Raw genomic sequence first — 122,570 nt, 5'->3', positions numbered from 1 at the left:
TACAGGAGTTTCCCCTCAAACAGCCTCCCCACACTCCCCCATCATTAAGGAACCGTAATTCAAGCTTAAATACCTCGGAAAGAAATTCATTTTCCTGCAGCAAAGGAAGACTGATGCACAAACATTAGAGGAATCTAATTTTAGATCATTCAGACAATATGCTGGATCCTTAGCACATTTATTTAAGGCTATTTATAGTCCTCCAGACGCTGCTGGAATTATAGTCATCCATTGTGGAGCTACTCCGCTGTACTCCAGGTTGGGAGGGAGGGAGGCGGGCAGGGAGGAAGGAGGGAGGAGGTAATCAAGAGTCTGATTGTTCTGGGGAACACAGGTACAGAGGTGTTAGATGAAATGTTCATTTGCAGACTGAACGCAGATCAAAAGGTTCAGCCGCTTAGCGACTCCACTGCTGCCAAAAACCATAGGGGCACTGTAGAACTTGGAGGTCCCAAACCGCACCAAATTACAGGCCCAGATACAAACGCTGCTCATAGCTGCAGGCATGGAAAAGAGACTGTGTGCCAGAGTTGGGGGGGGGGGGGAAAGCCCTGAGAAGTTTTTAAACCTCTGGGGACACAGTATAAATGGCTACACTGTACCTCAGAGCCCCAGTGTTGAAGTCAGCGGCAACCTCACAGGCATGTGACTTCCAAACAAAGTTCTTCTTTTTGTTGTAGGCACTTGCAAGCTCATCTAAAGGCTGGCTCTCCACAGTCTGTAGGGCTGGGTTATCAGAAGGCCTCTCAAACCCTTCTTCATTTCTGCTTTTTAAGTTTCCTTTTTTGGTTTTAAATATCAACATATTTTCTGGCTTCAGGTGAATTTTAACAACGCATCTAAAGCAACATTTCCAGTGCACACATCCAGTGGTTGAACTGTAATTCAACCCCGGGGTACCATAGAAGCTTCTGAGCCATCAGCTCCAGTTCCGCTCAGTTCCAGCTCATCAGCTTCTGCTGTAAGGTGAGGACATAATGCTTCTCCAGTTCTCCTTGTCTGATACATGGATCACATTTTTCTCACATTTAAATGTGAGTCCTGGTGCTGTTAGCTATCCTAGAGTGGACATGCTATTTTAACTCTCAGTGTCAGTCAAATATCCGGGTCAAAGGACTCTTGAGTTGAAAGTATGGAAAATCCAAAGTACTACAGCACAGCATCTTGTTTTCAGCACAGTGTGTCTTGAGTAGGAAAATCTGCTTTTGAAGTTACTGGTGATTTTTGACAACCTTTCCCATGAAGTTGAGCCTCCTGGCCACACAGAACCCAAGGCGTTACCGTTTTTCTTCAAAGCAGCAACTGCCAGGCACAGCAGATAAAACACATTTCTAGGTCACGGATTTTTAAGTCAGTGTCCTAGTATCAATGTGAGCTAAATATGATCCACTATTTAGAGAGGAACATGTAGAAAGCTTAAAATGATCAGTCTAAGGTTCACAAAAAGACTAATATAGATTCAGAAACAGAATTTAACTGGTAGTTTTCAAGCTAATGTCTTAACCATACTATGCAGCAACTGAATTTGCTATCAGATATAAGTCTGCCTTTGGAAGTATTAGAAGGCTGATGTCGGCTGATGAAGCCATATTGCTCTGAACTGCAAAAGATGGTTCCTCACTGAAAGAGATCAACTTTACATGTTATGAAATTACCATGAGCAAGGATAAGTAACTAATAAAATGGGAAAGGTCAAAAGAAACTGGCATAACTACTCATGGAGTAGCTCTTCCTTGGAGATGTCTGTTTCTAAAAATGATGGCTTGTGATCAGTTATGATCCTTTAAGAACTAGCCGATCTCCAGTGAAGGAAATCCAAGCTATTCCCAGCAATGAGGGCAGACCAGCAGCATTCCTGCCAAAAGGGGTTAATTTGTTATGCTGCCTTTTTTCAAGACCTCATGATCCCATGCCTTTGAAACAGCTAGTGTTCGCTATTGAAATATTGCAGAACCAACGTATTGGGGCCCGTTTAGGCATCTGCATACAGACGCTACCATTGAAAAGCATTTTCCTGAATCATTTAAAAGACGTTTTAATAGCATTAGCAAGAACAACAAAAGAGAACCACTGCATGGGCACTACACTATGATCCAACCCAACAGGCCACTGGAGAGTGAGCATGGCCAAGGGAGACCAGGCTGTGTTCTAGATAAAGCCTTTTGCTCCCCTGTTGGCAAGTTACTGTTTATTTTCCTTATGCAGAACTATTGGATCATCAACATACTCAAAAGAGTATGTCGACATTTCACTGTTCTAGGAATATAGCTATGCAACTCAACCAACACATAAAAGCATGCATCAAGATCAGCTAAGACGATGCAAAATGTGTATCAGAAAAATGTGGTTTAAGATAAAAAGTCAGGTCTAGAAGTGAATGAACTGATAGGAGCTACTTCTCAATAAACTAAAAATAACATGTAAGCCTAAGCATTTAGGTGACGTAGAAAAGGCACATAAAAGATAGCACAGTTAATCAGATGTACAGCACAATTTCTGCACAAGAAAATACTAAATAGACTGGGAACCCCCAGGCTTGAAACAGAGAAACCTATAAAACCATGTGTAGTATGAAAGAGATGAAGAGGGAATGATTATTCACTACTTGAGACTCACACAAGGAAGTCATCAGGTTTAAAATACAAGCCAAAGGAAATACTTTTCCCAAACAAGGCATAGTTAAATTGTGTAACTTATTGAGTGTTGTGGATGCCAAGTATTTAAATGGGTTCAAGAGGGATTACACAAATGCATGTAGAATACTTCTATTGGTGGCTATTAAAAAAGCAATAAAAGTTTTGATGCAAGCAGATGCTTCAGAAGTCCCTCAGCTGATGACTGCCAGAAACTGGGTGGATGACACAGGATGACACTTCCCTCAGTTGTGCGTCCCTTCCCTACAGTGCCATGAAGGCAGGACACTGGAGCACGTGGTCTTCTGGGTTTGTCCAGGGTGGCAGCTCTTGCGGAGGAGCTGTGGAGACAAGAAGTCTGACAGGCTCCTCTGTAAAGAGGAACCTCCAGGGTTAACTATGGTTTCTCTCAGCCTCCACTGGGCTCATTCTCATGACTTTGCTGACTTGTGGGGCAGAGAACAGGAAGAGGGGAGAGAGAAAGAGAGGAGGAACAGAGAAGGTCAAGAGAACTATGGCACCATTCACACTGCATCTAGAAACTACACCAACATTTCCTTCACCTTCTAAAAATTTTCCTCTAGAAAGCTTCTGAGAGTTTTCTTGACAGCACAGACAGTTTACAATGTCTGAAAGGGTTTTTTTTATGGCATGCTGTGAACAAAACTTAAATACCACTGCCAAGAATTAGAATGATTTACATCATTCTCTCCAGGGTGGGGCATACTCTATTTAGTTTGAGGCTCCCAATATCCCCCATGCTGCTGAGCTGCATTTATCGCTATAAATTAAGAGGTTTCCATTTCAAATCTCCTCAGTTCTTGAAGCAGGGCAGGCTTTGGTGGTGGGGAAATGGGAGTACCTATTTAAGTCCTGAGGGAATCAACTGCTTCCAGCACAACCGCAGTTCCTGGCTCCTGTGGCATCCCTACAGGTCTGAGTGCAGCCATTTGTCTCCAAAGCAATAGCCAGACCGAGAGTGCTCGACACTGTACCTTCTCTGTGTCAGCGCTCCAAGTCTTGAGACCTGTTTTCGAATGCACTTCCACAGATGTGGAGCCACACAAATGGACTTTTTGTACACCCCGTGTCTCAGAGGTAAGTGCAGCAATACTGAGCTGGTGATCAGGACAGCCAGACACTCAACCTGTCACTGGCAATTTAATGCATTACAAATCAAGGCACACTCACAGCTCATAACATGATTCAGCCAGTTTGCCATCTCTTACCAGGACTACCCAAATCCAGATGTTCAGGAAAATTCTGCCCAGACTCCACCAAAGTCCCAGGACATTCCTGAAGGAGAGCCATATTTCTTATTATTCTTCCAGAGCTCGATCACCATGCAACGCTTTCTGACAGCAAAAGCAAGCCTACCGGGGCCCAGAACAGCTAAAGCCAGTGCACAATGTTTTATTTTCTGGGTAGACTAGGGTAAAATTACCCCAAGGACAACAACAAAAATTAGTGTATCCCATAGCATTTCCCAGTGCCACCCAAAAACTTCCTTCTATATAGAAGGGGGCATATTCTAAAGGAACATAGTATTTCCTCATGATTAAAGGCAAAATCTATAAGATGAAAAATTTAACTTATATCTCCTAAGAAGCTGCTTTAACTACTGCAGGGAAAGTTTTCATTCTGCAGCAGCTAAAGGGAAGAGGCCCATAAGAAACACTCCCACAAAATAAGGGTCTCTTACTGGCAGATAAGAGCTGACATTTCAGTTCAGGAAACAATTTTAGAAGCTCCTCTAACAGTAACTTTGTTTTGAAAGCATCAAAAATTGGTGGAAACAGATCAGGTTTTGGGTACTTTCCCCTTCCCCAAGGATTAAGCGAAGAAGTCAGCATCTGGCACAGCACCATGTAGTTGCTTACAGAACTGAACACAGCCTGTAGATGTAATCTGAAGCTTTGCATTCTCAGTGCTGTTCTGTTTTTAATCTAAGATGTTGCACTTTTGGGTTAAGATAAAGCTTTAATACTGGAGGTCTACGACCCATTTTCTCAACCAGAAGTGAGGGAGTAGCTCCAGGCCAAGTAAGGACACCCTACAAGCCCTGCAGAAAATAACACAGGCTTTATTATCCAGAACTAGAGGAAGTTGTGCCTAATTTAATTCAATGCTCTGTTTGCTGTCTTACAACAGAGATGCTTTTCAAAAGGAAATAAGTGATTTTTGCTTAAAGTGCAGCAAAACCGCGGGCTTCTGTATATATTTTTGCCTGCTACCACCAGACACCCTAAGTCAAGCCCAGCTCAGGCAGCCTGTGGTGGCCTCTAGTGGCTGTTTTTCCCACATCCCACCCTCATCACACGCTGTGGCTCTCAAGCCTCCAACTGCTCCACCTCCCATCAGTATCTGCTGTGTCATTCTGAAAGTGGCAGCAGTGCACGACGATTTTGAGAGGTGCAGCAGGGGAAAGATAACGCAGGACTCGTTACACTCATCCTATATGCCTGTGCTCACTTGGCAGGTACACCTATTGGCAAGGTGCTTCTGGGTGTTACAAGTTTTCCTCTGATTTTCTAACGCAATTTATTTTTAAACTACAGTTTATCAGCAAAGCCAAGAATCAGATGCATCCTCGTGGAAAATTGATCTTAATATTTTCTTTTGATTAATTTCACAAGTGACAAGTTACGAATGCAGGTTTTAAGAATGCTTAAGCAGTTCAGCAGTTCTTCAAAAGCAACAATCTGATGTATCCTGGGGTGAACTGAACACAGAGATCCTGGGACCTATAGTCAACCCCTCCACCATGTACCAAATGAAACCGGCAGGAGGGTCACACTCACAGCAAAGGTTTCCTAAACCCAGTCTCACTTTCCCTAACTTGAGCAAGTCCTCAGGTCCCTAGCGTCTTGCCTAGATCAGTGTATCAATATAGGGGTTTAATTTCAGACTGGATGAAATTTTACTCTTCCATATCAGTGAAGCTTAAGTCTACAAAGGTTGTTTAGCTGAAGAGCTTGGAGATGCTTCAAGTTGAACAGTAAGCTCCCAGGCCACATCATACATTGATTGCCCAGTGCAGTTTCTAGTATTCTCTGTGGTTACCCTCTCAAGTTTGAAAGTGCTATTCAAAGGGTACAAAACATTGCTGTAATGGTTGTGCAAACAAGCCCACTTTCCTAAGTGGGAGGACCAATGCAGTTTCTCAACTTGACAGGAGGTGAGAAACTCAGCTTTGAATTCCTGGTGATTTTGTGCAAGCTCAAGCTCCAGCCTGAGTTCCAAACCATTCAGCCAAAGATGTCCTGGCTCTGTGTTCACTGGTTCAAGTGCATAACCCCAAACAGAACATTGTATTTGTTTTTGACCAGTATCTCTGCCACTGATGCTGCTGGACTGTAAGCAAAGCCAGATGCAATTTACATGCCTCCATTCTTGTAACAGACTATTCAAGCACAGTTTTAATTTGATACTCTTTATTACAATATCCAGGAAAACAATAACAAGGTGATTGTTTATTACAGCTTCCACAGACTGGACTCCAGACCTTACTGTCCTGGGTACACACATACACATGCGCGCGCTCACACACACGCACACACAAGAGACAACCCTTGCCACAAAGAACTTACAATCTAAACAAACAAAACACAAATAATGATTAATCAAGAAACAAAGAGGAGGAATCACCTGCATGAGAACACAAGAGAGTTTTGGCTTGGCTTCTAGTCTGGAGTTCAAGAGTTGAAATTCTGACCCAGTTACAGTATTCTCACCACCATGAGTGAATTTTCATCTCTTCATTACAATGCAAGATACATTCTTCAACATTTACAACCAACATAAGGAGAAAAAAGCTCCAGCTCTAGACCATAAGTTGTCAAGTGGGATACAGCAAAACTACAGACTAGAGATTCAGAGATCTTAAGTAACAGTAAACTGCAATAAGGACAAAACCAAAACCATCCAGGAACACCCATTACTGCTAAACCAGTCAAAACTTACTAACATTTTTTTTCATTTCAGTATATCAAATTGCCAAATATTCTTGTGCATGGAATGAAGAAGTAACAACTGTGTTGTGCTGCATGACAATGCCTGACCCTTAATGTTAACCACAAAAAACAAGGACAAAAAATGAATACTGAAAAGCTGTCAAATCACAAAACTACACTTTTGCTGCTCTGATTCTGCAAAGTTTCAAACAAAGAGAAGAAAAGAAGTTGGCATTTTTGGCACTCACATCATAGATCTGCCATGCCTGAACTGGATGAAAATGAACTGTTTGCAGAAACCTAAAATAAAAGTGACAGGACACACACAGAGGGATCAAGAGCAAGCACACTGGATTCAAACATAAGTTGTATTTTCCTTTTTAAACCTCAAATAAGAGTTGTCGCCTTTTGTCTTGTCCAACATCAAAAGAACTTCTCTAAAAGGCAGAAAGCAGCCTACTGCAGCTGCAGCCCAGCACTCCTCACCCAGGGTTCACAGAAGGGGAACTGACAGCTGTAGATGCCAACAGCAGTTGTTTCACCCACAAAGGCACTTGCTAGCTGGATGTGAACTACATCCAAATGCTACAATATAATACAAGCTGTATCATAATGTAATCATCCTAAAGAGTTTCAGTTCCCAATAAATGTGTTCTGATGACACCCAACATACTGATGTACTTACTTTTTGCACGGCTGACTCAGAAACACTCCAGCACTGCTTTTATTTTAGTTATGAAAAGCACGCCAAATTCTATGTGTACAGAACTGGGCCTAGTGAATCCTAAACCGACTAGTTCAGGGAGCAGTGAAAGGAAGGGATACCCACCACACATCCATCACATCAACCTACCATATAAAAAAAAACAACCCAAAACAAGAAGCATGGGCTAACCCAGTGCTCTAAAGATAACAACACGAGAAATCAAAATTCGATGAACAGATGATAACTGACATCAGTCCTTTGAAGAGTCTTTTTCTTTTTAAGGGATCTCCTCCACTTTCCCAAAACCTTAATTTTGTAGGACATTCTTATACCCTGCACAAGAGGTAACCCAAGTATTTGTGTAACAAGATTTACTACAGCCTCCAAGCATTAAACCACAGGCCCCTGGAACATAGTATCCCTGTATGTAGGCTCTCACCAGTGTGTAAACACTACAAATATCACGACTGTCTCTTCCGGGTGTTCAAGCCCCTTCAATACTGACATTTTCCACACAGAACAATTAGGACTGCAATAATCAACACAGTATAGGGAGCCTACTGAAGCTGCCTGTCTCCATCTTCTACAATACAGGCCCAAAGGGCTGGGTCACAAGTGGAACTAAACCCAAGTATGACCTAAGAATCAGCTGGTGAACTTCTGGAAAACAGAAACCAAATAACCATCCCCTCCATATACCTAGACAGGCGGACAGTGCAATTCTTGCAGAATTCTGTAGAACTGCAGAAGCTCTCTGGAAGACCTACTCCAATACATAAAAGTTTCATGTGGAGGAGAGGGGGGAAAAAAGGAAAAAAAAAAAAAATAAAAAATCACTCTCCCAAAAAGCAAAAAAGCCGTAGTTTCCCAGCTGGTAAGAAAAGTTATCTTGTTTTTTTTTAATCCCAGAGAAACTAGATTTTCAGAGTTGCTATTTCTACACCACCGGTATCATCTTGCACTTCTTGGAAACCCCAAAAAGGTATCTCAATTCAGTAAAGCACATTGAGTTTCCCCTTTCCACACCGTATCTGACAAAAAATCCACTAACTCTTACACAGTTTGGCCTCTAGGAGCTACCAGAGAGACCAGTTTCCTTCCGGTATAGATGACTGGAAGCCCTTTGATGAGATCTCCCAACCCATACTGTAATCTAGAGTAATTTTCAACCAAACATGCAGTCGAAAGGGGTAGCAGCTGTAGAGCTTCATCCACCTTTTCCCTGCATCTTTTCTTCTTGCTTACACATAAATACTTGTATACCTCCAGGATTAGTATTGGCCAACTAATCCAGTGGAAAAACAACTAAGCAAACAAGCTAGTTTTCAGCCACACTAGCTCCCTGATCTAGCTCACCATGCAAACAGAGAGGCTTGTGCTAGACAAAGCAAGGGACAGAAGCCCAACTCTGGCAGCAACCTACATCCAACTTAGCACAAGCATGAAAACTATTCCTTCCCTTTAATATCCAGTTTTGCCTTCAACAAAATCACCTCAGGTGCAGCGAGTCAGAAATCTGCAAAGAGCAAGGCTGCAGATATGTATTAACCCCTTCTACAGAAGCCCACTTATAGAAAAGCACCACAGTGCTTATCACAATTCTGGGTTGCATAACTCCAAAAACACAACTAAAATTTTCAAAGAAACAAGTAGTCACAAAAACCATAAAATGCTTATCAATAACTACTGATTTTCTAATTGCATTACCCCAACATACTTAATTTACCTTCAGCATATTCTAATATCAGCAAAAATAGCCTATGCATTTTCTCTGCATGGTAAATCCATTAATCATTCCTAAATTTGGGCATGGGATCACCTGAAAAGCAGTATTTCCTAAGAGCCACATTCATGAATAATTCACACAGGAGAAATCAATTTTTGCAAGTAGTCAAGAGAAGTGTCCAGATAAAAACAAAACCTCTGAAAATTAGTTTCAGCTGTTCTGTGTTCCTTGTTTGTCCTTTGAAGTTACACATAATTACTCAGCAAAAGTAAAATACTAGATTCTGACACATAAACCAAGCGGGCTTTGGGGAGCGGAAACAATGTCTTGAAATAATCTGTTGTAAGTCTTGAAAGGTTCTGACAAGACGGGGCAGGGAATAGGGAGTTTAAGTAAAAAAAAAACCAAACAAAACAACCTCTCCACAGTCTGTATCAATTACTCAATTCAAATTCATCTACACAGACAAAGCCTTTTCTTTGTGAGACCTAGTAACTGACCAGGATAAATTACTACAGCCTAAGCAAAAATGGTTTCATTAGGCATGGAAATGACTGAAGAGCTCATTATTACATTCCTATTTCCAATTTGCCTGATTCCATAATTAAGAAAACATGATTAGACAACTAATCTTCTTCCAGCTTACTGAGTCCCAGATTACAGACAAAGAGCCAAAACGCAGTACCATCTGAAAATCAATTTTAAGCAATTCAAAAGAAGTTACGCAGGCAAACAACAATCTTAGGCCAAAAGAAGTCATACCAACCAGAAACAGAAGCCTCAAAATCTTCTGAATTCACAGGTGCTTCCACCCCAAGGTAGAAAATTAAAAATTGCTTTTGCCGCATCCAAAAAGATAAATACGTATTTTTAGTAATGACACAAGGAGACGGAAGATATTGGTTTCTGACACCCTAACCAACTTCTAGAACAACTGAAATTACTCTATATTACTGGGAAAAAAGCAACAACTCCTATAAGGCAAGGATGAAGATGGAGCCATTGTGGAAACAGAAGTGCTTTTTCAAGAAGTCCAAAGGCCAAAATCAGACAAAAAGTAATATCAACAGGCAATATATGACTTTGAAGTTTTTGGAAATGAACCTAAATTTCACGTTTCAAGATTACTGGGCCAAAGAATGAGGTTTACAAGAAACAGTTTGCCTCAGGGAAAAAACTACTACAACCCTCGGACTCCAGTAAGTCTTAAAGTTCTCAAGAAGTACCTTAAATGCTCCTTTCAGAATCTGTTCCTCCACCCTTTATGATTTTGACAGCCCCAGTAGAACTATGTATCACAAGCAAACTGACTTAGAGTCAAAGTACCAGACTAGAAACTTTAAAAAGTTGCCCCTTTTGGCTTAAGGTACAACTTGAGAGCAAGGCACATGCAATAATGAGATCTGTGAAGGTCTGTATAGAAATGTGAGATGTGAAGCATGGTTTTATGTAGTGAATATTTAATGTATGCAATTCCCTCAAAAATTCTGAGTTCAGATTTTCCAGTTTCATGGTCAGATCAGACTGATTCACAGTTTCATCAACTGAGTTTTATTTCCTCAGCTAAAGACACAGTATAGCTACTTCCACAGAAGCCAACTGGGCATACTGCGGTGCATGCCGCCCCAGAGTTCTCAAGCTAAGCAAGACCAAATCCACTTCAGGAGCTGTGAAGCAAATACATGGGAACTGTGACTGAAATTACCCAAAACAATGAATAAATTATACTGCAATAACTCTCAATAGCACTATACAATTGAAGAATGGATAGTTATTTGCAGAGAAGATTTTGTACTAGAAATGTTTATTCCGTATAGTAAAGCAACCGAACTGTAGAAGATACAGAAGGCATATTTATAATTTTGTTGGGTATAAACTCAACTATAGTAACAGTTTTTTAATTAAAACTATTTATCAGCTTGATTGCTCATAATTACTCTTCTCAATCAATAAGCAATAATAACTTGGGTTAACTTGAAAGACTGATTTAGCAACTTCTTCTTAAGGCTGAATTAAACCTCCAACTCATTCTCAAGTGAAACTGGTTGAATTATACCCGTTACAGAAGGGTACACAAGAAACATTAACTGCTTATTAAACTGGAAAATTAACTAACAAAGCTTCACATTGATTACAATTACAAAAGACAGATAATGGAAAAGTCTTAAATTAAGGTTTTTCCAGTTGTAGCAAAGGGCACAATAAATCAGTTTTAAAAAGTTGTAGCTTTTAAATACTTTTTCATAAAAATATATATAGGAGAAACCAAACCATTTCCTAACAGAAGTGAAGTAAAGCAAAGCAGTCAGAATACAGGAATGTTTCTTGTAACTCGATCCATTTATCTAACAAATTCCCTCTTCACAAAGCATTAAGATGCCTCCTAGAACAAACACAAACACCACACTGGAAGAACCTCCACCCTCTAAAATGAGACAGACAAGTCTTCAAAAAAGGTCTAATGCACACTAATTGTCCAAGATACGTACACTTTAAAGCACAGACAGCAGTTAACGGTGCTATTCAAACCAACTTTTCCTATGACCATACACGCTCCCTTCTAACGTTCAAGTGCTAAAGCTGTATCTCAAAAAGGTTTTTTGCTCCTTGCACGAGATTTCCAATCAACAAACAATAAGACTCTGCAACATTTCCAATTTAGTTCAGTTTTGTTTTAATGACATGGGGCAATTCTTAGAGCAGGCATTGTGTAGCTAATAATGACAAAATAAAGAGGTTTATTGGTGTGGTCTTGGAATCCCAATTTGAACTGTAAATTTGACTCCAGGTAATTAACTGAAAAGCTAGAGCATCTGAAAATGCATACTAAGTTTTTACCTCAATCTTGCAATACTTCTTGAGGAATTTGGAAAAAGTGAAGCTGGTAGAACAGTATATATCACCAAGATTACAAAAACTGGAAGGAAATAATACATTGCAACAGTGATCCTCACTAAGTGAAATTATTTCATCACAATAAATGTTTAAAAAAGCATCAATGTTATTTAAAAAGTGTTGTATTCCCCTCCCACCCAAGTATTTGAAGATAAACCTTTTTCATTAGTCAAAATGGCTTTTAAAAAAAGTTTCTCAAAACAACAGCAATAATCAAAAAACATGAATTGTATTTTCTTTAATCCATAACATCTCTAGTGCTGAAGGGCCATCCATGTAAAAAGCAGATTCTTTGGGGACATTAGTCAATTAACTTAATAAAACCCAGTTTTATGAGGATTTATCCTTCCTGCTACGAGGCGAGTCTGCTCCATTTGAAGTCACTGTTCCATTTATTCCATTTTCTAGAAAAAAAGAATAAAAATTTTTTTAAATACAATGAGAAAACTTCATATTTTATTACTTTTTTTTTTTAGGTCCTATACAAATAGGACTAACTTATTTTAACTTTTTCTTCTTTGTTAAAAAAAAACCCTCTCATCATTGTTAAAAATCTCATCATTATAATTCATAATTTAACACTATAGTGAAATTTTTACAAAATGCAAAATTTAAAGTTTACTATGATAAAGTCTGGTTTCCTGACATGGCCACACACTTAAGTATGTGCATTATATATATCTACACTGAAAATAAAGACCAGCTATCATATTTTAGAAGATACTATCTTAAAATGTAAACCACTCAATCTGTACATGAAACTGTCCTTCGAAATTCTGGAGACACAGTGTACATAATAAAATTCCCTGGTATAGGTCTTTATTGTTTATCCGACCCATTTAATATTTTAATTCTTCCTGAAACTGCACCCTTTCACTCACCTTTACAATATATATGAAACTTTTTTATGTATATATATGCACACACACATTCTTAGAAGTATATAGTGTAACATACAGAATTCATTTGTAGTATGATGAAGATATTTACACAGAAAAGATAGACAGAAGTAAAACACTAGTTAGATTTGAGATGAGTATGTGTATACCTAAAGACTTCAAGCACAAGACCAGGCACCTAAGAATACAAAGCAAACGTGTTACCAGCTGCAACTTCTATCCCACTTCTGGGTCAACTGGAAGATCTCAAGAGTTTTAATCTGTTCAAGTAACACAGAGGATTTTATAGGAAATGTCTGTCCTAGAACAATGACCCACAATCTGTGTATTTATAATGCACACAACTTTCAGTAAAATGGAGCAACATGATACCACTGTGAATTGAAAGTATCCCTTTTATTCAGGGTCATCACAACCCAAGGAAGGAGATATGTTGCCTGACAGTAAATAAATTCAAAAAACAGATCTGAAGAGCAGAGTGCATAGCCAGCTATAATGCTTGCTGCTTAACATCTCTGCTCCAATTTATAGTAACATTCTGACATCAAGCAGCTGCTGTGGGCTTTTTTAACTGGTTAATGTTTTCCATCTGCAGATGTATTGCAGATCACCACAGAATGTGGCCAACCCACAAAAAACAACTGTTGATCTCCCTCTCTCTCCCACTCCACCCAAATGCTCCCACTTACGCAAACAAGCAACTCCAAAAAAACAACTCCAAACCCAAACCCAAAATCAGAAACATAAGAATGAGACCAGATATAGGCCCAATTCATCACATAGGAAAAGTCAGAGTCTATCCAACACGTTTGGATATTTGGTTGTAAATGACACCACCATTTTAAGCCTACATAATGTGGACTTTGGATGCTTTCCAAAAAGTTCATGTTATTCATAAATCAAGCTTACAAACAATGAGCTGGACCCAAGTCAGCTAACTGAAATCATATTTTCTTAAACAGTTAAGTCAAAACAAGTGAAAGTAAAACAAAGAACAAGAATCAGCATGTGCCTGGGTACTCCACCTACATCATCAGTAGGATTTTTCTACTGTCATTTCTTGCTTTTGGCACAGTCTAAAAGTAACACATTGTGCTCTGGCTCCAAAAATCCATCCAACCACACAAAAAGGGCCAAAAAAAAGAGACTGTTTTGAGCAGTTTAATTGCGTATATTACTCTTTCAAAAACACTGCCTCACTGCATCTTGTGCAAGTGTTGTGTGAACTGAAAAATTACAGGAATCTTCAAAACAGAGGAATCTGAAACAACACTAGCCTTTTGTATTTTAAAGTTCTTTTCTTTCCTTTTAAAATAAGCTGTAAAATTCTCCAGTCCTTAAGACAGGCATAACTCAATTATTTTGTGAATTAAACCACAATGCACATTAAATGACTTTTTCTCAATTTGTTTACCACTTTCAAGTCTCCATTGAAGCTGGATGAAAATCAACAACTTCACCAAATTGCATGAATAGTTTAAGAAATTTTAAAAAGCTGCTACATTTTTGACTCACTGTTTAAAAACCCATTTAAGTTTATGCTTTAAAAATATTTGCCATAGAAGACTTAAATTAATTCCAGAAAAAGATGCAATGAACATGAAGCTCTGATTAAATAGGACGCCTACATAGGAAAATACCTTCACTCCAGTCCAACTTGATTTTCGGACAAAAACAGAAAACCCCAACACCACACAAAAGCCAAGTTGTGGCAATTACAAATCATCAAAAGGGAATACAGAAATGCGCTAAAGAACATTATTGGAATAAAAAAGAAACTTGGAAAACCCCCAAAACAATAGTGAATTGCTCTCTGACCACAAATCTCAACTCTTAGTGCAAGTGGTCTTTAAATGTTACGTTCAATGTATCAAGACGCAATAGGCTGGCAATACATGATTGGTAGCAAAGGATTATGCTGAAATAAGTCTTTGAGATGATTTAAGCAGTTTCAGAAAAATGCACAAGTTATTCAAGCTGGCAATTAAATACACAGAAGTTTAACTGTTGGTACAACAGAAATACTGAAATGCGGGGATTGTTTTTTTTTAAGGGAGCACGTAATTTTCCTTGAAGCAAAAAGCATTCATGGCCTTTCCATAAAGAACATGACATAATCAAGTTAAACCTCGAATCATTAATTCATTCCCAAAGGCTTCTATACAGATTTAGAGTAGTAAGTAGATATTACCTTCCCTTAAAATTAGTGACAAAATTCTATTTTTAGTAAAACCAGTCCAATATAAACTTATTTATTGAATGGATCAAACCATCTCCTTGCCCTAAAACCTCAGAATTTAGTGGCAATGAGAAGCGAGCTTGGAATTCATTGCAAGAAAAATTCAGCAGTAATTGATTACCACAACAGATCTAAACCCATGCCTGTTCCCCTTTTATAAGGCAATAAGCATGACACATTTTGCTCAAGTGATAAAATTATACCTAACAATAATCTCATGTTGCATTAACTACATACTAATTCATTCATTCATTCAGCCAATTAGAAGAGAAAATCCAAATAATTAATATATAGGGATTTTTTTATTATCATCCCCCCCCCCCCCAATATCTGCTAATACTGTCTCTGTAACTGAGTCATCTCAATTGCAAGTTAAACTTAAAATGTTTCTCTAGCAATTACATTAAAGAAAGCTCTCCATTACTTAAATTTTGAGAAGTCATGGCAACAGAAACACTGAAAACACATACCTCTTTCTTTTCTGGAGTTCTTTCCTTTAGCTGTTACAAACTTCTTTTTCACTGACTGAGGCTGAGAAGAAGAATGCTCTCTCCACCTCCGAAGCTGGAAATTAATGAACTTCCACATCATAAATGCTTGAGTCATGCAGATGGAGGCCAGCACACTAATTCTAGAAATTAAACACAGGTAAAGGTTTATCAATAATTTTCTCTCATTCAAATACAACAAGAAAGTAGAACACCAACTCAGATAATGTCTTGTATGTCATGAAATACCTTTTTACTCAGGCTCCTCAAACACATTAGAATGGTTCTGTCTAGAAAAAGGGATTTGTAAAAGTTCAGTTTTGCTTGGATTTTCTTTTGTGCCTTTCTGTCTCCCCATCAGTAGCATCCATTTTTTAAGCCATTCAAGAGTTAGCTCATGTAGGGTGACTGGGCTTAGCACAGCTGAACAGTAGATACACAGTCAAAGTCTCTGCTCTCCATCATAACCAGGAAGTACTAGATTTCTTTCATGCTTTCTCTTCTCAGTATTCCTCTCAAGTTCCAGCTAGTAACAGCTGAAAATGGTTTAAGAGAGTTTTGCAGTTCTGCGTAGCAATTCTGCAGGGTAATGCTGACATTGTCAATGTTTTAATAACTTCCTTTTCTAGATATAATTTATAAAAAGGCCAGGTGGTTGCCTGAACATTCTGCAGCACATAGCAGGAACAGGAGCTGTAATAAAGGCAGCAAAAGAGGTAGGCAACTTCAAGCAAGACCAAAGATACTCTGGGCATAATGCCTTGACCTCTAAAAATAATTCTCTAATACATTTGACAGTAATTTCTGTAATTGGATATTACTTTAAATTCAGGGCGATTTTCTGACAAAAAAAACCCAAACCCAAACAACCAGTTACAGATTTCTCAGCTGTAGAAAGTGAATTCTTCAATCATTTCACTGTGCTTTACAAGTTGTTACATAAGCTATTCCTACCAATCCCATCAGTTGCATGAAAACACCTAACACCTAATTCAGAATTACTATCATTAATACTGTATCACTTACATTGTGTATTTAACACAGGTTTACAGCTCATGCTTAAGAACCATTCCAAGTTTACTTTACCTAACAGCCAGGATATTAAAGTTTCCAGCACTGAAATTCAGCTGCTGATCTTCTGCTCTTGCCAGTCCAAAGCCAAAAGTGAGGACCGAGAGAATCAAGGTGAGAAGCCTTCCCAAAACAAAAAGAACTGCCCACAGTGAAAATCTACAAAGAAAAACAACACAAACACTAAATGAATTTTCCATTCACAAGTACTGACAATGCAAATATTTACTCTTCACTACATGAATTTCTTTGAGATTTAAGAACTTATCTAAATACTTTCCAATACTATTGGAACAAAAGCATGTTATTAGCATGGCTATATAAGCAACCTATGCTGTTCCTTTCTGTACCAATCTTTTTTTTTTTTTTTAAGTATTAGTACACAGTGTAAGGTTTTATTTCATTTCATACCACTACTAACATTTACTTAAATAGTATGTAGAACTGTCGCCTCTAAGCAAAAGCTGTTTGAACTTCATTATAATTTTGGTTTTGGGTTAGTTAAATGACAGGGCTTTGAGACAGAAATTATACTAATTTAGAAGATAAAGTCTACTTACCCTTTCTGGTATTTTTCATCACTGAAGTAAAAAAGACGGGATATGTGGAAAAGAAATTCAACAAAGTAATGCAATACCAGAAGAACAAGTCCAAGATGGGTCAGACTATCAAAACAAATAAAACAAGCATTCAGACGTTTTGTTAGATGTTTAAGACAGAAAATGAAGCCAACACAATTTACAATTTACGTACTTCAGGAGATAGGCTCCAGCAATATGAAAGAGATAAAGTCCAATGTAGACAATCTGACGAAAGATATCTTCCTATTAGGAAAAAACAAAGTAATTATGCACTATACACAATGTTACACATTATTGTACAATGCTATATAATACCACAAACTTGGAAATTCTTCCTGGTTTGTCAGCTACCTTAATGTGGTTTGTTTGACACTGAATTACTCAGCCTAAATAATCTCATTCCACATATATAACTTATTGCTTATTTACCAGTAATATTTGGTATCTTACACTTGTGCTATTGTGAGCAAATGCAACAAACATGAAAAAGATGCTTTTAAAAAGGGCCTGGTTTTATTTGATATGACTACTGTGAATTTGTACCGGCTATTACAGTACTTATTTGGTATGTATTATTGCATAACTTCCTACAGTTCTGCACGTTTGTGGCCCATCGAATTCATCAAGTTGCTACAGAAACAAAGTAACAGTCTATGAACCCAAAATGAACAGGCTTCCAAGTGCTGACATCCATTTTAAAAATCCAGGATCTTTCAAGATTCTGACAGACTGCGGCTGGCAAATACAGAGAATAGCGTTATTAACCAGTCATGATAAGCCACATGGTCACACCTCAAGCTAGGTTTTATCCAGCCTCATTATACTGAACACAGAGATGAAATAAGAGACATGAATTCAAGTGTAGACACACAGCACACTGAAAGCAGACGGTGCCATCTGTGTACAGAAGAATCACTAAAATAAGCCAGACCACGGTACAAATCTGTCTTGAAGTGGTATGCAGAGTACATTCAGTTGTGCTTAAGAAACTCCTGCTTCTTAGAAAGATTCCCTAAACTTCAAGCGAGGGGCTTCAGCTTTATCTTGTATGCACGTAATTATTTTATTTTTTTAAAAATGCCTAAAAATTTACTCTTGTAAGATTTATGCTATGCTATATTCCATCTCCAAGACAACAAAAGCACAGAATTAAACACTCATCACAGCAGCACACAACACACAACACACAAATGAAGAGCAAGAAAACAGATAAAGACCTAGCTCTAAATTATCTGAAAGAAAACAAAAAGAAAGTTCTTTCAGACAAACCAGACAATAGCCAGTACAAATGCTCAGCTTCTCCAAGTACTACCACGATAAGCCTTTTGCACTTTATTTTCAGAACTGAGGTAGCATTTAAACAGCACATTCTGCACACTTTGACAAGGTGTCAGACTGAAGGCCTCCTGGAACAATGCAGGTGGAGGTGTACACTGCTATACAGAAAGCCAAATTAAGAAGTTCTTTTCTTGTCCACATCAGCAGTACAGAAAACTAGACCCAAGTAAAAGAAGTGAGTTACTTCAAGAGAAGGAGTAAGTCATAGAAGCCAAGATGGCAGAGGTTAAATTGTGGTGAAAGAAATATCAACGATGAACTTGCTAAAATAAATAATGCAGAAGTTAAGAGGCCAAAATTCCAAGCAGTGACCCAGCAAAACACTACTATTTAATAGAGCACTCTGCCACTAGCAACGGCTGTCTTAAATTTATGTTAAAAAAACCCTCCACACTTAGATATTAATTTTAATTCCAAGGATATCACTAGCACAATATGGAACATCTTCTGCAGTGTATCTGCAAAACATCAGTGTTTCTAGTGTGTCTGATCAGCATGAAAACAAAACACCTCATTGCTATCTTCCCAAGCCTCTTCTATGCTCTTGAACAAAGACCTATGGTTACGTAATGTCTATTTCATTTTCTTCAATAAAGCAGAACTCTGGCAACAGAGACGCAGTCTAGTCACAGTAACAACAGTCACAGAATGGTTCTGGTTGGAAGGAACCTTTAAAGACCATCTAGTTCCAACCCCTCCTGCCATGCAGCAGGGACACCTTCCACTATACCAGGTCGTTGAGAGCCCCAACCTGGCCTTGAACACTTCTGGAATGGGGCATCTCAGCTTCTCAGGGCAACCTGTGTCAGCACCTCACCACCCTCATAAAGAATTTCTTCCCAGTATCTAATCTAAATCTACCCTCTTTCAGACTAAAATTGTTCCTTGTCCTGTCACTACAGGCGCTGATAAACAGCCTTTCTCCATCTTTTTTGTAAGCCCATTTCAGATACTGAAACGCCACAAAAAGTTCTCCCTGAAGACAGCTCTCTTCCAGCCCCAACTCTCTCAGCCCTTCTTCAGAGGAAAGGTGCTCCAGCCCTCTGATCATATTTGTGCCCTCCTCTGGACCCACTTAAACAGATTCATACGTTTCCTGTGGTGGGGACTCCAGAGCTGGACACAGTACTCCAGGCAAGATCCCACCAGGGTGGAGTACAGGGGGAGAATCACCTCTTTGAACCTGCTGGCCATGCTTTACATTCATCCCCAACCTGTATGGATGCTGGGGATTCCCATGACCTACATGCAGGACCTTTTGCACGTGGCGTCACAGAACTTCACGAGGTTCACACTGACCCAATCCTCACGCCTGTCAAGATCCCTTGGGAACAAGTCCCTTTCCTCAAGCAAATCAACTGCACCATTCAGCTTGGTGTCCATCTGCAAACTTGCTGAGAGTGTGCGCAAATCCCACTGTCTACTTCACTGATGCAGACAAACAAAACCAGTACTGGTCCCAATACAGACCCTTGCAGAACATCACTCAATACTGGCTTCCACTTGGGAGTTGAGCCACTGACTGTAACTCTTTGGAAGCAGCCATCCAGCCAATTGCTTACCCATCTAGTAGTCCACCCAGAAAATTCCTTTCTCCAATTTAAAGGTACAAATGCTGTGGGAAACTGTATCAAAAGCCTTAACAGAAGTTCAGGTATATGACATTAGCAGCTGTTACCTCACCCACTAATGGAGTCACTCTACCATAGAAGGCCACTAAATTAGTCAAGATTGCCTTTGGTGAAGCCATGTTAAAAGTTTTAAGGTAACATGTTTAAAAAGGAAACTGTATATGTAAAATGAGCCTGAACAAAAGCATGTAAAGAAACTACTTAAATTGATCCAGGAACGCAAAAAGTGTGCTACAACAAAACCTCCAGCAAACTCGGTGTTCTGAAAACCCTAACAGAGAAAACCCTTAGGGGGAAAAGGATACTTTTAAAAACTGAGCTCTGAAAAAAAGTTTCTACACACAACTAACCAGAACTTCTGCTGCAAACAGTGGTATTTAAATCAAATCCTAGAGTTTAACATTCCTTGTACTTAAGAAATTATTCACTGCTTATATTCTACACCTGTATTATGATTCATTAAGCAACTGTGATTTCAATGAGACTATTCAGACTACTACAAGAAACAAAGAGTTGGGAAAGAAAATCTCACATCGATTTTTCAAGGGAAAATTCTTTTAGTAAATGAGAAATACTTGCACAACAGATACATAGCAATTTTACTGCTATCATAAATACAGGATTTAACTTAGAAACAACTACTTTCTCACAGAGACATTTCAGCACCCAGAATTCCATCAGGAAAAATGGGTAGCACAAGCAAGAAGATGGTAAGAAATCTAGGGTAACATGTTACTCTAGGAGTGCAAAAGAAATTCACTATTCTACTACTTTAAGTTGCTTGCTTTGGGGTTCTTTCCGTTTCCATTTTAAACTTACTTTTTTAGTTTTCTGGAAATACAGTTCTGGAAAAGCATGAAACCAGTATGCCAACTGTAAGATGTAGAAAAACTTCATTTGAAACCTGTACAATACAGGAAGAATTAAAGAATATTACTTTTTATTAATGAACTTAAAACATTTCAGAAACTTACTAGTGAATGCAATTAACCACTGTCTCTAAAGAAAGAAAAATGCCAACCAACTAAAAAGATTGTTTTTTTTTAAACAGAAACATTTAACAAAAAGAGAACTCTGCAGCTACAAATTGATAGAGAATCAATTTCCTCTGTAAATATGAGCAAAAATACATTAACGACTAACACAGTTTTACAGACTACTTATTGCATATGAATTATACATGATAACACCCTAAGTTTAAAATACTCCCTCCTCTCTCCAACAATCCCCTAAGGAAGACGCCTTACGGAATCAGAGTGTGTGGATAGTCCCTCCACAGAGAGGTTGGATCTGATATATAATTCTCCTAAAAGAAAACAAACAATAAAACCAATAAACCCTCAAAGATGGTACTTCCTAGTCAGGAATAATGAATGAGGTGGTTATTTCAGCATCACTATTAGCCATAATTCTTCCATTGTAAACTGCTGACCAGCTTGGAGCTTAACTAAGAGAAGGAAAGTTTTAATGGAGCCATTATGTTAAGGAAAAAAAAATAAACACTTTTTTGAAACTAAGCTCATACACATGCAGCCACCAGCAAAGAGCCCATCATCTGAAAGCACACTCACCTGAGCCTACAGCAGTCTGTTCACACATCCATTCCCTAGGCTGCCAAAATGCTATGCATGATGGCTTTTCTTACATTTATTTTACACTAATAAGCCAACACAGAAAAAAATACACACAGTATGAGGTCTCATAATGAGGTTTAAAAAGCTTTAGCTTATTCAGTCAACAGTAAATCAATTCAGGCAGAACAAAAGTAACACTACTGGACTTCATACTCAGTTACGACTACAACCTACAGAATCCCTCAACTTGTTCCTGCTTTAATATTAAATCCAGCTAAACCAGCAAAATAAGCCAAAAAGTTATTTATCGCCATTAAGTCCAGTTTCTGAAATCTTGTAATACATTAGAAGAGAAAACATACTTACGGAGACAAGAATACTTGTTCCCCAAACACAGGAGAATAGGTAGAATGCACTAAGTTGCCCAGACTCATTGAACTTGCTATGCTTCGTTTTTGAAAAGTGCATTTTCCTGTTAATTTTCTGAAATGAAAGCCCATTATTTATGTGCTGTAGTACTAAACGTATCAACTGCACTAGAACATCTTAAAGTTTCAATGCATGTTGTAACAGTTAAAAAGCTTTAATGTAAAAGTTTACTTTTAAGTTAATAGTCTTAAAGCCTAATTAAATACCTGACAATTATCTTCATGAAAGGAATTAATATTTTGTACTTACATCCAGAACATACTCCTGAATTATAGCATGTATGATTATTGCTACAAGCATGTAAAAGAAAATCGTAGCCAAGTCTTTGATGCCGTAGTGATAGAGAGAGATTGTTTCTGCAGATTGTTCTTCTAAAAGACAAACAGAATTAACTGTTAGACACCAATACAGTTTAATAGCTAACAAGCTTTTTCTCAAAGTGAACCCTTTCAGTCGTAGTTTGCAATCAGCTGAACAAATATAAGTCAATCTACCATAATGAGCTAGGTCAGTAGATTGTTTACAGTCATCTTCTCCATCACATCACAAACTAAATTTGATTCTGAAAGATATACTATAAAAATTAAAACTTAAGTGCACTTAGGAAGCTTACCCAAATGCACTGGAAGGGGACAATAAAATTATGTTAAACTATCATGCTGCTTTGACTAGCAAAGATCGTCACTCACAAAATCAGAGTAAGAGTCAGATGGTGTTTTAGCACTAATGATGGATCTAGCAGAACAGAAACATTGTCCCTAACCTAATTAAAATTAAGTTTTACTAAAAATAAAGTCCTTGAAAATTGCTTGTTATCAATTCAAATTGACAGATTCACTTACCCTCAGTCTAGAAAGTATGGCATACTAAACTCCTGGAAGATACATACCTGTGGCAGGAATGGTAACATTATACTGAAGTGTAACAAAAATGACAGCTGCTTTTGCTGTAAACTGAAAAGAGAAAAAAAAAAAAACAAGAACAGAAGTGCTATAAAGTTTCAGTTTCATGTAGTTTACTTCAGTGAAAACACTTGACCACAGTTTTAGCACCCTTCCCCAGCATGTTTGTCTCCTCCCACTAAACTGATCAACTCTCATTATCACACCACTTCACCCCGCTTTCCAAAGGCAGAACACATTGCATGATTTCTGGGTATTCTGTAAGCAAGCCTACATTTCTTGAATGAAATACCATCAAAAACGTTACTTACAAGTAAGTCTTTTCTACAATGTTAGAACAAAACCACCTGCTGCAATCTTTTTCTCCAGTCCATACTGCATCATTACATTAACAGAATGTACAATACCATGTAATCCCTAGACCATGATGCATGCAGCAACAGCTGAGAATAAACCTCATTTAAAACTACTTTCTAACTTGACAAAATTTAAGGTGAATATCATATTCATAAATCTGTGGGTGATTTGGAAAATGTGGGAAGGAGAAAAGGCATAACGAATGGAGAACCATTTCAGGCCAGCAGCATACTGGCTCAATACAACTAGCATTCTTTTGACTCTGGGGATCCTTTGGCAAGAAGTGTAGAACAGAATAAATAAGATTTAGCAGTGGTATTTCCCGTTTACAATGAACAGTAAGAAAAAGCAGAATGGATAAAAGTTGGGAGAGGAGAGTATGTTTTGCAGGCCTTTTTTTTTGGGGGGGGGGGGGTGGAAGAGATGGGGTGGTGATACTATAAAAACACCAATAAATAGCCAGGAGCACAAGTTCTTTATACAAACTGATTTTCAACTTCAACACATCTTTGTTGAATCCCAACATGAATTTACACATCTTAACAGAGAGGGAAAAATAGCCAGGCTTTGCAATATTTATGATTGTTTCTCATTTCTGTAAAAACCTAGCCTCCTTGTTGCATTTATAGGACTTACAAAAATTGCTTTATGAATCTTAGATAGGTATCTACAGTGATGATTAGGTTACTACCACTACATTCACAAGAAATAAGATTTGTTCTTAAAACTAGTTCTTTGTACAAAAGCCCTAGATTTTCTAGGAATCTCTGAATACACAGTTGATGGTTCACTCCATGTAACTTCAGGGAATGTAACTAGTCTGCCTGATTTAGTGAAGTTGCCTAGGGCTTCCTATTCATCAAGAGAGCTTTCAGAGGACAATTCAAAACCGTAGTCAACTCAGAACTGGCCTTTGAAGGTTCCGCCAACTACTCAGAGTCCCAGTTCAGAATCAGGGAGTATGAACACCTTACCATACAAACATGAACCACAGCAGGTGATTTCCAAGACTTATGCCAACACATTTAAAACTAGTAACAATCTTTTTAGCCATACCATATCTGTATCAACAAAGGCACATGGCCATTCAGTGCTGGGATTAAAAAACCCTGGAAACAAAAGACTTCAGCACATCCATTCATCCCCAAAACTTCCAACCTCACCAGTAATACTGTAATACAGTAAACTAGAAGCAAACCTAAAAGGTAACAGTTTAGGCCCATCTCTTTCACCTCAATCCCCAGAAAACCACCTTGGTGGTTTTTAATAGTAAACCCAAACATAAGAGCTTCCTTGGTCCACTCTGTTCTTCCTTTCCATGTATATATTTCTTAACTCCACTGGCCTCTAGAGCAGCTGGAAAAAATTATTCTGAAAGCCAACCATGTAATAAAAAGGTCCACAACTCTAAACAAACGACTAAAATACCCCAAAACCAGAAACAGCCAACAAAAATGGGAGTGTCTGACGGGACACCAATGAGAACAATTTGGAAGTCACACAGTTAAACTGGATTTCCAGTTCTCTCGGAGAGTAAATGAGAAGGGCCAAAATATATGTTTTGGGTCACTGCATGGGGACACAAGGTGAGCGCCTGGCCTGCAAGCGCGCCCAGCACCGGGCCGGTCAGGCGCGAGGCGCCGAGAGCTCCCTTCCACCGCTCACACCTGACCTCAGGCGGACCCCTCCGACGGTGTGCGGGAAGAGGCTCAGTTCCGTGCCACCCGAGACACTCGGAACGACCGCCTGTGGGCTAATGGCTCCTCACACCGCGCTTAGCCCCGGGGGGGGGACGCGGGCAGGGAGTGTACGAGCGTGCTGGAGGACCCGCCATCCTCCCTGCGCGGCGGCTGACGCACACGTCACCGCCCGTTCCCGCCGCGTGGCCTGACGGGAGCCGTAGTGCCGGCGAGGCCGCGTTCACAAAGCACGGGGATCGTCCATCGCACTGGGCCTCGCCCCCCCCCCCCCCCCTCCCGCATACTCCTCCCTCGGCCGCTGCGCTCCGACTGCCACGTAACCCCGCCGCCGCCGCGGGAGGAAGCATGCCGCCCCGCTGCCCGTCCCTCACGGCGGTGCTGCGCTGCGGGGTGGGGGATTGAGGGACATGGCCTCCCCTCACCGGCGGCGAGTGGATCCGAAAGCCAGATCCTGGCGGCAGCCATGGGCTGCGCCTCTCCGGGGAAGAGGGGCGTTCCCTGGGGGGCCGGGCCCGGCGAAGCGAGAGTAAGCGGCGGAGACGGCGGCCGTGCTGGCTCCTTTGGCCGTGCGGCGGGTCTGAGGTCGGCTGCTCTCGCCGTGCACAGCGGGGGCCGGGACGGGCTGGCGGGCAGGTACACCGGGAGGCACCCACGCTGATGGAGGACAGCCGCAGCGACCTGCCACCCGCCCTCCCCGCTCAACACCGAGAGCCTCCAGCGGAGGAGCAGAAGCGGGACGAAGCCCCCAGGGAGGGGGTCGCCGGTGCCGCCTCACCTCGAACATGAGCCCGAGCAGGAAGATCACGGCCACGAAGGACACGATGTCCGCATGGTTCTGCACGATGAACTCGTGGCTCAGCACCGGCGGGTTCTTGTTGCTCTTTTTGCGGATCGCCATGGCGCGCAGGGAGCTGGGCGCCGCCGCCGCCTCCCCGCTGCCAGCACAGCTCCTCTCGCCGCGGCCAGGAAGAGGCGGAGGGGGAGGAGGCGGCCGCGCAGCCGAGGAATGGCAGCGGGGAATGGCAACAGCCGCCGCGCCGTTTCGCCTCGCTCCACCCCGCCCCTGCGCCAGCAGCGCCCCTGCCGGCCGGCGGTGGGCCTCCCACCAGCCTGCCAGCCCAACCCCGCAGCGGTGAGGGGTAGCGCCCGGCACTTCAAACCCACCAACGGCGGGCGCTTGGCGCCTCCCCGCCCCCGGGAGGCCGCGCCGGGGCCTGGCCCGGGAGGGTCGGCCAGTAGGGCTGAGGGTGGTGCTGTAACTGGTTGATTGCTAGCTTGGAGCCTGCCTAGGGCGCTGTTGGGGCTTCCTTCTCCCACCGAGGCAGCGGCGACAGAAAATGGTCGTGAGTCGCGCTGCGGTGGCGGAGGAGGTAGCCGCGCCTCGGAGCAAGCGGGGCCTTCACCCTCCCAGTCAGCAGCCGGTCAGAGCAGGGCCGGGTTCCGCTTCCCTCCCCGGCCCCCCGCGCCGTGCGGGTTCCCCTTGGATCAACTGCCGCCCGAGCAGCTAAGCTGTGCTGCCGCCCGAGCGGCCGCAGCTGGGGACGAGGTGGTGAGGGCCGAGGCGCAGCCGCAAGACACCCACAGCTTCCCTGCGCTGGCGCCTGCTCCCATTAGACGTACAGGCAGGAATAACCTCCGTTATCTAAATAACAGAAACGAAGACTGCAAAGACAAGAAAGCCAGAAGGGAAGAAATGCTAGCCGGGAGGTAGAGCAGGAAGAGAGACCAAGAGGGAGGTTAGATGCGGGTTAAAAAACGAGCCCGATGGCAGAGAAGGCTGCTGCCAGGTTAAAACATAAATGAAGAGGTTTGAGAAATTGACACTGGTGTGCTGAATTGAACTAAGTTCCCAAAAATAAATGCCACTTTTATTTATTCAGTGTTCTGGCTGGCAGATACAGTGCATATATATATAAGAAGGATCAAGAACAGGGGTAACTTATGGCTGAAGTTTAGCATTGTCAGGACAGCTTTTGCTGCCAGTAGCTGATAAAATACAGGGTAAAAGATTAAGATGCAGCTATTGGCATTGCCTTGCCTGAACTGAGAGTGTGTGCCAGACACATCATAGGAGCTGTGCTTAATAGGTTGGTTTCTTCATACTGTATAGAGCAGTGAGGACTTGTGGAGCAGACTGGCTGGTGTATGACCAGGGTTTTCCAACTTTGAGACACGTTTATCAGCAGTGAAGGTACTGAGAGGTTTTGTATGAATTTATTAAATCAGGAGACAGGGAAACTTGGTATCTAGAGATGTTCTGGGGTATTTAAAAATACAGAGGCCACAAAAATTTTCCCCATCACAGCTGGAATTCTTTTTTTTTCAATATAAAATAAAGGTTTAAGCAGGACTAGCATTCATATTTAAGTCCAAAGATGTTTTGTGTCCTAGATCATTGCCTGGTGTGCTGGTATTGGCTGGGGTAGAGTTAATTTTCTTAATAGTAGCTGGTGTGGGGCCAGGTTTTGGATTTGTGCTGAAAACTGTTGATAACACAGTTACTGCTGAGCAGTGCTTACACAGAGCTAAGGCCTTTTCTGTGCCTCACACCACTCCACCAGTGAGTAGGCTGGGGATGCAGAAGAAGTTGTGAGGGGACACAGCTGGGACAGCTGATTGACCCAAGGGATGTCCCATACCATATGACACCATATGGTGTCATGCTCAGCACATAAAGCTGGGGAAAGACTGAGGAAAAGGGGAATATTTGGAGGTATGGTGTGTGTATTCCCAAGTAACCATTATGTGTGATGGAGCCTTGATTTCCTGGAGATGCTGAATGCCTGCCTCTGATGGGAAGTAGTGAATTAATCCCTTGTTTTCTTTGCTTGTGTTTACGGCTTTTGCTTTACCTATTGTACTGTCTCTATCTCAACCCACAAGTTTTCTCACTTTTCATTCTCTCCATCCCAACACAGGGGGAGCGAGTGAGAGGCTGCGTGCAGCTTAGTGGCTGCCTGGGGTTAAAACTATGACACCTGGCCACAGCAGTTATTTTGTAACCTTAAAATAAAAAAACATTTCAGCAATAACACTGTAAAAGCACATCCCTGTTGCATACCATATAGTCATGGATGTAACATATCTCACCTGTCAAGTATATTGGGATGGGATAAAAATTAGAATCTCTTTTGTAGTGCAGTCTTGCATCTGTGTCCCACCTCAGCCTTAAAAGAAATCAGGTCACCTCATCTCCACAGAATACAATAGGACTGAACTGGGACAAAACATCCTTTCCCCAAGCTATAATCAGCAAGTACTTCATTTAAGTGCCTGGCTAGGACTCCTCTCGTACACGGACAGAGTCTTGTTTTCAGCCTGGTTTTATGTTTGTCCTGATGGTACACTATAAACTGCTATACTGAAATGGAAAACAAGGCAACCCGTTGCCTCATCTGAAGTTTCCAAACCTGTTTATTGGAGTTCCCTCTTCAGCCACACGATGTTTCTTCTGGCTCCTTAGGCAAACCAAGATGATCTGAAACACCAGAGACCATCAGCCATCAGTGGGTTGCTGCATTTACTAGGTTCCTTTCCAGACACCTGTATTTTGAAACAGTAGACCCCCAAATGATTGTTTGAATGGGGAAAGCTTGTGACATCTCACAAAAGCCACCTAGGCCTCCCTGCTACCAAAACCTTGCTATGTAGCCCCAATACACCATTTCAGGGGACAAGAGTGTGGAGGATTTGGTAGGAGGCATATTACTGCCCCCACAGTAACAGACACAGAGTTCCCTTCCTATATGGGAACCTTTCCTGAAGCCAGGAGTCATCAAACATGCTTAAGAGACATAATCACGAATGACATTTTAAACGAAGTGTAAATAAGCAAGTTAGCAAGAAACAATAGAAAATCTGAAAAGGTTGTAACTACCAGCAGATCTTTTTCTTAGTTCTTAAACCTGGGGGTCCTGGTGGTCACAAGCTCATTATAAGTGAACGGTGTGCAGCTGTGGCAAAGAAAGCCAACAGGATGCTGGGTTACATCAACAAGGGCATCCCCAGCAGAGATAAAGGTGTCATTATCGCACTCTACTTAGCGCTTGTCAGGTTACACCTGGAATACTGTGTTGGTTTGGTCGCCACTACAAAAAAAGATACGGGCAGGCTGGAGAAGGTCCACAGAAGGGCCACAAGGATGATCAGAGGACTGGGAAGCTGTATGGGGAAAGGCTGAGGGAGCTAGGCTTGTTCAGCCTGGAGAAGAGAAGGCTCAGCGAGGACATTATCACCATATTCCAATATTTAAAGGGTAATTACAAGTAAGCGAGAGACTCCCTTTTTACAATGAGTCAGTCACATGGAAAACACCAGGAGTAATGGGCACAAGTCACTCCAGGGGAGATTCCAATTTTATGACTCTGAATGATGATCAGTGATGCTCCTCTCAGGACAGGATCTTCAAATTAGCTGGCAGAAGACTGGAAACGCAGTTTGTGCTCCTTCCAGCTTCTGTTCCTGACAGTTTAGAAACTTAATGCATCAAACAAAGTTTGCCCTTAAAGCTTGATGAGACAGAAATTGCACCTTCTCCAGTTTTGATTCTTAATTTTTAATGCATACTGCACAGATGAATGAATTCATGTCAGGGATGTAAAAAGGCTAACCCACATTTTTATACATACATGACATTTAGCGTACATTACCACTCTATTTTTAAATAAGCAAACACTCCTGTCATAATCAACAAGGAGTCCCAACACTTTCACAACATGTCATGGCTAATGTAAATATCTTTTATTGTATATTAATCTCAGCACAATTTCTGCTTTTACCATTCCAGAGACACCATACACAATCATTAATGCCAAGACTGGTTAAACTGCAATGTCACTATTTTTTGAGAGTGTCATGGATTTGCTACAGCACAGAGCAGAACATGGAATTCTCTGATCTATATCCTTGCTTTCTTTGCTACCTGCAACTTCCAACAGTACTTCAAGTGAAGTCTAAAGCCATTTCTGTGTATTTAAAGATGAAGCACAGTAAAAACAGAAGACACTGTGCCTACCAGCAGATTTCTTTATTAGCTCAGAAAGTTCATGAGACATCACCATTTCACACCAGTTTCCTGCTGGCTTAGGTTTTTAGACCTCATGACAGAAAACTGCCATTTCATTTATCTGTTTTCCTGAAGCAAAATGACATCATTCAGAGCATGTGACTTCAGTTTTTCAACTAATAATTCCATGCTTATTCCTCATGATCAGAGAGGTAACTATAAATTCATGAAACAGCTACAGGAAACCAGCAATTAGTAATGGCAGGAAGTCCATGTGAAAGTTTCTGAGTAATTATGAAGAGAGAAATAATCCAAAAAGAACTGAAAAAATACAAGGTTTGTGGTAGAAGGGGCAAAAAAGTGGCCAAGATGGGAAATGCACATAAACACGAAGGAGTTAAAACCAGGAGACCTGAAAAAGACACCAAAATGGCATTGCACAGGAAGTTAAAAGGGAGTAAGAGTCATTGATCTGGTCAAAAAACAGATCAATAAAGTTTGCAAAAAGATCATTTTAAGAGCAGAAAGTTATTTCCCCTTCTCAGGGGAGGACTGGTAACCTCAGGCTGGTTACTACTTCAGATTATGATTTTCAGTTGTGGATTGCTATTCCTGGTAATATTTGTATTTTGGATTTGGCTCAGCTGATCAGAACAAATGCCATCAACTTCATAAAATAATGATAGCTATTAAGACATGCTCCGACTCTGCATTTTTTGACAATGATCAGTTAAAATTAATGAATCCTTTGAATGAATTCCACAGAAAAAGCGTTTCCATCAGAAAACAGAGAAGTCTGGAATTACTTTCAGTGTTTTTTAAAACTTATTGCAGTGAGCAACCAGCAAAGATGTGCACAGGCAGCTAAATTAGAAAAGGAATATAAACCCCAGTATTTACATCTGTTAACAAAAATAACAGTTTTTAGAAAGTATAGATAACTTACTAGAAAATCAGTTTTTGGAAAGCACAAGCAAATGAAAAGAGATTTAGAATAGCATCTTTTTACTAGAGTTTTTTAATAAATCTGATTTATTACCTTATAATATTATAATATTTGGTTTGCAAGACCTTGCTATTTGTCTTCTGCCACTGATGATAATAATGCTGCTTATTTTATAAGACAGGTAACATTCAGCTCTTCTCACTCATTCTATTTTATTAACTCAGTATCTATCAGGTTATTTTTAAATTTCCCAAAATAATAATATCAAAACCACCAATTAACTGACTATTAGATGCTTTAAAATTGGTATCACCTTAAAAGAAAATAATGGAAGAATTAGTTGTGATTTTGCTTGTTGTCCCAGCTCATCATTTTATTTTTTCATGCAGCAACTGTGCAGATTTAAAATATTCTTGATCAATCTTGTGTGACTTATAAATTGTTTTTCCATCTGAGGTTGGGAGAGTCCTCACGTACTGTTAAGAAAACAAGACATTAGTTGCAAACTAATGTTTAGACATTATAAACATTAGACTATCTCAAACTTCACCTGTACATTTGCATGTATGTCTATACATGTCATTTTCATTAACAGTATTAGAATACTTTCCCTCAGGCCAGTGTTGAGTTTTAACGGAAGCTGATAAACATTCACTATTTCACAATGTAACCTAGCAATATAAAGAATGATTAATAAAATAGGGTTTAATAAACCTACAGTTATTCAAAGTTCAGAACATTAGAATTCTAGATATTAAGAAATTTGAGGTAACAGAGCACTTGGTTCCTTTTCTGAAGTTTATGAACTTAAGAGAAAAAACCTTGTGCTACTAAATTAGGAACAGCCAAATTATTTTTATCTCATCATCAGCTGTGTTCTAAAAATGCACAGCAATGACCAAGATTTTTATATCAAAACATCAGAGAAAGCTTACATGCACCTATTGTACCATTCTTGTCCAATACAAAGCATTATTTTTCTGGTTTAAGTGAGAAAAGCAAATCTGTAAAGGCAGTATCACTCCTAAGTGAAGGTATGTTATGTTATGTTAATATAAACTGCAATCCCTACAATGAAGAGGTGAATTAATGACTGCAGCAGACAGCATATGGCCGTAATTTGCATTGAGTAACTCTTTTGTAATGTTGTAATATCCCTGTCATATTCATTATCAATACTGACAACATGTTTCTTTGGAAAAATGCTTTGTGAAAATTAAGCAGACAGTGTTGTGACTGCAACTCAAGTCTTCCATAATGAGAAAAAAACTTGAAATACTGCAACTCAGACTATGTGGAAAGGACACCACATCAAAGCCAAACTAATAAGTCCATGAGTACACAAGCATTTTTATGCTACATGCTCAGAAACGAACAGAATCAATCTTCCTTAACATATGTCCTTAATTTGAACTGAAAAACTAAGGTCACATGATGTTACGTGCTTATCATTGATCTGTGTCTAAGCTTGTATTAAAAAATTTAGCAACCATTTCCACACTGCAGAGATCAGCACAGAAAACCCCTGGCTGTTCTGATAAGACTGCTTTCCACCTTCTCTGTGAGCACAAATTGAAGACTAAAAAACAAACCAAACAAAAAAATGTTAAAGGGCAACTAAGCTTGCTGGAAAGCAGAAGCATGCAGCTGAGTACAAGAGTCACAACAATTCTTCCTTTAGTTATTTAAGCTTTCTAGTAACTGCAGACAGTTGCAACTTGGGGAACATATCTATCTGAAGCTCCCTATCTGCTGAATCTTCAAAATTCAAAGGCGATTTCTGAGGAAAATTGAGTTTTGGTGTTTTTTGTTTTTTGTTTTTTTTTCTAGTAAGCAGGAAAGGGTGCTTTTTTTTTGAAAACAAACAACAAAAAACCCAAACCCAACAAAAAAATCCCACCCTGGCTTAAGGGATGAAAATCACTCTCTCATTCAAACAAATTATTTCTTGGACATTTAAGATGCACACACACAATCTTTTGCAGGAAGGACTGCAAGTCTACCTTAAAGAGGATGGTAATTTATCCACTACTTCATTTAACAGAAAATGCTGTTGCTTGAGCTACTTTGCTAGTGAAAGGAAAGGATAGTCAACAGCCTCTGATGGCCCATATGGAATCTTGTGGAACCAAACTGGAAAAATGTGTAGGTCAATAATGTATGTTAACATTCAAGAGCTGGTGCACCAAGTATCATGCACTAAGGTTTCATGGCATAAGGACGTGATTTTCTGAACTTCAGTAATGACTGTCTTTGTGTGACTCTATTTTTTTTTTTTTAACAACAAGAAGGTCATTATTATTGCAAATACTAAGTCTCAACTGTTCAAACAGCAGCTAGAAGCTGATTTGTTATTAAAATAAACAGAAAGTCTAAGTTGGAAGAAATACAATAATTTCATGTTGTTATTCAGGCTCCTAAATGTTGAAAATTTGAAATAGTTGTAAATATTGTGTAATTCTTACTTCTAAGTAGTCAGTCCTGGGTGCAGTTATATAATGTACAAAAAGAAACATTTTCTTTAGCTTCTGGCTGAATGATGTTTCTACATGCATATGCCATTACAGAAATAGAATACTTCACCTTGTAAAGGCACAATCTAGAAACAGCAAACTAAACATAGTTGCTCTACTTCAGTACTGTACTAACCAGAGATTGTAAAAATTCACACTACGTGATTTTAACTGTCTCTGGAACACAAACATACAATATACATATTTAGGAAAGGCAGCATTGTAAAATTTAATTCCATCAAATGCTATATGCATACACAGTTAGGTAGGAATTTCAGCAAATAGACAAAGGTATAAACACTAGTGTTAGAGGAATGTATTCCATGGTATGTCTTACATAAAAAATGAGAGGTATATGCATTGCAGTATATAATTATATATATATTTTGTGTATAATTCTATTTCAAATTGCCTGAAGGACAGCTACTGCAACTGCCTGCAAGTATTACTATTATTTTTTTTTTTTTACACGCCAAGAAATAATGCACTAAAATATAACGAGAAACAGCACACAGAAAATCAAAATGAAAATTATGCTCCTTCCACCCTCCATCCACAACTTACACACTTTTTCTTCTTTCTCCAACTTCTTCAAGTGCACTAGGAGGTTACTTTCTGCTGCTCGAAGTAAATTTTCAGGGATCTCCTAATGGGAATACAAATAGGCATTCTCTATTTGTTCAAATATCTCCCAATTATTTTTTCAATATATGGAACTTGTAGTTTATTAATATAGATTTTTCTCTTCTGAATTGCTATGTTGAGCACTCAGTTATATAATGACAACAAACCGAAATGAGTAAATCAATTTTACAGCAGTTAAACTGGTAGCCTAATAACACACTTCTGTTTGCTTTGCTCATGCTTTGCATTATCCATCTGTATTATGCAAAGGCTGGCCAATGCTAAGAAACCTGTGCTCTTCTAAACTTGGTCTGCACCAGGTTGTCAGTGTAGCTGTGTATTTTTAAAGACAAATTTAAAGATGCATTTGTCCACTGATACTTTCACTTCTATTCCATGACAATATTTGCATGGGTTTAAATATCCTTATACAACTTCAGAAGAACAGAATGTCTCTTAACATTTCAAATGCTCATTAGGTAAAACCCCAAAACATTTCTCAACATCATCATCTTCAGCTCTATCATCTTAAAAGTAAAGCCTCCTTTCTGAAAATTAAAAAGTTCTCCAAATAATGAGTCTGGCAGGAAAATTTGCTAGAAAACTCAGTAATTTTTGAATCTTAAAAAAACACTTTGAAAGATTTCCATTTCTACACATCTGCACCCTCCTGCAAACTGGTAAGACCAGGAACTAGAAGTTTTAACCAATCTTTCAGAAAACTCCAAAAACACCTTAACAATTAACAGTCATCTCTTACTTTTCACTTAGAACCAAGCACTAAAACTTTATTTTTGCTTGGTCCTATGAAACTGTGATTAGGACCATCTTGATAATGAAATAAGAGTTTGTAAGAATAATCTGGGCCCCATGCCAATAAAGTGGTTAAACAATATAATTTAAATGCACAGTCATATATGAATTCCAAACAAGCAGAAATATTTTCTATCTTTTAAAAAGCCACCATGGTCTTCACTCAAATACTTAAACTGTTACATACCACTTTATGAGCATAACTTCAATTTTTTTTTTTAGTTTCGTCTAAAAACTTCTAATCAACAATTACCTTATACACTATCTTTACAAGTTCTGAGGATGTATATGATTTTCCAACATTCTTCTGGAAAACATTCAGAATTTGCTGTTCACGTGCAATTCGGTGAGAAATGTAACCCTGGATTCTAGTATTTGCATCACGTACTACTGGGCCGTGACCTACATCAAAAGACACATAACAGACCACTATTACTTATATTTGCAATTAAGTATGTTATTGAATAACTGAATCATTCTTATGTAAACTCTGGTAGACTTAAAAGTCATAAGAAGGGAGCAGCACCTGTACATACCACCCTGTCAGAGTACCCTTTTTTTTTTTGGCATATAAATACGCAAAAATTAAGTTTGGATGTCTGCATCACAGTCTTCAATGGACATATATTAAGATGGAAAGGAAAAATTAGGATCTGAAAAAACGTGAGCGTGGAAAGGGAACACTTCAAATGGTATAAGGAAAGCAAGGGAAGATTAGACTATAAAAAAAAAAAAAATGGAAGGGAGTTCAGGAGAAGAGTTCACTGCTGAAGAGATTTTGTGTTACCTCTGCCTGTACCACTCTCCCTAAAGGATATTGATACTGATGATTTTAACTGATCCTGGTCTTTGAACAGTAGTGGTGAGGCAAAGGACTCATGTACTACTGTGCTGCTGGGGGCTATCTAGCGAACACAAGGGCTAGAGAAGTAACATTTTAATTACAACAGATAAATTTCCCAGGACAGATCTTCAAAACTGACTCACACACTGTACTTTATTCCCTTAAACATGTACTTTCGTAAGTCTGATCAAAAAAACTAGTAGAACACAACTCAGTGAACCAGCTGGAATGTGTCAGGGCAGGAATAAGCAATGCACAAGGAACGTTATATGTGGATCATTTTATGTATGGCTGGTTAATAAACAAAATGTGTTTTTACTGTGGCAGATCAGAAATGTTCAAGTTACTGAAAGGTCTTTCATTCAAACTAGAAAAAGGCTTAATTGGTAAAGAACTAATCTTTGTGGAAAAATCAAATACTGCCTCATGATACGCTAAAAACAATAGATTAAATATTTTTCAGACATTGAAAGTTACATGCACAGAAATTAATGTTTTACCTATGGAGAAATTTAGTTGCATGAATATTTGTCACATACTTTTAGCAAGATTTTCTATTTCTTTGCCTGTATACCTCACCTGAAGTAGCAGCACCAAATTCCGGCTTTGCCAGTATAACTCCAAGTAATTTATAAAATTGATAGAACAGAAACTACTGTAAAGAAACATACCTTTCTTTTAGAAGTTACCTGCTATCATCCAAATCAGTTTCTTCTGAAGCTGACAATTTAAAAAAAAACATATTCTTTACTTGTATTTTTGGGCTAACTGACTACATGGGGTTTTAGTTTTAAGGTTTTAAAATTACAGCTTATATTTCCTGAGAACAGGTAGTGTATAGAAAAACAGCAACTCATTTTTCATGGTTTGAATATCCATGAAATGAAGGGTCAGAGGAATCTCTTCTTCACAAGTCAAAATATTTATGCATATATTCACTTATACACTCACTTCAGCAGTTCTGAAATGACAAAATATACACTGAAGCTTAATTTGTGTAAAGGTAGTATTATAAATAAAAATATGCAACATTTGAATAGAAAACTGTAATCTCATATGCACATATATTTAATGATTTCAAAGATATTTAATTTGAAGCTATTGTTACTTACAATGTAAATTACAAACATGACAGTATCTCTAGTCAATATGTTACCACTTATAAAAACAGAAGTTTAAATTTAGAAAAAACACATCAAGATATACAGAGCAGAGACTAGAAAGAGACTATAATGGTAACTGTCCATTCTTTTGCATCCTCTAATGACAGAAGTTACATTATTCAAAATTAAGGCCTGAACATGGAATCACAAGACAGTCTTAAAACCAGTCCCTGCTCTTCTAAGTGCATGTCAGTACCTGGAATGGAACCCACATTTTCCAAAGTTAAAAGAATTTCACATCCATTACAGCAAATGTGTATGCATATACATACACTAAAATAATGTCAGAAAGCTTACAACTAAATCCAGATGTGGATCTTTTCCATCCAGAATTAACAGCTACACAGTTAACTTCACCAATAAATATCTGCATAAATGTAAAATGTTCCTGAGCATGTGAAAGAGACGTCAAAATCGACCATCTTCCCAGTAATTCAGACTTTGTATCCAGCAGCTTCTTATTATTTCAGAATTCTGTAGAGCCCATATGATCAGAAACAGTAAGTTTTTATTCTCATAACACCCTATGAAGTAATACAGGCTCTCTTACTTTACTGTAAATTAAAGCACAAAGGATGAATTTGAAGAAAAGAATCAGCTCATGAAATTTCACCCAGATTTCCTAACTCCAGTATGTTTTGTACCTGTATTTTCAAGCAACATCATTTATTATTACAGGATGGGGAGCCCTCTACTGACTAAAAAGCTCTTTTCTGGTCCAAAGAATTCTCATCAACTATCGGCTGTAAATAGACTATCACGAGCATTATGCCTGAATTCATTTCCACATTAAAAAACTTGGAAGGGGAAGGCAAAATTCAGCTACTCACAGGTAGCCAGCAGTCAGCTTGTTACAGAAATTCATGCTCTCCTACATTTAACTCTGAGGCTGCAATGTGAATGCTAAAGCATGTACAGAAAAAGTTCAAGAATTATGAAGACCTAAAACTGCAATAAAGTCTAAGTACTGAACTTATCCAGAATATGTTGGTAATGCAAACTACCTTCTAGTTACCATGTTACTGTAGTTCATACCAGTAATTTAAACAATTTTTCTGATGGTGCAATAGCTATCTTTTACACAAATGCACATACATTTTGTGCTGCATGGATAAAAAAAAGGAAGTTAGTTCCAAACTATCTCAGTACATCACTGAAAATGTGTAATATCCCACTGGCTTTCTTACTGCAAGTACAGCATGAACATACTTACAACAGTGTAGCAAAAAGCTACAAATAAATACACAAATATTTAACCTTGGCCAATGTATAATCTAGATAAATAATGACTAAGGAGAGAGTGAAATACAACAGATAAAATTTAATTTGGCATGTATAGAGTTATTATTAATTTTACTAGCAGTAAAGTAAATTACTGTGAGCAAGTCACTATTTCTGTCAGCTTCCACATCCATGAAACATCTATAATGATATTTTTCTTAAATAGCATTTTTATGCTTAGATCCTAAAGCACTTAAAGAACACCTACTTCAAGAAGTGTATTTTAAGAATGAACACAAAAGAGATTTGCTTACATAGGCTAAACACAGATGGTTAATGGAGGAAGACAGAACTAAGCATGTAGACACAGTCACTCAGAATGACAACTGGAAGAAGATGGAACAGAAAAAGTCAGAAGAAATCCCGAGATGTAGCCCTGAAAAACCAAATGAGTAGCTTAAACTTTAGTTACATAATGATTTCTTAAAATCCAGTCTTGCCAAACAGACATGTGGTTTATATGAAAAGTAAATGCATTCCCAAGGTTTGGGGAAGATAGAGGAAAAAAACAAAAGCAAAGTCACAGAACAAATGAATCGGTGACATTTTTAGAACGTGGTGTTTGGCCTCTTGGCTCTTTTTCAAATTTAAGCTAAGTCATTAAAATAAGACAACCATTTGACAGTTCTGCAGCTTTCCAAGATAAATTTGTGATTAATCCGTGTTGCAAAAAACAGACATCTCTCTCCAAAAACATTCCTAAGTAGCTCGCATTGACTGTATGGGGATGCAAATGACCAAAACAACAACTATTATTTTTTCTGCCAGGGTACATTAAAGCATATAGATAGAGTAGTATCAGAAACCCAAATTTGCTGAATGACTACAACAGTGATTCTGAACTCTGTGTGCTCTGGGCACAGAAGCACAAGATTCACCCTCAAATGGAGAAATCTTGGGAAGGAAAGATATGCATCACAGAAAAATTCTCAAGTCTTGCAAACCACCATGCCACAAAGTCTTCTTGGACATATATTAAGTAGTGAACTTGAATTGTTACATTAGTAATGGTGTTTGCTTACAGTAAGAGTTCTCAGATTCTGAGAGGCTGTAGTTAAAAAATACATAGTAAACCAGAGCAGTTATAAGTAGAACCGCTTACCAGGATATATTAAATCTACTTTCATTTGTAACAACCTCTCCAAAGTTTTCATGTAGTCATGCAGGTCTTCAATTACTGTTGTTCCTTCCCCTAAAATGCAGTCACCAGAAAATATAGCATTTTCTTCTTCTAGATGTAAAGCCATATGATCATCAGTGTGTCCAGGTGTATATAAAACTCTGTTTAAAAAACAACAAAAAGTGTTAGCTTTTCATACAGCATGTATGCTTCATTTTCAGAAGCTAGAAACAAATAATAAAATCGTGCACTTAGAAAGTAGCTCACAAACAGAAAAAAAATAGACCAAAAAAGGCAGAAATGTCAATGTAAACAGTGACTGCTTTGTCTAATCCCAGTCTATTTTGCTACACCATGTAGAGAATACATCTCAAACCTACTTTTACTTGTGTGACACATAACAGAAGTGAATTAAGGGAGCTGGCTAGCCATGTAGAATTTGTGTTATAAAGGGCTTTACTCTGAAGCTTTAAAAAAGAAAAACTGGCATGTCATTTGCAGATTGAAATGTGTGAAACTCTTGACAAACACCTTGCATTTAGCAAAATGGTAAGGATGATGGTGCCAATTCTTTTAGAAATTAACTATAAACTGCTGGATCCAATGCAGTTAAAGTTCTGTCTCCCAAAATTTATTTTTCCCTGAAAGCCCCATGACAGAGTGGAGCTGTCAAATACAACAAGTAATCTTCTAGCTGTTCTATGTGCAGGTCATTAAACATCAGTGGTAAGGATTTAGGACCTCACAGCTAGAATAAGTACTGCATTAGAATGAATCAAAAGGTAAATCGGCAGCTGATATGAGCTTCTGAGGAGCGGTACTGTAGTGTCCCTTCACTGTAACTTTTAAAAGGCAGAAGGCTTCATGATGAAGTTGATTCAAAGCAAAAGTAACACAACTCAGACCTACATCACTGCTGAAATTCATCAGAATTGTCTTATTAATGGTAGATGCATCAAAGCAATGATCAGGAACTGACAAATTTGGTGTCAAGCACACGGTACAGGCCAACAGTGTACATGCTAAGCAATACCCAACCACATTAGTAGAGGGCTGGGAGGCCAGAAGCACAGCACCACCTGATGTAATGACTTCCAGCTTTTACTGAATACTGAGTCCACCAGAAAGCAGGTGAGCCAACACCCTACAGAGGCAACATAAAAATCAAGTTCATTGGTTGCTTCATCATGTCTTGGTAGGAAGTGGCATCCTCCAGCTCCTGATGAAACTTAACCACTAATATGGAAAAAAACAAAGGAAAAAGAACCCAACACCACCTGACACACCTTGAAAACCTGAAGGTGGTTAACCAAAATTTACAATGCAGTTATTGGTTATTTTGGAGCCAGTGGTGCATCTAATCATATCCTTAAAATGCTTACTGAATTAACAAGGTGGGAATACCTGCTTTCAACCAAGCATAAAGTTTGGTCGCACTACCCCAAACCTCAAGATGTGCCACGTCTGTCTTACTTGGATTCAAATTTAACAAGTTGTTTTTGATCTCTAAATCGATTTTGTCCCAACATGCCACTAAGGCTAGTGATAGATCTGCACTATTCAATATAATACGCTCTATGTTGTTGCTTAGGTGCTTGTTTGTTTGGTTTGTTTACTTTATTTTCACACTAACAAAGGAAAATGCTTTTGGTCACATACATCCTTTGTATATTTTTTCTTCCAATCAGCCAACTGGTATATGCTACAAGTGGAATATAATTCACTTATAAATTGAGGAAAACAAGCAAGATTTGTCCTTAGAAGAGTAATGCCTTGTTAATGAAAGAAGTCTAGTAACAGAATGGTCCAATCTTTTCAGTGTGTGTGTTTGTGTGAGGCAGAGTGGCTTTCTACTTCACATTCATTCAAGCTAACAAGACAGGCAACATGCTTTCTGGGAAGAAGCCTTCCTGAATTGGCACCCTGCAAGAACCTGACAGATTAAATGTTTAAGATGTAACATTTTACATATGTTTTAGTATCATTTTGGGAAATATTTTAAAACTAAAAAGAAAGGCATGCCAAATAATCCATCCAGACTACGATAAACTTCCCAAATGTATCAATTTTAATAATAATTACTCATCTAAGAGTGATGAGAAAGTAAGTAAAATCCTATTTAATTTTCCTGGAGAGAATACTTTTAAAGGAAATATTCTTTATTTGTCTGCTAAAGAAAAACTAAAGGCTAATTCCTGATAATCCTCATTCATAAAAACAATTTCTTCGTATAAACATACCCTGCTAATTCATGATAGGAAGTCTACATGCCTAAATGTAGAAAAGACTAGATGTATGGCTTGACAATCATTAGAAGTTAGGATACATATATATGTTAGAATTCTGAAGAAAAACAGTGATCCAGAAAACTTGCAGAAATTGGTGTTTACCTGAGTGTGGCTCCTTCTGTCTGCACCACATCTCCCTCTTTAAGATAAAAATATTTATGTCCTCCTCTTATATTTTCTTCACGGTGAGGGACACGAGGAAGCTTACTGATGCGATATTCTGAGTCTATTTAAAAAAAAAGCAAAGAAAATTATCTGTCGCTAACAAAGCTTAATTATTATACAGTATGAATACGAAACTTGAAACAAGAAATTCGGTACAGCAATTTTGTTTACAAAGTGTATTTATTCCAGAGCCACAAACACTGACCAGTGAAAGCCACTGAATCTGAACACTGTACTCTGGACAAGCAGCAATTCTGAAGATGAAAAAGCACAAATAATAAAGAAATGTCAATAATTACTATAGTTTACAAATCTTGACCCATCAAGAGCCAAAACCCACAATTTTCTATGACAACGCATTTCTGTGCTCACATTCTACATTATGATTCACAGAAGCACCATTCAACATTTGCCTAACACTGGATGGAGGCTTTGATATGCAGCTTCCCTCAGTGTCTGCCATCCACACCTGTACATGAACTATGAATGCCTTAGTTGGAACAGCTACATAGAGCAACCCAGAAAGTTATTTATATCCTTTGCTAGCCTTTACAACCATGTTCATGGGTTGACAAGATCAAAAACCTCACAAAGGCATCAACACTGTTTTAACTAATGCCTGTGCTTCTTTGCAGACAAACACTTGGCAACTTCACAAACTCTGATGAAGCCTGTGACAAAGCTTGTGACAAAGCCCAAGAAACTAAGAACTGCCACGTTATCCATTCTGCTTATTCTCCTGCCAGATACTAAAGCAGAAACCTCTCTGCTTATCAACACTAAGTAGATATTTTTAGATCAGAATTTACCTGCAGAGTGCCCTACCTGCTTTCCTCTCTTGATCTGAGGCCTATGAATTTGTCAGCAATTACTAATGGTCTGCTGTAAGGAATCTCAAAGTTGTGCACGGTTCTTTCTCAGAGAGTATGTTATTTTTTTTCACACAGCAAAAATAGTGGTCAATTTGTCATTACTGTCAATACAGAAAGGAATGAGTATCCAGTTTTTCTCTTATCTCTTAATACCATGCAAACTGCTGATGTTAAATTAGGGTCTCATTATTTACATGTAAGAAAAATTCACTATAAAAGTATGCATAAAAATTGAAGAAAAACTGCCACTACAGTATTCAGATGATCTACTGCTCTTATTCTATACACTGCAGCAGTATCATGAAATTACATATAGTTTATATGGAGATTCTAGAAGAATAAACTGTCTGATTTGCACAGAAGCACTCCATAAAAGTTTTCTTCTTTACCATATATCTACCGTTTTCAACAATACTTGAAATCTCTGGCCTACCATTAGGGATGTTTTCACAGATATCAGATATTCCACCAACGTGATCATAATGCCAGTGTGTCACTAAAATTTCTTGAATTGAGATGTTGAACTCTGACAGTGCCTGCTTCAAACAGCCAATATATTCAGGAGTATTCGGCTGCCCAGTGTCAATAAGGACTCTTCTACACACGGACAAAAGAAAGAGAAAAAAACCCAAACAGTGAGATAGTTCCTTGTGCTCATGTCACAATGTTACATTACATAGCAATGTGGTAATCAAGATGCCTCCGTATTCCACACACCCTCCCTGACATTCCTCCGCACCAGTGACACAGCAATTTACAAAGGGGGGTGAAATAAGTAATAAATAAACTTAGACCACACATTTCCAGCTCCAGGACAGCCGCAGGAGCCACCGTTTAGGACGGCCTGGAAGGCCCGAGGCGAGGCACCTATCCGCTCCCTCACGGCACTCCCTCGCCCGGCCGCGGGTCCACACCCCACCCGCCCAAACCACCTCCTAGAACCGGTCACGGAGACTTAGCGCTGTAATATTTGTTTTCCTCTCCTTTTTAACCTAATTAAGAGATTTCAGAACAGCCGGAGGCAGCGCACAGGGCTCAAGCGGGTCGGGGCACAAGGGGATCCGGCGGCCACCCGGTCTGCTTCCCCTTTCCCCCCCCGGCCCCGAACAGGGTCGTTACCTGGAGCCGGTGCCCACCAGGTAGGTGTTGGTGCCCTGCAGAGTCATGGGTCCCGGGTTGCAGCCCAGCACCCGCACCACCCGCGACGAGAGCCGCTCGATGCGCGGCAGCAGCGAAACCATAACTGCAGGGGCACTCAACAAATACACCTTCCTCCTTCCCCGCCGCCCCACTCCCGGCTCCGCTTACACCAACACCGAGGGCGGGAAGACGGAAGCCGCTATTCCCCCTGCTCCGCCTCTCGGCGCCGGGCGCGGGGCCTTCCGCCCGGTTGTGAGACGGTGTTTCCCGGACGCTGCCGGGGCAGGGCGGCAGCGGTTTTCGGTTAAAAGCAGCCGCCAGGAACACCTCAAACATTGTGGTAATTCAGTGGAATAAAGGCGATACTCTTCTTTGGCTGGTCGGTGCCTCGCTGCTGCTCTGTGAGAGGCAGGTCTGGGCTCTGCTGGCCTCTAAAGCTGCAGGAATTTGTTGTAGCGACAAGCTGCATCTTCTGCATATTTTGAGAACATGCCTGCTTGACAGCATATATAGGAGTTATATATGCTTCTGTGTGTCATATAAGAGCTATCTAGGTTTCGGCATTTTAAATTAAAATGGGGAGGTGCTGGAGAGTGTTCCAGTGAAAGGACATTAAAGTGGTGAAGGGACTGGATATCTCTCATGTGATGAAAGGCTGAGAGAGCTGGGATTGTCCAGCCTGGAGAAGAGAAGGCTCAGGAGGGATCTCATCGATGTATGTAATGCCTGAAGGGATGATGCATAAAAGATGGAGTCAAGTTGTCACAGGACCATTGTCTCTGGTCTTCTCACAGGGCCCAGTGACAAGACCAGAAGCAGTGGGCACAATCCGAAACACAGGAGGTTCTCTCTGAACGTCAGGAAACACTTTTTCACTGTGAGGGTGACTGAGCACTGGCACAGGTTCTCCAAGGAGGTTATGGAATCTCCATCCTTGGTGATACTGAAAACCTGTCTGGACATGGTCCTGGTAACTGGTTCTAGGTGGCCCTGCTTGAGCAGAAGGGCCCCTTCTAACCTCAAACATTCTGTGACTTTGTGAAATTTTGTCAATGTCATCCAAATAGTAATACTGTGTTTGCAAACAGCATTCATTCTAGAGTCTGCGAGGTGCTGAAATTCACCTTTTTAGCTTTGCAATGTCCCCTCTGAAACGCCTGATAAATTGCTTTTCAACTGGCATTGTTAGAGAAATTAGAGCAGACTTGTTCTCTCCTTAAAGTACCTGCAAATGAAGCATAAAGATAATTTAACCTGAAATCAGAGCAGATAATATTCGTATGAGCAACTTTACCAATATTAGAATTTCAAATATTATCTCATTGGTTTATACCTATATCAGATCCTAATCCTAGATATTACCTGTAACAAATAAATGTAAATTTTTAAGGTGATCATAGCAATACAAAGTACAAAAAAGTGTTTGGTGATAGCAAATTTTTGTTCAAATGTTTTTTCTTTATATGAAAACAGAGTTGCAACCCTTATATGCCATCTGGGGCCATTCCTAGGATTTGCCTGGTCAAACAACAGAATCCAACTGCCTTCTGAAGGGGCAGAAATTCCTAAACGATCTTGATAGACAAACTTCCAAATGACTTGTTAGAAAAACAACTCAGAGTACAGCATGTAACTGAAAAACAAAATTAGGTGGCTTCAACAGGACTTCGCATCTTCATGAAACTTTAAATTTTCTGGTCTGCTTAAATGCTAATGTGGGCAAGTAATACCAGTAGTACATGCTGGGAGAGGAGCTATTAAAGTCTTTGGCATACTAACAAAGGTCTGCATCTTGCCTTGCATGACAAACTCTAACACTACATCTCTTTTCTCCTTCCCATATTGCAGGTTCTCAATCTGCCACAGATCCACCTGATGTGTTTGGCTTCTTCAGCTACACAAACAGTGTTCATTACCTTACAGACACCCATTCAGCCATAGAGTGATGCATAAGAGGCCTGCTGGCAGTATGGGTTGCAGGCCTGTAGTATGCAGCAATTAAACAAGTCTACTCCTGGACACGGACTTCGACTGCAGCTGTTAGTTGCTAGGCATCACAAAAGCCATGAACAGAAATTCTGCTACAGTACAGGTAAGGTCCATGCCTATATTTAAGCCTCCGAGCCAATTTCTTTGATTTATCTGATAGGCCAAAATTTTACTTGAGTTATAAACCCATTACATTTATTTTTTTATTTACAAGCTCATCAAAGCATGAACTACAGATAACAGAAAGGATGTTTCAGGTCAAAGGAAAGAAGCCTTTTTGTGTGCAGGTGTGCTGCTGAAGTAAGCAACACCCCAATACACAGTATTTCAGTCTCTTCTCGTATAATTTTCCTGTATACTGTTTTATAAGAAACCGTGGCTAGACCTGAACTTACCTAATCATGAGGTGCAATATTATGCTGACTTTGTAGCATGTCTACACCAATTTGGTGGTACGTTCAACCCATTTGCAGTCTATAGGTAGAGTTTAGTTGCTATGTCACTAGAATAAGGTATTACCTAAGCAAAGGTTTCCTATTCTAAGAAAAGTGGTTTCCCATTTCTAAGAAATTCTAAGAAAATTTTGGAAGTTTAGAGATTTCTGAACTGATTTACATGAAGTTGTCAGGTCATTGATAACTCAGCAGCAGCAAGATGCCAGTTTTATATATATATAACATCACAAGATTTTTTTCCCTACATTAAAGCTGTTTAGGGAATTGTGGACTTGTTCTCCAGGGAATGCTTACTGCAACTGTCGCTGTCTGCTACTGAAAGAATAAATTTTCCAGCGTTAGGTAGGAGTTATGAATCTGTTTCGTCCGTAGGTGGCAGAAGTGGGTGCTTTTGAGTAGTGAAGTACAGGTTCTACGATCATCGTATCTTGCATAAGCTCATGGGTTTAAAAAACTGTTATTTCTCTTATAATATGGAGGTTAACAGGCATGTAGTAAATGTCTTGCTATTATACGCTGTAATGTAGTACAAGAAAATATGTGTGTATACCCTCAAGTTCTTTTGGTTCACTGGTTTATGTTGTTAAGACAAAAATTTGAGGGGAAAAATCATAGAATCATAGATATCCTGAGGCAGGGAATGTTAAAAAAAAAAACAACAAAAAACCACACACACACACAAAAAAAAAAACCAACCAAAAAACCTAAAGTGAGGTTTCTGGTTTTAGACAATGTGATATTTGGTGGAGAAGTGAATTTCTACAACTGTAAGAGACACAAAATGCAGTTTGGCATTTCTGAAAATCCCACAAGGTCACTGTTTGCATTTTTTAGCACCTTTGAGTACTGGCATTGGAGTAGTTAATGAAAAAGCAGATGAATCTATTACACTGAGTGGAAGCCATCAGTCAACACATTATTTCAGACCATACATTTTCTTCAGTAACTTCCATAAATACTGATGGCAGAAATATTCATTGACTGCAAAGCTTAAGTAGAAAAAGTAAAACACAGAAGGAGTCTTCAAAAATCCCAAAGTTTTTTAGCTTAGTGTTTCATCCTGTTTATTTCTATGCTAGTCCTAGTGAGTACCTTAGTTTCCAGTGTCTGGAATAAGTCAACTCTTCCAAAGATAAAATATACAATGTCCTGTTAATACTAATTAAAGCAGAGAAAAAAGGTCCTTCCTACCCTGTTTGGAAGCAAATAACAGGATCTGCACTGAATACCATAGGAGTTCTGTCACAATTTAGTGATGTGCTTTCTTTGGTGGCAAGTGTAACTAGAAAACAAATAATTAATCCAGACAGTAATTTAGCTCATGAACTGCCTGGTTTACACTCCAAGAATGTGCTACACAAAGCTTTTTTCTCTCTCTGTGTAACAGGGTTTTTGTAATTTTTTAATAACAACAATGGTCACAGCAGTAAGTTTGTGACTTGTCTGATTTAAGATGCCCTCCTTTAAAGGTGTAGGAACTTAGTGACTATTTGGGCAAATAGCTTGCAAAGCCTATTACAAATTTAAGAAAGCTGAGGTGGAACTATAAGAATTTAAAGTATATACCTAAGTATATAGTGTATTTATTGCTCTGCTGGTAAATTATGTATATTTTTATATTTCAGGCAGAACATATCTCAGATGACCAAAATTCTTCAAACATAAAGGAATGATAGATCAATAGTGACTTTTTGGGATTTGAAAGAGCCCTCTGTTGTAATGGAAGGCAGTTGCTTTTGAAATCTGCCCACATCCATGGAGAGGGGCAGTCTTGGTAAAAGCTGCAAAATGTAGATAGTCTAGTCCACAGTCAGTTAGCCAGTTTTGTCTTGTCTGCAGCTACTCTTGCAGTCTCATCCATCGAGTCAAGTGAGGATTGTGAAGAACCAGTGCCCCAGACCATTACAGCAGATTTTCTTCAAGTAGAACCATCAAGACAGGCATTTAAAGCAGGATGGGCATGATGAATCACTTTTGGTTTTCTTATCAAAAATTACATAGGTTTATGCTGGTATCAGACCTTCAATTTGCTGCAAAAACACACAGTAGCTCAGTCCAACATTGAAAGAAATACTGTCCACAAAAACTATATTCTGACAGAGTGCTTGCATTCATTTGATCATGTATAGGACAAAACAGGTGGTGTAATTGCTGAGCTGCTTATTCTCTGAAGTTATCTTATTGTGGAGCAATATACAAATACATTTTGAATTAGTGCAGTCATGATGCTCACAGCCATTATGAAGAGCTTGTTGGGCATGCATGCAGTGGGCCTGTTAGTTTTGAATCATCACTGAGATGATTCTGCACCAACAGAAAGGCCTCTGCTGCACTTATTCAGAAGGCTGTTATGGATAATACATTGCCTCGCTGATGTCTTAAGTTGTTTTCCCAGTGTGTTGTCTTGCAGGAATGAGCCATGTGCAATAGAACCAGGAATTATGCAGTACTCCTTTAGATTCAGACACTGTTTTTTTAAGTTTTGGAAAATTAATTTGATCTGTTCATTCTGTTCTTCAAGTGATCACATGAAAATAATGGTATTTCAAGCACTGCAAAAACTGCTTAGGTTTAGGATGTTTCTAACCTATAAGGGGGAAACAGGAAGGCAAAGCACTGATACTATTTCCTGTGAAGACACAGGTAGGATTGTATTTTCTGTCCCTGGGAGCTAGAAAAGCTGTAAGTGTCTCTGGCTGAGGGTATTATCCTGTGCAGCACAGTCATAGAGGCTGAATCACAGCACCTGCAGCTCTTTAAACATGCATAAAAATTGTATGTATGTATGTTGACTGCCCATAGCTCAGCTCGAGCAGACTCTTGCGAACTCCTGTGTTTTTACCAGAGGAGAACTATTTTAATCACATGTCCCTGGACACATGCATTTTCTTCATGTATCATTGCACTGAAAAGCTTTTTGTACATATTTTAAAGTGCATTGTACTACAGTTTTTAGTTATAGTCAAAGAGATTTTTTTTTCATAAATCTTTGATACATAAATGTGTGTGCAAATAAATAAATGTATATATATGTATAGAAATACACACATCTACAGTATATGTTCCTATAAATATCAATACATCTAGCAAACTAAGAGTCTAAATTTGAACATGTATACACATGTATAACCATACAGAGGGAAAGTGATACTCTTTGTTTGCTTGTTTTCTTTTATGGATAAAGCGTGAAATTAATTTGTTGTAGGAAATTTTATATTGAACTTAGTACTAAGTATAGAAAGGGACTTCTAAACTAAAGTTTTAGAATAGAATTTTTATAACATAGAAGAATGACTGTTCTTGACAGGTAGCAAATCATTAACTGTGTCATGTGGTTTTCATATAATTTTAGCTTCCGTTTGTGTTATGTCAGTAAGCCCTTTATCTTTTCTTGGAATACAAGTCTTGTAAAGGTATGAATATGAAACCTGCAAATATGCAAATCTATACTTTTTAAAAGTGAAAAATCTCTATCCATGGCCAATATTAAAGTAAGTGTGCATTTTGTGTAGCATTTTTCTACATATTGTGAGAACTGAAGGCCTTGTTAATCACATTTTATTGTTTCTGTTTTTTCACAAAATGATTCTGTAGAAGTATATTATTTTTTAGAATAGCTTTATATTTATGTTGGCTGGCAAACATGTTACTTTTCTTGCTCCTGATCTCGTATATTTAGTAAAACCAGGGACAATAACTGTGACTGATACAAGACATTCTCTCCTGTGGCACTTAATAGTCCCCCACCTGGTACATGAGGCCATGGTGCTCTTTGGAGTGCTATCATGCATAAAATATAGGGGATATTAAGGGCTGAGATCTTCAACAGAGATTTCATGTGCACCTGTGAGCAGGCGTTTGCTCTTGGGCTTGGTATTAAGATACTGAAGTTTGGGAATTCAGATTTGTGAGTCTCTGATAGACTTTTTTTTTTTTTAGGTTACCATAAGCAAAATATAAACCCTATGTTTTACCAGCCATTCCAAGGCTCTTTCAAGACTAGATCCCTTATTCAAGATAATTATGAGACTGTGAGCAAGCTGGCATGCTTTATAATGTATGGCTCCTTATTTATCTCAGCTTACCTGATGGCTTCATATGTGACCAAGACATCCAGACAGGTTTGCAGGTTGCTGGCATAGCAGAAGTTTGGGCAGTATGTGTGTCAGAAGTAGAAATCACCTGGCTCACAGCTACTCCTTATGCTGCTGTTTCAGAGGAATCTGCGCATAGCCTGTAAAACTTCCTTTCTTATTAGGGGTAATATGATAATGGGATAATTCCTCTTTGTGAAGTGATCAGATACAAAAGGATACAGAGGTTGTAAAAAGGGAGAAATCCAGTTACGCTGTTTATTAATTTCAGGTACAAAATTAGAGCCTACTCCTTGCCACTCAAATGCATACATCATTACTCATTACATGTGAACCTTGGTATATTGCCTACTTCATTAATTGCCTAACCAAAGAACATTCTGTTTGGATCCAGTTATTGAATTAACTTTTACAGCTGTTTTTCCTGCAACAGTCAAGTAATGAACCTGTTATATTTTTCTTTTATCTGTCCTAAAAAACATGCATAATGTTCTTGCCGCAAAAAAGGATACAAAAGTGGTACATCAAGCTGCAGAATGACATGATATTCTTACAGAGAGTAAATACAGTTTCCCTTAGAATTTCCTTGAATGCACCCCAGTAATAAACTCTTAAATTGAGTCTTACACAAGTTTTCAGATTATGAAATACTTGTAAACACAAAATTCAGTTTATGCTGGACTTTGCATCAAACTTACGTCCCCAGTGTTGACTGTGAATTGGATATAAATTGATGAAATTATTTGAAAGAGATTAATGGCATTTTGTTGCTGAGGCTAGGAAAGAACAGTAAAAGTATTCCAGCTATCCCAGCTATTAGATCGCCTGATCTTTCTGACCTTTTCTGGGCTAGGATATGAAACCTAAGGAGGAGACAGAACAAGAGGCTAGAAATATCTAGGGCCTAGATTTAAAAAAAAAATAAATGTTCAGACACTGAGTACCTTTTAAGGTTGTTATGTTCCTACTTGTTTTCCTTTGGAAATTAAAAGCTTAAGATCTCTTTTTTAGTACCTGGGTCACAGCACAGACTAGCCCAGTCAACACAAGCAATGAATAATCATTACCTTTTTTCATGGGATATTAACCAATTGTCTCATCTCATTCTTCTGTGGCAGTGTGCCTGAATTTGCAGAAATCTAAAGTCTGCCTCCACATGCCCTTCCCCTGCCCTGAGTTCCCTGGTGCAGCTGTTCCCATGTATTGTCTGCTGCTGTTTGGCACTGGTACAAGCCCAAACCCTGTGCTTTGGCATGTCCTGGATCCCATCCTTTGGGATTGTTGCCAGCATCTTTTTCCTAAGCTTTGCAAATGAAATAAGGGACTTTCTCATTTTAATGCTTATAGCTTTGCAGAGGTGGAAATGAATGAAACAGAGGATGGACTTCGTTACAGCTTTTGTTTCACCTGCCAAACACCATGGCTCTACAGAGGAAAGATGTGTAAGGTCCAAGAACCCTTGCAATACTGGGCAATATAAAGGTAGTTCTAACTGTGAATTGATTGTGTTTGTAGTGGGCTATGTGGTTAGGTCATTTCTGTCTAGCTACTACTCAGGTTGGGAGACATTTCCCAAAGAAGTGTAGACTGGTGCAGGTCTGGCTCTTTGCAAGCCTCTTTAACAGGAGAGCTGCAATCCTATTCAGAACTTTTGTGCTGCATATGGAAATAAAAAAGCAGAAATGATGAAACCACTAGACGGATGCACACAAATGCAGTAACGGGGTTGGAAATTACATAATGAAGTGTATGTTGACACAGTTGTGTATACTCAAGACATCAGTTTTCTCAGTGTTTTGTGCTGTGCACACTAAGGGAGAAGATCTCAGAAGTTAAGAAAGTTCTGGGAAGGAATCAATCTTTTTTTTTCCATAAACTGGCTTTAAAAACTAGTAGAAGTAAGCTTGTTTCTTAGTGTTTTGCAACTGTTAGGAATTATCTCAACAGCTGCTTCGTAAGTGGAGAGTCACTGTGGTTGAGAGAGTGGGTGACCTCAGCAAGTTCAGAGGTGCAGCTTCTCTTGTTCACTAATATCTTGGTACATTCTGCATTTTGTACTTTATTTAAATGTATGTGAGAATTGCTCTGTGATACATTAAAAGAAAATATTATAACTGCTGATCTTCCTTTTTATTTCTTCTTTTTAGGAACCAGTAATGAAGAATGACTACGTCAACTAAAAAGATAATTTACATGTAGCTTTTCCAGAATAGACCTGCCTCAGTGAAGTTAATTTAATATTGAAATCAAGAATACAGAAAAATGCAAGTCCCTTTGGCATAATAAAATGCATAACCCAATTTTCCTGTGTAGAAAGCACTATGAGCAGGTGGTATCAGGAAAAAGACTCTGTTGTAGGGAAGCATTTAGGTTAATTCTGACTGTCCTTTACATGATAACAAAGTAACAGTCTAATGCATGATGAAATTTACTAAGCAGAATTTTATTTTTTTACTTGGTGGAATTATAATTTATGTAGTTGATGTTGGAGTGGACTTCTGGGTAGCTAGTAAATATTTCTGTCAAGGACAATATTCTTGGAGTATATTGATACTGTGTTTTAGAGGTCTTTCATTATTAATAACTCAGATATTCAGTTATGAGTGGTTTAAAAATGACTGGGAATGTACTGATACTGGGAAGCTGAAATGGATTTTCCTAGTTCATCTCTTCCAGTGTGGAATTTTTATAAGGTAAGCAGATTTAAAAATCTATTTTAAAGTGAGTAATCGTGTTGCTTTAAGACAGTTTATTAAGAAATGCTTGATATGGCTTTAGGGACATAACAATTATTGCTCCATGTAAGAAAATGGATTTTTGTCTGCTATGACAGGGGTAAATTATGTCAGATTTTGAGGGAAATGTTGATCTTCTTTCATTTTACCTTTAATTAATAATTTTTATAATTCACAGCCTAACTCTCTTTGATTCATCAGCCTTTTGACACAGCATACTTAATAAAAATGCCTACTTTACAGAGTAACACTTGTAACCGATAAATATAGTTTTAAAAGTTATGTTAAGAAGGGGATTCATTTGATTACACTAAGCAGGTGAGATAGCTGAGGTAAGAGATAATTTTTGAACCTGAGAGTCTAACCATATGTAGAAACCCCACCAACATTCAGGAGAGAAATGAATAGTTGAATAGTTAGTAAGAATACTTGCAGCAGTATTTTCCACAGGAACTGTGTTGATTATGACAGGAACCTTTGTTTGCTGAAAGGCACATGTCCAGGAATAGTTTAAGATACCATATGCTTAACATTCTGTGGTGGCTTTGCTATAAAATTATCATTATAGAGAAAATCTTAAAACAGGTGAAAAGTCCTGAATTTTTGGGTATGCAGCATGCAAGAAACATGAGTGAATCTAGACTTATCAAAGGCACTTACTAAAATATTTAATACTTACTTACCTCCTTTAACTTGCTATACAATTCTATGGGTAGTGATGAAAGATGTGTTTATGCCAGTGTAAAAATTTCCCTCACACATGTTTTATGCACTTGGTGTTATGATAGATTAAGAAAAATGATAGAGCTTTTAGGTGTCACAATTAACTTTTGATATTCTTTTTCCTTTTACCTGTCAGTTTTACTTTCCTGCTCCTTCTCCTCTTACAATCATGACGTTTTAGATTTCACAGAGGAGTTTTTGCTGAGACAGGTTTGATTTTTCTGCTGCCAGGTATTAGAAAAAATTAGAAAGACTACATTTTGAAGAGAAAGAAGATCCTTCTTCAGTTTCTCTGGATGGTTTCTTATTCACTAACCAGATCCATGGACATGGGTTGGTTTCTGTGAGATAAACAAAGACCTGGCCACAGGGACTCTCCCAGGTTCCACCTTTGAGAGGGGATGTCTTGGGGTCCACTGTGGTACACTTCTTTTTGTCAGTCCCCAAAGCTTTTCATCTTCAGTTATGGCTGGGTGTGCCGTTCTTGTACTTGCGACTTAGAAACCTGGCTCTCTGAGTTTGTTTCTTCCAAAAGAAATTACAGCGGTTACTGCTTTTTCTGATAACTGATGATAAATGTTAAACCAGTATGTGTGGTGTAGAAGAGCAGGAACTGCTCTTTCAGTGTCTGGCCAAAACTCCCCTTCGCCTTTCTCTTCCGTGACCTCATCCTCTGTAATCTGTTCAGGATGATAATTCTGGTTTCACCTTTGACTTCGTTTTACCCTCCCAGGTTGCCCGTAAAATTTCCTGCTGTTAAGTGCCTATCTCCAAGACAATTTTCTATTTCACCTTTCAACAAAGACTTTCAGAATTCAGATCCAAGCTCTGATTGTCTATAACTCTAGACACCGTAATCTTGACTCAGTGCTTGTATCTATTAAAAATGCTGCCTTTATGGAAAAATCTTAATGATTTAGCTTAACTCTAAAGTAGTACCCTAAAGTAATAAACTGTTGGATTTACCTGAACTCATACCCTTTCAAATTATTACCTCTTACCATGAATTTCTATGCTTTTTGAAGTTTCCTTCCCAGAATTAGCCCCATCTTCTCTGAGTGGCTTATTATCTAGTACACATAATTTTGACCTTTGCACCAAACAGTGTTGTCCACTTGTTCTTTATTGCACAGATATTTTCTCCTGTGCTGCCACTTATGCTTGGAAAATGTTCAAGTTGATACGTATAAATTACAAAGTTCTTTCAGCCACTCCTCAAAATTCAGCAGTGTGATAGTGCATATTGTAAAGTATAAATTGATAGTAGCAGGCTGCCAACTGTTCTTGTACCTTTGTGATCAACTATTACATACTTTCTGTTATATGTGTTTTCTTAGGCGTATCCATGTACAACCCCCTTCTGTTCTCCCTCTTCGTCATCTTTTTTATTTATCCAGTTAATTTAGACAATGAGTCTCTCAGGTTTATCTCTACAGCCAATGGCTAAAAATAGATTTAGTTAGGAGTCAGGTCATGCTTGTTAAGGTGAGCTTCTCCAGAAGGTCATCTGGGACAGGAGCCTTTATTCTCCTTTCACTACAGAGGAAAATAGGGACCTACCCAGTAATTATGATTTGTCCAGTGAACTGAGGATTCCTGAATCATGAGATGTGAATGCATCTTACCAAATTATCTTCCTTCATTTCTGTCTTTCTTTCTTACCTTCTTCCCTCCCTTGTATACCTTTTACACCTCTTTCTCCGTTTTGAATCAGGGAGCTCAACTATGTTACATCTGTACAGTGCACAGCACAACGGGAATCAATCTGGTTGTGTTGTCACACCGCCAATGCTAAATCATAAATAAATCCTATATGTGTATACAGTTATGTACATATATGTATTAACAATAGAGAAAAAATTGAATTAAAATTATTTCATCTCTAATAAGGCTTTAATTTCTTTTAATTGAAAGAATGTAGACCTTTATGGCCATATGCAATATTATTCCCTGCAAGGAGACGAGATTAAGTTGGTGAAGCATATATTAGCTATGCTGATTGAAATGATTTTCAGCCTGATACATTTAAATGGGCCACACAGATGTTGGTATCATTGAAAACAGACTGTGACATAACAGTCAACATAAAGACAGTAACACAGTCAGTGTATGTGGAAAAAGGGGACATTTTGCTGGGGCTCAGTATCAATTCTGGAGTACACTAATGTGTAGCAGTTTGCAGTATCATTCAAGGACATAGAGGGTGGAAAACTTGAGCCTGACCTACCCTTTAGTGTGGACTGAAATAGTGAAAAATGCTATAGCATACCATCTTATAATAATATAAGCCTATTATACCATACTGAGAAGGAGTATGCTTCTGAAAACTGACGAGTGATGCACAGCTGTGCATCCAGCTGAAATACTGCTTTTACAACACCTCTGGTTCTTGACTTGCGTACCATCTGCCTTCTTAGCTATGAGCTCTGCAGCTTGAAATTTGTGCAGCTGGTTTCCAATTCTTGCTGCTTGGACAAACACAGGTTCTGGTGGATGAGTCCACGGACAAGTAATAGATTGGTCCACCCCATTGTTTTTTCTTGAAAACACTGCAAACTCTTTAGATGTTTACATCTTGGATACAAGAGCCAGATGTTTTAGAATACTAGTTTTTGCATAAACGGAAAAAGCTATAGATGCCTTGCCAGACAGTTTGGTTCTTTGCTTATGAGCAATTATTCAGAGAACAGTAAGATAAATACACAAAAACGTAAAAGTAGAAAACGGTGTCCTTTGGGAATGATAGATCTAAAGCCAGCTCACAGTATGGCCTGAATGGCAGGGCTGCAGTCTGTAAGTCTCTGCAAGGGGAAGGTCAAAGGATCTTCCTGTAAAGCTTCTCAGTAGTAACGTAGCTGCCCCACACCTGTTACTTATGCTTCCAGACAGCAATTCTCACTTGTATGGTCAATGTGCTTTAACATACCAAGAAATAAGTCATGATTTCTTTAGCGTGCACTTAACCCACGACCTGCAAATCCTGGCTGTCTTGCTTATAGCTATGGAAGAACCACCGACACTTTCTCCTATGTGGTTATAGGATTTGGGCTTTAAAGGTGGTGAAGGTGTTAAACTTTTAACATCTGGAGGAGCCAGGAATTCTTCCTAGCTCTGTTTGTAAGCAGAAGGGGACTATGCTCCAATGTCATACTGGTACCGGGTGAATTCTGTAAGATCCAGGTGTCTAATGATCTGTTGTTCCCAGTTTTCTGTGTAAGCGAAATGCAACTGCATGTGTTTCATGGGGTCTGTAGTGTATATGATCCTATGGACAATCAAGGAATTGGCAACCTGTGGCACTTCAGCATGAATCTTGAAATCATCTTAGGTGCAGCCTTCAGGAATGGAAGTAGGAGACAAGCTAAGGCATAGGACCTTGCCTTTCCCAGGCAGGCTTAGAATCATAGAATCATAGAATAGTTAGGGTTGGAAAGGACCTTAAGATCATCTAGTTCCATCCCCCCTGCCATGAGCAGGGACACCTCACACTAAACCATGTCACCCAAGGCTCTGTCCAACTTGGCCCTTGAACATCACCAGGGATGGAGCATTCACAACTTCCCTGGGCAACCCACTCCAGTGTCTCACCACCCTAACAGTAAAGAATTTCTTCCTTATATCCAATCTAAACTTTCCCTGTTTAAGTTTTAACCCATTACCCCTTGTCCTATCTCTGGAGTCCCTAATGAAGAGTCCATCCCCAACATCCCTATAGGCCTCCTTCAGATACTGGAAGGCTGCCATGAGGTCTCCACACAGACTTCTCTTCTCCAAGCTGAACAGCCCCAACTTTCTCAGCCTGTCTTCATAGAGGAGGTGCTCCAGTCCCCTGATCATCCTCGTGGCCCTCCTCTGGACTTGTTCCAACAGTTCCATGTCCTTTTTATGTTGAGGACACCAGAACTGCACACAATACTCCAAGTGAGATCTCACGAGAGCAGAGTAGAGGGGCAGGGTCACCTCCTTCGACCTGCTGGTCACACTCCTTTTTAATGCAGCCCAGGGTACTGTTGGCTTTCGGGGGTGTGAGCACACACTGTTGGCTCATGTTCATTTTCTCATCTACCAATACCCCCAGGTCCTTCTGAGTTACCAGCTAGGCTTAAACCATGACACAAGGCTTAAAAGTGATTTCTGAAGGCTGTTATGATCAAAATCCTGTTTATGGGCAATTTTCCCAATTAACCTATCACAGTAAAGGGCATTGCCTACCTCCCTTGGCTTCCAAAGCAGTAGTTCAGTGTCACATCATCACCAGGGCTGTGTGTCTCTGTACGTGTTCATTAACACACATTGTCCAGAGAAGCTGTGGCTTCTCTGTGTGCTTGCAATGTTCAAGGCCAGATTGGATAGGGCTTTGAGCAACCTGGTCTAGTGGAAGTTGTCCCTGCCCATGGCAGGAGGTTGGAACCAGATGGTCTTTAAGGTTCCTTCCAACCCAAAACATTCTATGATTAGGGACAGCAGAAGTACTATTATTTCCAGCAGCTGCAGATCTCATCCTACATCAGGTTGTAGCCACCATCCTGTTTTGCTAAACACATCTGTACTGATTATCATATACAATAGCTGGTTGCTCTCTTAGTTATCAAAATGATTTCTGATTAAAACTTAAGCATTTTCTCCCCTCTAAGGTGCTATACCCACCTCCAGGCCTGAAACAAGGGTCTTGAAAATGAGAATAAGAGCTAGCTTTTATTTATCCCTAAGCACAGCATTAGAGCTATCCTGAACAGAAAATATTCTTTACCACACAGAATATATACCAGTTGTGACAAATTCCATGTATCTTTGAATTTACTGCTCTTTGAGAGGAAATGTTCATTTAAGCTTAATTGAAAATAAACCAGAACTGTTCTAAAAGTCATTCAGATACACTTATTTGTCAAGCTAAATGGCTTCTTCATGTAAAACCACTCAGATTATTAACAGAATCTGTCAACCCAGGAACCCATGTGTCTTGAAAATAATGTTCTGAATTTATAGTCTTCCTGAGTATTTAGAAAATGATAGTGTAGTGATTGTTTTAGCCTGTTGCATGTTTGCAATTCATCAGATATTATCCTTGGGGCTTATGGATCTATATTATATAGATATGGATGTTCACAACTGGATATTCACTATTACTCCTAAAAGGATACAAAAAAATTGAACAAGTATCTCAAAAAGAGACTGAGGAGAGATGCTAGGGGAATTTTCAGAAATGCAGTACTTCTAAAGAAATAAGAATGTAACAAAATAAAGCTTGAAATACTTATTCAGGCAAGTGTCATTTGTCTTTAGTAGTTTTTACATTGCACTGGTATTGCTAGGCTTAAATTATTATCTGATATCACTGATACTAAATAGATATCAAACAAAATTTTATCTTAGCAGAAGGTGCTGTATTACATTGAAAGATAAAATGTGAATGGAGAATGACATTGGAAAAAACTTTGTTAGGCTATATCGTTTTATTGAGTTGTACTTCTAAAAGCCACTGTCTAATCAAGTCTCCTTTTTTATAGGTATTGGTTTGCTTTGAAATATGGCTACCAAGCTGCATTTAAACAAAAAAACAGTGGAGATGCACCAGAAACAGACTCTCCCAACTTCCTTCAAAAGCAAGCCATTGACGTAGTGACTGATATTAACATGCTCAGGGTATTCAAGACTTTTCTTGAGACCACACCACAACTTTGTGTCCAGATTTATATCCTCATGGAATATGGCAAAAGTAATTTCTCTCAATGTGAGTCTTTCTCCTTAATTTGCAAGTTGAGTTTCTTACCTAAAAAGATAACTCGTGATTAGATAACATTTTAAACATGCCTTGGAAAAGATACACTGTGCTGTATGATTACTCTGCATTTAGTTAGAACTTCTGACTAATAGATGGTCCATTCTGCTCAATCCATGAGAAGAAAGATTTCACTATAACAAGTCACAGTATCTAATATAAACATGATACATCACTTCAAAGTAATACAATTAGTATATAATTTGCAGAACAGCTTGTTTTGTGTGCTTTTATTTACAGTTTCTTTTAAAACTGCGAAATGAGCATCTGGGAATCAGTAATGTATTTAGAGTACCCCTGTGTTTTGTCACTACCATCATTTGTGTTACAGATGAGGAGCAGAGTCAGAAAAGACTATGTCAGCATTGCAGAGTGCAATATGATGAAGAGAACCATATGATGATATGGTCCAACTCTCAGAAGCAAGACAGCAACTATACCATTTCCAGCTCTAAAACTAGCAGAATTATTGGCAAGACATTGACTTTAAATATGACCATGTGAAGGGTCAAGTCTTGCTTATAGATTTCCTCATTATAGACAACCCAGAGCTAGTATCAGCTGCTGAAAATTTTTTATGGGCTATTTGCTATACTTTGTGAATTTCTAAGTCACCTGTGAATGGAGATGGCAAATACAGCACACAATTTAGGCAATTAATTAATGTCCAGAAGCATACCAAGCAGTATTAGGTGCCTAGATTTAGGTGACTAAACTGAGCCTTAAAATGAAGGTGACTTGCTCAGGAGCATGGAGGAAATATGAAATTGATATAAAGAAAGTGTTAACAAAACATGAACTTATCCAAAAGTTCATTCAGAAATTATAACATAAAATAAACATCTTTTTGTTTGGTCTAACATTTTTTCTTTTGTTTTGTATAGATGTTGCCATTATTATGTCCTTTTGTGGTATCTCCTTTTCAGTGGTTGATTATCAGATTTCATTACGAAAATCTCTGCCTGATAAAGATGAATTTCCTGTGCTTTCCAAGGTAGTGTATCTCTTCTACAAACTGCTTACCATCACTTCTTGGGTACTCAGTATTACACTGGTCATGCTACTAAGTGTTAGAAGTTCTGTAATTCTGCTGATACTTCTTTGGATCTGTGGCTTCACCTGGACTGTGAAACAACATACGACATTTTGTAAATCTAAGAAGATGGAATATCTGTACAGAACTGTTGTTGGAATCATTCTAATTTTTACCTTTTTTAACATAAAGGGGAGAAAAACAAAAGTTTGCATTTCTATTTATTATGCTACTCACACTGTTGTAACTCTAGGTATTCTGTTTGTATACCTGTTCTGGAAACCTTCAATTATTATGGAAATAAGTTTTATAATTGTGAGCATCCTAACTATTCTTAGTCTGGTGTTAGGTATTACTTTTCTTGTTGTTTATTATAGGTGTTTTCATCCCACTTCTTATCGCAGACCACAGGCATGTTCAGATGACATTGATGGAGATGCCAGACACAAAGATAGAGTGAAAATCTGTAGATTTCAAAATTTCATGATGCAGTGAACAATGTAGTTTTTTTTTTTAATTGTGTGGACTCCAAAGCAAATGCTTTCTGGACAGCCTGTTCCTCTGTCATTTTTTTCTCATGCATTGTGGTTGAGTAGTGCATAATGGATCAGAGTTACTTGCTCTGAATAACTATTGTTTTCAGTGATGCTGTACAAAGCCTTTCTAACATGAATATTTCTCTATGTTCTGGTCAAAGTAACTTCTGAAAAAAAAGTAATTTAATCCAGCTAACACAATTCACTGTTTCCATTTTTAGCAATGCGAATAAAACATAGGGAATGCTAAAAGTTAATCAAATGAAAGCTAGCATTAAAACAATATTCTGTTAATTTATGTTGACTCTATTAAAAACAAAGCTTGCTTTTCTGTTCTTGCTGGAAGGAAAGGAGTGCATTTGAAATAATAGAGGGTGGTGATCAGTTATCTGCTTCTCCCCATTAGCGTAAAAGCTGCAGTTCTTTAGATGAGGAGAGTTACAAATTGTATGGCCTTCTTTCTGAATATTGCCTGAAGAAGAATAGCTTTGATTTATGGCTCAATCACTGTCTTGCCACAAGAAAATTTGGGGAGCTATTTTCAAGTATTTTAACTTCTAGGTGTTTTAATGACCCCTTTATTGGTTTTGTTCTGATAATCTCTCTCACAACCTTCTGTGTTTAGGGGTGATGCCAGTTTGTTCCTCTGGATTATAATAGCAGCCTGAGTGATTTATGGATGGCAACATGAGTCTTGCATATAAAAGAACTATCTTCCCTGAAGCTTTCCTCTCTTTTGAGCTCTAAGATATAATACTTCAAATGCTGGTTTCTGTTGAAAAAGGAGGCTATGCAAGGTATGCAGTGGTGCAGTTTCTTTTGTCACTGTAGAAAAGAGAAGCAACTGTCCTGATGCACTGCACTCACAGGGTTTGGGAACGATAGAATAATCAGCTTGTCCCTCAAGGTTTTTTGGCAGATGGCAGAGTGAAATTGGACAATATTTCAGTCCCGTGTTCAAATGCCAAGTCAATAACAGTGGGAATAAGGTAGATAGCCAAGCTTCTTCAGAAATAAAATCTAAGGCTAAGTTTTTCAGAACTGCTGCATTTGAAATCTGAACTATGAAAACTGGGGCTCTTTTTCTCCCCCCTAATCCCTTCCAGTAATTCACATGTCCATTTAGAGTAGCCACAGGCAAAGGGAGGAAACAAGGCTTGAGAAGAGAGACTAGAGATAAGAAAAACTGATAAACTTTGCCACAAACCAAATCTGTTAGCATTATTGATTGACAACAAACTTCCATGAAACTTTGAGGAAGGGCTGATGCTTTGGTTGATAACTAGGGTGTTGAAGAGCTGTGTCTTGAGTCTTTTTGTCAAGGTGATGGACTGCAGACTGCCTTTTTCTTGTTACCCTTCCAGCATTAGCACAGCTTGGGGAAGTTTCTAAAAGTGTCTCTTTCCTGTTCCATTTCCATAGTTCTCTTTACCAGGCCAACCACTTACATCTCCCTAATCCTACTACAGCAAATTCATTTCTTGGGCTGAGTGGTCTGCCTTTTTGAGGATATGGATGAGAAAGAAGCATAGTAGAAAGAGGTTACTTCTAAAATCCCTCATTTCTATTTAAGGGGAACTAGAAAATGGGTCCAGAAGTTAAGAGCTAAAAAAGCACAATTCATTATTTTTTTTTTTTCTAAAATGAATATATAAACCAGTATTTTCACTCCTCTACTCTGGGAAAGAGATTTCTAGGTTTGTTTGCCCTGAAATGACTGCTTAAGTAAGAGGAAAAGCCCATGGCTCCATCCTGCTTCATGCACTGTGAGTGCCCTGAATTGTCTCCATCTACAGAGTATTTATTGCTGGTGATGGTGCCCTTGGTAGCAAAGTGCATGCCTGCTTTTAGGCTGAATGAACTCTTATTTTGCTATGAAAAAATAGGATGCTAAATAGTTCTACATTGTTTCCCGCACTTATTGTTTGTCTACCTGAAATCCTGAGAAAGAATGAGGGCAAGGTACAATGGAATAGGGAGAATATTATGTCTATCTTGCAGAAAATGACAAAAATTTGTCTGTTACTTGGAAGAAGACTTCAACTTCAACTTCGTACATTATCTGAGAAGCAGATCTCTGGGGAAATATGAACTTCTGAGAAGTACTAATGTGGGAGCTTCGACCCTGGGGCCTCCAGGTTGCCTGTGTGCTGCCAGATGCCAGGAATTTGGAGCCTGATTTGCTCTGGAGGAAGGTTACTTCAGGTGAAACAAAAAAAAGTTGTCTTGGTGATTTTTTTTTTTTTCTTTCAGTGAGCTGGTAAATTCCATATAAACATATTTCATTGCCAACTCCCTAGCTAACATCCAACGCTCATTTTCTTTCATGGGTGAAAAGCTGAATGTTGTGCTGCTTTCTGGTTTTCTCCTTATATCTCCTCATTCCCTCTTCTGTGCCATTGAGAAGAATGTCATGCTGAAGTTGAGTTAGTAAAACAGGCATCTGGATGGCTATTTATATCACACTAATTCATGTACACATAAAATAAAATTACTGAAGTTTTGATCCCTATTTTATGCTTCTAAGTCCTAGTGAATATAATAAATATAGCTATATCCTCAACCTTGGAAACAATCCTTTGGGAAATCATGCAGATTCTTTTCTTAAAGCTTAAACAGATCTTTGGTGTCCTGCCACAGATACTGTGAACATCTCTATTTTGCTGTCATCAGCCAGAGAGCCTCAAGAGATGGGAATTCCTGTTAGCTTGTCCCCTGTAGACTTATTTATTTGTTGTCAGTTTTAACCTCCTTCCTTTCTGCTCGACCTCGAGTTCAAGACCTTCGCTTTGATTCCCTTCATTTTCATAGTTATGAAAGTAGCTTCTCTGTAATTTGGTCATTCTAACTCAGAATCACTGTACCAGGGAGGACAAGGAAGCACATGAATTGACTCTAGACATATTTCATATCATCAGTGACCACTTCAGACAAAACAAAGCCCTGCTTCACCTAGGTGTAAAGTGCAAACAATAGACTTCATACATATCTTTTCTCTTCTCTGCCGACTCTTAAAATTCAGCTGTCATTCTGTTCATGAATTGTGCCTGACCTTGTCATTTTCATCTAGCTGCAAATTGAAAACAAATGTGTTTTTTTCTTCTTTGTTAAGTATGTCCATTACCTCTTACAAGAAGTATTTTAATAAATTAAATAAAAATAATAAACATTTTCTTCCTGTTTTGACTACTGTCAGACCTGGGTAAGAGGGACAACATTCAACAGAATTGTTTTAATTATCCTACTAATATTCAATGTGCCATTTGATGGCATGGGTGAGCTCACCTGATGTACCACAGATAGCACTGATTTATGAAGCCATAATTGGGTTTCCAATAAACATTTGTCAAAATAATGTATTCATTCAAACCAAAGCCTTCTTTATTTATTCATATAAAAGAGCACTTAACTTTCAACAAAGAATTGCTTGCCATCAAAAACACTCCATAAACAGGGGAAATTTATGAAGACACCGTACCAGAGGGTGAATGGTGGAAGACTAAAGTTAACTTTAACCCTTTAGAGTGCCAAGTTCCACCTCTTGCTTGTTACTGGTACTATACATATTTGTTTCTAAAAGCCCTAAATCCAAACATTAACCTTTTTGTATTTAGATATTAAAGTACCAGCTCTTTTTTTCTGCCATAAAGTCTTACATCTCAAAGATGGTTTCAAAACTGACATCTTTTATGCAGTGTAGAAGCATGAGCACATCTCAAAGGTAGCTGGTTTTAGCTACTTACATTCTGCCCACTGTTTTCACCATGTGCAGATTCTTCTGAAAAAAAGATAAGTTTTGAGAGATTAAACAATTTATCTTGTCTGAACCTGAGGCAATACATGTACTTGTCATTGTCAGAATTTTCCTGTTCTACCTCTTCATGCTCTTCTCTATTTGCTAGCACTTCAGTTTAATTTTACAGATTTTGAATAGAAGAATAGCAAAGTAGGTGGGCTGTACAATCAATGTTTGAATGGAATGCAGATAACCCTTTCGAATCCACTTTCATAAAAAATTTTTCTTCTTTTACCTCCAATTAGCTGACATATAACAAATACAAATTATACTGAAGATTCTCACTTGCGAATCTTACATTACAGCTTAGTAAAATGTAGACCTTGGTGTGAAGGAGAGTAATTCTTCAAGCTTACCTTAGCCTGCTAACACTTGCTGAAGCTACAAACTGCACTGGCCTTTCTATGACTGTAGGTTTGTTTCCATATATGTTTCTATTTTTGGCATACCATTTTTATTTCTGAAATGAACGCAGCTGTGAATAGCAGAGCAGAATGACAAAGGATAAAAAGGGTTTCAAATGCGCATTCGTGAATCAGAAACTAGTGTGATTTTGTTAATCTCCATACAAAATCTTCATCATCATTACCATTGTTGTTACTACTACTGGCACTTTGTCGATGTGTCCAGGGTGACACTACTTAGAAGACTATATATCTGTTGCAAATACTATGCGACAAGAAGTTGGCAGTAAAGTTATGTCATGCCTTGCCTGCTCAGCACTCAGAAGTAATCTTAAATCTCTCTAATTGAGCACAGGTAATTTTTAATGCAAACCTACAAATGCTGGAAAATGAGACGGTTACCAATTTTGTTATGTGGGGAGTAGGTCAGCTGCTGAAAACCAAGGGCTAAATGTTCCTGGAGACAGTGGGAGCTGGTGTTTTTCAGCCATATTCCATATGGCATACTCCATACATTTGGTCAAACTTGAAGCGTCTTAAACTGTAGTAGAGCAGAAAAGTACCTCAGACATAATTTTGTAGGTTGCCTTATGGCAGGACCTCTGTACTTGTGCCATTCCTGGCAGAAGTCTTCTTACTGGTTCTGAAAAACACAGTGTCCCAGGTAATCTTCCCCCAAATCTAGTCTTGTCAGTCAGAAACCTGCTATGTCCAGCCTCTTTACTGCAGTCTCAGACCCTTCTTGTCATCCCTGCCTAGCAGAGCAGATGGTTTCCTTCGTCTGTGAAGCAGTATTTTACATATTTGAAGATTATTATCATGTTCTCAGAATGCCAAATGCATGAAACCTTAATCTTTTATATCTTGTCTTCTAGACATGCTGTTGCCCATGTCCTCCTTGAACTGCAGGACCAATATCTTTAGGCAGTACTCCAGCTACTGCTGAGTCTATCAGCTGGATTACTTGTGCCCACAGGATATAATCCTATTTTTATATAACTATTACAGTTTAAATTTTTTTTTTTTTTTGACACCATGTCTCTCAGGGACTCATGCTCAATGCACTGTAGCACAAATACTTTCATGCAGAAGCATTTTCTTATCTCTTGGTCCTCCTTCAGGTACTTGTTTTTTCCTGTAAGGTGAAGTTCAACTCCTGCCTTCTTTAGGGTCTGGCTTCCTTCAGAGATTGATTTCTGAGACTATTCAGCCCATACCGTAGAGAACAGGTTCTCTTCATTGACGAATGTTTAGTCACCAGATTTTGGCTAGATATTCTCATAAAAGTTTGTGAGACTTCAGGAAAAACATAATTGGCTTTTTATAATTCTGTTATGTCTCGATTTCGGGTTTTCTGAAAGTATATCCTACACAACATTGTGAATCTTTCCATTATTCAGCTGAGAGAAGAAATGCATTTGACAGGTTAAAGTTACACTACTTGGGGATACATGCAACTGCCACCTGCTGTTGACAGTTTTGTAAACCATCTGTTGTATTGTTTGAATTGGATAAAAGGCAGAGTGAAAGTATTTTTTATGATCTAGGCTCTGGAAAATGGTGTCATACAATAAGTAAAATAACACAGAAAGGTTACATATTACAGGTCTTTTCCAAGCTGTTTTGGGCTGTGTTTTCCTGGCCTATAGTCTTTCCTAAACTTAGATTTCATTCCTAAACTAAGATTTAAAAATCTTAGTCACCTGTTAAGTGCTTTAGTCAGCACTGCAAAGCAGTGAAACTGTACCTTGTATAGCCCTGTGCTGCTTTGCCACAGTCACTAGTGTGTGGCAGCATTATCCAAGCAGTATTGGTCCCCTTACTTATAGGATATAACTGACCCAATGGCTCAATGTCCAATTGGAGATTGATAATGAGGGGTGTCCCTCAGGGGTTGGTGTTGGGACCAATCTTGTTCAACATCTTTGTCACCGACATGGACAGTGGGATAAAGCGTGCCCTCGGCAAGTTTGCCAATGACACCAAGCTGTGCGGTTCGGTTGATACGCTGGAGGGAAGGAATGCCATCCAGAGGGACCTTGACACGCTTGTGAGGTGGGCTGATTCCAACCTCATGAAGTTCAACCAAGAAATGTAATGCAGGGAGCTGCTTAGTGAACACTTTAGGCCCAGAAAATTTGTTAGTGTGAATATGGTGCTGTGCAAGTGTAAGGGCCATGGGCTTCAGCCAAAATACCCCCACAGTGCTTCACTGATCCACAAGGATGGACTGGCTCATGTCACTAACTCGATGACTCCAGAGTCTCACATCCTTCCTTTTAACTGAACTGGCACTTACGTGTCTGTATAATCTGCATTTGTTTCATCTTAAGTATTTTACCCCTCTTAATCTAGTCAGTATAGCCGACTGCAAAAAGAGCATCTCTGCCAGTGATGTCTTCTGGTGTACAAACAGCAAACATGATACTAACAGGAATAGCAAGAAGCACCACAAAATATTCATATATATATATATATATATATATAATGAAAACAGATGGTTGTTGCTGTGCTAGGAGGGGCAGTATTGTTTACCGTATAAGTAACCATAAGCACGGGGGCTGCTTTTCACTTTCCTAATCCTTTTTTTGACATCCTTGGTCTGTTGCCTACCAACTAATCTACTTTATGCATAAACTATTAATCAGCAGCACTATCATTCATCATGCGGTTGACTGTCTTTATCTAGGCGCTATTTTCAGTTGGAAAAGAGTTTCCATTAGAAAGATATTCTTAGCAGAATTACTAAAAAGACTGCAATTTTCGATAGGCATCAGGGCATGGTATGGTGATTTCCTTGCATGGTAATAATGTCACAAGGACAGTTTGTGGAGAAAGCATTCTCCATTTTTGAGATCCAACTGCCGAAGTGATTATTAAAGAAATGTAATACAGGGATAAAAATAATTTCATAGACTACATATTTTAGCAGCATTTTATATCACTCCATTCTACTCCCTACTCCCTTTCTAACTGTCAAAATTTTCTTTTTCCCCTTGGCTTTCAAAGATGGGAGGTTGACAATGCCAGCAGTAGAATTGCTCTTTTTATCTTCAAAAACATACAACACAGTTAATGGCATATTTTCAACTCACCCTGTGCTATTAAGTGAGGCTCTTCATTTAACCTGCATCAGCCCAAAACAGGACATGTAGCAAGAACTTGAATATTAAAATTTTCTAGGGAAGTTGCCATGTGGAAAAAGTGGCATCAGTGTTACTTATCTCAGTTAGAGCATGCGATAAGGAATTGTTAGCTTCTTTTGGCTTGATTCTGTGGTTAAATAGCCCTAGTTACCCCAAATGAGAACTTCAATGAAGCTAAAACATAGCCAAAGTTCTAGTGAGGTACTCCACTCGTGGGCTTCAGCACATCTGTAGCTAAGGAGTGAAGGTTAGGTACATAGGTACAGTCTGTGGGTTTGGATCTACCTGAAGAATTATAACTATCCTAGTATTACGTAGTAATCTCTGATTATTAGAGAAGACTATTTCAATCCCTTATTACTCAATATTTGGTCCCACAGATCAAAGGCAGATCAGTTGTTTGGTTGAATAGGATAATAATTTAAGTGATGGCAATTTAAATTATCTAAAATTGCTTGTGTTACTGAGTAAATCACTTGCCTTTATAGATGAACTGTAGGCCTGGACTCTCTTTATGCAAGAGGAGCTTCAGTTGAACTCCAAACTGAGATAACATTCTGTTTCTCAACACTTTTGTGAAGGGTTTGTTTTTACAGCAATATTACACCATTCTGCAACTCCACAATGTGCTGACCTCAAATACTCTGCACAGTTCTTATTTCCCCATCTAAGAACAGGAATGTAGTACGACTGCAAAAGATACCTATAGGGAGACAAGCACAATCAAAGCTATTTCACAACTTCCATGTAAAAAAGCAAATTATATCAAAGCTCTTCAGACTAGAGTGAATTGAAAGGTAATATACTACAGGTCTACAAAATAGCAATTGATAAATAATTCTGTAGTTATCTGTACTGATATAAAGAGGGGACATTAATAAAACAAATGTGCTGTTTTCAAAATAAAATGGAGACTTTTCTATGTTGTGAAAGCTCTTGGCATAGATACAGTGATGTTCAGAGATTGTGCAAGTTCATTCAGCCACTGGGAGGAGAGGGGAACAAACAAATGAAAAGCCACAACATAAAAATTATTTGAGGGCTATTAAATATAGAAACACTTTTATCACAAGATTGTCCCATTTTCTCACCATTAGTCTAAAAGATGCTTACCTCAGTCCAGTACAAGCAAAAGGGGTGGGAGAACAATACCTAGAGATAGAGTACTGCCACTGGTAGTTGGTTTTTCATAAAATGCAGCTATTGGAATTTGTAATCCAGAATCCTTGATATGCTGTTAGTGTTCCAGTGTGACAGGAAACTGCATATGCAGAGATCCACATCTTAATAAGCGTCCGAGTCAAATTTGTTAACGATTACTTTAAGCTTCCAATAAGAATGGATTGCTAGCAGCACCCTAGTTACATTACGGGCAAACAAGTAACCACTTATCACACTGTCAGTGTAAAAATGACAAAACAAAAACCAAACGGGAAGCACAGTGGTTTGAGCACTTCAGTTCCCATTGCTGAATCTAACTTGCTGGGTGTCATATTAGGGAGACGGAAATTAAACAGAGCAGCAGGGGAGCAATGATGACTACTGTATCTCCCTAGAAAGCAGGCCATCGTAATTTGTTACACGCATAACCAAGCCACAGTCCCACAGTACCTGAACAGGGCCCTGCTGCTAGCTTCAGCTGGGAGTCTCTGTCAAGCCAAAGTAAGGATTTAAGTCCAAACTTCAGCCAAGGACACCAGTCAGGAGACAAAACAAAACCAAAGCCACTGGCCAGGTCTGATGCCCATCTGGGAAGCACAGCTAGAAATAGGATTAGAGAGAAAGCTCCCCACCACACAGCCACAGCATGCCCAGGAAAACCAGTCAGCATCTCAGAGCCTGCCCCAAATGGGGCTCATGAGCCTGTGGGCAGAAGGTGTGGTCAGAGTCCCAGGTGAGGCTGGTCAGGGCAATTAAAGCAAATTTGTGCAGCCTCCTGACAGGCACCAGGGAAGCGTACCCAGTAGGCATGAGCAAAGCCAATGTTTTTGACAGCCTCCGGTTCACACAAGAAACCAGGAGGAGATTTCTGAGTCTCACTGAAATCACTGCCTATCCTGCAATATTTGCACACTTGAAAGAAGCAGGGACTCTTTTAAACTTAGCAAAAAGTCAAGCTTTTTCCTACTGAGGTCAGTAATAAAATTCCCATTTATTTCAGTGGGGTCAGGGCTTTACCTCACTGTTTCTTTTCCTAAGCTGCTGTTTTGAAGTCCAACATGGTAATAAAAATAATTAGAGGAAGTGCCACAGACTCTTTTTCCAAACTTTTTCTGGAAATCACAGGGATCCCTTCTATATCAGTGCATTTTGTACTCCCTTCTTTGACCCTTGTGTCAGGCTAATGGCTTTCTGATTAAGAGTCAGATAAACCTGCTCCAGAGCACATCAGTATCACTCCCTTTGGCCAGAGGTCTGGGTCAGTGACATGAGCATGAAATATGCCTTTTCTCCAGACCTACTGATAGAAAAATGTTGTGCTACTGTAAGCTGGTCTGAGTTAAAGACAGGCTAACAAATGAACCAGGAGTGGGGTCCTTCCCATGGAAATTCTTTATCGCCAAGTTGTTTGGCCATCTTTACCAGAAACTTTTACTGCTAATAATTTTATCTGTTTCTGGAAATGGATGAATACTGTTAATGTCTTCTTGTCATAGTCCTGGGGATTTGTGGTTGTTTATTTTATCTTGAGAAGAATAAATAAACTGGGTCAGTGTGAGTAGAAACATGCCAAAAGTTTAAACACATGAAATGCGTATCTCTAAGGGTCATCATTGTTCAGTGTGCACCAAGCAACTGCTCCTAAGGTTACCCTCTGCTCTGCTCTCAGTATCCTGTGTACTCAGGCAGTCAGAAGTATGTGGCCATCCATCTTGTAGCTAGGAACTAGGAACTAGGGAACTGACACATTGCATGGGACTTAGATATGTACCTAAATTTAGCAGTGAATGCATATATGCACTAACTGTCTAGTCCATAAACTTAGAGCTCCTTAGGGAGTTTTTCAACTGACTATTCAGTTGCCTAATCGTGTATATCTAGTGACCTTTTTGATATCCCAGGATATTTCACCTGGTGATCATTTGCAGCTCTTGAAGGGCAAAGATTTTTTGTTGGTCTTGTACCTAGCCTCCCCTGGTTTGTCCCAGGTATCCTAGAGCATCTCAAACAGCTCTAGACATCTCTCTTTAGGAGATCAAAAGCCTCTCTTCTTTATTTATTTTAGGATAAGGTAGATTTTTCTCTTGGCTTCATTGACTGTATTGACTCTATCTCCTGTGATTACTCTGGAAGTTTAAGATGACCTTGGCTTATAGCAGACACTTAAATTCTGGTGACTTTCTGTCTGAAACCTACTCCTTACACCCCTACATAAAAGCTCCTGAATCTTCAGGATCGCAGTATTTGTTAACTGGCCCCAGTTTAAGGACTACTTATTTGGGTCAGTTTGACCCTCTAATCACAGTGTTTAGTGATGCTGGTGTTCTCACATGGGCCCTTAAAAGGGATTTAAGATGTGATTTGCACTGAAAAAACACAATAGAGATCTATTTCATATCTTGTGAGTTTTCCTTTAAAACATATTTACTGATCCAGGAGGGTTTGTTTATGTATTTGGCGACTTGCTCAATAGTAGCCTTAGGAAGACCTGCTGTGTCACAGAAGAAAGTATTTTTTCTAGTTGGGATTATCTGTTAACTCTGTCACTACCTTTGCTTATAAATGCCAAAACCTCACTGAGCCTTTATTTTGCTTGAAAACCTTTCTATTACCATTGAAAATGAATATGATATCATAATATCTAATATTATTCATATCTTGTACAGTATTTTTCAGTGTCTTCAAAGGAGCAGCCTTAGGTTAATAGACATTATTACTCCTTAAGAGTTGTGAAAAACTGTCGGTGTATTGCTCTGCATAGTTTATTTGTGCTAATCTGTGAAGTACTGAGTAGTGAGTAGAAGTTGCACAGTTTCTAGGTATGAGATGGTGTTCAGTTCTGACGCTCTTGAGGAGTTAATGATTTTGGGTAAAACAAAGGAAAGATTCCTCTCCTGCTTTTCACTGAGAAGACATAAAACTGCTCCCTGACCATGAAAAGGAAACAGAGTTGCATTAATGATCATCTCCTTAGACTAGCGAATAGCTCTGTTAACAAATAGCAAGCTGTATTTATTTACTGTTCTTACTCTAAAGATCAACAGAGCTTTGCAGTCTTGCAGAGGAGATCTGAAAACCTAAAAAGGTTTTATCTTTATTTCATTTTTCCCTTCCAAAGAAGCAAGTTGACACACAGGCAGCAAGGCTCCATTGCATTGTATATGGATTTATATATGTGAATTCAGTTTTTTTTCTTTTCCTTGTTTTCTTTTTTTGAATGCATGCTACTGCACTTCATTGTTTGGAAAACGACACATGATATTAATATCAAAGATCTTACAGCAATGCATGTACCCAGGGGACAGAGTCTAAGCTTCGGTGTGTAAATTTAATTTGATCATTTCCTGACTTGTGCTTGGCTGATGCTAACCCATTCGCTTTCTCATAAAGTTAGTGTTTATAGAGAGCATGTACAAACATAGACTATATTTCATTCAATTTTTGTTTGAGTTATTTTGTATTCTAGTGCATCTGTTTCTACTGAAATCCTTTTGGCATAATTGATTTATGTTAAAAAAAATTAAATATCTTATTTTTCTTTATCCATTAAGAAACTTAATCTTTGCTTATAACTTCCATACTTACTAAACTGGAGTGAAATAAAGGCATTTCAATGGCTGTATGAAAGCTGCTTCGTTGCATACATTCTAGGGAGGCAGCAGTGGAGCCATTTGCATATATCAGCATCTGTAGTGCTTTTAGCAAGATGGCCTTCTGGTAACAGTCTTTTAAAACTAAACCAGACTTGACTTTCATGAAAAGACAGACACTGTTAGTTGCTTTTGGTGCTATATGACATCTGGAATGTTTTGTAGCTTTTTCACCAAGTTTAAATCCCATTTCTTCATGAGCCAGTCAGAATCACTCCTACTGCTTTGATGATGCAATAGTTATTGGAATGGTTATTGCATGCCCTCTGCTCCCTCCTCTAGCTCCAGGAGGGTATTTCTAATAGAAATAGGCTTAATTTTCTACCCTTTTAATCTGTTTTTCCTGCTTACTTTTTGGCAGAGGACTAATTCTGCTTGAGGTTTTAACCAACTGTCTGATAGTGAATATTAGACCTTCCTATAATTTTATGAGTAAAAGGTTTCTAGATGTTTTCCTGTGCAATTCATGAGCCCAGCCAAAGTAGGAGATACACCCCTAGCATCCAAACAAGGCCTGCATTATAATTCCACAAGATCTATAATAAACCCCTGACTTCACTGGAGTCCAGCATCTGAGCAAAACTTACTTAGCCTTTTTGTGGCCAGATTCTCCCTCTGGAGGTACAGGCAGTTACTTCTTAACTTCTCAGAGAAATCACTTGCAAGTTCATGACAGCTAATTCTAACCCTAATATTTTTAATTAGCATTTTAGACAACACTTGTGAAGGAGTAATATCAAAAGCTTCAGTTGGCAAGGGTTAGTTATTGCATGTGGTTGAGGGGAAAGAGCAAGGCATTAGCAAATGTTTTTCTTTTGGATAGTAGCATGCCTGGGTCCCTCCCTAGTACTTAGCCTCTCCTACCTTTTAAACTGATGTTCTTTCTTAACTCCGTGTGCTGTGCTAAGTTGAGCGATGGATTTCAATGCTCGGTACAATTGCAACCTAAAGGAGCAACTTAGCTTCTGCATGCATTAAAAAGAGGTCTGATTTGTTTCCAAGCAGAAATGGTTAACTGGAAAAGCACAGCTCAGCACCACAGGCTCTCAGTGTGCAAGTGCTTTAATGACCCTCAACTTTTAAAAATTTGTCAGACATAAAAGCAGTACTAATCCGATTAGTAACTGTGATTGAGTAAATCTACTGTAAAAATGGACCGTGCCCTGTTTTGAACATGATACCATGCTGGTCATTTGAGAACTGCCACTGTGGAACATTAAAGTCTCTTTGATGGAATATTTATTTCATGAGTTAAAAAAAAGGGATAATACAGTATTGTTTGTTTTCAAAATCACTTGTAAAATTTTATTAGCCAAGGAGCCAATGTTCAAAACAGTCAAGAAAAGACTTGTGCTGTGCAGTAAGAAAAAGAAGAAAGCTCATCAGAGAGGAAATCAAGTGGTTAAGTCCAAGAATTGCTCTCTCTACTTCTTTTAGCTGCAGTGCCCCATAGGAATAAAAGGAAGACAAGTATTTTGGAAAACCATATTTGCTAAGTTGAAAGAGTCAGCACTCTGTTGTGTGGCCTTGGAAACTCTCATTGAGCTTTCTATCTGCCTTCCAGAATATTTCTGCATGTCACTTTGGCAGTCACAGCTACTAATTTTAAAGCAGAGAAGCGTCTTCATTCCTCGGGGTCCACATGCACTGCAATTAGTCTTATTATAAAATGCCAAAAAATCTCTGGCAGTTAAAATAAAGTCCAGGGAAATGTCCACACCACTGATGAATGAGTTCCTTGAAAAGAAGTAGGGATGGGCATGAGCCACGACATTTAGATCTTGATCCAGGTCTGCAAAACCTGAGGACTGTTTTGGCAGGGTCCACTATATATATAGAAGGTGATCAGCAGTGGCTTTCGTATCCAGATTTCATTAACTATTTATTTTAAGTGCACGCATATGTATGCAGGCGCATGGTTTACAATTGTTATCCAAACTTCAAATAGAACAATAAATAATATTGCATATAAAACGTCTCATTTTTCATTCGCCCACATGTAGCAGTATTTCCTTTCTGGTCAGAGTGTCTAAGAGGTTGTCTTGAGTCAGGAATGCTTGACCAGCCCCTCGTGCTCTAACACGAATGTTCTATTTACCTAACTAAATACTAGATCAAATTGTTTGCATGGTGGAACGTGCCAGCTATTAAGAGAGAAAAAAGGCTTTCCTAAGCCAGAAAGTGCATTTTTCGGACAGGAGATGCAATTTATCACCCCAGCTGAATAGGTTTTCATTTTTTGAAAGAAAATTATTTCAGCTTCTAATGAAGGGCTTTCATTTTGTTTGCCTAAGTGAAAAGAAAAAAATAAATTTAGGGGATAAATGGAAAGCCGCATTTGTCCTGCAACAAGTCTCTTACTTCATGTTCAGTTTGTCTGCAATTTTATACAGAAAGAAATATTTTAGACTGTATGCAGGAGAGGCTGTCAAGGCATTGCTCCTGCTTTTTCCTCCATGCCAGACCATTCATTGTTGCAGGGGACTGGAGCCCAGACCTCCCTCTGTTCCACAGTCCTGGGCCTGAACCTTTTGGTGTCTAGGGAATTTTCTGAGCCACTGCAATGCAATAATTCCCATCAAGAAGTGAGGATGCACCCCATTCTTTACATGGAGCCACAGAGGAGCCATGGTGATGCCAAGGAACCTGTGCCAGTGAGGCACCCTGGGGCACCCACAAGAAGTGGGTGACCAAGAGGCTCTGAACAGGGGCAGCCACACATCCCATAGCCCACAGCTGTGTTGCTGCGCTCTCTCTTTGGGAAGCCAGCTTCAAATTTTGTCCATGCCTGCAAGATCTTGCCATAAATCAATTTGCTCCTGCCTGCGGACAGCTATTGAGCATGTGTGAGAGAACTCTCTGGTGCAAAGTCCTGACATGCCAACAAGGGGAGTGGGGGAAGCCCTGAGTGCCACCAGTGGGCACAAGTGAGGCTTTAACTTCTGGCTGAGGCAACTCATTCCTCTTTGCAATGAGCTTGGATGAATATTCACTGTTAAATATACATTTCTTTGATCAAAGTTCCTGAAATTACAATTTAAAAGTGGTTGAAACATTTGTTGTTGATTCAATTATAATAAACATGCATGATTTAAAATTTTCCCTCCATAGCCTGTGCTTTACTCATTGAAGAGAAAGAAAAATAGACATTTTCAACCACTCTAACGTATGATTCACGCTCTTCCTATTTCATAGGATCGTAGAATCACAGAATGGTTTGTGTTGGAAGGGACCTTAAAGATCATCTATTTCCAACCTCCCTGCCATGGGCAGGGACACCTTCCACTAGACCAGGTTGCTCAAAGCCTCATCCAATGGCATATTTGTACATATTGTACAAGGACACGGAACTGTTGGAACAAGTCCAGAGAAGGGCCATGAGGATGATCAGGGGACTGGAGCACTTCCTGTATGAAGATGGGCTGAGAAAGTTGGGGCTGTTCAGCCTGGAAAAGAGAAGGCTGTGTGGAGACCTCATAGCAGCTTTCCAGTATCTGAAGGGGGCCTATAGGGATGCTGGGGATGGACTCTTCATTAGGGACTGTAGTGATAGGACAAGAGGTAATGGGTTAAAACTTAAACAGGGGAAGTTTAGATTGGATAAGGAAGAAATTCTTTATTGTAAGGGTGATGAGGCACTGGAATGGGTTGCCCAGGGAAGTTGTGAATGCTCCACCCCTGGTGGTGTTCAAGGGCGGGTTGGACAGAGCCTTGGGTGGCATGGTTTAGTGGGAGGTGTCCCTGCCCATGGCAGGGGGGTTGGAGCTAGATGATCTTAAGGTCCTTTCCAACCCTAACTATTCTATGACTCTATATGTATGTGTGTTTGAGCATGTATAGATACATACCTATATTTTAAAGATCTTCTCAAAGAGCATGCCTAAAAAGACTGATCTGTGAAAATTAAATAGGAGGCTAAAGGATATTTAATCTAAGCTGTGGTAAACTTTCTAAACAGTAAATATCAGCTGTCTTTATTTCAAACCCCTGGTCCCAACCCCAACAACCTGCATTTGTGGTAACCATTTTTTTTCTAGTTTTAATCTGAACTGATTTTTTTCCAGCTGTTCCACAGGTGCAAACTCTAAAGACAAAAATAACTGTCATCAGAATGGTTTGTTTTGATAATTTTCCTCGTCAGATCCTACTGTAATAGAAGCACTGTAGTGATGCTCAGCTTATGAATATGAAGTGAGGTAAAAAGTAATTTCCTAGGGCTGAAAGAATGGGTCATAAAAAGATAGATTAGTACCTGGAAGAGTTTGCACACTGCTCCTCAAGACCACAGGAAAAAACTAGTACAATTACTTTCTTTTAAATATCATATGTTTGACTCTATAAAAATACAAATGAAACAGTGACTATAGCACATGCCTACTGAGATTCTAAAACAAATCTCTGATGTTCAGATAGTTAATTTATGACATAAATTCTCTATTAAACAATTATACATATATACAAGGATATATAGTAATAAATGTAGAATATTTTACTGCGTGGTAACTAAAGTGGAGTCAAGTCTGGAAATGTGAAGGAGAAAGCAAAATAGTCCCAGTAATACCTGATATCCATGAAACATTGTGTCCTAAAAAATGGGGCACAGATCAGGCCTGTTAAAACACAATATGGATTTTCTAACCATCATTTTGCTTCCTGACACAAACTGAACTTGATCCACTATTCTCTTACACTTCCAGCATGTTCTATTCCAGTATTTTTCAAAAACAGACTATTTGCTATAAAAAACTCTGTTTGCATTGAAACACAGGAACTGTATATTTTCATCCTACTGAACTAGGAAATCCCAAATGCACAGTGTCCCAGGCTGCCTGTTAGGGATGATGGTGTGTGTAGAGTGAGCCATGAACAACTCTTTGTTTCATTTTCAAACAGTTTTAGAAATAGAACTCACTTACATCTCATAAACTTCATTCTATACCCAGGCCTTTCTGCATAGCTTCATTTACACATGCACAGATTGAGCATTTAAGAGGTTTACTTTAGTTTGATAATGATCTATTAGGACTGATTATAAAATTAAAAAAAAAAATCAGGTATCTAAAACAAATAATCTTTCTCATGAACAACATATCACCTTATTTCACTGTGGTCTCATTTCTGGATGGGGTATCAAGTTCCTAACATTGTTTCAGGGCAAAGTGACTTGCTCTTGTTACATAGTGTTTTGGAGCTTATGCTTTTTCAAAACTATAGAGCAGCAGATCTTGAGCTTTTTTCAGAAGATTCTTCTCAACAGAGGACACAGTTGTAAATCAGATGAGATTTTGTACACAGGTATATATACATGTGCATGTGCTTGTGTGGGAGCAGAGGTGAAAGGACATCCTGGTCATTAAAAAACTGACTTAAACATGTCACTGGTTATCATTTAGGCTTCTTTGTTTTCAAGCCGTGATATATCTCAGATAGCAATTCTTGATCCCTTGCCCACATTCTTTTCTTTTAAATTCCTTCCTAGGTTTCTGCCTTACGAAACATTATGCATCTTCCTAACCTTACAGTACATGAAGCAAATGGCATTCCCTCTGGCATGACCCCGGCTTCAGAGCAGAGGAGGGGGTGGTTGTGACCACTACCACAGTGTTGCTGTTCCGCAGCAAGATGAGTTGGGCAGGGGAGAGATTGCTGCCTTACACCGGCATCTGAGTTTATCTAGTAGGGTCAGCAAAGGGGAGGTAAGAGGAAGATGCCAGATAAGAATAAGTATATCTCAGATGCTTCATCTGCTGTCACTGCTAGTGCTGCCACCCAGAAAAGAGCTGTCATAGTGGTGGTGGCTTGAAGTGGCTAGAAAGAGTCCAAGGGAGCAGGGAATCTTACTGGGGAAGAGAAGCAGTGCTGTAAGGAACGTCAGGACAAAGGACTTCTGGAAAATCTCTCTCTCTTGTCCCATATACCAAATAACACTTTACTGCTCTGTTCCTACATCATAGAACCATAGAATCATAGAATAGTTAGGGTTGGAAAGGATCTTAAGATCATCTAGTTCCAACCCCCCTGCCATGGGCAGGGACACCTCCCACTAAACCATGCCACCCAAGGCTCTGTCCAACCCGCCCTTGAACACTGCCAGGGATGAAGCATTCACAACTTCCCTGGCCAACCCATCCCTGTGCCTCACCACCCTTATAGTAAAGAACTTCTTCCTTATATCCAATCTAAACTTCCCCTGTTTAAGTTTTAACCCATTACCCCTTGTCCTATCACTACAGTCCCTAGTCAGGAGTCCCTCTCCAGCATCCCTGTAGGCGCCCTTCAGATACTGGAAGGCTGCTATGAGGTCTCCATGCAGCCTTCTCTTTTCCAGGCTGAACAGCCCCAACTTTCTCAGCCTGTCTTCATATGGAAGGTGCTCCAGTGCCCTGATCGTCCTCATGGCCCTCCTCTGGACTTGTTCCAACAGTTCCATGTCCTTTTTATGTTGAGGACACCAGAACTGCACACAATACTCCAGGTGAGGTCTCAGGAGAGCAGAGTAGAGGGGCAGGATCACCTCCTTCAACCTGCTGGTCACACTCCTTTTGTTGCAGCCCAGGATACAGTTGGCTTTCTGGGCTGCAAGCGCACACTGAAGCTGGCTCCTATTCATTTTCTCATCAACCAACACCCCCAAGTCCTTCTCCACAGGGCTGTTCTGAATCTCTTCTTTGCCCAAGCTGTAGCTGTAGCTGGGATTGCTCCCACCCAGGTGTAGGACCTTGCACTTGGCATGGTTAAACTTCATGAGGTTGGCATCAGCCCACCTCACAAGCATGTCAAGGTCCCTCTGGATGGCATTCCTTCCCTCCAGGGTATCAACCGAACCACACAGCTTGGTGTCATCGGCAAACTTGCTGAGGGTGCACTCAATCCCATGTCCATGTCAGCTACGAAGATGTTAAACAAGACTGGTCCCAACACCAATCCCTGAGGGACACCACTCATTACTGGTCTCCAGCTGGACATTGAGCCATTGAGCACAACTCTTTGCATGCAGCCATCCAGTCAGTTCTTTATCCACCGAGTGGTCCACCCATCAAATTGATGTCTCTCCAATTTAGAGACAAGGATGTCGTGTGGGACAGTGTTGAATGCTTTGCACAAGTCCAGGTAGATGACATCAACTGCTCTGCCCCATCCATCAGTTCTGTAGCCCCATCATAGAAGGCCACCAAATTGGTCAGGCAGGATTTCCCCTCAGTGAAGCCATGCTGGCTGTCACCAAGCACCTTGTTGATTTTCATGTGCCTTAGCATGCCTTCCAGCAGAATCTGCTCCAAGATTTTGCCAGGCACAGAGGTGAGACTGACTGGTCTGTAGTTCCCTGGGACATCCATTTTCCCTTTCTTGAAAATGGGGGTTATATTTCCCTTTTTCCAGTTGTTCGGAACTTCACCTGACTGCCATGATTTTTCAAATATGATGGACAAATATCATTTTTCTACTAAACTTCTCTTTGATCAGTATGCCGAAGCTATTGTCCAACAAAGGAACAAAAGGAAAGTCTGGTCACCCACCAGTGCTACAGTACACACACCAGGCACTGAGCAGGTGGTGGCACTGGACTATGCTTAGTCTGTAGCAGGAGGATGTAAGTGAGGCCAGGTATGTATAGAGACAATAAATTGATGTATCTTTTCATGTTATCAAGAAGAGGAAAAATGAGGTCCACAAATTCTTGTTCATATCTGAAGGGCTTACATTTGCTGATTCTATCAATCAACCTGTAGTGAAAATATTGATCTCTCTTTAAACTGTGCCTCAATTATTTAATATAGACTGTCAGTCCCGTACCAGCAACACTGAAGTGCCTCCCAAAATAAATGCCGTATTACATCCCCTCAAGTAAAAAATATAAGTGAGTTTATAGCCATTGTACTCATCTCTCTGGTAGCAGAGGAGGCCCCATGGTCTCAGTCCCTGAGACCAGCTACATAACTGAAATAACTGGAGACAGCACAGACAGAACAGTTTTAGTTTTCATGACAAATCCAGATTATTTTCAAGCCTCAACTGATTTTTCTTTTTTTTCACTAAGCTTTCTATTCACAATGTATTTCAGGTACGATACTGGAGGTTTCTGGTGCTGCAAGGAACCTGCAGAAATATTACCACTTCATCCGTGGATAAGAGGTTGTATGTATTTATAACCAGCACAAATAATTATGGCTGAGAATATGCATGCAGAAAAAGTAAAAAAGTGAAGGCAAAAGTAATTTAGAAGCCATAGATATTTTAATTTATTTTGTCTTCTGAAGAGCTTTACTTCCAGACAGGCTTTCTTAGAGAAGGCTACAATAGTTTACTGTTAAAAAAAAGCCTGATCCTTTTTTGTTAGCTGTTTACATCTGATGAGATCTACAATATGCTTACATGTAACATCAAAGACTGAGTCAGTCCCTGTGCTCGGTCTGTTCCCACACTTGAAATGAATACCTTCTGAAGAAAGTTATATTCCACGGCTGCCAAAGGAGCCAACCCTCTAAGGCAGCAACAGGACTCCATTGTGAATAAATACGTGGTTAAGCCACAGCATTGTTTTCTGATTAAGCAACAGTGATTATTAGCTCTAAATATCAGTAAGCATTATCTATCCTAAATGCAATCTGATTTCTTATTTGCTGAAATCCAAGTTAGTTGAACATCAGTTCAAGCACAGGAGGGTACTGTTGGACGAAATATGGGAAGTCCTTATTTTTTTGGTCTTTATTTTTGGGATAGCAGGCACTTTTTTTTGTCACTGTATTTCTGCAAGGACTGTATAACTGCTTGGAGTACTGCAAAGACATTTTAACAAGGGGGGATAAAAGGATGAAAACTGTAAATGGATCAAAACTGAAGTTAAAGATGTCTCTTCAGTACTTTACACAGAGATTATAAATGACAGAAGCATGTAAAACTGTGTATTTACCTTATTTGCTGATTCCACTTTGTAAATTCACCCCTGTTAGTCAATGGGAGCCTCAGTTTATAAACCAGCACTATCTTATTTTCCCTACTCATTCAGCTGATTTGGTCACACCTATTTCCTTCTCCGAGGGCAGATACCACCCTTGGTTTACCCCATGTATACCATTTATTTATATTCTGAGCCAACACACAGCCAATGCTAAGCCACACAGCCATCCTAAAGCCCCAAGTCCTGAGAGACCTGCATTGCATTCGCCATGGGAATCTCCTCACTCCGGAACGCCTAAATCTGTGGGATTTTTGCGAGTCAGTTCGCTATTCAGCTTTGCGACCTGATGCGGAGCTGCAGCAACATGCAGGGCTGTGGAGAGGCCCGTGGTACCCTGTGCACGCAGCTTGGTCTCGTTATGCTCTGAACGAAGGGCTCTCTTTGGGGTCGCCCATCAGCCCCCGGCGCTGAGCGGCGCTGGCCGGCAGGTGGCGCTGCGCCCCCGCGGGAGGGGCCCCGGCGAAGGCCGGGCGCTCGCTTCCACCTCCCCTTGGGGCAGCGGTCATGCACAGCTCGCATGGGCACCTCTCCTGAGGCCGGGGCTGCCCGCCGGGCTGCTCTTTGTGGAACACGTACTTTATGCTTTAGCAGCTAGTTCATAGCCTGACTCTGAGAAAACTGGTGCAACAAATGATTGTTGTTTGTATTTGTTTAAGGAGGATGCAGGCATCACTTGTAAAATGCTCGCTACGTAGAAGGGGAAAAAACAGCAAACCATGTGCCGATATTTTACAGAAATAATGTCTATAGTGGAACATTTTCATATTTCTCTAAATTGTTTTATCTGACATTTTAAAACTTGAAAAAGGGGGGGGGGGGGAGAAAAAAAAGGACAGTAATTCTGAGGTACTCCAATTTTCACAATGAAGATATTCAGCATTTTACGAAAACTGAGTGAATGGTGTCTCAAACTGACATCTCCAAATTACGGTTGCTTTCAAAAAACTAAGCCTACTGGTGCTGAACCTTTTGCTGCCACTGTATTAACTGATAAAAATAAAGTAGCTCATATTGCCATCTGAAATACTTTGGCCTTGGAAGCAGACACAATTACGCTGTCTCATAGGGTCATAGCCAATTCAACATTATTGGTTCAAACCTTTGATTTTTTCTGGCCAAACCTAGTATCTGTGCTTAGATCTTAAGGTCTGGAGAACGATGTAAGATGTAATGTTCAGACTTGGTTTCAGATTCAAACGTCTTCAGACTCAAGAAGTAAAGAAAGGTGATTTGGGCATGGTTTTGATTCACCCCTTTTTACGTATGTGCCCCACAGAGATTTTTGGATCTGAATCCAAGTGTCTATGAAATGTGGGAAGTTTCGAATCCAGGCTTTTGGTTTGGTTTGGATCTACCTCTGCTCTGAAGCGTTTGGGTGTTCACTTGAAGCTTGTCCAACCTGTCCACATTTTTTGAATTTGGAAAACTGAGATGAAAATGTGACCAACTGCCTTTCTTATTTTATTTGTGGTATTTGACAATTTCAGTTCTTAACAGAGGCTAGAAATGAAACCTGCATGTTTCAAAGCTTCTAGCATTTCAGCTGACAGTTAAGTGTTGGGTAACAAAGAGTTGTGAGGGGGCCTGAATGGCCATAGCTATCTCCTCCCTTCTTTCTTGCACTCAGAGTACCAATAATGTGAAATGTTCTTATATGAAAAATGATTTTAAAAGGGCCAATATCAGGACAGAACATCCCCATAGATGCTTCTGTAAGAAACAGGCTTTCCTGCTCCTTGATTCATACATATTTTCCATTTTGTGCAAGATGAGTACAGGGTTTTGTAAAAGTCCGTCTGTACAAGATGAGGCTCATGAAACAGAAATCTGCTTTTGTTATGTGTACCTCTAGTTCTCTGTAGTTCTAGGCATTTGAAATGAAAATCCACTGGTTTCAGAGAGGTTTTTAATCTTATGCTTAACATTACCTGAATTATAATGCATTGTTTATTCCTCTTTCACCACTTGAAAAATGCAATTAAGTAAAAATAATCAGAGCATCTGCACTGGTCTTGACTTCAGAATCCTTCCATAACCACACATTATTTTTATTTGAATTCTTACCCTGCATCAATTTTTTGCTAGGATAGTGCTTATAATGAACAAAATATTATTTTGAAAGTAACTGGTGATCTGGTATTATTTGAATGTTTAATTAAAGTCTAGCTGTTTTCACTGATGATTTCATGTTGTCCTTGTCATTTCACCCCTACATACTTTGAGTTGTCCTAATTTGTTGCAAGTGTTTTTGTGTCCACACAAATTGCATTCTGGCAATGCACATCCACTGCGCTCCCTTAAAATTGCACCCAAGCAAATATGTGGAGGTTTTCCTTATGTAATTTATAAAACAAGTTAGGAACAGAAAATGGAAACTTGACGTTTTTATTGTAGTGAGGAAACTGTATTTATCAGGTGAGTGTACAGGACCATGGGTGCATGTGTGTGGGGGCAATGGCATACACAGCTGCTACTTATAGTCATGGTGCTCAGTCATTTTTCAGGTACATATGTTCAATAGGGATATATGAAGTTAATTATTAAAAAATTCCCTGGATTAAATCATTGTAGCAAAGATCTGCAGACAGCAAACTGCACTTTATGGTGTCCAAGAGCAGCTATTTTAGTTAGCATCTTTCTTTTCATCTTGCAGAGTAAGTACTGACAAGTTTTCTGGGAACTTTTCCATGTTAGCGATGCTATATACCTCTCACAAAGTGGTTGAATGATGACAACAATAAGTCAAAGATAGTAGCTAGAAATATAAGATACAGGGTCACATCTTATTTCTCTTCTAAAGCAGAATAAATTGCTTGACGCTTCAGGGTGAAGAGCTTTAAATTTGCCGAGTGGATTTACTTGAGCTGACAGTCTTTGAAGAGCTTGACCTGTAACTTGTATGCTCCTGTTCCACTGCCAGCCCAGCCCCATAACTCACCCTGAGAGAGAGTGACAGCCTCACCTATAAAATTATGTCCTCTCCTCACTGGTGAGCTCTGTATTAGTCTCCTTGCAAATGCTAACCAAGGTCTGAAGGTATCACATGGCTGCTTGGTACAGCAGTGATGATGTTTGTGGAACCATTCACTGTCTCAGAGCTAATCTCCGGGATAATTTAGATTAACCTTACAGATCTCTGGAAACCCCATTCCCCGTGATGGACTATCCTTATTATATTCAGTCTCAATCTTAAAGGTTTAACCCAAGATGACATCACAGTGTTATATCAAAAGCTTTAAACTGATATATATCTAAATAACCTTCCAACCTTACTCAATTAGACTTTACCTTTCATTTTAAAGCCTTTTCAACCCCCTCACAAAACCACTGTATCTACTGTGAATAATGCTAACCAGAGAAAGCAAGGCGTCTTGACAACTTCTTGTGTTTACTTTGTCACAAGATGGATCTCTGTGGCAGATAGATGGGATGTATCAAAGAGGTCCTCCTCTTCATGTTTGGGAAGGTTTTGAAATTGATCAGTCCAGGATGGGAAGGGCTTTTTACCTTAGCAAAGGTATCTCAGGGGCAGGCTCTGGCTTCTGGCATGGAAAGCCAAATTATTCTCTAGTAGTAAAAGTATTTATGGCCATCCTTAAAACTTGACTGTGGAGTACATGGCCAAAGGCCACTAGAAGCACAGAGAAACATGAACTAAAATTGGTAATTCTGGTCTGAAGCTGGAGTAAAAGGAATAAATCATTCTATGTAGAATTATTAAAAAAAATTAGCCTGCCAAAATGATGCAAACAGCTTTTATTAAAAAAAAATACTTCTTTTTTTTTTTTTTTTTTCCCCTGGAAAAGGGGTTTTGCTGCAGGGAGAGAGGTGTTTATGTCTTAGGGATTTCTGCAGAGCAGCCAGAGTAATTCTCACCATGTTCCTCCTGCTGAGGTGGCTGCCACCCATTGCCCTGACCAGCTCTTAGGTCTCTCCTCAGCACACAGCACAGGGCATGGCAGAAGGACACTGCAGTGAAAGTGGCCTGTGCTGATCCTGCAGGGTCTGAGGCAATGAGAAGCTCTTCTTACCTCTAGAATGATTTCTAGAGGCTTGCCTGACCTGCACCGCCTGAGCCTGCTCACTTCCCCCTGAGTGTTCACCACCAGCAGATGCAGGACAAAGAAGTGTGGCCAGAGTCACCCAGCTGCTTTCTGTGACATATATGGAAAATGTCAGATTAAATAACATTCCTTTATGGGGAGGAAGGTGATTGGGTGGGGTGAACTCATCTTTCTAGGCAGGTTAAAGAGGTGCTTCTCTCCCCTCTTTTGTACATGTGTTAAACTGGACCACACTATAGAGAAGATGAATTCCCTCTGAAAACAAAAGATTACCCAACTCCCTGGCTCTGTTCAAGCTGTCCCTGCGCTCCCTTGTGTCATGGCAGTTAAGGTTTTACTTTTTTCTAATTTTGAACAGGTTGAAGGCCAGTTATAGAATAAAGAAAAACCTATGAACCCGAGAAAGGCAGATCAACCATCACTGTTTTCAGCAACTGTGAAAGTTTTTACTTCCAGCCTCCATTTCAAGTTCTAGTGTCAATGATGGAGCAATAAAAGCAGCTGCAAAATAATGATGCAAAGAGGCCATGTGTCTTATGGTTTATGTACAAGACAGAAGTTGACAGAACATTGAAGGCTGTAACTGTCTGTGAGGCACCAGCCTTGGAGAACATTTTTTGTCAGTTTCCATGTTGGTTATGCCCTGGGGAGTACTTATGGGACTGTTTCTCTGGTCTCTATGATTTCACAATTATGCATTCTGCCTCCAGGGATACGATCTCTTGACTCAAAAATAAAACAAAGATCTGAATAAAAATGAGTACAAGGTACAGTAGGGAAATAGATTTAAGGAGAAAACATGGAAATTCTCAAGCATTCCTGCAAAGGTGGTTAAACTAAACTACACGTTTCTTCTACTTAAATGTAGAGCAAAAGGTGAAGTAGACAGCAATGTGACCCCGAGTCCTTGTAAAGCTATTCTGGTGTCCCAAAGCCCAAACATAGCCTTGGGGGACTTCTGGAGGAAGATCTTCCAATGTGAGGATCATCTGCTCTTTTTGTCTGTGGCCCATCAATCCCAAGGAGCACTGATCTGTGACGTATTTGATCTAGGAATCCTCCAAGTAGTATAACTTTCCTCTCTTTAGACATGCCAACTAGTACCAGAAGATTTGACTGCGATGATATGACTTAGTAAAAAAGCCCATGTATTAGCCCATTAAGTCCATCTGCTGATACATTCAAAGAGGAATAGATAGATGCAAGTCCATGTAGAAGGAAGTGGTTTGGAAGGTTAGTTTAATTTTTATGACCCAGATATTTGCTAGATGCAGTGTTTGACCATACACGCTACATTTAGCTGGCTTATCCTCCACTTTGCCCTGTCACCATCCATTCCCAGAAACAAACCATTGATGAACAACTCTCAACGCTCACCAGGGTACTGCATCTGCCCTGGTGTTAGCTGCAGCTCCTCTATATTCCTATGCCAATGCCAAACAGCTGGCAAACTGCTCGAGATACCTTCACATAAATGTCTCTGGAATTTTTTTGCCTTATAGACGCTTACGATCTGAAGAGCAGCAAGTCAAGTCAACCCCTGCTCTCAGCTCTTGCACCTAAAAGATGCTTTCAGGGCAAATGGCGACTCAAATTCTCCCCAAGTCTAATGTATATGGACAACTGCTGTCTAATTCGATATCATCTGTTTGAGGGACTGGGTGGCCTGCTCATTAATTCAAATACAAAGTGACTTAATGGTCCTAAATAAAAGGCCCTTTAAAAGTTAAAATAATTTTGGCGCATGCATTTCATAGACCTGCAGAGTATTCTGAAAGCAATGAGCACAAAAATATCACACAGCATTTTCTCTCTCACACACATCCCAGATAATGCAAAACAACATGGAGTCTCTCAGTGTGAAAGGGCATGAGAAGGGGTTGTAGAAGAGTCTTTCTTAGTGGATTGTTTTCACATCAAAAGGGAAGGTTTGTCCCAAAGGTATGATGTACAACTGGCAGGAATCAGGCAAGACCCCAGGATCTGTGCAAGATGAATGATCTGAATGGATAATGAGGATATTTCCTCCTGCCTTTTAAGAGAAACCAGCCTTATTTCAGGAAGTGCCAACAACTTTTCTTTCCAATGTTTCAAATTCAGCTCCCACTGATACAGGTGCTAAAAATCAACTAGCCACTTGAAAAATAAAGTCTATATAGTCTAGGAAAGGTTGTAAATAAACTGATAAATCCAACAGTCAGTATAACTGACTTTGTTTCTAACTACACTTACAAGCACCCTTCCCACCACCTCCCCCAGGGATCCTTGCGGCAGTGCAAGTGATCTCACGACCATTTCTTTCAGTCTGTGGTAGATTTGTCCTAAATTTCAACTACTTTTCTGTTTTTTGTTCTGGAATCACTAATAGTGAGTCAAAGAATCAGTTCAAATGATGTGATTTATGTGAGAGTTAAATGCCACTGAAAGGCAGAGTAACTGCTTCTCAAGACTGATTGCTGTTGCAATTTTTGGTGCTTTTCTTAAAAGTCCCAGGGAGAGTTTCATGAGAATCCAGTTACTTTAAATTCAAAGTAAACCCCAACAAGTTTATAGGTCCTCAAAAATTGTGATGGAAACATGAAGAGAGAGGCTTTTTAATGGCTTAGAAGCCAAAGAACTGAATATTTAGGTCAAAGAACTGAACATTTAGCACTTGAACAAGGATTTAAAACCCACTGCTGGTTTTAAAATAGTGATTTATGAATTATTGCTTTGTGATACTGAAGAAAGCCCTGGGCTCTTAGGCTGTATACCCTCTGTGCTTGCTTTGGCCTCCTGGAAACATGGTTTTACTCCAGAGTTTGTAGACTGGGAAGGGCTTAATCTCATCTGACTGTGGTAATTAGATAGATGTCTGTCTAACATAGATGCCCCCACTGTAGCAGTCAACCTGAATACTTACTGAGTGACTGCAGCCTACTCACTGGTGGAAAGAGCTGCTGGAAAAGTGTCCTCATGGTGTACAAGAGGAAAGAGTTTATAACACAGGCATGTACCTGCAAGCTGAAGCCCTGGCACAAGGGCAGAAATCAGGTAAGGTAGGTTGCTCAAGGAATAGGGTCAACAGGGCTGTCAGGAAGAATGGCTTGGGCACTGTGGCTACAAACTTCCAAAGCAGGCACATGGCTCATGGGAGCATCCTGGGGGTAAACTGTGGCCATAGCGGATGCTAAGTGGGTGCGTTTGGTGTGACCATGATCCAGAGAGCAGCTGTGGCAGGGCTTGCAGATGATCTTGGAGACTCACTGCCTGCACTTATAGGAAAACAACTCTGGGGAACTCTTGAAACAATGCAAAGCTGTATCCCTTAAGACAAGGGCAGGAAGAACCAAAGCTGGCAAGGACAAGGAAAGGACAGTCAACTCCAAGATGGATGTGTTAACACAGAGGAGCTGAGGCTCTTAAAAAACTATTTTGTACCTGCTAGAGCATAAAGGAATAGTTTGGTTTGTGTTGGTTTCAGAAAGCATGCCCCAGGAGGGAGATTCCTACCCCGAGTCACTTGTTGTGTGGTGTGTGAGTACCTCTGAGGCTCATCAGAGGGTAGTCCAGTGCATGGCAGCAGACACTGCCTGGGGCAGGAGTGACACACCGTGAACACTTGTACACCAGTAGTTAGAAGCGTGTGGTTCTGTAACAGGACTTTTGTGTTTCTTAAACTTAAGCCTCTTGTGCATCCTCTCCTCAGTGTATGAGAAGCAAGGAGAAACAGCTCAGAAAATAGCAGTCAAGGCCATGCATTTACTGTCTGCCATTAACAGCTTGGAGTCAATGAAAAATTTGTTTAGAAAGAAACATGCTCTATATCTTGACCCAAGCACCATAAAAGAGATATGTCTGTAGAGTATGAAACAGTCCAAGGTAAAGTGGTGAATCCAGCTAACTGTTATTTGCAGGTCATGTCACCCATGTGTTTTGAGTGCTCAGACAGCATAAAAGGCTGTAATTCTCCCAAGGAAAGCATTTCACCATAATTGATTAATCTTTTGGCACAGACCTTTTTAAGTGTTTTATTCTCTGGGTGCTATTTTTCACATTTTGTCTCTGTATTAAAAACTGCAGTCATCCAATCAGCTCTCAGAAACAATGACCTATGACTCATTCAACCATTGACAGACTGTTTTGGAACAACTCAGAAAAAGCTGAAATGCATTAAACTATTCAGCTAATACATAAATAGAATACAGGGTCAGTTTGCAAGCCATTTGTTAATAGACTAAAGGGCTCCCTTCCCACAAAAACAATTTAAAACATGATTTATCTGGCTTCTTCCAGAACAATTAATTTTTTCCAGAGTCTCCTAGATGTGAGTTACAAATGTAAAGGCTAGCCCAGCTATAGCTGTCAAGGACAACCTTTTTGCAGGTTTTGGATCATTTCTGGTTCCTTATATGTTGGCACAATCCTAGCTATGATACTCTCGCCTGTAGATGAATTTCAAGAGTGTTCTTTATTCTTTCTATTGATTCAACAGTGGAGCCCCCTTAATTTTGAATTGGTGGACATTTTCTGTCTATACAGGAGTTTCTGAAGATTTGTGGTGAACCGGGTTGAGCAAACTGGTAAGAGTGGAAGTTCTTCACTTAAAAAGGGCAAATGCTAATGCTGTGATCAAGAAGTTGGCCAAAGGATTGGATTTGACTGGAGGAGAATTGGAAATTACTTTCGCCACATTTGGCTGTGTTGGAAAATCTTTTGTTTTTCTGAGTAGATGCCAAGGCTCATTCCAGAAAACTGGAAATGCCAGCTAACCACTAAAGTAGTTGGTCCCCCCATTTTTACTGCAGTGCAATTAAGACTATATAGATATCAAGCAGGAGATTAGAGGTTGATCTAGTGCAGTATTCTGTTTTCAGTAGTGTGCAATGACAAATGTTTACAGAAATGTGAAAGAAAAGAGCAAATAGTGATAAAATCTGTTTGCAGCTTAGAGTCTTCTTCACCTAGACAAACAATCTGGGTTTCTGATGGCCTCAGTGGAGTTTTTTCCTTGAGTTTGTACAATCAGTGCTCAAATCCATGTAACCTCCCAGCATCCATTATGTTCTAAGCATTTACTAGGGATAGGGTTAAGCTGTCCATCATATTTGAAAGATCATGGCAGTCAGGTGAATTTCCCGATGACTGGAAAAAGGGAAATATAGCCCCCATTTTCAAGAAGGGGAAAATGGATGACCCACGGAATTACAGACCAGTCAGTCGCACCTCTGTGCCTGGCAAAATCTTGGAGCAGATTCTCCTGGAAGGCATGCTAAGGCACATAATAAACAACAAGATGCTTGGTGACAGCCAGCATGGCTTCACTAAGGGGAAATCCTGCCTGACCAATTTGGTGGCCTTCTATGATGGGGCTACAGAACTGATGGATGGGGCAGAGCAGTTGATGTCATCTACCTGGACTTGTGCAAAGCATTTGACACTGTCCCACACGACATCCTTGTCTCTAAAATGGAGAGACATCAATTTGATGGATGGACCACTCGGTGGATAAAGAACTGGCTGGATGGCCGCATGCAAAGAGTTGTGGTCAATGGCTCAGTGTCCAGCTGGAGACCAGTAATGAGTGGTGTCCCTCAGGGATCTGTGTTGTGACCGGTCTTGTTCAACACCTTTGTTGGTGACATGGACAGTGGGATTGAGTGCGCCCTCAGCAAGTTTGCCGATGACACCAAGCTGTGTGGTTCGGTTGATACCCTGGAGGGAAGGAATGCCATCCAGAGGGACCTTGACACACTTGTGAGGTGGGCTGATGGCAACCTCATGAAGTTCAACCATGCCAAGTGCAAGGTCCTACACATGGGTGGGAGCAATCCCAGACACAAATACAGGCTAGACATAGAATGGATTGAGAGCAGCCCTGCGGAGAAGGACTTGGGGGTGTTGGTAGATGAGAAAATGAACATGAGCTGGCTTCAGTGTGCGCTTGCAGCCCAGAAAGCCAACCATATCCTGGGCTGCATCAAAAGGAGCATGACCAGCAGGTCGAAGGAGGTGATCCTGCCCCTCTACTCTGCTCTTGCGAGATCTCACTTGGAGTATTGTGTGCAATTCTGGTGTCCTCAACATAAAAAGGACATGGAACTGTTGGAACAAGTCGAGAGGAGGGCCATGAGGGTGATCAGGGCACTGGAGCACCTCCCGTGTGACTATAGGCTGAGAAAGTTGGAGCTGTTCAGCCCGGAGAAGAGAAGGCTGTGTGGAGATCTCATAGCAGCCTTCCAGTATCTGAAGGGGGCCTATAGGGATGCTGGGGAGGGACTCTTCATTAGGGACTCCAGAGACAGGACAGGGGGTAACGGGTTAAATCTTAAACAGGGGAAGTTTAGATTGGATATAAGGAAGAAATTCTTTACTGTAAGGGTGGTGAGGCACTGGAATGGGTTGCCCAGAGAAGCTGTGAATGCTCCATCCCTGGTGGTGTTCACGGCCATGTTAGACAGAGCCTTGGGTGATATGGTTTAGTGTGACGTGTCCCTGCCCATGGCAGGGGGGTTGGAACTAGGTGATCTGAATGTCCTTTCCAACCCTAACTATTCTGATTCTATGATTCTTCTACTCACTTTGAACATAATTCCAACTAATTTTAATTGATGCCACCTACTTTTAGTATACTGTGCTACAGCTCCCCATTCAACTTCATACCACACAAGATTTTACTGATTGCCATCTTTACTGCCTTGATTGCCTCTTCTTCAGACTAAGCATTTTAGTCTATGCTGAAGACATCTGATCAGCTATAAGTGTCTTTCCATCTCAAATTCTAATATAGACATTATGTCTCATTACTGCTGCATGTAGCTGAATGTGCCAAAACCTGTTACTCTCTGTAAGTTTGTGGTATTGGGACTATTTGATAAAGCCAGCTGCCAAACCAAAAACTTGTCAGATTTCTGATCTCCCTGTTGATCCTCAAGCCTGTAACACTCCCAGCCTCTCTGCAGCAGCACAGTACTGCAATGTAGCCCGGCCTGGTTCCCCCTGCAGCAGGCTTTTAATGGTCACACACAGTGTCCTGGCACTTTCCTGCTCGCTCATTTACATGTCTTCACTTACTCTGTCACACATTTTCAGCCAAAATGGGAGCCAAACATAATATTGCACCTGCCAGTCTGCAGTTTGCATATTCTTTTAAGCATTACTGACCCTTCTCCTTCCTTGCCAGGCAGCCACTGTGCTGGCAGAGGGCATGGGCTCCAGCCACGCTCTGTGACTCCTTGCTACAGAGAAACCCCGTGCTCCGCAGCAGAGTATGGCTTGGCCAGCTGGGCTCCCTTGTGGCACCTCTTGAATCATTTTCATGCTGCTGGGAGCCAATGGGCTGCTGGCAGACACAGGCTGGGGCGCCACGGGTGATCCAAAGTGCAGATGTGGTTAGGTGCAAACTGCAGCACGCTTCATAGAGGATGGATGTGACCGGATGGGGAATACACACGTGGTGTTATGTCACTGAGTAGAGCTGGGCTTGACTTGCTACATGGTCATAATTTTCCATATAATTACATGAATTCTTTCTGGTCTTACGAGGCTTTTCTTTCAAAAGTCAATCATGTTGTCCAGATACATTTTTCTAATGCTTTAATATTTAATTATGATATTATATAATCCTGAAGGGCATACTCCTGTATTACCTATCAGCATCCATCCTAAACGATCTATATTGTATAAAGCAATATATTTTGAAATGAAATATAAGACTAAAAAAAGCAATCAGCTTTTAAAATAAATACATTACCTTTTTGTTTTAAAAGGTAAAGGAAGCTGCAAAGATTCATTATTTTTTCACACATGGTTGTGCTTTAAAAGGCATCAGATGGACAGAGCTAAATTTCACAGCCAGAAGAAAGTCACTGGCATCCTGTATAAATCAAGCTTTCCTGTCTTTTCCTCTCCTGAGCCAGGTGCTCTGAAGGGTTACCACAAGAAGCTAAATCTTTCCAATGGGGAAAAATAGCAGAACATAAAAACATGTAACTTGCAAAAAGAGAGAATAGGCAGAACTTTGTGCCTGTGAAAATATGTCAAACAAAACCAGTTAGTGCTTTTCTTCTAAACTGTAAGCTAGGAGCTTCCTGGGACCACAGAGATCACTCTGCAGGTTCCTAGTCAAGACAAGAGGATCTCTGAAAACTTCCAGAAAAGAAAATAAGAAAAAGAGAAAGGGAAGAGCATATTTTTTAATTACAGTAATAAAATGTAATTCATTAGTGAGATCATCTGATCACTGTCTGTGCCAATATGGGTGCAGGTGCCCTTTCCTGTAACACCCCTAAATTTGATTGATGTGAAATCTGAATGCACAAAAGTACTGCGTTTGTTTATCCCAGGAGCACTGGGATGAGTATTAACTAGGTGCTCACAGTGACAGTGACATTAGAAAAACATTGGAGGCTACTTATGATTATGTCTCAATAAGTTTGATTATACATATCTGTCAACATACATATGTTAAATGAATTTATGTATTATATTATGAATTATATGAATTTATGTATTATAGTATGCATAAAAATAACTGTTTTATAAAATATATAGAAACTTAGATACCCACTGCCCCCAACCCTACATTCCAAGGTTTATCAATTTTTGAAAATCAAGGATATCCCCTCTGGTTTTATAGATTAGGAAATGACAGTCTAACAGAAGGACTACAGTTAATCCTCTGTTTGAATCTGTGTCCTGGCATGCATGAGGTAAATCTCTTTTTAAACAGACTCTTGAAGGAAAAAAACGGAAGACATCTTCCTTATGGGAAGGCTTTAGGAAACATGTCCCAGAGCTTGTTGAGATGATCCTCCTGTGAGTGGGAGGACAGGAGCAGACTAAATAACATCTCATAGCAATTTCCAGCTCTGATTTCTAGAAGAACAGCAATATTCTGTCGGATAGTCTTCTATAAGTCTGGCTGCTCCTTCCAAAACTGATAATACGGAGAAGTCAATGAATAGGTTACATATAACTGTAGGAATTTCTGTAGTTCTTTGCTATGGTATTATAGTAATGGAGAAGGTGAGGCAGCAACACATGTTGGCTCTTTCTCACCTTCAATGTAATTAGAGTTAATGTTTGTTTTATTATTCTTTAATAAGTGGAGCCCAGATTGACTCAATGGTAACTGAAATGTATCACATAGCCAGTCAAAATATTCACTATCATAATGTAAAATAGGTAGGAATCCAAAACAATTATTAAGGAAATAAATGAAACATGTAGAGCATTGGCTATATTTTTGTATGAGCAAGCCTTCCTCTGAGAAGGCACAATTTTCACCTGAAATCCTGCTGTGAACACAAGCTGGCTGTAGAGACAAAACCCCCATTTTATTGTTGCAAAAATTAATTGGCATTTAAAATGAGCAGAATACACAAATCTTATTGAACAGTAGAAACCTGCTATCCTCAAGTTAGTGCAACCTGGAGATAGAAACATCCACCACAGCAGCCTCTGTCACCAGTTTCAATGTTATGTTTTGCGGAGAGGACATAAATTAGGTGTATATAATTGTGATAATATTTTCTTCAGAAAAAGAGAAAAGGTGGCTAATTTATTAGCTGACAGCATCATGAATAAAGCTGTGCTGTAGCCTAAAAATTGTTTTCAAACTATTGTTATTACCTGTAAGGAAATCTGCAGTAGGGTTTGCTGGAGGTCGGTAGACACAGTGGGAACATGTTTAATGATGAGCTGTTGTTACCAGGGTGTCATGAAGTGAAGCAACAGCAACTTCTTTATCTGCAAAAACAATTAGATAGCAGTGAATGAATTGGTTGCTGAGTGGTGCTCAGAGGAACACACTGCTTTCTCTTCATGCCTGCCCTGTGTGGCATCTGACAAACAGTAGTGAGCTATTAGCAGTTATTGACATTTGTCAACTCTCTGGTCTTCTAGCAGGAAAACGGAAATGGCAGCAATCATGCCCAATTTAGTTTCTCATGATGTCAGGACTTGGTGGACTCACACGCACATCAAGAAGCACCCAGAAAAGGTTTACAGATGTGCAGAAGGCAGTCAGCTATGACAGTGATGTTGCCAATGTTGCACATGGATCAACTAACGATTAAGATATCAAAAGCGATCACCATAGCTTACTGACAGCAAGCTCAATTGTTTGCACCTGTTTTCCCTGCATTACACATGAATCTGGAATGGATTACCCTGCCTTGTGCTGGACACATTTCACCTTTCCACACTATGATGTACTCCAGCAACATCTCTGCTAAAGATCATGCAACTCACTTTGCCATAAGGACCAAGAGAGAATGAGACAATTTGCTGCCTGTTTTCCCTTTGGTGAAAGATTTCAATTGCTACAGTGATTTAACAAGAACTTATTGGCTTAAAACAAGAACTTATTGCAGCTCCTCTGTATAATTAAGGTACTGATGGAAAGACATACAGCCAAACATCATCCTGACTGCTTAAATCCAGAAACAGACCTGGGCTTGGTCTCCCATGTGTTAAAATTATTTCTTCATCTTCTTACCATAGTATCTGTAAAGGAACTTTGAATACTTTGTGGTGAGACGTGTAGCACAGAGGAGCTTCTGGTCAACCATTTTTGTTCAAACTAACTGTAAGTTTGTGATAGAAGTAAAGCACTCCACATCTCCTCAAGGGAAGCCAAGAGCCCCAGAAATAAAACAGCAGCACAATTCCCCTGGACTTGGTTACCCAGACTAGTTAAATCTAAGTTGCCACAGGTGTGTCTGGCCATGCTACCATCTGCCCCCTGTTGTGATATAGGCGTAGCTTTCATATCAATCAGTCTGTGGGCAAACTGCTAGGATCAGGCAGCTGGACATGTGTACAGATTTTTGTCAGGGATTATATCGTGGAATTATCAACCAGGAATTATGGCTGATGTGTCCAGAAGTTCTTATCAAAAGTGCATTGCTGGGAGAAGGCTGTTGAGAAGACTGGGTCCAGTGGTCTAAATTATTGTTAAAACCATTCAGAAAACAGGAAGATATCTTCAGAGAAAGGCAGTGTCAATTCAGAAATGGTTTTCTATGAAAACAGGCTGCATTTATAAAGAACATTCAGAACAAATAATCCAGCTGTGTGTCATGTACCAAATGTAAGGGATGATCTGCCAGTCAGTAATAAAGCTTCTGCAAGAAGTCAGCAACAAACACCAAAAGTATCTTACAATGAACGAATCATAAGTATCACATTATTTTCTTGTGTAGCACCAAAGCAAGTAATTTAATGGAATTTCTAAGAATCTACATTATTCGGCTACATGATGTTGCTACCTGTCACAGACTTGTACATGTGTATTATGTTATTCCTTCATTTTAGGAGGTGTGATTTACTTGAATGAAATAAAATAAAATTAAATTCCAACCGTTGGGCATTTTAGGTTTTGTTTTGCCAATGGATTTTGCTTAATGTGATTAAAACACATTCCATTTCTTTACTTTGCAATGTTTTGTATTTATTTTCCATGTAAACGAATGCAGATTTTCAGTAAGAAATGATAGGGAAACACAGGTATTTTCCCCAGTGAGAAGAGACAGTATATTTTAGATCACTTGGGCATATTCTACATACGATTACAGATATCACACCATTAGTAGATGTATAAAAAAATTAAATTATATAAAAAGTATATAAAAAGTTATACAAATTATAAAACAGTAAAATTATAAACATGCAAAAGCTATAAACTATATAAAAGTGCTCAGTAATAATCTCTTATATATGGGTAGCATATTTCAGCCTGTTGGGCTTGTTTCGTTGTTTTAATTTTGTAAAGAAGTTGAAAGGAGTAAATAAACAAATACTTCCAAGAGCTCATGTTTAAAATCCAACACTGGCTCTGGCATTTTCTGAAGAAGCACTTGCAGTCAGAACTTGATCCTGGTAGATGGAAAATTGTAGATCCCATGGGAGAGGGATGGGACATCCAAGTGACAGGACATTCAAATGAGAAACAAACTAATCTTCACTTGCAGTCTTGTGACTTTCTAGTGCATAAATATCAGCGCAGGCATTCCCTAAATACATAGGGAACACAATATCAGCTCTGAAAGCAGATTAGTGTTTTTTAGACTAAGCTTCATCTCTTGTTAGGCTGCTTTTGTGTTGAATTTGATGTCCTTTAGGACCCTCAGGTCCTTTTCTGCAGAGCTGCTTTCCAGCCAGTTGGCCCCCGGCATGTACTGGTGCACAGGGTTGTACCTCCCCAGATGCAGAACTTTGCACTTCTTGCTGAACTGCATGAGATTCCTCTCAGACCAATTGTCCAGCCTGTCAGGGTCCTTCTGAATGAAACCATCTGGTTATTAGTTGATTTTCATGTTTTACTATTTATTGATCTTTTTCAAAATGAACTTGAGATTTCTTTTCTGCCCTATATAAGGAAAGTTTAAAGAAATTTGCAGAAATGAAAGAATTGGCAATTTGCTTAACCTATGTAACTCCCAGTTCAGACACTTGTCACAGCCCTTCCCCAAAACTTGTTCCTTGGACATGAGAGTCTCTACGATAACCCTCTGTAATAAGTGGCTTTTTTAGATTAGAAATTACCATGAATTAAAAAGAGGTACTTTAAGGAACAAACCCCACCCACTTACTTGTGTTGTAAGCTGTCTCTGGACTGGAAAGGCTTAATTCTCATGTTGTATGTCTGTGCTTCAAGTGTAGAAGTCTGCACACGCAGCCTTGCAAAATCAGCTACTATGTTGGAGTGAGCAAGAGGTATTCTACAAGGTTTTCTGGCATGTGTGAAAATCATGAAACAGAGCAACTTACTTTATTTTCCCTTTAATAAATTTAAGTAATTTGGATATATTTTAAATATTAATAAGCATTAAATATTCATCATTTCCCATTATTTTGTTATTGTTTTTATTTCTGTTAAAAATATAAGATGCTGTCCAGAGCCAGGGTTGCCTGAAAGACAGATAACAACTGGACTGCAGTGGAGACGCCCAAGAAAGTCAACCACGTGTTCAGAGTTGGGCTGTTTGGTTCAGGTACATATGGTTTAGAGGAACCAAGGATGCCACATAGAAAAGTGAAGAATGCTCTCCTCAATAGAAACATCAGAATAACAGTAAATATAAAGCAGCATAATAGTAAAGTGGCTTTCTTGCATTTCTGTATTTTCTGATCAAATAAATTTTTGGTGTATTTTTTGTGATCTACTTGTTTATGAGTGTATTAAAATAAAGCCTGTATTTAAAGGACCTTACAAAGGATGTTATTTAAAGATCTCTCGAATCCAAAACAAATTGCTTTAGCATCTATGGTATCACAACATCTAGCCTTTGGCTCTTAGGAATAAAATAAGCCAATAGGAAACTTCTATAGGGTTTCTTTTTATAAAAAAAGTCATTTATATGCAACTGCTGCTGATTGTTACATAAAGTCATTATTTTACAAACATTAGTAAAGTAAGTGGGTCACAGAAATGGGACAGACATTAACTGAAGAATGTGGTCAGATTACACAGATAAAGTGATATCTAAGAAGCCTTCAGACTGCTGGGCCATAGTTCTAGGATTATTTTTTTTTCAGTTTAGAAAGATGAACCCTCTATTAGTGTATAAAGAATTCCCTTTATGCCATGCCACAGGTAAAACAAAGAAAAATCACTATTCTAGCTGAAGTACATTTATTTGTATGTTAAGTGTTAGACTAGAATCTGGGCTGCTAGCTTTCATATGGGCAAAATTAGCAGTTAAGTCAATGGCTTTAAAGAGGTTCAAGACTAAAAGATTGAGATATATATATTAAATTGCATATACCTATATAAAAATAAGATGATTAAATAAAATAATAGAAAACGGATGACCTTTCTCAATTGTAAAGCATCAGAGAAACGTCATAGTCACCCTTACAGATGTGTTGTTGTACAGAATATATTCTTACAGTGATAAGGGAAGGGAATAATGCAGATCTGACAAAACCCAATTTTTTTTAAAAGCTGATGTCAACAGATTAGCAGGTTAAAGTATTTGCAATGTGTGAAGCATTTATTGGTCCTTTATATTCAGAAGTTACATGTCATTCACTATCATTAGTACTAATAATTAGCAAAATCAAAATCTTCTCCATTAATTTTAATTTCTGAGGTGAAGCAGAAGGCACCACACTGTGCTAGGAAACTGTGCAGCTCACAGCTAAAGTATAACCTAACATAATTACATAAGACCCAGCAGAAAGGAAAAAGAAAACCAAGAAACTATTACAAATATTTTGTGAGACCTGTGTAAGAGACCCTGGGGTTCAAAGGCCTCTCTTCAATCCTGGGTAAGCTCTTACCTTTCATTACATGCAGTAGGAGGTAGTTCCAAAGTTTAGCTGTTTGTTGTGCACATACATCTATGCACCTTTTGTCCACTTTAAACCTGCCACCTACTAATTTCATTTGATGCCTCTTTGCCTGTGGTTAGGAAGAGACAAAAAGCAGTTGATCTGTATCTGTGATGCCACTCTTCATTTTGCAGAACTCTATCACAGCTGCCCTCAGATGTCTTTTCCAGTCTGAAAAAATCCTCACTGTTTCCTGCCTGAATGCTTTCCTGTCACTTTGATCATCCCTGTTGCTTTTCTCTGAATCTTTTTGCATTCTACTGTAACCTTTGTGAGAAGGAGGATCTGAGTTGCACAACACTGAAGACATGGGCAGACTCTATGCAGCTGCGTGATGATGAGCAGACCTTACTGCCCCTTGTCTAGGGGGTACACTAAGTGACACTCCCCTGGTGACCTTCTTTGCTGTGAAAATGTTAGTCCTAACTTCTTCTTCTATCAGTCACTCCTGCTTATGCGAATGTTTGGGCACCCATTCTAATTACTGTAATAGTTTTCTGAGCCATGACTCCTCTTTACAAAAGTGGTACTCATACTCCTCTGGTACTTGTCATGCCAGGATTTTCTGACACTGACTGAGGACAGAAAGCAGCAGGTGACCCCTCTCAGAAAAGTGCCCCGAAGCATCCTGGTACAGATGCAGAATATATATATCCTAAGCAGGCAAAAGTCGGAGATGGGTTTTAGCTCTCCACAGAGGGTAAGCTTGAAAGAAATGTAAAAGAGAAATTTGCTCAAAATAGCAGTTGCCAAATTTACTGTACAAAGGCATTTAGTTTATATAAATTACACGTTAGATATATAGCAGTTGTAATGCTCACAAACGTTTATACATGCATTATGTAAAGAATATATGAAAAATAAACCCCAAACCAAGCAGGTCTACAAAACATTACAAGTAGTTGTGGAAATGTAGCTGAAACCTTGGTCCTGCAAAATCTGTATTTTCCTTTTGAATCCCAAACCCTTGGACTTTGTTTCCACTTTCTGTAAGATTTCTAAAATGAAATCCAGACTACAGCAGTGAAGTTCCTGTAACTGGGGAACTGAGGCAGAAAAAGAGCAAACGAAATACTGAAGATCACACAGGCCATGCAGAACAGCAGACATGGAAGAGTGTTCATACTTTCAGGCTCAGGTTAATGCTAAGCAAAGGGCCATGCTTCCCCCAGGTTAGGGCTAATTTAGTCTACAGTATTGGTAACAAAGGGGACAAAGCCATTTCAAAAGGGTGATTATTTCTCTCCAGTCCTATTCGAACTAGCTCTGTGAGCACAATCTCATGACTGTGAACATTCACAGTGCTTCACTGCTTCTGAGGAAAAAAAACCCAGTTGTTTGCCTCGGGGCTATTTGAGCAGAAAGAAAAATGTCTCACAGTGTTAGGAAACGGTCTATCTTAGTCAAATGAATCACTCATATACGGCCATAAGCAGTACAGATGTGTTGTAATCACTGCTTAATAATTGCTTTCAGATCAAATAATGTTCAAGAGATTACCACATCTGTAAGATGCTCTAAATAAAAGTACAGGACATTTTGTACAGACTGATTTAGAAAAGCAGGCTGTTATTTATAGGGACAGCAACTTTGTGTTGTATTACCAATGCACAGCAAGGCAGAATCTACATTTTAAGCACAAGAGGAATATAAATCATCTCAGTGCTCGCTTGATTGTAATCTTATCAGCTAAGCCTTTCTTCAACATGGTCTTTGATTTAGAAAGCACCTGTAAAGCTGTTTGTGCCTTTTGTGGATCCTCCCCCCGGTTCTCCCTGGATGACTTTTATCATTCTGCACATGTGTGTTATGAGTCTCAGTGAATTGTTTTCCCTGAAAACATCTTATCATAGTCCAGGATCAAATTAAGCATACTGCATACACTCATTTTGTGAGACTCATGTTGAGTTTGGGGACTAACCAGCTACAAAAGCATCCACGCAACAAGCAGAGGATCAGTGGGTTTCAGCTCTGTGACTTCTGTGACGTTCAGCTTGTTTTGTTCCTTTCCCCCCCTCTCTCTCCCTGCTGTTTAGAAACAGGTGGTATTTATCTAAGCAGTCTGCACTGGGCAGCTGGCTGATGGGTCCCTCCAGCTGGACATCTTCTCTACATTTAGTTCAACCACACCTGCTTCAGATAGCAAACAAGAAGTGGTTTTTTCTTCTGTATCTGGAGGAAAAGGGGGCCTATGTGAGATGAGCTGGGGTGGGGGGAGGAAGAGGAGGATGAAAAGTCCTACACCAATCCCACCTCTTTCAGCTGTAATATTTGTGAACTTTGTAGAGCCCATCTGGTCTTGTACCAGACTAAAAAAAGTGAAGTTCAAGGGCTTTTTCTTTTGCTGTTACACTACTCTCTTTAACACAGTTATTTCATTATCTCTTGCTATCATTTGATCAGATTTATCTTCCATTAAAACTTCCTTTCCCTTGAAGTAGACAGTGACATGAGAATGCATGCCTTTCCAAGCTTTTATTGTTCTGAATTAAGAAATGGTAGAATAGTCTCATGAAAGATTAATGACTTCCTGTAAGCATCTTTGTACCTGAGGACACGCAATTACAAAAATATGTCCAAAAGAAAACAAGAAAGGATATTAGACTGTATTGGCCAGGTATTTCTTGGCAGACAGCAAGCTTAGCTTGTTACACTGCCAGCATATTTAGAGCTAAGGCAACTTCTGTCTTGACCCCATGTATCATATTTTGTTTTGTACATTAGTAGCAATGTTGTCTTTGCAAGAAAAACTGACACTCTACAGGTATTTTCCTTGATGTTTCACTGTACTTAAGTTCCCATTTCTACGATAGTACCTGTTTCTGAGAGGTAGCTCTCTGCTCAAAACTAACACTGAGACTGAGAACAAAATATATATATTTCCAGAAGCTATTTCATGCTTTTCAGATCATACCAGATTATTGTTTTCTTTCCTATAGTTTCCTTTTTTCCTGTGGGATTCCTTTTTTTTTTTTTTCTTTTCTTTTTTCTTCTTCTTGTGCAGGATTTTTATAAAGTTTGCTTTTGGCTCACTAACAGAATTAAGGCAAGAACCTTTAAGATTGCCTAAATCTGAAATAGTCTGTACTCTTAATACTCTAAATACTGAAGTGAGAATTCACCATTTGGCTGAATAGTGAAATCTGTTGCAGCCTTTGAGAGAGCTTGGAAACCAAACAGCCTCCTGTTTCTCTAAAAAGAACACCAACAGTTCAGTGTGGACTGATGGCAATCAATCAGGTAAATTATTTGGCATGCACAGCCTTCATGTCTTGCTTTGGTGGAACTGTTGGACAGTAGAGACTCCCCAGTAGAGGGTCAACTTGCAATTACACTGGACCTACTTCCAGAGGATAAAGGGCAATCCTACAACTTGCCTAAAAATATGGGATTTGATGGTTTAATCATAACTCACTTGGTTTCCCTGACCAGATCCTCAGCACTATTGTTATTTTTATATAGATGGCAGAATCATATCATAAAATGGTTTGGGTTGGAAGGAACATTAAAGCTCATCCCCAATGCCATGAACAGGGACATCTTCCACTAGACCAGGTTACTCAAAGCCCGTGCAACCTGACTTTGAACACTGCCAGGGATGGGGTGTCCACAGCTTTCCTGGGCAACCTGTGCCATTGTCTCACCACCCTCATAATGAAGAATTTCTTCCTTTTATCTGCTCTGAATCCGTTTTCTTTCATTTTAAAGCCATTACCCCTTGTCCTGTCTCAACATTCCCTTGTAAAAAGTCCCTTTCGAGATTTCTTGTAGCCCCCTTAGGCACTGGAAGCTGCTCTAAGATTTCCCTGGATCCTTCTCTTCTCCAGGCTGAACAAATCCAGCTCTCTCAGCCTGTCTCTGTGGGAGAGGTGCCTTTGATAACCCTTGTGCCCTCCTCTCTCTGTTGCTCCAACAGTTCCATGTCCCTTTTATGTTGAGGACACCAGAACTGCACACAATACTCCAAGTGAGGTCTCACAAGAGCAGAGTAGAGGGGCAGGATCACCTCCTTCGACCTGCTGGTCACACTCCTTTTGATGCAGCCCAGGATACAGTTGGCTTTCTGGGCTGCAAGCGCACACTGCCTGCTCATGTTCAGTTTCTCGTTGACCAACACCCCCAAGTCCTTCTCCGCAGGGCTGCTCTCAATCCATTCTATGTCTAGCCTGTATTTGTGTGACCCACATGACCAAAGACCTTGCACTTGTCTTGATGAACTTCATGAGGTTGGCATCAGCCCACCTCACAAGCGTGTCAAGGTCCCTCTGGATGGCATTCCTTCCCTCCAGCGCATCAACCGAACCACACAGCTTGGTGTTATTGGCAAACTTGCTGAGGCACACTCAATCCCACTGTCCATATTGCCAGCAGAGATGTTGAACAGCACCAGAACCAATACTTACCCTGAGGAATACTGGAGTTGAGTTTGTCCGTGATTTCCTTCTTCTTCCATGCAGGCCTCCTGGCATTCCTGCTTGACTCTCTCTTTATTGAAATTCATTGCTCCTGAGCTTGGAGGGGGTGATCACTGGATATTAACCAGCTTTCTTGGGCTCCTCTTCCCTCCAAGGTTTTATCCATGGTACTCTACTAAGCAGATCCCTGTTGAGGTGAAAGTCCACTCTCCTGAAGTCCATCTTAGCATACTTCCTGTGCACCCTCTGTGCTGCCCTGAGGTTCTTGAACTCCATGATTTCAGGGTTATTGAAGCCAGTGCATAGATGGCTGCATAGCTGGCTGATCTGTGTAAAATTTCTGAGTTTCATCCTTTTCCCAGTAAATCCTTATTCTAAGAGCTCAGCTGGGAACCCGGATAAGCACATTCCTTGGGGACCCATGTTTCGTTAAGTCTGAGATTCTTCAGTGAACTGTTCTATAAAGTCTTTTGAAGAAGGTGCTATTTCATGCCTGCAGATGGGTGAAATATAGCCTATTGTAAATGTATAAGAGTATGCTGTTTATGTATGACCAGTACATACAGTCTATTTTGACATCAAAGCAGCTTTAGCAGTAAGTGGACCAGATGCAAAAAGGCTGTTACTCAGGAGAGAGTAAAGGGGTGTTACAACCGGTTTTGTAATATCAGCATTAACAAACTGAGCAAACACAGTACAAGTGCATTATTCATTTTTATTCAACTAGAGCTCCTTAAGTAAAAACATAACCTTCACTTATTGTATTCTAGAGGAACAAGCAACCTTGGTAGTAAAACTATCTGTTGTTTCAATGGATGAGTTATTTTGTTTCAGCCAATTGCCCTGCAGTTGCTCTGCTGAAATCTGGGACTGAAGGGTACATATCTTTGAAAATACAGCAGGCACATGGGGATACGTAAGCTTCTTAAATCCAAAAAAAGTGATAACTACTCAGCTGTGCTCACAAGAGGATACTTACACTTCATCAAGAACTTTCTCCTGACCTGTGAAGGCCTCATTGGATGGGCTCACTCCATGGACTCTAAGAAAACTCACAGCAATCTGTTCTCTCCCTTTTATGTGACCTTGTTGCCTTCTGCTTTATTCTGAACTCCAGCATCAAATCTGGTTTGTTTGCTGCTACCTGTTTCTCATTGCAGTTATTATAATTTCACAACTGCTTTGGTTTGGTTTGGTTGGTTTTTTTGTTGTTGCTGTTTTTTTTTAAATATCTGTTACTTAGCCAAATCAATTCTCTTCCTCCTGTGTTCAAGTGTTATTGACTGAAGAACTATATGGATCCTGGATAGGATAATTTTCCATACAGCTTTTGGTGTATCGAAAATCTTCTGTGAAAGTGAATGAAGAAAGGAACTGTATACAGAGCAAAGGTGAGGAACTGCTCTTCTTTATGTGAGATCATTCCAGGAAAGATAGGACAAACCCTAGCCAGTTATTGTTTTATTCATTTTGATGTCAGGTGAAAGGAAGATTAGCATGAACATAAATACATTAAAAATGCGAATGTTTAAAGTTACTGTTTGCGGAGACAACATGAGAGTGTCTTCAGTTTCTAATTTCTACGTGCATCTTCTTCTTGGAACCGTGGCACACTCTGGCCAGTAGCCCTGATTGAGTGAAATACTCATATTGAGCCCTGACTGACTGCATGTAAGTCTTTCAACAATGGGATTTAACATTCTGACCTAACATTTAATGTATTAATCCTAATTTTATGCTGATACTAAGACTCTCCGCTGTATTAAATCAACCTAGGTTAATTCTGACTTTCGTCTCTCCCACCCACTATCAATAGGTCCACTGTTTGGTTCCCCAGAACTGACCACCCACTTTTATGAGAATCTGCAACGAATTAGAAAATCTGTCATTGCTGGAGGAGCCGGACAGCTAGGATATGGCCTGTCATTCCTTCCATACAATACACACCCTTTGTCTGCTATCTCTTAAACTAACCTGACATAACTTAGCCTCCCGGTCAATGGTATCTTTATTCTCTCCCAAGGAATGCTTCGTTCACCAGCATTATTAAGAAATTTCTGGACAATGTTTAGTGGCTGCGCAATCATCCAAGGTTCTATTAAAAAGCCATCTGGGTAATTAATAACACATTTGTTCTCAGCCTCCTCCCAATTTGTCCATTAGTGGAATAAAAGCACAGGACAAAGGCTAATGTGGTTCAGTTATATTTTACAAGAATTCTTCAGGAAGTTGAAAACACATGATAGTTTTCCAAAGATACATATGTTTATGGGCACTCCATGAGAGAGGCAAAACTGCACAAGCCAGGGGCTCTTAATCACGCTTCTCCCCTGTCGATAGTGCATCAACTATTGACTGCGTGCTGCCTCGCGTTGACACTTTCAAGCCTGATATGGGGAGGGTGTGTGAATGGTCTCCTTCATCTCAATTCAATTACAGCTGATAAAACTGATTCCAAGATCCACATCAGGGCACCACATCAAAACCAGCATGAATGACTTTTATGCTCTTTCACCTGATATTTGAAGGTTTTTCTGAGGTTTCTTTTTAATGTCTTCTCTTGAAAGTGGGATTAGAGCCTCAGGCTGCACTCTCTGAGATTGTTTTATTCTTTCCCTTTCATTTGCTCTTTTTCTTCTCCTTGAAAGCACCTGAAGAAGAAATGCTTTAAGATGTCAGAAGTTTGCTTCTGTGTGAGAAAATGTACTTGATTTGAGCTTGGATGTTTAGTCCTTTCATTCTTTTTTAAAATCCTGTAGGGAGATAGTTACTATTATTTTGTGCCTGTTGGCACAGAGAAAAGCCAAGCCTGCATCTTTTAAACTACTGTGAAATGAACTATTGCTAAATAGCTATGCTTCAGCAGCAGGGATCTCTCTTCTACCACAGACAATTAAAATTAATGTTTGCGTGTACTCAGTTATAATTGGATGTAGGGCCAGAGCTGGTGTAAACTCAATGATGAGCTCAATAGGACCATGATGACTTATACCATGAGTGCATCTGACCTCTGGAGAAAATGTTCCTGAAATTCATCAGCCAGTCAGATTTTACATATAAACTACATCATCGATGAAAAGCTGGGCTGTGGATGAAGCATGATTTTTCATTAAAAACACCATCTGTTTTCTGTGGAAATTTTTGTTTCTTGGGGTTGAAAAATGAAATTTCTGAAAACCAGGACTTATTTATTTGCTTATATTGCCTCAGAGATTCATGGGGATTTTATTTCTGTTGTTCTATTTGTTTTAATGGGCTGTGCACTACAGGGACAAATGCACTTCCTCAGTGAATCATGATACGACATTGTTATGGCTCACCATCTCATGGAGATCACAATGCAGATTCAGAGAGCCTGTCTAGACAGCATGTTGTGTTCTTGCTTTACACATGCTGTCCAATGCATAGAGCACTGTGACAGTGTTTTGGAAACCACCAGCCCCCACTTTCCTTGATTTTTATTTTAATTTTCTTCAGGTGGGGGTGCTGGTTTGGTTTCTTCTTGTTTTTATTTTAGCAGATTCCCTGGTAGGTACAACTACTCAGTGTTGTTTGAGCTTTCTTGGATCAGGCTTTCCTTTCTTACCACTTCTTTGTTTTCCACACTGATTGCAACTCTCCTTTGTCTTGTATTTTAGCAGATAATTATGGATCAGTAACATGCAGTGTGTGAAATTACCATTTTCACCATATCTGGTGAGTTGTTGCAGCTAATGGGATTTCCACCTGGGTGACAAAGAGCCATTTTTTATAATGCTTTTCTCCAAAGGGCAGTCAGAGTTTTTATTACCATGATTTTGTTCGCAAAACACTTTGCCATTTAAAAATGGTGAATCTTTCCTGTTTTCTATTCAGCTCTAGTCTAGGAGAGAAAAGGCTGAGTTCCATAGACAGCTTTTTCCCACCTTCTTGGAGAGTCTTGAGGTTTCAGCCTGGATATCAGCCAAAGCAAAGAGAACGTAGAGCACAGAAGCAACACAACGCACACACAGTGGGTTTTTAATTTACTTTGCACTCTAAAGCGGACCCACACACTTGTGTGGAGGAGCTGTTTCCACAGCAGTATAAATATTTGTTGACACTTCACAGCTTCAAGTGCCTGTAAGAACACTGAGTTTATAAAGTGCTCTGTAAATACTTGGAGGTATTAAAGGCTGTATGTCTAACTCGGCAGCACCCATATTTAGACTTTGTTTGCATGCTGCAAATCTACCAACTTAAGCAGTGCTCTTACCAAAGGTCAACAAAGCCCTTCATGTTTGACTTTCATTCTGAGAGTAATCTCATTAAAATTAACAATGCGCTTGTAGTTCCATGGATTCTGATTGACATGTGTCTGCTTTGCTATTGCCACAACAGACAGCAGGCTTGCCAGCCTTTTGTGGCATGGCATGGTTTCTCCTACACAAGCTGTGTTTTGGTGTCTCAGTTCTGTAGATCAAGTTGATGCATATATTGCCATATGGTGCCATACAGTGCCTTTCTGGGTAATATTTCTTTTGCCTGTAGAAAGTGTAGCATCTCACCCCAGATGTGGGCCTGGGAACCTGGGCATATTTTCTGACTTGTGTGAGAGCTCAGAAATCAGGAAGCACATACATCCTAAATGAAAATGGGCAGGAAGACGAGGGGGAGAAAGACAGGACAATAGTACCAATGAATTGGGTTAAAAGTCTAAAATCACTCAGGTGGAAGGCACATGTGTTAGAAAAACAGTTCAGAAAGATTTCTACCACAATCCCCCAGCTCAGTTTCTACAGATCCCAGCCATCACATTCACAACCTCAGGACCCTTCTGGGCAGTCCCTCCACTGTTGACAATGACAGATGCCCCTCTTTAAATCTAAGTTAGCCTGTATGAAAGAAGCATGTTGCCTTAGAATAATAAGTAAGTCTATGTCTGTGTATGCTATTGGTGTAAAAACTTTCTGAATCTCTGAATCTTGGATGCTGGTTGCATCTTGTGTGTACACAAAATGACTGAACTTGTTTTGTCTGAAGTTTTACATGTTATTATTTTTCCTCACACTTTCCCTTTGGGTTTCACTTCTTACTGGCTCCCATATCAAGGCTTCCCACCAAGGGGTTTACAGAAATTTTTGTCATAGGGCTCAACTGAGCTGCAAAAATCAATTTTAAGACTTGTTTTAAACCCTTGTTCAAAGTGTACTGATGTTTAAGCATTAGTTAACTTCTCCAGCTTGCACTACAAGCTCAGGCAGAAGAGCTTTTAGGGAAACTGGAATTCCTCTGGGTCAGAGGCAAGGCAGACTGTGTTTCAGTGAGGAGAGTGGAGCATTTCTTGGATGTCTTGGCTGAGCTGCCTTGAAGAAATTGGCTCGTTTGCACCTGTGGTTTCTAACTGAATCCAGGAACTTTTGATTGCATGGAAGCATTAAGTACAAGACAAAAATAACTGATTTTGCAGGTCACATATCAGGAAGTTTTAATTCTGTGCCTGTGTTTTAGTTGCATCCTTTTTCACAGTAATATAGAATTTTGTGTTTGCTTTTGTTTGTGAGACTGTCTGTATACTAGAAGAAGACTGCCTGACCCTAAACTACTTCCATAGGATATTTTTGTCACATTGACTTTCTGACAGATGAAGGCTGCCTTCTATAAAACTTAAAAGCAGTGCAAGATGAACTGTTTCTGACCTGTACTTGACCTATTCAGCTTCATCTGCTCCTGACAGACTTTTCAACAGTGGGCTCACAAAACTCTCTTTTTTCGCCTTACTCTTGGATAAAGCCATTCGTTAGGCTAATTTTTTTTTTCTTCACTGTTTAGTTTCATTGAGCTTTGTGTTTCACTGTTTCTGCTTGCTCTTTTCCCCCCAGCTTCAACTTGTAAGAAAATCACAGAGGATGTTTTATTTACTACTGGTAGCAGAATGCATTTCCAAACCGTACATGCATGTGGAGAGCATTCCACACATGGAAGAACAGGACAACCTAGAAAAAAACCTCCCAGTCACTTCATAGAAACATGTATTCTAGCTGAATATATGCACAGAAATCTGCATGTGGTGACCTTCAAATGCTCCCTGGGGTTTCCAGTCATGTGTTAGAAGTGTTCAAACTGAGAAGGAAAAAATCCCACCATTTCCTCTCTTATGCTTTTCTCTTCATATTTCTCAAAACAAAGTGTTTCGTAGTCAACTTAATTTCATTTTAAGTAGTTCCGTTTTTAGTATTTTGAGTCTAGTTTCCTGACATAGTAAGTATATCCTGTAAGGTGCTGAATATGTACAATATGAGAGCAGTAGGAGGAGGAATAGGAGTTAAACACTAATAATTTCCTGCAAAGCTTTTCAGTGACAGAAGTATAAGTAAAGTCTTTTATTCACTGTCCTGTTCATCAAAAAAGAGCCATGTTAAGATCAGGTGATTAAGCTGCTACTGTGGTTACCACTGATTTTCAGTTCATGGGTGAATAATAATTACATTTTCTCAACGTTTGTCTTTTGTACAGAAAAATATGAATGGAAATTTATTTGTTTTCTGCTTTATACAAGTAATTAAAAATTAGGCCAAATAGATATATGAAGTCACTGAAGGAAATGTTTTTTGGAAATGTACCTTAGAACACTGCTATTAACTGCAACGTTATTCTACAAATAACAGTGTTGTACCACATCATTGTAATAATTTTATCCAATGATTAAAGACAAAAGTCTGCTATATAGAAATAAACACAGTTTGTACCTATTAATGTAAGCTTAAGGTAAGCACATTAGAAAACCCAGAATAGAAACATACGGACTACATTCTAACAAAGAGATTATTGTCTAAATTAACCTTATAGATCTACACTGCCTTGTTCTACACTCATGAACTTCAGTGTTCGTGGTACACAAAGAAATCAAAAGGTCTATGCATCTACTGCTTCAAGGAATTTCACCTATTTTGATGAAGGCCATTGCCCTGAGCTCCTGCTTGTGCTTTACACAATTTTCCTACTCTCTGTGGTCTTATCACAGGCACTGGAATGGCATCAAAGTAACATTTCTAAAGAATTTTGTACAAAGAAGAGAGGAAAAAGGAAGACTGATGACTGCCTTGCTCTTCTTTTGTGCTGCCTGAAACAATAAAATAGGTATTACTGTGTCATGCAGTCTCCGTCCAGAGGAAGACTGAATCCATTCTAGGCACAAAGACAATTTTTTTTTCATGTAGGGTAAATGGTAAATTTGATAATATATTTTTCCAATCTATCTTCAGTAGTTTTTCTGTAGATACAATGTCTGAGTGATTCTAGAGTCTCAGTAAAATGAATATCACACTGAAATAAAGCGTAAGCACAGTTATTGCCCTTGATGATACCATCAAAGAGATCTCAGTAGGCGTAGTGGTTTTATCTACTGTGTGTGGAAACAGAAGATATTACAGCTATGTCTTGTTCACTGGCCAAAGCTTTCCATTTTTTTCCTGTTTTGTAGATTGTTGGCAGGAAAGGAAGGAGCACAAGGAGACCTGGATTTCTGGATTCTGAGATGATAACTGAGTTAGATTTGTAAATAGCAAACAGATGATGACGAAAAATTTTTTGTTAACTGATAATGAAAGCCAACTGAAAAGTGCAAAGATTAAATAATAATGTGTCTGGAAGTCATACATTGTAATTGATCTTCTTGCCCTGTTCATTCAGATTCTTTCTACTGTAGGGCCTTTGCCAGAATGTAGTAATCAAGAAAGCGACACAGCTAATTCCCCGCATCCCTACAGATTGATTTCCTGATTATAAGTTTACATTTTCAACCTAACCTCTTCTTGGGACAGGTCATTAAAAATACTTTACAGCACAAATTATTTCTGGTTTACAATGCACTACAGTTTATAATGTCACTAGGTTTTTGGTTTTGTTTGGTTTTTTCTTTTTTTTAAATCAAGTATGTTACACCCAAAACAGTTATATGAAAAAGATTAAAAAATATTCAGATGTTTTTCTGGTTTTGAACTTTCCTATGTAGTCTTGTGCTGGATTTTGTTTGTCTCTGTCTGAATCCATTCAGCTGGTTGTTGCAGACCCTAGGATGAGATAGATACTCTGCTCCCATAACCTACTAATTTGCCTTTATCTTCCTCCCCTTTTTTCACATCCTCCTTTACCACGATCCCAGTCTATGGAACCTGATCTCTATTTGGTTGAGCCCCACATTTCCTTCCATAGCCTCCTAGTCACTCTCACAGTTTGCCTTTTCAGTGTGTCCTGGTCCATGGGATTTCCCCGGCCGTATCTTACATCCCCTTCAGCAATTTTCTCACTCTAAGCAGATTTGTAGTTCATATGAATGTTTTCTAAGAACAGATTCAACATAGTTTCAAACAGAAAGAAGTATCCCTTTCCTATTGCTGTAAATATGAACTCGCATATCTAGACGTGATTTTAATGATTTTCAATTTCTCTCTCACCTCTCAGGACCCTCATCAGTTCAAAGGTATGATATGGATGGTACATGGTGTATACATGAGTGATAGTCACGCCTTCTGCCACAGTTTCTAATTATTTCAGATGAATTGTCATAGGAGAAGCTATTTACACTTCCAAAAAAATCAGAATTTTGTTCCTATCCATACAAGTACTGTGGAGAAGTTTGATTGGGAAGTCTGCAGTCCACTTCAGGTGGATTGTTCACTGAAACAAGTAGATTCCCAATGTCCTGTATGTCTTCTTGGAAAAATGTAAATGCTTGCTTACATATGTTTTATTAGCTTGGGGCTCTCATGCAAACGTTTCTTCATGTTTCATCTTTTCTTTATCCTAAAATATCCTGGAGGTTGAGCTGCTCTTTTTGTCATCTCTCCTTTAACTCATGATGTGCTCGAATATACACAGCTTTTCTGGTTATAAGGGTGGTGGATAACTGCTTTCTGATCTGTCATAAAATCCTTCCTGAAAAGGATTGCCTTGCGAGGACTAAATAAAAAAGGAAAAAGTAATCTGAAAGACACTTTTTCCATTGAGTTTGTCATATTCAAGGTACTGTTATACAGTTTCTTCAAGGTTATCTTTTTCCACAGATTTACTTGGATAGGCATAGAGAGAGGATGAGTAAGGTTAAATGCTAGGATATTGCAAGAGGTGTGATTATAGTTTTGGATGATAGCCTTCTGTTTTAAGTTTTTTTTAATAGTTTGTACAAGCTTTGTATAAAGTTGGATCTTGGCAAGTGAACTGCAGAAGCGAGCCACAGCTCTGTCTATGTGGAATTAGAACAGAAGTTTCAAAGGAAAAAGCATGGCTGCAGCCAGGAATGTAAATGGATATTTTGCATATCTGAGCAAGTTTATCTCTGATGGGGGCTTCAGAAAACCTGTTATAGCTAGAATATGGAGTTGAGTAGTCTCAATATGAAAGAGGTTATAAATCTTGGGCTAGAAATCCTCATTTTCTTCTGTGTCCTGAAAAGTATACCTGTTTGAAGCATCAGCATGGATTACCATCATATATTGGACTGCTTTTAACATAACTCACTAACATAACATAAATCACAGAACTAATGTCTCTGGTCATGCCTATCACTGTCGTTCAGCCAGAAAGGTTTCCCTGGACTAAATGGACCCTTTATGTGTGACATTCTGGAGAATTATGAATCAGTCAAGCTTAACCTCATGGCCCTAGGAAGATACAGAAACACTCCCTTACACAAAACAAAATTGTAAGCAATAAAGTAATGAGAAACATTAATGAAAAAATAATAAATAATACTATGATGAGAAGCAGTCAGAACTGATTGCCAAAAGCAGATTGAGTCAGAGCTAGCTCCAAATCTAATATTCCTCCTTGCTGAATAAGCAGTGTGATGGATAGGCAGGAAACAATAATAGTGACATATTTTGCCTCTAGGAAAGTTTTTAAAAATACAATCTCCATGTGCCATATCCATAAAGAACGGGAAAATACTATTTTTATTTTCTTAGGTCAAAGCTAGGTCAGGATCAGTAGATACAGAACTGTTTGAAAACCTGTACCCAAACCCATAGTTACTTCTGATTTTTTGTTATGTATATTAGTAGGATTCTTGAAGGATGTCTTCAGCGAGTAACATTCAACACTTTCAATATCAACTTGGCTGGTAGATTAGAGAAAATGTTTACAAACTAGACAAATAGCAAAAATCTGTGAAGGTTTATTAGCATAATAAAGTGATCAACATTTAAAATGCCTTTGAAAAGTTGAGAAAGTCAGAAATCAATTAATTGAATTACATGGCAAAAAGTGCAAAAGAAATTAAAAATAAGACCTCTTCAGTGTGCAGAATAATTGGTTGAGATAGTAATAAATACACAAAAAAAGAACCAAAAGGAAATACAGTTCTGGTTTATAGTGTCAAAAACATTCTAGCTAGAATTGAAGAAAAAGTATTTTATTTGGCTTTTATTAGGCTTTCTCTGGACCGATGTTTCCATATTGTCACACCTCCTTTCAAAAAAGGTGCAGATCAGTTAGAGGCAGTCCAAAATTGCAAGAGCAAAAGAGCTTTATAAAACGTAAGCCACAGCACACATTAAGTTATAGAATCATAGAATCATTAATTAGTAAAGATATAGAATCATAGAATCATAGAATAGTTAGTGTTGGAAAAAACCTTAAGATCATCTAGTTCCAACCCCTCTGCCATGGGCAGGGACACCTCACAATAAACCATATCACCCAAGGCTCTGTCCAACCTGCCCTTGAACACCGCCAGGGATGGAGCATTCACAACTTCTCTGGGCATTCCTGTGCCTCACCACCCTAACAGGAAAGAATTTCCTCCTTATATCCAATCTAAACTTTCCCTGTTTAAGTTTTAACCCGTTACCCCTTGTCCTATCACTACGGTCCCTAATGAAGAGTCTACACCCAGCACCCTTATAGGCCCCCTTCAGATACAGGAAGGCTGCTACGAGGTCTCCATGCAGCCTTCTCTTCTCCAAGATGACCAGCCCCAACTTTCTCAGCCTATCTTCATATGGGAGGTGCTCCAGTCCCCTGATCATCCTCATGGCCCTCCTCTGGACTTGTTCCAACAGATTCATGTCCTTTTTATGTTGAGGACACCAGAACTGTACACAATACTCCAAGTGAGGTCTCACGAGAGTGGAGTAGAGGGGCAGGATCACCTTATGAAAAGGTAATCTGCATCTATGGAAGCCCAAGTGTCACCTGCCAACATGGCCTAGATGTGAAGTTGAATCTAGAGCAAAAGTTGGCCTCAATGATATTTTGAGGTGCCTCAGTTTCTGTCTTATGCAGTTGTGGAGGTGGAGTCAGTTTAATTTACAGCAGATTTTGTCATGTTTTCCTTCTTCATGCTTTCTGAGCTGGTGATTCAGGAAGCTGGGGCACGTCCAGACATGCATTAGGGTTAATGGATGTTTACACAAGGAGCAATATTTTTGCACCCGAGGTATTCAAAACCAGATGAAATCAGAAGGGCTTCAGCAGTGCTAAGGGAATTTGGATATATGTCTGTGTACTGTAAAAGCAGTCAGATCTTCCCTAGCAAGCCAAAGCCATGAGCTAGGGCTACTATTTAGCCAATACCTGTCTGTTAGATGCTGAAGGTGTTACCTTGGCCACATTGCTGCAAGTTTTGGCACACTTTCAGGGCATGAGAACATCATTCTCAGCCAACAGCCTGATGTACAGAGAGCCTAGCAGCAGGTCAAGTTGCAAGACTATACTCATGTGAAGTTACAGAGGAATGCTCTGAGATGCCTGCTTCCAGTTTCTGCAGAAGTCAGAAACATGGCTGCTGTTCAGATGTGCAGACACTGCGGTGTGGGCTATGGGATGGGTGGACAAGTTGCGTGACCCACAGAGTTAGTTAGGACAGAAGTGTCTGTGAGGCGAGTTGCTAGGAATCGCAGAAGCATGCACGTCACAGAATTTCCAGCATTGCTGGCTTGCTGTTTCTCTATGTGCATGCATATGGACCTCCAGTACAATGAATCTGATTTTTTTTCAAGGATGAAGGAAGGTATTTGTTGGGTACTGGGTCTGCCATTTGGCTTGGAGTCCTCAGGGCAGTCTTGGCAGAAGCTTTTCTGAATTATGGGTTGTGTGATGAAGACCATGTAACTCCTTAATGCGCCATTTGTGATGGTGGAGAACACAGGGTAAATAACACAAAAGAAACACAGAACTGTGACCTGATTCTTAAACTGATCTCCGTGTCTGTTGTCACTGCATATCTTGATGGGTGGACAAAAGCAGCTTTGTCCAGTTTGGTTCTGATAAGGAAAATAGACAATATAGCATTTGTGTGGCTGCAGGAAAACTAGACTTTGATTTATAATTTTAGTTAGTTTGATACTTTTTCTTTTTAATTTGAAAAAACAAGAGCAACAACAAAAAGATAAGCATGTGGCATTTTATTTTAATGGTGCTAGACTTCTTTTTCAGTGAAGTCAGTTATTTCATTAATGAGGAAAATACTCATCAATACTTGTTATATCAGTATTCAGATCAAAGTATTGAATTGTCAATGGCCAGATAATACACATTCATTTTCAAGCAAAACATTATGCCTCCCTTCTATATTATTCAGAGTGTAAAGTAATAAAATGTATGGAGAAAAAATTTGATTCTGCTGGCTATTTATCACTCAACTTTTGATTAAAAAAATTCACAATGTCACTTCATTAACTTATAGCTTGTTCTGGGATAGCCTAATGCCAGCTACCAGTGTGATATTGTATTCATGTGTCACTGAAGAGTACAAATAGGGTAGATCGGGTCTTTGTCAATATCTTTGGAAAAGGGTTTCCATCCATTCAACTCTATTCCTTTATTTTCTTTTTTATGCTGAAGTCCAGGTGTCCTTGTCCTGAGCAGCAGTGCAGGTATATCTGGCTGACACTCACCCTGCTGTCTACATGTCCCTGGCACAACCCCCTCCTCTCCCACACTCAGTCCCTCCATGCTCAACAGCAAATGCAAAGACTCTAGTACAGGGAAAATCCTAAAGATTCAAAAGCTTTAAATCTACTATGCAGCCTCAGAAGAGACCAGGAGTCACTGAGAGTTTTGTCAGTGCACAAGGCTATTCTTACTGGAAAGGAATTTGTTCAGTGAAGTTATCTGTGAAGATAATTTCCTAGGATAATTCCTTAGAGCTGCCCCTGTTCCCAGGAAAATGCAAACTCCCTTTCCCCTGCATAAGCCTCAGTAGTCTCTGACGATCTTATTTAGGCAAAAAGTATTTACAATTTAGTCACAGGGCTTAACTTGGTCTCTTTCTTGAAGATTTTGTGTTCAGGTACAGAGTAGTGCCTCTGCTACTAGTGGTTAATTTTATCAACATAGCACTAGAACAGTTGTATCTTTAAGTCTTTTTTCACTCCACATACATGATTAAGCGTTTAGCCGTATGTAGTAATTGCTCACAAAATCCTTAATGAAGTGTTAAATAGATTCTTATGGCGCATGACACTTTGCTGTGATTAAAAACAAAAAAAGTTAATATAGATTTGTGAACAAAATAATGAGTAATTTGAGGAAGACAAGATAAGATGGCGCAGTGTACAAAGACCTGATTTACAAATCATCTTCCTATATCCTAGGCTAATCTTGGCTTTCAATGTCTTTCAAGTTTTATCATTTACTTAGAATTTTTTTACAAGTTTTACCTTTTACTTATAATTTCCAGATGGGTCCCTACAGTCACTTCAAGATTTCAAAATCATGCTTCTTATATCCTCCACATCCCAAACCCTTCAACATGGTAAGTGTGGTTTTGCATAAAACAGATGCTTCCCTTTAAAAAAAGTTTGTTACAAGAGAATAGACTTCAGGATCAAGGGAATTAGGTAAGCTGTGCAATTACCAGAAAATACATGCTCCAGTGCAACTGGAAAGCACCATCTGGGACATTTCAGACTGTAACAGTTCTGCAAAAATTCACTTGTTGAAAGAAACAGACACTGAAAGGCATTTAATCATCTCACTTTCTTATATAAAAGGAAATCCCTGAACTCCTTCAGGATATCAGCTTTGGGTATAATTAGCCTGGTGATGATAATGTGCTTCAGGAAGAGTAGTGGGTTTTAACAAAGATTTCAAGTATCTGAGAAACACATTTATCAGCTGATGTTATCTCTTGCCACCATCACCCAGTGATTTCAGCAAAATGGACCTGCAGAGACAATTTCACCTTAGCTATCCTGAAAGTTATCAAAGGCAACGCACAAGACTGATCAGAGTGTCTTTAGCATGCATCAGAAAGTTTAGCTGGAACCACATTTTTTATTTTGGACTACAGTACCTGATCGCCTGTCCTCCTGATCGCCTAACATAGCCGCAGGCTCCATGACATACTGCAGTAGTGCATGGAACAAACTTCAGCAAAGATATTTTCAGCAGCTGGTGAAAATGGGTAAAGATAAACTTGCATCTTCACAGTGAAAACTGCATCTCATCGCACACTGATCTGGTGTCAGCCCAGTTTCTCACTGCACTGTTTCGAAGGAAAATGTATTATGTTATGAATAGTCTTTGTTGTTATTGAAAGACCAATCAGTCTGTATCACAAGCTACTAATGCTGGGCTTTGCTCAGGCAGATGTATCTGTGCCCAGCTTGGCTTTTCTTCTGATGTAAACAGAAGGACCAGTAAAAATCTCTAACTTTGCTACTGCATCAGTGGTTTAGGGTATTCATTTTAGCCTTATCATTTCTTTCTCACTTGGGTAGAAAACTGTAGGTCTTGAAATTCTTACTCACCAGTGAGCCCTTCTTCTCCATATTTCAACTAGAAGACACTCTTTTCCATGGGCCAATTGGCCTAAGACCTGTGGACCCATCAGGGCCTTAAGCGTTTTGATGGTGCCATTTACTTTCATTTCCATGTAGCACATAGGAAGGGCAGAGTATGCACAGATGTTTGAGAGTCTGGCTGTAGCACTTGGGCTACACTGAAGCTGATATAGTGTATGTTCCTACACCATACTGAAGGCTGACATGCTCAGCAAAGAGACATCAGCCAATTTAATTTTTTTCTCAGAGATTATCAATATCCTTCCAGGAAAAGTTTCCTCCTATGTCAAAAATTGTTGATGGAATAAGCTGTGATCATCTCACTCATGTATCATGCTTTTGGACATACAGATGCTGTACAGGTAAAACAGTTGGCCTTGTTTGAAGTCCTGTTTGTTCTAAGAGCCTTCAAAATCTGAACAGTGGTGGTAGAAGTTAACGAGTGACAAAGCTAACCTAATTGGTACCTAACTCATACCAGAGGAAACAGCTACCACAGACACAGGCTTGCTGATAAAGAACATTGTCTTTTTTCTCAGGACAAACTTCTAGACTAGTCCATAAAGACATGAGAACCTGTTTGAAATGTGCAGAGGATACCTATATATACCCCTGCCCTCTTTGGCATCTCTGCTCTAACACCTCTTTTGATACAGAATTTGCTCTAAGGTAACTGCAGCCATTTGTGATGCAGTTACCAACACAATTACATCCATATTAGGAGCAGCTGAATACGAGCAAAGAAATCCCAACATACTCTGCCTAAATCTCACTCACCCAATACAAACTGAAGTCTAAAATTCCTACCACATTATTGTGTAGTAAGGACAGTAGCTGGCATGCTTACTAATATCTTTTAGTGGTTGAACATAAAAAGTAATTCATATAACCAGTTCAGGCAGCCTGGGTCCCCTTTTTCAGGTGTGAAATGTGAATCTAAAGCATATGAGCAGCTACAGCAAAGGCAGCTTGTTACACAATGTTTGTCTTTGTTACAAGTGCAGAAATTTTGCCATCTATATGACTTTAATCAAACCAACAGATGTTAATCAGCTGGCATTGCTTTGTTCACATGGAGTGTTATGTGCTGCTTCTGTGGAAAAGAACATAAAAGAGAAAACAAAGTGCAGATATCCTAAGCTCTAAGCCTTGGGACCAGACGATGAACTACACTGGAGCTGCTTGTATGCAAGCCCCTTACAAAATGTTCAGAAATTAATGTGTCTCCCTTCTGCTTGTCATACAAGCCAAGCTGTTGTGTGATTACCCCCACAGCACCATCCCATCAAAACTTAAGTCCTAGTCCAAGATGTGGTCTACTGTTTCTAAGCAAGGCTTGTTTTACTGGTTTGTATAAAACCAACCACACGCTTCCTTGGAAGCCAATAAATACCAAGTACTTTAAGTCAAAGGGGCAATGTTGCCTGGCCTTTGTTATTCATTATGACTCTCTTCCTACAGTGGGACTTTTAGAAAACAGTTAAAAATTTAGCTACTCCATATCACTGAAATGGAAAGAAATTTTCATTAATATTTTTTTTCTTGTTTCAGAAAAACTGGAACTGTGTGTCAGAGTAGGATATTATGGGAGAGTCCTTTTTGGTAACAGTGATAATTTCCTTTGGCAAAATAATATTATCTTTCTTCCTGACATTTATTTAGCTTTATATTTGCTCATTTTAAATCTTGTACACCATTATTTATCGCTATATAAGTAGAGAGAGAAGAGTGAAGTTTGACACGGTCAAAGAGTACTGATCCTGCACAGTGCTTGCAAGCCATTTCAGTTCAAGTGTTCAGTCATTAATTATCACACTAGACTAGTCCATTACTTACTTGTAAATAAGAGAAAAAAATAAGAGGAATCCTGGATAAAAAAGAGACAGATTAACAATGCACTTACAGCCCACCTGAAAGGGAAGTCACTCACAGACAGTTCATACGAGGGAAGGATGAACGGTTGAGGGTGCAGGTTGAGATCATCAGTTAGGGCATGGTTTCCTTGGCTTTTTCTTGTTTCAGCTGCAGTGATGATATCTGACAGATTTGACATCAGCAGTTCTGTTTTCACAGCATCCAGCCTTAAAATGCTCCTGTCTTATTGACATCTGGAATTGATTCTGGCCACTGGAAACACTGCATGGTTTCCAGAGAGACAGATCTTGTCTTGGGGTATTCCAGGCTCCCTTGCACAGGGAGGGTAGGTGGGAAGCAAATATCCACAAAACACGATATAGTAGGTAAAAATAAATTTACTGTGCACATGGCTGAGCCGACAGGGCCAAGCTATCATGGTGCCCAACTCAATCTAAAAAGCTATATGAAGATGTGAGGAATATTACGAGAGTCCAATAGTCATGTAACTTGAATGAGCATTGGGTCATATCTACTTTCAGTGTATTTTAAGGACTTACTCTGTATCAGCTTCAGTATTTGATCCACCAAAAAAAGACAGAGTATGTTTGTCCTCCTTAGCAAGGATAACCAGAGTGAGATTTAATGCTAATTACGTTTCAGATTTAATGCTTTCAGATTTAATGTTTCAGATTTAACATAAGAGCTCAGAGTTTGCGGGAATTCAGGAGAACCTGTGATGGAATGTGTCTTGTTGGAAGGACAAGTCTCAAGTAGAAATTTTCTGTAGGTGGCTACCAGAGACTCTGAGATAATGC

General features: G+C 39.5%; 3 protein-coding genes and 3 long non-coding RNA genes across 6 annotated transcripts; 2 read left to right on the top strand and 4 right to left on the bottom strand.

Annotated features, from left to right (window-relative positions):
* Positions 1-6,050: 6,050 nt before the first annotated feature.
* LOC134171211 (uncharacterized) lies at positions 6,051-7,957 on the bottom strand. Its single transcript, XR_009967543.1, has 2 exons — positions 7,615-7,957; positions 6,051-7,578 (listed from the first exon to the last, which is right to left on the bottom strand). It is a non-coding gene; the product is annotated as an uncharacterized LOC134171211 (long non-coding RNA).
* A 3,718-nt stretch (positions 7,958-11,675) lies between these two features.
* Positions 11,676-26,215, bottom strand: TRAM1 (translocation associated membrane protein 1). The gene is made up of 11 exons (XM_062633205.1): positions 25,898-26,215; positions 23,053-23,116; positions 22,413-22,534; positions 22,101-22,217; positions 21,408-21,466; positions 20,980-21,064; positions 17,364-17,434; positions 17,171-17,275; positions 16,626-16,769; positions 15,522-15,682; positions 11,676-12,317 (listed from the first exon to the last, which is right to left on the bottom strand). Exons 1-11 carry the CDS (start codon positions 26,018-26,020, stop codon positions 12,244-12,246), a joined length of 1,125 nt encoding a protein of 374 aa, XP_062489189.1. The 5' UTR covers positions 26,021-26,215; the 3' UTR covers positions 11,676-12,243.
* Positions 26,216-31,127: 4,912 nt separating this feature from the next.
* LACTB2 (lactamase beta 2) lies at positions 31,128-44,128 on the bottom strand. The gene is made up of 7 exons (XM_062633204.1): positions 43,876-44,128; positions 43,190-43,353; positions 41,822-41,945; positions 39,414-39,592; positions 35,277-35,425; positions 34,151-34,232; positions 31,128-31,549 (listed from the first exon to the last, which is right to left on the bottom strand). Exons 1-7 carry the CDS (start codon positions 43,995-43,997, stop codon positions 31,506-31,508), a joined length of 864 nt encoding a protein of 287 aa, XP_062489188.1. The 5' UTR covers positions 43,998-44,128; the 3' UTR covers positions 31,128-31,505.
* On the bottom strand, positions 36,767-38,367 carry LOC134171208 (uncharacterized). The gene is made up of 2 exons (XR_009967542.1): positions 37,861-38,367; positions 36,767-37,773 (listed from the first exon to the last, which is right to left on the bottom strand). It is a non-coding gene; the product is annotated as an uncharacterized LOC134171208 (long non-coding RNA).
* Positions 44,129-45,814: 1,686 nt separating the features above from the next.
* Positions 45,815-48,257, top strand: LOC134171206 (uncharacterized). The gene is made up of 3 exons (XR_009967541.1): positions 45,815-45,988; positions 46,100-46,172; positions 47,966-48,257. It is a non-coding gene; the product is annotated as an uncharacterized LOC134171206 (long non-coding RNA).
* Positions 48,258-49,413: 1,156 nt separating this feature from the next.
* XKR9 (XK related 9) lies at positions 49,414-62,865 on the top strand. The gene is made up of 4 exons (XM_062633202.1): positions 49,414-49,831; positions 52,582-53,127; positions 59,400-59,623; positions 60,556-62,865. Exons 2-4 carry the CDS (start codon positions 52,853-52,855, stop codon positions 61,197-61,199), a joined length of 1,143 nt encoding a protein of 380 aa, XP_062489186.1. The 5' UTR covers positions 49,414-49,831; positions 52,582-52,852; the 3' UTR covers positions 61,200-62,865.
* The last annotated feature ends 59,705 nt before the right edge of the window (positions 62,866-122,570 follow it).

Source organism: Pezoporus occidentalis, unplaced genomic scaffold (genome assembly GCF_034315485.1).
Source record: "Pezoporus occidentalis ecotype Australia unplaced genomic scaffold, CSIRO_AGI_Poc_V1 ctg4, whole genome shotgun sequence".
NCBI classification, from domain to species: Eukaryota; Metazoa; Chordata; class Aves; order Psittaciformes; family Psittacidae; genus Pezoporus; species Pezoporus occidentalis.
The sequence above is the reverse complement of the archived record's forward strand: the minus strand, read 5'-3'. Positions and strand labels throughout refer to the sequence as shown.

Bases quoted from the DNA above. Each gene is read 5' to 3' on its own strand.
- XKR9 (XM_062633202.1), top strand. From the start codon at position 52,853: ATGATGAAATTTACTAAGCAGAATTTTATTTTTTTACTTGGTGGAATT. The intron at 53,128-59,399 runs GTAAGCAGATTT...CCTTTTTTATAG, and splicing joins CAGTGTGGAATTTTTATAAG to GTATTGGTTTGCTTTGAAAT. The intron at 59,624-60,555 runs GTGAGTCTTTCT...TGTTTTGTATAG, and splicing joins CAAAAGTAATTTCTCTCAAT to ATGTTGCCATTATTATGTCC.
- TRAM1 (XM_062633205.1), bottom strand. From the start codon at position 26,020: ATGGCGATCCGCAAAAAGAGCAACAAGAACCCGCCGGTGCTGAGCCAC. The intron at 21,467-22,100 runs GTAAGTATGTTT...GTTTTCTTTTAG, and splicing joins GAACAAGTATTCTTGTCTCC to GAGAATTATATATCAGATCC. The intron at 12,318-15,521 runs GTATGTGTTTTC...CTTTTTTTCTAG, and splicing joins GAACTCCAGAAAAGAAAGAG to AAAATGGAATAAATGGAACA.
- LACTB2 (XM_062633204.1), bottom strand. From the start codon at position 43,997: ATGGTTTCGCTGCTGCCGCGCATCGAGCGGCTCTCGTCGCGGGTGGTG. The intron at 43,354-43,875 runs GTAACGACCCTG...GTCCGTGTGTAG, and splicing joins CTGGTGGGCACCGGCTCCAG to AAGAGTCCTTATTGACACTG. The intron at 35,426-39,413 runs GTAAGCGGTTCT...CTTTTGATGTAG, and splicing joins AGTAGATTTAATATATCCTG to GTCACGGCCCAGTAGTACGT.